General features: G+C 41.5%; 5 protein-coding genes and 1 long non-coding RNA gene across 22 annotated transcripts; 3 read left to right on the top strand and 3 right to left on the bottom strand.

Moving 5' to 3' along the window:
* Window positions 1-29,807: 29,807 nt before the first annotated feature.
* On the bottom strand, window positions 29,808-41,423 carry PDP2 (pyruvate dehydrogenase phosphatase catalytic subunit 2). 7 transcript variants are annotated; one of them, XM_081203445.1, is made up of 4 exons: window positions 41,350-41,423; window positions 38,398-38,458; window positions 38,044-38,109; window positions 29,808-36,059 (listed from the first exon to the last, which is right to left on the bottom strand). In XM_081203445.1, exon 4 carries the CDS (start codon window positions 36,014-36,016, stop codon window positions 34,403-34,405), a length of 1,614 nt encoding a protein of 537 aa, XP_081059571.1. In that variant the 5' UTR covers window positions 36,017-36,059; window positions 38,044-38,109; window positions 38,398-38,458; window positions 41,350-41,423; the 3' UTR covers window positions 29,808-34,402. The 7 variants fall into 7 exon arrangements, with proteins under 7 accessions (XP_081059571.1, XP_081059569.1, XP_081059567.1 ...); XM_081203443.1 differs by having other exon boundaries at window positions 38,398-38,461; window positions 41,350-41,370; XM_081203441.1 differs by lacking the exon at window positions 41,350-41,423 and adding an exon at window positions 40,433-41,216 and having other exon boundaries at window positions 38,398-38,461.
* A 14,558-nt stretch (window positions 41,424-55,981) lies between these two features.
* Window positions 55,982-69,035, bottom strand: CA7 (carbonic anhydrase 7). The gene is made up of 8 exons (XM_081202732.1): window positions 68,979-69,035; window positions 66,496-66,693; window positions 63,658-63,776; window positions 63,172-63,267; window positions 60,012-60,074; window positions 58,935-59,090; window positions 58,153-58,490; window positions 55,982-57,897 (listed from the first exon to the last, which is right to left on the bottom strand). The coding sequence occupies exons 1-7, from the start codon at window positions 69,016-69,018 to the stop codon at window positions 58,368-58,370; spliced, it is 795 nt and encodes a 264-aa protein (XP_081058858.1). The 5' UTR covers window positions 69,019-69,035; the 3' UTR covers window positions 55,982-57,897; window positions 58,153-58,367.
* Window positions 69,036-72,371: 3,336 nt separating this feature from the next.
* LOC308591796 lies at window positions 72,372-73,366 on the bottom strand. Its single transcript, XR_014010269.1, has 2 exons — window positions 73,231-73,366; window positions 72,372-72,901 (listed from the first exon to the last, which is right to left on the bottom strand). It is a non-coding gene; the product is annotated as an uncharacterized lncRNA (long non-coding RNA).
* A 49-nt stretch (window positions 73,367-73,415) lies between these two features.
* NAE1 (NEDD8 activating enzyme E1 subunit 1) lies at window positions 73,416-89,247 on the top strand. Its single transcript, XM_081202716.1, has 20 exons — window positions 73,416-73,566; window positions 74,931-75,034; window positions 75,120-75,180; window positions 75,763-75,793; window positions 76,527-76,598; window positions 77,273-77,352; window positions 78,250-78,359; window positions 79,014-79,123; window positions 79,834-79,896; window positions 80,762-80,825; window positions 82,255-82,346; window positions 82,444-82,503; window positions 82,586-82,719; window positions 83,562-83,637; window positions 85,024-85,063; window positions 85,614-85,700; window positions 87,494-87,586; window positions 87,887-88,001; window positions 88,087-88,136; window positions 88,789-89,247. Exons 1-20 carry the CDS (start codon window positions 73,496-73,498, stop codon window positions 88,896-88,898), a joined length of 1,623 nt encoding a protein of 540 aa, XP_081058842.1. The 5' UTR covers window positions 73,416-73,495; the 3' UTR covers window positions 88,899-89,247.
* Window positions 89,248-93,335: 4,088 nt separating this feature from the next.
* On the top strand, window positions 93,336-114,746 carry TERB1 (telomere repeat binding bouquet formation protein 1). Of its 11 annotated transcripts, none has more exons than XR_014010244.1 (19): window positions 93,336-93,497; window positions 95,881-95,972; window positions 96,418-96,528; window positions 96,624-96,752; window positions 99,888-100,019; window positions 100,689-100,749; window positions 100,850-100,962; window positions 101,070-101,192; window positions 102,518-102,661; window positions 103,701-103,832; window positions 104,532-104,657; window positions 105,065-105,228; window positions 106,402-106,769; window positions 107,238-107,302; window positions 109,525-109,605; window positions 110,264-110,434; window positions 111,272-111,381; window positions 111,749-112,413; window positions 112,870-113,123. XR_014010244.1 is itself a non-coding variant. In XM_081202696.1 (19 exons), the coding sequence occupies exons 1-19, from the start codon at window positions 94,097-94,099 to the stop codon at window positions 114,506-114,508; spliced, it is 2,451 nt and encodes an 816-aa protein (XP_081058822.1). In that variant the 5' UTR covers window positions 93,896-94,096; the 3' UTR covers window positions 114,509-114,744. The 11 variants fall into 11 exon arrangements, 5 of the variants coding, with proteins under 5 accessions (XP_081058821.1, XP_081058820.1, XP_081058824.1 ...); XR_014010242.1 differs by having other exon boundaries at window positions 93,339-93,457; window positions 112,870-113,124; XR_014010245.1 differs by lacking the exon at window positions 93,336-93,497 and adding an exon at window positions 93,550-93,788.
* Window positions 114,747-117,467: 2,721 nt separating this feature from the next.
* On the top strand, window positions 117,468-139,146 carry DYNC1LI2 (dynein cytoplasmic 1 light intermediate chain 2). Its single transcript, XM_081202717.1, has 13 exons — window positions 117,468-117,625; window positions 122,076-122,149; window positions 122,656-122,772; window positions 123,954-124,184; window positions 127,864-128,027; window positions 128,724-128,817; window positions 129,613-129,748; window positions 130,841-130,952; window positions 132,599-132,658; window positions 133,224-133,265; window positions 134,378-134,495; window positions 135,341-135,457; window positions 135,942-139,146. The coding sequence occupies exons 1-13, from the start codon at window positions 117,495-117,497 to the stop codon at window positions 136,046-136,048; spliced, it is 1,503 nt and encodes a 500-aa protein (XP_081058843.1). The 5' UTR covers window positions 117,468-117,494; the 3' UTR covers window positions 136,049-139,146.
* Window positions 139,147-143,788: the final 4,642 nt, after the last annotated feature.

Raw genomic sequence — 143,788 nt, 5'->3', positions numbered from 1 at the left:
AAAATGCTAACCACGTTCCCCCTATTTAATAACAATTTACCCTTTGGGGCGGGGGTCCAATAGGCTTTTTAAAAACCAACCAAAACTTGCTCCCAATGACCCATTTGGGATACCTCACTGACATATTTACAATATTAAGTCCCCGTTTGGAAGTCCCCTCAGTTATTCAGAGAGGGAGAACTAGTTGTTTTGTAAATTTCCCTGTGATGGAAGAGTGGTATAGAAATGTACTATATGTAAAGAAATGGATTAATTTAGTTTTAAATCTTGTCATTCTGAATGAGTATAGAATTGGCACCTTTAATATTCTGATTTGGCTCTTGTGCAGGAGATTGTGGAAATTATTCAGTGAAGCTTTTTATAGCATGAAAATAAAGTAATGGTGCAGCTGGCAGAGTAGATGGACATCCTTTGTGTGTTCAGTCTGCTGCTGCTAAACACATGAGAGAAAGCCCAAGAAAAGGTGGCAACTCTAAGCACCCACTATTAAGTTCTACTTGTAGCACAAAACTCACTTTTTATTTTATTTTTTTACCATATAGCATGGATGAAGAACCTGTGGTCCTCCAGATGTTGTTGGATTTCAGTTTCCACCACCCCTGACCACTGGCCATGCTAGCTGGTGCTGGTGGGAGTTGGAGTCCAACAACATCTGGAGGGCTGCAGGCTCCCTGCCCCAGCTGTAGAGATTAGGGCCTGAATGAAAAATGCTTTCCATCTATTTTGCTAAAATAGCAATTAGCAGTTAAACAAATGAACCTAACTGTGAGAGGTAAAAAGAACAACCATTAATGGAGAAGATATATAAGCACAGTGTGTATTTTTAAACTTTTTCCATCCTCAGATTTATTGTAACACCTTAAATAAGGCAAATATTTTTTCTGGACTCCCTTCTCAACATGTAAAAGTTTACATGTTTTAGCAAGATCCTTCAGATTTATGAACAAAGTTTCGTCTCTGCCTTGGCCCACACAAGTTGACTTCTTGTTTGTCTGTTCCAAGACTTGATAGGTATATGTTTTAAGAAGGAATTCAGCAAGCTTTTGGGCAAGTTCGGAGTTTCCATATTACTTAAATGAACATGCTTAAGGCTGTGTATTAACACATATACGGTACATTACATTTCAGGGGTTGGGAACCTGTGTTCACCCAGGTGTGCTAAACTACTGGCTTTAGACCATCTTGCTGGGGCTGATGAAAGTTGTAGTTCAGCACAGCTGGATGACCAGAGGTTCCCAACCCCTGAAATAGATTGCCTTTTGTCCAGTATGATACCTGGCCACTCAAAACCACCTCTGCCATTGGCTTTGATCAGTGAAGGATGTGTGACAGGTCCCAAGGCTTTCAAAGTGGACTGGAAGTGAACCATTGACCTCAAGGCCTAATGAGGTCCTCCACTACCACCCCTGCCAAAGCATGATCCTTGCTTCATTCCCCAGTGCTGAGCAATCTGGCTATGAATGAGGCAATGGCACAAGAGTATGAAAGCAGAAAAGCAAATAGAAAGGGTTTTCTGCTATGAGGAAGGCATTTCTGAAACACTGGAGGGTATGATATGTCATAACATGCCTACTAAGCATCCTCTGCTGAACTGTTTTGGCTTATCTAGTTGACACCTCCACCTCTCTTATTTATCAGTGGGAGATCTTTAGATGAACAGCTCAGAGCAGGTTGGCTGGCACACTGTTGTGCTGCCTGAATTTCTCCTACCTGCAGTGCTTGTCAAAATGAGCAATCCCTGCTCAGTTCTACTATGCAAAGTCTGAAGGTGCTTACTCAACAAACTCAACACCCCTTTCTGGCGCATCAGTCAAAGTGCATTGTAAGGATGATCCTCAATACAGGTAAATATACTAAGGCCTTTTGCATAAATGATTGCTAGATACCACCATGAGATTGCACTATATAAACGTGGGTGGCGTTGTGTGTCTATTATAACTGGGATATAATGAATCCCAGTTCATTGGGCTTGTAGAAGAGCACCATTCATATAGCTAGAACTTTGCTTGCTATGCTGACAGCAACAGCTCCCACGGCCAAAGAGACAAACCATTTTATAACTGATCAGTGGCTTGTCTCTTTGGCAGTGAGAACTACCATAACAAAAAGGCATGCAAAGTTTCAGCTGTGTGCATGCAAGCCTGGGTCTATATTGTTGTGAGTTGAGGGGTAGTTAGGCTGTATGCCTGAGTCCTTTCTAATTCCTGGATCCAGCAAAGGTTGAATTGCCAGAATAGCCTGGCCAGTTTCTTGGTAATAGCCCTAAGAATGGGTTGTTAAGGTAAGAAAGGAAGTGGCTCTGTGCCAGAGGGCAAATGGGTGGGTCCCCTTCTTTACCTGGCTGTTCATGAGAAGGACAAAGCACAGAGTTGTGTGTGTAAGCAGGCTGCAGGCTGCAGGCCACATGCCAGCCAAAGTTAAAAGTGGACAGAGCAATAAATGTACAGGAAGCTTGTTTCTACACCCATTCACCCCCACTTCCATATCCTCCATCCAGGCAAGCAAGAAGCATGGACAGAGTTCAAGGGCATATTCCAGCTAGGCAAAAATGCTGAAGGAGAACACGAAGCAGGGCTGGGGAGGAGTGTGATCTGAGGTGAGTCCCGAGGACTGGAGAGAGATGCTTAGAGCCTGAGGCTCCCAATGCATGCTCTGCCCTGGTCCATGTGGGTGACACATTATGCGTAGGTGTTATCTGATTTCATCAAATTGGCTTATTCTCTGTACTTGCATTATCAATCCATTTGTCTCTAACAGCTATAGCACGCAATTAGTGTGCACTTTCTGTATGCACTTCTATTTAATAGGTATCTAAAGTACAAGTGGATTTTTTAAAAATTCAGATCAATGACTTGCAGCGACTTATATTCTGGCTTATTTAAATTGCCTTGATTTAAATCCATCCATCCTGACACAAAGGACTACTGTGAGATCAAAGCATATGTCCACGAGTTTAATTTTTGGCATCACTGAATGCAGTGGGCCAGGCTTAGGCTGGATTTACCTCATTGTGTCCCATTGAGAGAATCTGTTTATCCTGAGCTGTTAGAAAGCCATTCGAAAGCTTCCGTCAGTGTTCGCAGCTGGTAATTTGGAAGCACAATGCAATTAATGAGGAGTTCAGTCATGGGCACTTGGCAAATGAGTGCGAATGGAAGTGGAGGGGAGTGAGAAAAGCAAATGTTTTGGCACAGCACTTGCTAAGCATCTTTCAGACAATGACTCAAAGCATGTGAAACACTGTGGCCCAGTTGTAAGTAAAAGCCACGTTGCCATGCAGCCAGGTGTCTTACTTACCAGGAAAGTAACCTGTTTGGGGATCCAGAGCAGCACGTAAGCTTCACAGTTTGCCTGGTTTGGCAACAGAAGTAACTGGTGTGGTGCACTCCAGAAGGGACAAAACTGAACAAACCAGTGTACAACTTAAGCAGAAAGGAACGGGGGGGGGGGGTTGCCTTCAGGTCAGGGTTAGACTCAACTAAGCATGCCAAATATAGTAAAATAGATAATAGCAATTAAACTCAGCTTTCACAATAAGCCAGGCTTGCTGGCTTATCTTGGTTTATTCGAATGCTACTCCTGATTCAGTCTCACCCGCCGCTCCTGCTCCCACCACTTCCTGCCACCTTGTCCCCTTTGTGGTGGTAGCAGTGGCATCCTCTGCTTTGCCCCTGATGCCTCCCACCCCCATTCCTTTTTTAAAAAAGTTACTTGCAACTTTAATTTACTTCTACTTCTAAGTTTAAGCATCCTTTCTGGCCACCGCAGCCAACCATAGCAGAGGCACAGGCACCCTCCAGGCCAATTCACCCAGAATGCCTCACTCTGAGAAAGGAGCAAGGATTAGGCAGGCAGGAAGATATAGAAGCAAAAAGTTGAGCCCTGGCCTCACTGGCTGGCTGGGGAGGTGATTGGTTGGCTAGCCCACCCAGGAAGGAGGTGAACAGGATGTCAGAGCGTGCCATTTGCAGCTCCGCAAGAAACAATTGACTCATTTCATCTCAGCGTTGGGCTGGCTAGCCTTGCTTCTATGATCCTCTGTTTAAAGGATTGAAAATGAAGTGGGGGTGGGGGAGTGTATCTGAATTATGACAGCAATAAATGCATAGTCCAAGCCTGAGGGGGAAAGGCCTTGGAGATATCTGCTTGGAAAGAAAAAGGAAATGGAAAAACCCCACGCATAGTACACCAACATCCATACAAATTAGATAAGGATATGCTCATTCTTAATAGAAGCCTAGCAGCAGTGGCAATGTTCTAGGACTTTAATGAATGACACATTCCCCCGAGTGGTGAAACTTTGGGCTAGATGTTGAGAGGAGGAAGAGAGTCGTGACTGGCCCTCTTCATCATGTCTTCTGAAGAGGCAGACACCACCCCCTGTAGCAAAAGGAAGGAGCCTCACTATAGAGGTCACCCCCTCCAACTCAGTAAGCTCCAAAGTTATTTGATTTCCAAATGCAAATTTATTGCTCATTGACACATCAGACCAGACACATGCACACAATAAAATAAAATACAAGATAATACCAAAATAAGTGCATACAAAACACATTACCATAATGAGATCTGATAATTATTTTCTTATATAAACCAGATATCCCAAAGTTCTGACAGCTGCAACACGATTTTTAAAAACAAGAAAGGATACATGTTTTGCTGTTACAAACGGAACAGTTTTAACTGGTGGAACACAAGGTCTGTGAACAGTTAACAGCGGCTACAAGGGGTGTGGGCAGGGGCATACAAAGTGGGGGGCAGGCCACCCCGGGTGCCACTCTGGTGGGGGGGATTTGACAAGATGGCCCCTGCCTCCCCCCAGCTGTAGAGTGGCCGAGGGCGTGTGCAGTCAGTTTGGGCACCACTTGCATGGTGTCTGTACAGGCTGCCGCTCTCGTGCACTGTCCGTACGGGCGTCCATATGGGCTGCCTTTCTCACAGCGAACGTACGGGCTGCTGCTCTCGCGTGCCATCCATATGGGTGTCCGTATGGGCTGCCTCTCACAAGGCTGCTGCGTGTGTGCGCTCCATATGGGATGCCGCACATGCGCAGGCCATACGGTCGCCATGCAAGCGGCAGCCTGTACGGATGCCACATGCGAGTGGCAGCTCGTATGGCATCATGCGTGCACACTCTGTACAGGATGCTGCACATGCACAGACCATACAGTTGTTGCGTGTGTGTCTCCGGGTGGTTCCCCCTGCCCCTTGGCGTCCTGCCCCGGTTGCCAGAGAGGGTTCCTCTGCCACTGGGTGTAGGGAAGTGTTTGAATTAGGACCATGACTCTAGAGACCAGAGAGAGGGGCTTAACCCTTCTCCTCCCCCCCTATACTCCTAATTTGAAATCACCTCACCAATGCTTCTCTTTCCCCCGCTAGGAAAAATTGGCATCCGTATATTTCTCCACACATCCCATGCCCCCTGATTTCAGCATTGGATTTTAATAAGGAAAATGGTATGTTTGGAGGGGGAGGGTTAAGCCCTCCTCAGTGCTTTACTGTGAAGCTCCCTGATTGGCTGTGGAGTAAATCACTTTGTAGCAAGTGTGGAGAACCTTTGGCCCTCCAGATGTTACTGACCTGCAACTCATATCATCCCTGTCCATTGGCCATCCTTGCTGGGGCTGATGGGAGTTGTAATTCAGCAACATATAGAGGGCCAGAGGTTTCCCCACACCTGCTTTACAAGATTGTTGTTAGAATTAAAACGGCTAGGGTTGCATTCTTAACCCCGCTTCCCTGAGAGTAAGCAACACTGAATTCAAAAGAGGGTACTTCAAAATAAGTATGATTAGGATTGCACCATGATTCTGCATGTGTTGCCCTGAGCAATTTGTAGAGAAGAGCAGGATGCAAATTTGACGAATAATTAATGGCACTTTTAATCACAGTTGGTCATCTTTACGTGTGCCCCCCCCAATCATCAGTGTTCTTTTTGTGGAGGGGTGTAAAACTGAATGGGGAATGAAGGATTATTTCAGTACAAATGGATGCTGTTTGCAATCATGTATGAATAATGCTGTAAATGTCTAGATTCATCTGATGATAAAATTGTGGGGCTGTTGAGAAGATGAATCTGAATAGTCTCAGATGCAGCCCATGCCATTTGACCAGCTATTATATAACCACTAGAACAGATTGTACTTCTGTAATCTTACGTCACAGTTCACTCACAATGGTTAACTCCTGTTGCCAAGAGAACCAGGCAGAGAGAGAATCAAACAGATTTGCAGGGAGAGCCCAGAAATGGATAATCAATGAAGGATTGAGTTATCAACACAGCTTCAGCTCACTGGAAACTTTTGCCAGGAATCCCTTAAACCAGTGGAAGCCCCTTCATGTGGGACACAGAATTCCATCAATGGAGAATGCAAAATTCCAGGGAGGGCCAGGATCCATGGGGGGCTTTTTTCCTGTCACCAGCCAAGAAATAGGAGGGTTGAATGCCCCCTTATTCAAGATGCATAAGCCTTCCAAAACCTGTTCTAGACTTGAGGTGGGTGAATACAGCTGTCAATGTTGGTTTTTTTTCATTTTTCCAATCTTATGATTAGTTCTCCAGTTTTCAGTTTGCAATTGTGTAAGGCCTTTTGAAAATTTATCAACAGTTTTGTGCACATTTCTCCTAACAGATACATTTAAAAGACAATTTTGCCCAATACACACATTTTTGCAAAGCGATTTCCCCTCTTGTGATGCATTCCTGCATGTTATCTTCAATAAAATGTGCAATTTATTTTATCCTAGCAATTGCAGCTTAGTTCACATTGCTTGGCTGAAGAGCTGCACTGCAAAATTCACAGAAGTGCAAATTTCAAAGGATGGCTGTGTTTCAGTTCATTTATTGTTTCAGAAAGTGCAAATCAGGTAGGTTCACCTTTAAATCAAATTTCTATTCCACCCCTACTGCCTAAGGCCTTGAGTTCTGTGATGGGATTTCTATGATGACATATACATGTAAATTAATACATATCTGAGTTCATTTTTTTTATTGATAACTACAACGATTTATGTGTATCAAACAGAAATACCAATACCAGGCCTGCCAACTGTGATGGCATGACAGCTGAGCTAACATAGTATTATTTTGTGTTTTGGGAGGAAGAGGACAAATAATGTTCTTATATTAATCAGTCAGAGGGACTTCAAGCATCATACACAAAATTGATCAAAAATTTCTCACTTAAATCATTATGTGTCCCCCCCCAAAAAAACCCTGTTGCATATTGAGCTGGTATTGTCAGTCTATTGGTATGAAAAATAAAATTAATCCTTGTTGCAAAAGAAAGAAAGAAAGAAAGAAAGAAAGAAAGAAAGAAAGAAAGAAAGAAAGAAAGACATTTGGGGGTTTTTTGCCCAGTTTTGGTGTTTGGTTCCTCAAAGTTCACTACCTGTAGGCGCTCCCACCACAGAGGGATATAAATGTCTTGTTTTGCAAAATCCCCTCCATAACAGTTTGGTGCACATTCTGGGTACAATGTTTCCAATCACAGTTGGGTATAATGCCCTCTATGGATTACTTAGAATTTGAATTTTCGGAGGCAGCTATTTCCCAAATTGCCTAATCAGTCTGGTATGTTTTGGAAGAGCTGTGGAGAACTAGTGAGTAGGTTTAGGCCTACTTTGTAGAAGAGGTTTAGACCAGATGGCTTAATGGTGCCGTCCAATGAATCTCATTTTAGACTCAGCAAAAAATAAACAAATTTCACCTTATTTTTGAATCCTGTTTCCTGGTTCACAGATTCATTTTTTAAGTATGCATTGGCCTAATTACTCAAGGCGCGAAGCAAGCCCATTTTTAGCTATCTACTGTAAAGTAAGCATTGTTACTATTCTTACTCAGAATCAGCACCATGTGTCATCTATTCCCACACTAGGCTAATATTTAGTAAGGTCACAGGGTTGGCTAGCCCTTATCAAACACATTCCCTGGAAACTTGGCAGGAGCTCCACTTTGAAAAGACCTCTGCAGTGTAGTGTTGGTTACCGTTGTTAGGCTTTCTTTGCTTTATTATGGGTGTCCCTCCCCCCGCCACTGCCGCTTTCTACTCAGTGAATTCTGATAAATGCAGTTTTTAAAAGAGCAGATTACTGAAAAGCTGGTCAAGAACTATATGTTAACCTTAGATTTGCCACCTTTTAAATGAGCTCTGCTCTTGATATGTGGATAATTTAGCAGGGAAAGCTTTCCCCATTACTTTTCTCTGTTCCAGGAAATGCTTCACCTACTTATTTCATGCATATCAGCCTGCCTTAAAAAGCCAGCAAAAGAAAAAGGGGGAAAGTAGCATCCCAAGTAAAATGCCGACAGGTGAATAAAGTGTATGGTGCAGTCAAACTTCTTTTGCATGGGTACAACATACATAATCAACATCAGTAGAGTTATTTTAGCATCACAAATTTTGAAGGAGGAAAAGAATTGGAGAAAGAGAGAGAGAGATTCTAGGGCAAAAGTAACAGAGCCTGAGAACTTGGGTAACTTGCAGGGGCAAAACAGATACAATCAGGCAGCCATGCTTCTTTTTCATGTATCTGCCTTGTTCGAATATAAAAATGGGGTTGAATGCCTGATTTTCTACATCAAGGGGGGTGCAGATGAGGGGAGCTGAACCTTCCATGCCTTACCTTACTTCGGACCAGGAATGACTCCAAGGGATACTGAGGAGAAAAGCAGGAGAAAAGCCACTATATGAGCTAACCAGTAGGTGGGATGCTGATGCTTAATGGGTGGGGTGAGATGCTGGGAAGGTTGACACAGTTCATTTGCACCAGCAGAGCCAGTTCAGCACTCCTGCTGGAGTGTTTGCACTTCACCACACCAACCCACCCTGCCTTGCCTTGCCTTGCCTCTCACTGCCTCCGCCTCCTTGTAAGCAACAGTAGCCAAGAAGCTAGTGTGAGCTAGCTCATCCAAAAATAGTTCCCTCCAGCCCATTTAGTCCTTCAGCTTTTAGTCCTATATAAAGGTAAAGGGACCCCTGACCATTAGGTCCAGTCGCAGATGACTCTGGGGTTGCGGTGCTCATCTCGCTTTACTGGCCAGGTCATGTGGCCAGCATGACTAAGCTGCTTCTGGTGAACCAGAGCAGCGCACGGAAACGCCGTTTACCTTCCTGCTGGAGCAGTACCTATTTATCTACTTGCACTTTGACGTGCTTTTGAACTGCTAGGTGGGCAGGAGCAGGGACCGAGCAACAAGAGCTCACCCCGTTGCAGGGATTCGAACCACCAACCTTCTGATCAGCAAGCCCTAGGCTCTGTGGTTTAGACCACAGCACCACCCGTGTCCCTTAGTCCTATATAGCATGGATTAAATAATGGCTGGGGAGCCTGTGGCCATCCTCCTGATGTTAGATAAAGGATGGTGAGAGTTGTAGACCAACAACAAATGGGGGGGGGCACAGGATCCCAAGCCCTGAATTAACATTTTCCTCCCTAATAATGGCCTTTGCTGCCATCACCACCCCACTAGGTTCCTTCTCCCCAGCATTGATCCCTGATTTAGACAGTTTCCTTCCTTCCTTCCTTCCTTCCTTCCTTCCTTCCTTCCTTCCTTCCTTCCTTCCTTCCTTCCTTCCTTCCTTCCCTTCTTCACTTGTTATACACCACATGATTTGAATCGTAGGGTGCAGAAGAGCAGAGCTGCACCCCTGGGCCCTCACCTCTGCTGCCATCATGTCCAGCTACGCCCTCCCCTTCATCCATGCACTGCAGGGTGCATCTGATATTGGAAGGTGGGAGATAAAAATGCCTGAAGCAATGGGGCATGGGAAAACTCAGTGAGGAGGGTTTAGACTCTCTCACCCATATATCCCTTCTGATCTAGCCCAGGAGTAAGGAACCTATGATGCTCCAGATCATCCCATAGGCCATTGGCCATGCTTTCTGGGACCCAAGTTTCCTCATCCTTGATCTGGCTCCTCTGCTTTATAGGAGGCTGAGACATACACATCAAGAAACAAGCAGGGTTGCCCACCCCCCATGGATGTATAGATTTGCTCAAAGCTCTTAGTGGTTGCCTAGAAAGTGCAGCCAGGCAGCCATCTTGCCATTCCCACAGGAAATTAAGCAGGAGACTCTTACTGATTGGCTAACAGATGCTAGGCTGCTTCCAAGCCATTTTTTGCACATCTCTCCTCTCCCCTCTCATCCAGGTAAACAAACTGGCACCGAAGTGTGCAAAGTAAGAGGGATGAATGTTGTGCCATTTGAAAGACATTAATTCTATGAAGAATCAGGACAGCTTCAGGGACTCACGTGGAAGTCACTGTGTCCTTTGTACTGTTTATCTTTGGTGTTTGCAGGCTGCTGATTGCCTTTCTATCTGCCTCCCTGCGAAGTGGTGGTGTCAACACTCCCAACCAAAATAAACTGTCCTGACTAACAAAACGGGATAGACACTCTTCTGGCTTAGCGGGGAAGGCTTTTAATAGCAACCCTTTGATTTCAGATATAAAAACAGTGAGCTATTTTTGGTGCAAAGAGCCCAGGAGACTTTCGTGAACGTTGGCCTGTGACCACTTTCACATATATCGCTTGGGACTGTCTGTCAAAGTTAACTGTGGTCAAGAATGCATTTACTCTGGTCCAGCAGCCTACAACCTTTCCAGGCACACAGGGCACCCTCTCAGTAGGAGCAGCAAGGTCCAAAGGCCCCACTCTTGGGAGCATTAATGTGAAAATAAAACACCACAATGTTTGTTATGGTTGTTTCTTTTTATTATAATAATAATAATAATAATAATAATAATAATAATAATAATAATAATTATTATTATTATTATTATTATTATTATTATTTTATTTATATCCCGCCCTCCCCAGCTGAAGCTGGGCTCAGGGCGGCTAACAACACTAAAATAGTGCAACATTATAAAAACATTATAAAAATTAAAATCAAAATTGATGGCAACCATAAACTAAAGTTTTGTAAAGATTGCCAAAGGAGGGAGTCAGGCTGCACCCTGACCAAAAGCCTGGTGGAACAGCTCTGTCTTGCAGGCCCTGCGGAAAGATGTCAAGTCCTGCAGGGCCCTTTATGTCTCTCTCACAACAGTAACATGAAGACAAATCCATCACTACCAGCAGTTTTGGTTAGTGTTATGTACTGAGTTGAATAGGATCCAAAATGCAGCAGTCTGATTGGTCCTAGAACAATAGGATCCAAAATGCAGCAGTCTGATTGGTCCTAGAACAATAGGATTCAGAATGCAGCAGTCTGATTGGTCCTAGAATAATGCAGCAGTATGATTGGTCTGCAGGAGCCACCCAGTCCAGCTCCAGATGGAAGTGAATCCACAACCTGATTGGCCTACAGAAGAATTCCAGAATTAGCCAATCACGTGCAGCCCATTGTGTAAATAATGTATATGTATAAAGCAGATACTTTGGGGAAACTTTCATTCCTCCTCACCGCTATGAGCTGAATAAAGAGCATGAAATCAACTCTTGACTCTGAGTATATTTCAGTTAGGGTATGGACTAGGAGCTCAAAGTATGTAAGATAATCCTCCTGAGCCTTCTGGTTGCTGGAAACAACAATATCTCTGGCTCCTTGTTCTCTGAAATTGACAGATTCACCCACCCCCAATTCAAACTGATGAGTTTTAGTCATAGGTATAATATGTACACCGGTCAGCTGTTGCAGAGTTTTCTGGAAAATCTCTAGCAAGCAAAAGCACATGGCTTCCCCCCTACTTATTGCATGAAGGGGAATCCCCAGTTCTCTTTCCAATTACCAGCATCTCTTAGCAGAGCTATTATGTATCAGATTACCAGGACATTCCACTTACAAACATGCTCCTTTTGCTCACTACATTTAACAGACACCAAGTCATTCTTGGTTTGTCTATATTCTTAATACTTTCTGAATAATCTGAATTTCAAAAGTATGACCCAAAGCAAAAATATGTTTGAAGTCAAAAGAACCAGGGCAGGCACTAACTGTTTTTGTAGCAAACTGTATCCTCATTTATTGAGTAGTGCCAAGTGCTTTTTGGTAAAATTCATCATCATCATAACAGTATGTTTAACTATATATATATATATATATATATATATATATATATATACACACACACACACACACACACACACACACATATATATATATATATATGAATGATATATATGATATATGTTGTTGTTTAGTCGTTTAGTCATATATATATATATATATATATATATATATATATATATATATATTATCATAGAATCATAGAGTTGGAATAGACCACAAGGGGCATCGAGTCCAACCCCCTGCCAAGCAGGAAACACCATCAGAGCACTCCTGACATATGGTTGTCAAGCCTCTGCTTAAAGACCCCCAAAGGAGGAGACTCCACCACACTCCTTGGCAGCAAATTCCACTGTCGAACAGCTCTTACTGTCAGGAAGTTCTTCCTAATGTTTAGGTGGAATCTTCTTTCTTGTAGTTTGGATCCATTGCTCCGTGTCCGCTTCTCTGGAGCAGCAGAAAACAACCTTTCTCCCTCCTCTATATGACATCCTTTTATATATTTGAACATGGCTATCATATCACCCCTTAACCTCCTCTTCTCCAGGCTAAACATGCCCAGCTCCCTTAGCTGTTCCTCATAAGGCATCGTTTCCAGGCCTTTGACCATTTTGGTTGCCCTCCTCTGGACACGTTCCAGTTTGTCAGTGTCCTTCTTGAACTGTGGTGCCCAGAACTGGACACAGTACTCCAGGTGAGGTCTGACCAGAGCAGAATACAGTGGCACTATTACTTCCCTTGATCTAGATGCTATACTCCTATTGATGCAGCCCAGAATTGCATTGGCTTTTTTAGCTGCCGCGTCACACTGTTGGGTCATGTCAAGTTTGTGGTCAACCAAGACTCCTAGATCCTTTTCACATGTACTTCTCTCAAGCCAGGTGTCACCCATCTTGTATTTGTGCCTCTCATTTTTTTTGCCCAAGTGCAATACTTTACATTTCTCCCTGTTAAAGTTCATCTTGTTTGTTTTGGCCCAGTTCTCTAATCTGTCAAGGTCGTTTTGAAGTGTGATCCTGTCCTCTGGGGTGTTAGCCACCCCTCCCAGTTTGGTGTCATCTGCAAATTTGATCAGGATGCCCTTGAGTCCATCATCCAAGTCATTGATAAAGATGTTGAATAAGACCCGGCCCAAGACAGAACCCTGTGGCACCCCACTAGTCTTCTCCAGGATGAAGAGGAACCATTGATGAGCACCCTTTGGGTTCGGTCAGTCAGCTAGTTACAAATCCACTGAGTGGTAGCATAGTCAAGACCGCATTTTACCAGCTTCTTTACAAGAATATCATGGGGCACCTTGTCGAATGCCTTGCTGAAATCAAGGTAGGCTACATCCACTGCGTTCCCTTCATCTACCAGGCTTGTATATATATATATATCTGTTCCCATCTTCACAGACAACAGAACATTGCTGCTAATGTCAGCACTGTGTCAAACATCATGTGAGCAAGAACGGCTGGCTTCATGTAACAGTGTTACTGTTAACAATTTTGCAATGCTCTCCTATTTTCCAAGTACTTTTACAATCAACTCACTTTATATCTTCTTCAAGCGGGGAAGTGCATTGGCACATAGGGAACTGGAAAACAGATCAGGGCCGACACCTCTGCTCCCAGAAAGAAAGAAAGAAAAAGAAACAGTGTCCCATGTGCTATAAAGATTATAGGAATGTGCCCTCTGCCTGGAAGTCCTGACTTCATGTTTCTTTCTTTGACCGTCGCTGATGAAGTGAGCAGCCACAAGGAAGCTCTAAGGGAGGGGTGGGAGATCTGTAGCCCTCCAGATGTTTCTGAACTTCAATTCCCCTCAGCCTGTACCATTCACCATGTTTACTGAGGCTGATGGGAGTTGCAGTTCAACAACATCTGGAGGGCCAAAGGCTCCCCATCCCTGCTGTAAGGCCAGATAAAAAGTGTTCTAGGGTTATTTACATTGTTCCACTGCTGAGCCTATTGTGGAAGCCACCCTCTCCCCAAACCAAGTTTAAGAGAAGCCTGCTCTTGGGTTTTGCAGCAGAAGCCAGCTTTGCACAGAGCAGAGACCCTGTGCCCATCACAAAACCGCATTCCCTCCTCAAGCGAGATTGTGCACTGCACTAATTGGTGGGTCTTCACGTCCGTCTTGAAGACACAACCTCCCCCTTTTCTTGCAGCTGGTTTCAAAGTGTTAAAAAGAAAAGTTTGATGAGATAAACATGAAAAGTGCTTAAATCAAGTATGGGATAGTGTAAGACCGGGAAGCTGTATATGTGCCATAACAGAAATGAAGACAAGGGAGCAGAGTTTGAACTGGAAAACCTGACAGCCGCTCCTGTCTACAAGTACATCTGTAGGCAGCTCAAGGGAATAATGTTGTTGTCATTTGAAGCCTCTCTTTAGAACTGGCATAACTTGGCCCGGAACAGTGGATCATAATTCTCTGGAGCAGATCACTTTGGCTTACCCTGTAGTTGGCTCACACACTACCTTTAGGGTGGGAAGAGATGACTGTGACACTGACTTCTGCAGCTTGAGATGTGAGCTAAAACAAGTGTCTAGGAAATAAAACAATTTTAATCCGGCCCCACTTTCAGAGGTTGTCACAGAAAACCATGGCCAGGCTGCCATCTTAAGCATGTTGAAGCCTCTCCAAGTTCAATGGGGCTTACCTCTGAGTTAACACGCATAGGTTCACTTCATGCATTCTGATCAGTTTTGAGATCTGCCAAAGGCTCCTTCACTCAAGATGAACTCCTAAACTGAAGCCCCTTAAAAACTAGTGTTGCAATGGAATTTGTGAATGACAAGCTTTTGCAGATGAAATGACAATATTCTTCTATCATGAACTGTGTTAAGTTGTGGGTGAACATATCAGACGACACAGCGATTCTTCAAACAGCTCTTCTTTATTCAGATGCCAGAACAGAACTAACAAAGGAGCTCAGTCAGCCTGCTTATATAGAGCTCCAGAACAATTGTAACTGTTGCCACTTTCTAAAACTATCCAATCACAGAACGTCACTTTTCGATCCTTCATTTGCATACAAACTATCCAATCACAGAACGTCACTTTCGATCCTTCATTTGCATAGCTATCTACAGTATCCCCCTGCTGGCCCAGGGTGAGAACATCAGTACATAACAAACTGGAATTTCTTTTTGGTTCTATCTATAGAAACACACACAGCCAGCAACTACTCACTGCAGAATGCAGAAAACAAGATCTTTTGTGCACCAAAATAAATTATGGAGTTCTGTCAGAAAATATGAGATGATAGTAGTGCTGAAAGAGGGAAATGAATATTTCTGGCTCATTTATGATTTATGACCAAATTGTTAAAATGGAAATGGCAGCTAGCAAAGCCTGATCAAAATAACTATTCCTTTGAGCTCATAGCCAAGCAGAAATGTAAGCTTTGCTTCCATCCATAATTTATCCAATTACTCTTTAAATGGGAAGCCTAGAAATAGGCCTGCTTACCCACAAACTTGTAAATAGGAGAAGGAATAATGAAGTCTAGAAATTATGCTGGCATAACACAAATTGGCACATGCCAGTTTAAGGACGTTGTTCCATTTGCTTCATTACTTGATTAATATAGTGGGAGATAGCGGGAGCCTTCCCATCCCAGTTGCAGCTGTGTCTCCCATGCAATCTGATGAAGTGGTGAAATTGATTAGACCATATTGCATGCAGTTTCTGGTCTAGTTAATTTCATTCCTAAGAAAAACTAAGGAAATAATGTTGAATGACAGTGCTTTGAATTATTTGTGCGGTTTGGTTTTTTTCCTTTTTAGAGAATTACATAGGTGAATATGTAAATGAGCATAATCCAGTGAACCAGTGAAGGTGGTGAAGGTCCTGTGTGAGTGCCTGGAGGCAGTTGGAGGATGGATGGCGGCTAACAGATTGAGGTTGAATCCTGACAAGACAGAAGTACTGTTTGTTTTTTTTATAAAAGATATTTATTAAGATTTTCAAAATATTACAAAATAGAAAAAGAAAAAAGAAAAATACAAAATAAAAATAGTTAAAAACAATTCAGTCTTTCAATCACTTATCTTTCATTTGCTTATTTCCCGGACCTCCTCACATCTCCCTTTTCTGTATTCCAGTTCAATTTGTTAGTTCAGCAAATCCCTCCCCTCTTTATTCATCCTAGTCTTCAATCTTAAAATATTGTAACATTAAATTTTTACCTATTAATAGTCCATTTTCTCATATTCCCTTATAGCATTACAGCTAGAGACCACTTAGTTTCTATCCAACATCATTCTAACATTCATTAATTTTACAATATTTCTGTAAATAGTCTTTAAACTTTTTCCAATCTTCTTCCACCGACTCTTCTCCCTGGTCTCGGATTCTGCCAGTCATTTCTGCCAGTTCCATATAGTCCATCACCTTCATCTGCCATTCTTCCAAGGTGGGTAGATCTTGTGTCTTCCAATACTTTGCGATAAGTATTCTTGCTGCTGTTGTGGCATACATAAAGAAAGTTCTATCCTTCTTTGGCACCAATTGGCCGACTATGCCCAACAGAAAGGCCTCTGGTTTCTTAAGAAAGGTATATTTAAATACCTTTTTCATTTCATTATAAATCATCTCCCAGAAAGCCTTAACCTTTGTGCACGTCCACCAAAGGTGAAAGAATGTACCTTCGTTTTCTTTACATTTCCAACATTTATTATTGGGCAAATGATAGATTTTTGCAAGCTTGACTGGTGTCATGTACCACGTGTATATCATTTTCATAATATTCTCTCTTAGGGCATTACACGCCGTAAATTTCATACCTGTGGTCCACAACTGTTCCCAGTCAGCAAACATAATGCTATGTCCAACATCTTGTGCCCATTTAATCATAGCAGATTTCACCGTTTCATCCTGAGTATTCCATATACTCATCTTTGACAAAATCTTAGTTTTGGGTTCTAACAGTTCTGTTTCTAATTTTGATTTTTCCACCTGCAAGCCAATTTTCTTGTCCAAATTGTATGCCTCCATTATCTGATAGTAATGAAGTCAGTCTCGCACTTTATCTTTTAACAGAAGTACTGTTTTTGGGGGACAGGGGGCGGGCGGGTGTGGGGGATTCCCTGGTCCTGAATGAGGTAACTGTGCCCCTGAAGGACCAGGTGCACAGCCTGGGAGTCATTTTAGACTCACAGCTGTCCATGGAGGCGCAGGTTAATTCTGTGTCCAGGGCAGCTGTCTACCAGCTCCACCTGGTACGCAGGCTAAGACCCTACCTGTCCGCGGACTGTCTCGCCAGAGTGGTGCATGCTCTGGTTATCACCCGCTTGGACTACTGCAACGCGCTCTACGTGGGGCTACCTTTGAAGATGACCTGGAAACTGCAATTAATCCAGAATGCGGCAGCTAGACTGGTGACTGGGAGTGGCCGCTGGGACCACATAACACCGGTTCTGAGAGATCTGCATTGGCTCCCAGTACGTTTCCGAGCACAATTCAAAGTGTTGATGTTGACCTTTAAAGCCCTAAACGGCCTTGGTCCAGTATACCTGAAGGAGCGTCTCCACCCCCATCGTTCAGCCCGGACACTGAGATCCAGGGCCGAGGGCCTTCTGGCAGTTCCCTCATTGCGAGAAGTGAGGTTACAGGGAACCAGACAGAGGGCCTTCTTGGTGGTGGCGCCCGCCCTGTGGAACGCCCTCCCATCAGATGTCAAAGAGATAAACAACTACCTGACATTCAGAAGACATCTTAAGGCAGCCCTGTTCAGGGAAGTTTTTAATATTTAATGCTGTATTATTTTTAACACTTGATTGGGAGTCGCCCAGAGTGGCTGGGGAAACCCAGCCAGATGGGCGGGGTATAAATAAATTATTATTATTATTATTATTATTATTATTATTATTATTATTATTATTCATAAGAAAGTGTTTCAGGAACAATTCAGACAAATTTTAAAATGTCATTCCATTCCCAGGGAGAAGTTACTGGTACATAACTGTGGCTGAATCATGCTCCAGGCAGCGAGTGATTGACTATAGTGGAACAATAGGCATTGTTTGTATTCATTTATTTATTACAGGACATATTTCCCACGGATGAAGAGTTCTGGAGAACTTAACAACATGTCACATTTTTGTGACATTTTGATTGGTTATGTTCCATGGAAACAAAAAGAATAGTCATACTTCTCCAAGCTGCACTTCTCCAAAATGCGCAACCCATTTCTCCATCAAATAATTTGTGCAGAAATGTGTAAATTAGAGCAAAGTATGCATAAACATTTATTTATTGGTGAAGTGACATATAAAATGCATTGTAAGAGGGGAAATTATTGCAAAAATGTGCATTTTAGGTGAAATTTGTACTAAAAGGCTGGTGTATCTTTATGAGAACGAGAAAAAAACCTGATACAAAATGTAGAGAACTGGATTTAAGACTGGAAAAAATGAGAAACAGAGAGAGACCAAACTCAACAGATTGGTCTATCCCTTGGCATAATACAAAACCATCACCAAAGTTCTGAGCTTAAACTCTACAGCAGGCATTAAGACAGCCAGTTCCTTGGCATTTCCAACCATATCTGGAATTTTCTTTACATGAAGTATAATTACATGAAATTTGATGTGACATTTCAGCACCTTAGAAACCCCTGCCCCAAATTTAAATAGCAGAAAATTGTTAAACAGGCTGGAAACTAAAGTTGTTAATCTTGAAATGACACATTATTTTTTTACCTCTTTCTCTGAAACATTATTTTTCTTCTGCTTCTCTTTGTGAGCAGGATGAATAAAAGATGAATTGACAAGTGGAGCCCTCTTAAGTATTTATTACTAGCCAGCAATGAAAATGGCAGGAGAATGTTTCTAAAAGCCTGTGCAGAGATACAACTAAAAAATTTATCATATTAACCATCCCATCTAAAAAAGGAAATGAAAGTAACTAGAAACATTCCTTCCAGCTCAATATTAAGGCTATTACAAGTGGCTCCTGCAACAAAATTTTGAAGCATGGTGTGCCTGTCCATGCTTCAAGTCAGTCAGCCTAGCTGTCTTCCAGGATACAGTGGTACCTTGTTACTCGAACGGCTTGGCTCCCAAACAAATCAGCTCCCAAACACCACAAACCCAGAAGTGTTCCGATTTGCAAACTTTTTTGGAAGCCGAACATCTGACGCAGCTTCTGCTTGAGTGCAGGAAGCTCCTGCAGCCAATCGGCAGCCGCGCCTTGGTTTTTGAATGGTTTTGGGAGTTGAACAGACTCCTGGAATGGATTAAGTTCGAGAACCAAGGTACCACTGTACTCCATTCCATCCTCCTCGCCCTGCAACGTTCAGCAGAATTCTGCAGCTGCTGTTGTGTCTTCACTGGGCTGTGCTTGGGGTCTACGTCCTCAGAGTTTTCTACATTAAAAAAAAAAATTCTGAAAATGCTGGGCTTCCCCTGAGTCTGCTGATACTTCCCTTTTGTGTGTGGGTGGCACTCTTTGGGCTGCATAAGAGATGGCTCCATTTTGAAAATGGAGTGAAAGGTAGAACAGGCCCATCCTCTGTTACATAAGGAACAAAAGCACCACAAGTTTAGCCTGGGACCACACAGCCACTGAGTGACTCTAACTTGCTATCAACTGTAGCCTGCCAGGTGCTGGATGGCAGCACTTGCAATCCCAGGCAGGGAGCATGAGCAGGACATTTAGTGCAGGATTTATAAATACACAGAGCCAGAGGGAGCTTTTCTTTGACAGGATTTATATACCACTTCATCATGAAACCTCTGACCCTTACTCACATGTAGATGCTTAGGCTTCCTCTTGGAATTTCAGCAACAGTTAAACTGAGGCATCTGATCAAGGCCTGTATTTTAAAATGAGCTTAAAAATATATTTGCAAATGTTTGTATGTTTCATGCCAGGCAGAAACCAGCTGGCTAAGTACTCTGGCAGCTGTTTATCTTCCTGCTCTGCTGGACAAGGGCCCCCCTGATTTATAGAAGTAACAGGAGACAAGTTTCTCAAAGTTGTAAAAGGGAATTACAGGCTGGGAGCAAAGGTTATACTGACCCTACATATTACAGAATACAATCAAGCTGCAAAAACACTAATTAAGAGTTGGTAAATAGTAAGATCTCTGTTTAGATAGAATTTAATACCATGAGCCATCTGTTTTAGCCATTTGTTTTGGAATGCAGGGGCAGCAGGGGCAACAGGGGCAAAAGGTGATCTGGTAATTAAGGTGCCTTGTTGAGGCAAATGTAAGATATATGGCTACTTGTCTGCCATTTATGGATAGAAGGAAATATAGCTCTTTGTCTCCCATAAAAGGTAATAGGAAATGGGTGTATCTTTTATGATTGGTTCTAGCAAACAGCCAATAGGAATTTCAACCAGGCTGATTGGACAGAGGCAGCCAAAGGAGGAGCAAGGGGGCTGGGCTGAGGAAATATAAGTGCTGGCCATCAAGGCTGGAGTGGGTAGAGCTTTGGTAACCATATACCACTGTGCCTATCATTTATTTGTCTGACAAATAAATTATTATTTTAATTTCTCTATTGCTGCATTGAATATTTCATTCCAGCTAAGCGTTAACCACAAGCAGGGTGCTACAACACCAGCATACCTTCCAAGCGCTCCATTTTAAGTAGGATGCTCATGGTTCCTTTGAAGGCACCCCAGGCTCTGTCTTTGCCCTGGGGTGCCCTGATTTCATGCAGCCTGCGGACAGGGGCTGCGGAAGCAGCTCATGTGGCAGCAGCGGGAAGGAGGCAGGAGAGCTTCTTCCCTTCCGCACCAACACAGCACCCTTCTTCTCTACAACAACACCCATCAGCCCCAGAGAAAGGGGGGTGTTGCTTGCACTTGCACCCCCACCCAGGATGCCCTCCTGCGGCTGCCGCAGCGTGGGCTTTCTAAGGATGCCTCAGGTTAGCATGACACAAGGTGAGGCGGCAGTGGCGGAGGAGGCAACATGGTGTGGAGGTGTCCCAATTTGCCCTCCTGAGATGTTGGAGGATCTGCACCGTAACAGTGGACAGAGCAGACACACAGGTCACCTTGTCACAGCCCCCCAACTATGGAGAGATGTATCTATTTCTTTAAATTATAGCAATTACTTCTTAATGTGTGTGTATGTATATATAAATCAGCATATGCAAATGTTGGTCTTTTTGGAAGGGGTGGCTCAAAAGATTTCCTCCTTTTGGGTGAAAGGTAAGTGGCCACCTGGACAGAGTTTGTTTGGTTCAGTACCATTAGCTCTGATGGGACTTAATCTTCACATGTTTCACCCATATTTAAAGCAAACATCATTCTCCAAAGAATCCAGGGAGCTATAGTTCACCCCTCGCAGAGCTGCAATTTTCAGCACCCACAACAAACGACAGTTCCCAGGATTCTTTGTGGGGTGTTGTGTGTTTTAAATGCATGGTGTGGACGTGACCAATGTGTGCAGGATGTCTTGTTCCCAAACTACAGACTCCAGACATCCAATGCTGTATAGCAAGCAGCTTAAAAACTCCCCTGTGTTTAAGCAATCATGTTAGGGTGTAGCATTGGGGAGCTGCGGTTCAGGAATAACAGTAAAAAAGTTTCTTTCTGGGTGGGTTAAAATAAGCACACAAATAAAATGAAACAAAATCTGTAGCGAGGGCTGTGGACCAAAATAAAACAAAATATTTTAAAACTCTGTGTGCAGAGAACATTTTGCTTCTAAAGCTGGCCTTCTGTTGCCTACCCCCTGTGGTAGAATATTTAGCCTATAAACTAATCCAGCCCCAGGAAAAGGACAGGAAACTGTCAGGGTGCCATAGGACCCTAATGCTTGGTATTCTTACAAGTCACTAGCCTCCCCTTGCTGTCTACACATTTTCAAACTTTCTTGCACAGCCAGCAGAATCCCACCCCCATTTAAAAAATATATATTCATTTTACAAGTTGTGAAATTATGCAGCAGATACCAGATTACAGTATGCCATTACATAGTGAACACACATCAGTAAACGTAAGCAGAGCCCCATTGGATCAGACTAATGATCTATCTAGGTAAAGGTAAAGGACCCCTGGATGGTTAAGTCCAGTCAAAGGCGACTATGGGGTGCGGCGCTCATCTCACTTTCAGGCTGAGGGAGCCGGTGTTTGTCCACAGACAACTTTCGGGATCATATGGCCAGCATGACTAAACCGCTTCTGGTGCAACAAAACACTGTGACTGAAGCCAGAGCGCACAGAAAAGCCGTTTACCTTCCCGCCACAGTGGTACCTATTTATTTATTTGCACTGGCATGCTTTCAAAGTGCTAGATTAGTCTCGTAATCTGGTGAACCGGGTTCGCGTCTCCGCTCCTCCACATGCAGCTGCTGGGTGACCTTGGGCTAGTCACACTTCTTTGAAGTCTCTCAGCCCCACTCACCTCACAGAGTGTTTGTTGTGGGGGAGGAAGGGAAAGGAGAATGTTAGCCGCTTTAAGACTCCTTAGGGTAGTGATAAAGCGGGATATCAAATCCAAACTCTTCTTCTTCTTTTTCTAGGTTGGCAGAAGCTGGGACAGAGCAACAGGAGCTCACCCCGTCAGCAGATTCGAACCGACGACCTTCCGATTGGCAAGCCCAAAAGGCTCAATGGTTTAGACCACAGCGCCACCCGTGTCCCGCTAATGGTAGACCATACTTGATTGCCATCTTCTCCCACATCAATCTGCCCATGTACAAAGGTCTAAAATGGAGACACTTCTTTAAGTGATCCCACTATCAAAAGTAAGACACGTGGCAGCCAAATAGGGTGCCTGTTTGGTGATAGCAATACAGGTGCCAGCTCAATATGGAAAGAAGGAAAACTGGGTTCTCCTCCCCTGTTTATTGCAAATCTACCTATTCACTGCAACACATGCATGCTTTTTTCCCCCTTCCATTTTCCACTGCAGCATGGGTGTTTTTCGGACATTTTGAAACAGGTACATTTTGTACTTGAATTGAAAGTGAAGTGTGAATTGGCCTCTAGCAGCGCCATCTGAAAGGTTACTTTGCCCATTCTCTGTGAACCTCTCCCATGCCAAGTTAAATGCTGACACCTTGTGGCTGGTCCTTGCTATGCCATCTTCAAGATCTTCCCAGAAGATACTAATGAGCAAGCGAACACCATAAAACATGCCAGAGTCTGCAACTATAAGGCCCTGTTGAAATGGCCATGAGATACACAGCATCTACATTTATGTGGGTTCATCCCACACCACTGCTATATCATGCAAATGCCATAGGGCTAGTCTAGGCTTTGCACACAGTAGTGTCTTGAAATGCAGGGAGGTCATTCCCCCCTGCTGTGTTTCAACTCACATTCTTAGATTGCTGTACAGACCAAAAGAGTGGGCAGAGATGTCTTCACCCAATGCCGATTTGTTTGTCTGCAGAGAACTCCAGTTCATTAACTCTGTCATCTGTGCATGTGCAAAGGCTACCTGAAATGTACACAACCCAGCTTCATCATAACTTTCTATCTTCAAAAGCTGGTCTGAGGGAAAGCACATCCAACAGGGATAGCTCTCAAGAAGCTGGAGGATATCTATGGTTTATGGCTAACATCATGCATAAAAGTAAAGAGACCCCTGACCATTAGGTCCAATCGTGGCCGACTCTGGGGTTGCAGTGCTCATCTCGCTTTATTGGCCGAGGGAGCCGGCGTACAGCTTCTGGGTCATGTGGCCAGCATGACTAAGCCGCTTCTGGCAAACCAGAGCAGCACATGGAAACACCGTTTACCTTCCCACCGGAGCGGTACCTATTTATCTACTTACACTTTGATGTGCTTTCGAACTGCTAGGTTGGCAGGAGCAGGGACCGAGCAACAGGAGCTCACCCTGTCGCGGGGATTTGAACCGCCGACCTTCTGATCGATAAGTCCCTAGGCTCTGTGGTTTAACCCACAGCGCCACCTGCATCCCAACATCACACATACTCAGCAACAAACACTAAAGGTGGGGGTGCACTGGAGCAAGCAGTAATGTGTACGCAGCCTACAAGTCAGGAAGCCCCAGTTCCAATCTCTCCTCTATAGTGTGCTCACTCAGTGCCCTTAAGCCAGCCCATTTCACCCTCCGTTCTCGAGTTTCATTATGGGGGATAGTAATACTAACTTGGAATGCAATTAGATAATATATGTGAAGCCCTTTTGATACTTGAAAGCTCTATGCAAATACTAAGCATTACTACTATGCTTTTTACTATCCAACTGATCTCAGCCACAGGAGAACGATCCCCCTAAATGACGCAGCAGCTCTGGGAGATGCTCTCATGGAAAACTGGCTTGCAGGCTGCTGCTCTAACATGTAAAGAAGGGAAGGGATTGCTTAGTGTGCAGGTGGACACTATGATTTGTGCCCATGATGCTAACAGTCATGTACCTGCAAGAGGTTATTTTTGGGGGGGGGGCACTGCTTCATTCCCAATTTCCTGCTAAAATACCATAACTTTTCATACCACAAATATTCTGGGGGAGTCCCCCCTCGATTTGTTGTGCTATAGCCCCTCGAGAGCAATACTGTAGTAGCACCGGGGAAGCATTGCAGAACAATTAATAAAGCAGAATAAATCCACCACTAATGCCCTACTATTGTGTCAGGAACATGTTACAGAATACACATGCAGTAACGCACCCATCTGGAGGGACCCTAAATCTGTATAAGCTTCCTTTTCTTTTTTTAAATTATAAATCAGGATATATTTTTTAAATACAACATACCAAACATCCTCTGCCTCTTCTCTGGACAAAGGGTTAAACTATGTTGGACCTTTACTCAGCAGTATTAAATTAGCTCACTCACCACATAATGACAGTGAGAGCATAATAACACCTCCATCCCTGACAAATCTATAAATTTGTCTCTTTGTGAATAGCATAAAGGACAATTGCTCACCAAGCCACCTCCACCACTACAATTATCCTATTGTGAATGGCAAAGTATAAAGAAGCTAACAAAGAAAGTACAAATGAGATCACATTCCTCTCATTTCTTAGGTTCCTCCAAGCTTTCTCACTTTCATTAGCTTCCAGTTTGCATCCAGACCCTGTTCAAATAGCTGGTTTCAATAAAACCTTACATGGCTTGGGCGTTGGAAGAGCAGCAGCAAGGATCATTCAGTTAGTAGGTGTTTGTTGCTTAGCAGCCAGAGTGGCATGATCCTTGCAAAGTGGTCTGATCTCCTAGATTGTTCTGAAGTCTCCCCCTGTGCCTGTTGTTGAATATCTCCCTGATCTCAACTAAACCTATCAATAAGACAGAACCCCTATGTTTATTTCTCCTCTTGCTATTTACCATTTTTGCTCAGTTAATCCAGAAAAGTATAGTTTCTTTTCTCTCTGGACTCCATGTGCATTATGTAAAGTGACTCTGATAATACTTCGGACCTCAGTGTGTGAAGAAATGCTTCTATGTACCTATGAGCTACAGGGGTCCTTCTCCAAGTGCCCCTCAACCTGAGGGTGGCTACAAAAGAGAAGGCCTTCTCTGTAGTTGTCCCATGTAGGTGGTATACTGACCCTGGAGAGTCCTCTCCAGCTTCTACAAGGCCTCTCTGAGGCATTTTAACATTCCATTTTTACATTGTTTTTTGAAGGCTATTGAGGGCACTTCCAGATTATCGCTATTTCTAGGTGGGATTCAGTCACATGCCGGCATTCAGGTTGTGCGATTGCAACAGTTTGGAAGGTCATGTACAACAAACCAGCTTCCCCACAAAATCAGATAAGAAAAGCGATGGGAAAATGCACTGGGAAGTGTGGAATAATACTTGCTTTCTTGCAATGTCAATCAGGAAACAGGTTGTCTCAAAGCACCCTTAGTATCCTGTATTGCAGGGATTGGACCAGATGATCCTTTGGATCCCTTACAGCTCTTCAATTCCATAATTCTTTAAGATTGTTTACATTCTCCTGGCCTCTGTTTTAATGGCAGCTGAACAGTTTTTAGCCCCCTTCTAGTTATTTTTATATGATTAGGTTGTTTTAGTATGATATGCTATTTCATTCTCTGTTTGCTGTGGAACTTTTTAGACCAAGTTGTGTATATTAATCTACGTTATGGTGTGCTCCTTTTAGAAACTTAATGGTTGCACATTACATAGAGAATTTAGGTTATGAGGTGATTCACACATGCAAACAAATAATCAAACAATCTCTGGATGAAACAGATTGTTCATCTCACTTCCTGTATAGAAAGAAAATTCCAGAGCAACTTTGGTTTCCATGGGAAGAGAGGGAAGCAGGGACTCATGCTTTAAAATAATAATTTGCTTATATACAGAAATAGAAACAGCAGGCCGGAAACTAGCAAGCAGAGAGGACAGCCATAAAATGAGAATGCTGCATCAGTGGCCAAAAGCAGCAGCATGGGGTGTAGATAACAGTCTGGTGACTAGAAAAGAGAGCCATTGGATCAGCCATAGGTCAGGACTGAAGAGTGTCAGGATTCGGGGCCAAAGGGCGAATCAGGAGATGGGGTTGTGCAGCAAGCCGGAAGTCAGGTTCAAAGGATAACTAAGAATACAGAAGATGCCAGAGCTCAGGCAGACCACCAAACAACACTCAGCTGGAACAGGAAGCCCTTCTATACTTCTTCCAATGACCAGTCTGGGTGGGGGAGTCAGTCCAGGGCCTAAAGACACTTAAGTGATAAGAAAGGATGGGGAAGAATTTTAATTCAGGCCACATTTAAAGATGAATCACCCTAATTCACTTTCTGAAATAATATGAGAACCAAAACAAAGCCATCCTTTGAAATTAGATTTTCTAAATGTTGATAATACAGTTCTCCAGCCAAGTAATGTGTACAAAATGGTATATATTTGGGTAAAGTGTCATGTATGAGTGAAAATAACATTTTAAAAATGCATTATTTTAGGGGAAATTATACTGTACAAAAGCGTGTGTTCAACAAGCTCAACAACTTTCCCCCCAAAAAGCTCAACTTTCACTTTTTGAAATATGGCAACTCTAGTTAGACCAAATTGCATTCACATGTGTATTGCACACTCAAATACTAATGAATTTGCATAAGGACTTTTAAAAAAATTAATTGCAACCTGATGTGGAAATGTGGAGAACTGAAGACTGGAGGAAAAAGCGAATATGAAAATGACAGATTTCCCCTTCACTACTGAGAAACTACTTCTGGCAATTCAGTGATGCACCACATGGAGCAGCTGCACACAGATCCGGCTGCTCCTAACACCTTTCTCATCCATTTCCTACTGCATTTCATTAACCAGCTCTGCCTTACCAAATTCAGACAGCACAAACTGCTTGTTTCTGCTCTCACCATGCAGGTTAAGCATGTAGGTTCAACTCCACCATCAACTAGCAAGTTATGCAAACAACAAAATGGTCTCTTTTCCCTTAGCACAATAGGATGGCAAGGCCCACAACCGTATTATAGTGACACTGAGCAGCAGGGCTGTATTGAAATGCCCATGCATATGTGTACTGAAGTATATTTATGGTTGCAGGACATTCCTGCAGCAAACTCTCAGTTAGGGAGGTGTGAAAAGCTGGGGCCAAAGCAGCCTTATACCATGCAACAGCCCCAGAATCTCTTTTTAGTATAAGAGAACTGAATTCTGGAACATGTGAAGCAATGCTGAATAACTGTCAAGAAAGCACAGCCTGGGCTTTTAGTATTAGGATCAAGCACTGGGGTTTAAGATCCTGCAGTTCTTTTAAGTTCACATCCTTATTCAGTCATTGCATGATGAAAACTGAAGGACACCTGTAGATAAAATTTTCAAGAGACTAGTATAGTTACTGTTATGTACTGAAGTTCTCACCCTGGGCCAGCAGAGTGATACTGTAGATAGTTTTCACTCAGGTCCACATATGCAAATAAGGAATTGAAAGTGACGTTCAGTGATTGGATAGTTACAGAAAGTTGTTACTGTTGTGTTGTAGTGGAGCTCTATATAAGCAGGCTGGCTGAACCCTTCAGTTCAGTTCTGTTCTGGGTCTGTGAATAAACAAGAGCTGTTTGAAGAATCGCTGTGTCGTCTGATATGTTCACCCACAACTTAACAGTTACTTCTGCAATGACATTCAGACTTTGTTGCGCAAAGCAAGCATATAAACTGGGATCCCAAGAACAGAACGAGTTCCACTCTCCCGACATTAGCTGTTCCTATTCTGGGTTGTAGCATAGCTGCATAGCTTCAACTAGTTGTTCCCTTCTTTTGATTGCTTTTGGTTTTTTATTGTGATTTTGCGTGTTTATCCTCTCTTGAGGATCTCTCTCTCTCTCTCTCTGTGGTAATCTAATTCAAGAAAGGCCAAAGATCTCATTCTCTACCTAATTTCACTTTCAAGCTGTTACATTTTTTTTAAGAGGTTTGTAAATGAGGCAGGCTAGGAGGATAATTCATATCCATTCAGTTCAGAACCATTAATTAGAAGGTATATTACACTGATTTTCATTTCAACACCATCAGAATAAGGCACAAAACACTGAACAAAGTAGTCAAAGTAGTCAAATTTCTTAACACATTGTGTCCCAATTATATACCTTTATTCCCAAATGTACAATATTTACAATTTAGAAAAGTATGTAAATATATTAAGTATACACATTTAATCATATTTTCTCTTCAGCTTTGCAAACCAGAGCACTAACATTCTAGCTTAACACTACCAGTGTAATAGCCAACATTTTAAAATAGAAATTTACAAAAAATATATTTCCCCTTGCAACAGGCACATGAGCAGTATTGCAATCAAGTTGATAAATGTTGATTTCTGCACTTGAATTGTTGTTCTTTGCTACATAATGTTGTTGAAAATATAACCTTTTCTCCTAGTTGATTTTAAGCAACAATGGATTATGAGAGCAGAATATACTGGAAACATTTCTTGTGCGAATTGTGCAACTCCTGTTCCCTGCAGAATTGGAGTTATGCAGCTTAGTGTCACCATCTGAACCAGTTGTGACTAACAAGGAAAGCGACTGTAACATTGTAATTCATAGCTCAATAAATACATTGAGCCAATATGCAGCAGGTGTGAAGAAAAGGTGAACTGAATTCTACGCTAGGAATCGTTAGGAAAGGGATTCAGTGGTGGACCTTGGGGTCATAAATTTCAGCGGCACCCTGTGGAACACCAAAATTTGCCCCCTGCCTCTCATGCACCATTCTAATAGTTGTGGTCAGCGGCGTAGCGTGGGTTGTCAGCACCCGGGGCAAGGCAAGTAATTTGTGCCCCCTAACCCGGGGCAAGGCAAGTAATTTGCGCCCCCTAACCCCTAACCTGCCGCCGCTGCCAGCTTCTTCTTGCTGCTGCCTGGTCTGGTCTGGTGTGGTTCTCTCCCGCGCTCAGCGCTGCGCTGGGCGGCCGCTGCACTGTCCCTCCCCCAGATAGTCCCTTGCTCTCTCTCCGCACCGCACGCCTGGCACCCACCCCCTCCACAGTGGGCAGCGACCCAGCGGCTCGGATCGGATTCGCACAGCCAGCACTGCAGTGAGAGTGAGTGAGTGAGCCAGGTAGGGGCAGAGAGCTGCGAGTGCGAGCGCCCCCCCCCAGATGTTGCACCCGGTTCGGCCAGCCCCCCTGCACCCCCCATGCTACGCCACTGGTTGTGGTGCCCTCTAGGCTCTGCACCCAGTGCGACTGAACCAGTCACGCTCCTCTAAACCTGCCTCTGAGGGACTGAAAATAAAACTGCCATTATCTCAATACCTTTATAAAGATCTATGGTTCAACTGTACTTAGAATTCAATGTACAGTTTTGGTCACCACATCTCAAAAAAGATATTGTAGAATGGAAAAAAGGATACAGAAAAAGACAACCAAAATTATCAGGGGTCTGGAACTACTCCTTTATGAGGGCTGTGTACACACCATACATTTAAAGAACATATAAAGTGCATGGCTTCCCCCAAGGAATCCAGGAAACTGTAGTTTGTCAAGGGTGCTAGGAACTGAAGCTCTTTAAGGGGTAAAAACTTCAGTTCCCAGGGATCTTTGGGGAAAGTCTGGTGCTTTAAATGTATGATGTGTATGCAGCTGAGGAAAGGTTCCGGCATCTGGTGCTTTTAGTTTAGAAAAAAAGGTGAATGAGGCCATGACAGAGGTGCGTTAAAAGTATGAACAGTATAGAGAAAGTGGAGTTTTTCTCCTTCTCTCATAATATTAGACCCTCGTGTCATCCAATGATGCTGAATGTTGGAAGATTTGAGACAGACCAAAGAAAGTACTTCCCATAGCACATAGTTAAACTCTGGGATTCATTGCCGCAAGATGCAGCAATGAGCATCAACTTAAGGCAGCTTTTAAAAAAGAATTAGACAGGTTAATAAATGACAAGGCTATCAGTGGTTACTGGTTATAATGGCTGTATATTATCTCCAGTATCAGACATAGCATGGCTCTGAATACCAGGCACAACACAAGAGATGGCAATTGCACTCTTCTTGTTTGCAAACTTCCCAGAAGTACTTGGCTGGACCCTGTTTGTGCTAGATGGGCCTTTGGTTTGATGCAGCAGGGCTGCTCTTATTTTCTTATGCTGTATCTGCTTGCATTACTAAATATTTAGGTGTATACAGCACAAAAATGACGTCCTTGCATAGAATTTATACTGTGCAATAAAGACACTGCAGTATACAGAAATGGAGAAAAGATCACAAACAGATCAAGAAAAGCAGTAAATGAGGTGGGGAAGAGAAAGACAACAGAGGTGAAAAGTCCATAGCTAAGTGGTAAAGTATATGCTTTGCATGTGTAAGGTTTTGGGTTCAATCCCCAGCATCTCTTCTGTTAAAAGTGCTCTCAGAAGAGGGCTGGGGAAAACCCTAGAAAACCATTGATGGAGCAGACAACACTGGGCAACATGGACCAGCTTATATTTTTTGAAATTGTTTGGTAAAACTAGTTTTGAGGAAGGCTTTAGGAGACAGGAAGTAGGCTTGTCAAACAAAGATGTCATTGGCCTGGTTAACACATAACACTAGGCCATAATTAGTTTAAGCCATGGTTTGTTGCACAAACTGCAAGTTTACAATGGTTTGTCCCACACATGATCAAAGAAACTGTGGTTTGTTTCACCAATGTTGCTCTTGCCTTGTGCCTTTGTAGTTTGACTAGCGTTTGGGGGTGTATGGTGGTCAAACAAACCATAGTTAAGGCTGCTGTGTAATGGCAAGCCATAGTTAAAACAAAGTAAGATTCATAAGCCAACAATAAAGCATGGTTTAAGACTGTAGTTTGTTGGTAGTAGAAACACCAGTTAAGCCAATGGCCAGGATTAACACATGCTAAGCCATGTTTTAATAAACTCTAGCTTAATAAACCATGGTGTAGCATTAGGTGTAAATCAAGACATTGTTTTATACTGCTGACAGGTGATAGCATGACAGAAGTCACAGAAACAGGAGCACAAGAAGGACAGGAGCTTGATCACAGAGGAGCTATTACAGAATAGATGGAGCAAGCAAGGAAATTTAATGGGTAGGATATTGTCAGTGACAGAGTTATGGGCAAGTGAAAAAGAAATAACAGGAACGAATCACGAATCAAATAACAGGCAAAGGACTTCAGGTGGGACTGGACATGATCCAAATTGATGGAACAGAAACATACATTTATTTAGCAGAGGTGCTTCGAACTGATTCAATGGGTCAGATACACCAGGAGGGTAAGCCAGCAAGGAGTTGTGTTTAGATCAGAAACAAAAGCATGGAATGAAGTGTCATGTTGACACTTGGGAAAGCTATAAGTCACATGCTCCTGAAAAGTAACAGCAGCCTGAGGAATTTCACAAGTTGCCTCAGAAGCACAGTAGTTAATGGCAATCAACTGTATCGCTGCAGCTACAGAAAGAGTAGAATGTGCAGCCAACTGCATAATGTGCATATTTGTTAAACAATTTCTAAATATTAATTTTCACACTCAAATTATAGCAGGCATACAGCAGTTATAAATACATGCTAAGTCTGTTTTTACAGGAAAAACCCACAAATGTGGTCTCTTAAACAGTAATTGCCAGTTAACAAGTACAGTTCAACACAATCTTCGTAAACTTTTTTTTTAAAAGTTAAGTGTGTTTAAATAACACACACCATTTCTTTTGAAGCTGACATGAAAGAGCCTCATTTTTAGCGATCTTACTTATGCACAATTGACTAAAATGATAAGAAAACCCTTCTACTCAGGTATTCTAGAGAAGCTAGAATCTGCATCTACTAAAAGGATATCACTCCTCACATTTGATGGAGATCTTACACAATACTCAGGTCCGTTGCTAAGTAATGCCTAGACATGCATTCAGATCCAGCAATATTTTATGATTTAAGTCCTGTCTGTGTGCAAAACCAGGCAGAGTAGTTTGGTTTTAAAGTGCTGTCAGAAAAAGCAAACTTTTGAATTATAATATACTTTTTAGAAATTGATTCCAAAATAAAAAGTGTTAAAATTCTACAGAACTGAATACATGTTGTGAATGACACCCACTTCCTTCCTTCCTAGTTCTCTTCTTACTCACTTTCTTCTGCTTTCAGTTAAGGCATTCCTGCAAGTCTCAAGTTATATCACTTGGAAAGAGACAAAACTTATTTCTAATCCACATCAAAACTAAGTCATGAATTGTAGCTCATGCCATTCACTCAACCTGCGCACATTTCTTTGTACAGAGCATGACATTTAAGAATTTAATTCCTTGGGCTTTACTCCTGAAATTTGTACTGTCATATGTGGCCTCCAAACAAGTCCCAATTTTGACTCACAGTGGAAAATTCCACCTGTGTGATTGTTCATTGCCCAGTACAAATCCATTGCATTCTTTAAGCGATAGACTGAAGTGTATTAAATGTGCCTTTATCTGATGTTTTTGAATGAAGGATGCAACTGTTAACTATGAATTGGATTTCAAGTAAGCAGTTGGTTAGGTAAGGTCTTATCTGAAAGCAGGATTCAAACTATACAGAACACTAAATAGAGGCTCTTTAGGAAGCATTCTTCACGAAGATTCAATATGCATAAAACAATGAGCACTGTATGAAGATTCAAGACTTCATTTCCATATAGCCTACAAACAAAACTTCAGCCATCTTTTCTTAAAATGAAAACAAAAAAGATCATTGTATAATTTTTAAGCTATTAAAATAATATGTTTCCCACCGAGCCAAAATAGTTAGCTTCCACTGGTAATGATTTATTTCAAAAGACATGAGTTGCACTGATAGCAGATCCAGATGCCCAGACACATTAAAAGGTATTAGAAAGGATACTTTCTGAAAACTAGAAGTATTCAGCCATATGCTTTGCAAGGGTGCAACATAACTAAAAGTAGCAATTGCTTCTGAGGTATTTTAAAAAGGACAACATTTCCATAGGCTTGAGAAGCTCTGAGGCACATATACAATTGGTACTATGGCAGCAGAAGCAGTCAGCAAGAGATTTGAATCCCTGTAGTGCAGTATAAATGCGTTCAAGCAGCAATTAGTCTAGTGCATAAACAATCTCACAGTCAGAATAAGAAGAAAGCTAGTTTTCATATTTTAAATAGGGCACTGCAGGAAGCTGAGTAGGAGAGCCAATCAAACTGACATTTTATTTTAAATGGCTACACTGCTTTGTGAAACAAATGTTCCCTACAGGAATAAATGCAAAGGATTTATCATGCTGGTTTGGAAGTGAGTCTCAGTGAAATACTGTGCACGATTTCCTGAGACAGTTTTCTAATATGTGCCCCTTTTGTTCAGCTACTATGCATTTCAAAAAATCTTGTACCAGAATAGTACCTAGCAGACTTTCCCATGGAAACAATCAGTCCTGGGGGCACACCTAGACCAAGCCCCTGCTCACCTGCCATACAGTATTTGCATTCATGGCTATCTTGCAACTTAGCCTTCAAAGGAAAAGTGCTGTCCACCATTCTAGTGCATTTTTCTCATATTGTTCAGTGTAAGTGCTCTCAGTTCACAGAGAAATTTGCCATGAATTTCAATGGCAATGATATTTGACCACTCGAGTTTATGGCTTTGATTAACAAGCAGCATATTTCACTCTCATCCACTTTGGCACAAGGATGCCCTTTCCGCCCAGGATGTCTTACAATCTTTGTTCTACTAAAATAAATAATTTTGCATTGCTTTACCCCAGCTGTCCCCCCACCTGGGGCCCTCCAGATGTTCTGGAGTATAATTCACATCAGTCCCATCCAGCAGGTCTTTACCAGCTGGGGATGATAGAAGTTGGTAGTCCCAAAATGTCTAGATAGTTGGGGGCAGCTGTTTTAATCAAAGCAGGCTATTAGAATTTTCACATGAATTCTTCATTAAAAGAGCCACTATAAGACTTCTGAAGACAAGACAGGGGGAGTTTCTGCACAATGGTATTGCTAGGGATTTAATATTTTTTTTAAAAAATCCCTAGTGGTCCACAGAACATGTACGGTTCATAAAGACAAGTCCATTATTCGTTATCTCTGTAGTAACCTTCAATTATATCTGAATTAAAATATATCACAGTAACCGTGATGTCATCCCTATACAGCCGTGCTACATCATCAGGAAGAGTCAGCATTGCCATGAGCCTCTCTGGATCAATCTCTCCATATTCATTATTGCCAATGGCATTTCGGATGAGGTGGGTAGCCACGTTGTGGTCATAGGAGCGGATGTGCCTGCCCTTCCTCTGAAGAAGGAAGTTTTGCATGTAACCTAAGTTGGCTGGTTTCTTAAAAGCAAGTGGCGTTTTCTGGGCACTGTCTCCAAGCAGATGCGTGGCAACCAGCTTGACCACCTCTTCATTACTCAACATGTCCCACAGCCCATCCGAAGCAATCACTAAAAACTTATCCTGCTTTCTTATTTTGTGGTACGTGACTTCAGGTTCTGCAGTTAAATAAGGAGGTGTATGATAGTTTGGCGGTGCATACTCATAAATGTTTAAAGCCTCTGTGTTGCAACCATTTCCTAGCACACTCTGCTGAAGTTCCTGGCTCCACTTAAATCTGACATCTCCAAAAGCTCTGGAGGGCATAAGAACTCCCAGCAACCTGTTGTTCACAATGACAGTGTCCTCTTCAGAGGCCGGGTGTTCACTTTTTAACCTTAAAGCTTCCAGTTTGTTGAAGGCATTGTGATCTTGAGTAAGAGGGAGGGCGGACCACATCCCATCTTTATTTTGAACCCCTAGAATTGCTCTACAGTCACCAGTATTTGCAACATGCAAATTAACACTGTCGATGTGAGCCACACATGCTGTTGCGCCCGAGAAAGCCACCTGAAGAGCTATGTTCCTTACCAATTCATTTTCTGTGGGAGCCTGGACTTCCAAAGAGAAATCAGAATCCAGCCTTTTAAATGCATAGATCAGTGCATCCTTCTTAGTATGGCATGGCTCCATGTCCAGGTTCAGCAAGTCTTGCCAATAAACTCTGAGCTGCTCCAAATACATTGGGGCGACCTCCTGAAAGAACCTGTCGTTGGGGTGCTTGTGCCACTGCAGAATAGGCAGAACTGGTTTCATGGACTCCATGGCAGACTCGATTTCTTGCAGCGTTTGTTGAGACAGAAGAGAAACAGCAATGTAAAAAAACAGCCTCTCGCTGACCGACTGTGCACAAGCATAGCCTGCATGGCCATCAAAGACTCCAAACATCATCCCTCTGGTCTGCAAACATGTAGCTGCACTTCTACGGTCTTCACTCGGGGCGTTGGCAGCCAAGTGGTTACTCTCAAATTTCAACACTGAGCTCGGGTTCTTCCCATCAAATTCAGGTACTGTATAGGACAACTCATTAGCCCTTAAGATTTCATTTATCTGTGATGGTGTCAGGTGGAAGGAGAAGTCTTCTTCTTCTGTGGAGGTGTGTCTGAAAGCTTTTCTCACAGTGAAGATGCTGTCCATGCCACAACCGCAACTTGACAGGAAAGAAGGAAAGGAGTCTTTGGCAAGCAAACCCCTCCATGCTACTTTGTTCTGGCTCGAAAAGCACCTGGAATACAAATGTCCTTTTCCATGCAAAGTGGAGATAATGTTTCTTGCCGAGATGATACTCCAGGAGGTCATAGTACTTGACATCTTAAGAACTGGTTCTGCTTTAAAGCAGGACAATCTGAAAAGCCTACAAGTAAAAATAAAACTATTATTTTTTTTAAAAAAGGCAACAATGCTTCATGTTAACATCTATGCTGTGACTTAGACCAAGAGACCACTGAGAATAAATAAATAAATAATTTGTTTTGTAACTTAATCATAAATTTATAAATAATTTGTGCATTTTATAAATTTAGAATTTAGTAGCAAGTTAAGCAGATTCTGAAACTGACAACTTTAGATGTTGGTGGAATGCACCCTGGCATGCTAATGTTAAAAGCACATTTACTTAGAAATAACCCTACATTTTCAAATGCCAACACACTCAGGATTATTTTCAGTGTTTATTTCTAAGGGATAGGCTACATGCCAAAAATATATTCCGCATTGTCCAACCCTTTGCAAAGTTGTTTCATATCCGAAATATGCTATCTTCCAATCTGAATCTACTCTCAATGGCTATGAATGATAGGATTGCACAGCACACAGTACATTCAAGTTGAGAGGACTTGTACTGAACTAACCCCAGACATGACACCTATTTTGTAATACCTCGTGTAATTATTCCAAGAAGGATCAGAAGTTCTGCTTAATCCTATTGCTAGCATGTAATATGCAAAATAATTAAGTGAAGAAATGCCTTCTATTGCACTAGCTTCTCTCTACCTGGAATCCTATGCACACCCACTTGAGACTAAGTAAAGTCTCACTAAAGACAATGGGGCATTTTTCAGAGTCAATATGTTTGAGGTCACTCTGTCAGCATAAGCAGGTATGGAAGTTTTGGAAACAATCGTGAGTTAGCCTAATGAAAGTATATGCTCAATCTGCATAGTACAAAAGCATTGTCTTGAGTTTATAAGCCTTGGAATAGCACCTGCTTACAGAGCCCACTGACTGTTTCTAACTCTTTCAAGGGGGCAAGGAGTGGTGTCAAGGTGGCAGTAAAGGGGTTTTGCTTAGCTTATGGGTGGAAAAGAATGCCAGTAGCCCTGGAAACTATCACTCAGACTGGCTTTCTTCAGGAACAGAGCCGTTAAGGTTGCTCTAATCTTAGTTTTCTGTTACACTCTGTTCGACTCCTTTGACCAACATGCACCACCGCTGACATAACTGGAATTGCTACTGGTCATTGCTCACCATCCAAAAACTGTCTGGCACGTTAAACACCTCTTGCTTTAGAGAATCAATGCAAACTTCTCTTTCTAGGTAAGCAGGCAAAACACTGAGCTTTATTGGCTTAACAGGCAGCTACATTGAAACTATTAAAATGTTCTGTTAATTTTTTTCTTTTTTACTTAATATATCTAGTATCCAGAGTTTTGCTTTATGAATTTAGAATGCAGCTGTATTTACATGTCTGGCTGTGCTCACAAGAGAAGCGTCAGAAACTGGCTTGTAATTTCCCTCCCCTCTCTGCTCTCTCTCTCTTGAAAAAAAATAATCATCAAATACAGCTTTTATTGGTCTTCCAATCCTAAGCCTACATAGCTCATGACACGTTGTTATTATTAATAATTACCTGCCCTTCACCCTAAGGCCCCAGAACAGGTTACAACATTAAAACACAGTATCAAAAATAGTTTAAAGCAACTTACAATCACCAAAATAAAGTGGTTCCTAAAAATATACACCTCAAGTGTCAAAAGTCAGGGTAAAGAGGTGTGTATTCAACAGTCACTGGAAGCTGTACAGTTAAGGTGCCAGACACACCTCTGCCAAACACATCAAACCAAACATAGTCCACTAACTACATATGAAGGACTATGTAAGGTGCCTGGTGACTCCGTGTCTATATTATCATGTATTCAGCAAAAAGAAAGGTTTCATTAAACTTCTGGTGATCACCATACACAGTTGTTAAAGCGGAGTTTGGCTTTGCAGGCTACAAATGTGCATGCTTAAGGTGCTGATTTTGTTTGGGGTCCTATTGCTTGTAGAAGGGTAGTTTCAGGACAGAAAACTTCTACATGTATGATTTTTAAAAAAATATTTTCCAGATATGCACTTACAATCGGGAGACTGTCCTATCCTGGGTAACAGCTGGGCATTTCCCAATAATGGTCTTTTTTAAGGAACTGTGAAATAAAGAAGACAATCAATATATATCTATCAACATAATCAGAATCGGAACATCAAATCCTGCACTCCCTTTACCAATCACATTTTTCTCTTCAATTGCTTGACTTTCCGCCTGTGTATCTTCAAGATGTGTGGTGTTTTGTTTCTTTGTTTTACTATTTTCCTTCCCCCACTTCCTTATTCCTTCTGTCACTTTCCCTTTCTCCCACCTACAATCAATATGGTTTCCCTCTGTTTATATAACCAAAGAGAATGGAGATACAAAACATCTGCCATTTATTTACCTTGTTAATAATACATGTCCCAGCTATATTTCTGAACACAGGTAACGTCCTGCTTCTAGACCTGCTGAAAATCAAAATAAATAAGGAGATTAAAAAAGAAGGATGCAAAATAATTTATAACTGCTTTCAGAACAGAAGCTCTTATTTCCTCTAACAGCAAACTTGGTGGTCCCATGCCAATTAATATATCAGTTGAACGAAGCTACCTACAGCTAAGGATTTCTGCACTGGCAGTCAACTCCCCAGGTATGCATAAAAATATTACTTTTTAACAAGGGGAGAAGAGTGAGACAGATTATTTTTATTTCACTTGTGAGGCATCCCAAAGTGATAAGCATATATAAAACAGTTACATATATAAAAACAGTTTAAACATATATATATATATATATATATATATATATATACGGTATATATATAGATATAGATATATATAGATATATATATATATATAAAATAAATAACCAACTTAAAGCAACAACAGCACATAAACAAAATCAATTCAAATCTGAGACAGATACCATCTGAGATAAATATTTCTGAAAGCTTTCTGGGAAAAGAAGTTCAAAGATTGAAAATATTTAAAAGCTTTCCTGTAAGAATGTTAGAAGATAAAAGTTTTGACAATGAAAATGTAAGAGGAGTAAACTACTAAACACATGAAGAGACCAGTTTTGTTTAATGAAGGCAATAGGGGTGAAAGCAGAAATTGGCCCTAGAGGCCAATTCTACCCCCTAACCCAATCCTTCAACAACAGAAAAGGAACCATCCAAAACAGCATAAAGAAAGAGATAATCCAATTTCCCCTGCTACACTGTTCAGAATGGGGCTTAATTACACAGTCACCTCTGAAACTTCACTCCTCTGTAGCGCTACAGTGCTCAGTTTCAGAGCGCATGGCGCAGTGGGATAACCACCAGTCTGATAGCTGACAGTCTGATAACCACCTATGCTATGCTACCATCAACTTTCCCTGATCTGTCTCTCTCCACCCCCAACAAGGGGAGAAGGGAAGCTTAGCACACTGTAAATCCTCATGGATTCCCAATGAATCAAATACCCTCAATGCCAATTCTCCAAAAATGAACAGCATTTTAGATTTCAATCCTATCCACACTTACCATTGAATTTAATAAGGCTTACTTCTGCATAAACATTAATGGGATTATGCTGCAAATTTATTTAATATCAAGACCAGTTACACAGCAACATTGCACGTTGCCAGAATACTGTTATTATCACCATAAACTTCACATTGTTTTCATAATAGATCAGCCAAGGTAATATTACATTGGAACTTGATCAAAGTGGTTCTCTTCTTGGTTGCAGTTTAGCTTCAATGGCGTCTGTTTACTTTTTCCTCATGTTGCCAAAGAGCTATCAGCAAGTTCAACAAAGTAAAAAAAGATCCAACAAAAGTTTTGTTAAAAAGAAAATGAAGGAGGAACAAATTAAGCAACGACAAAGCAGTCATTCCCCCATGACAAGATTACACACGATCCTAATTGTGGCTACTCAAAATAAAGTTCTATTGAATCCAGTTGGGTTTTCTCCCAGGTTAGGATAGCAGCTTTATATATTCACATTTATACTAATCCAGGCAAATAAAACACAGACATTGTCCCTCCATTAAGATTAAAGCCTGAAAACAGAATAAATGAACATTTCCTAAATCCACTGCTAAACAGGCCGGAGCTGGGAGAAGTACAGCAAAAGTATAAACCTACCTCTTTGAATTTCTAAACAGTAGAAGATCGCCCCAAATTTAGGTATTTTTCTTTCGCTTCTTGACCAGGGACTATGCTTTTAGTAAAATTAAAAGGGGGGAAATCAAATGTTAAGAGAGCTCCTAACAATACGGCTTGACATTCTAGAAAATTTTGGAAAGTTTTGGAATCGGGTTGCCAGCTTTCAAAACAGTTCCTTTTACAGTCGTTTGATCTACGGCAGCAATTAACAGGTGGCAAAGTTAGAAAATCTGATCCTGAAATGTATCAAAGGTAAGAATTGCAAATAAACAGCGTTTCGTTTTACCTGCTGACTTCTTACACATCAGTGAAACCTCTGATAGAGACAAGACCGAGCCGCGCCGATAGATTTCATTATGCTTTGGTTCCCTCCCCCCGCCCCCTCTCCGGGCCACTTGGCAGCTCTCCGCTACACGGAGAACAAGTTGGACAATTCAGCCCGTAACACACTAAAGACAAGCTGACGACTTTGGGGAGGACCAGCTCGGCTCCTCCCCCAGAACGCTCAGCGATTGGCTGCAGAGAGGGGCGTGAGGCGACTATGGCGGAGCCAAGTGGCGCGTGTTAGGCGCGGACCGTCCCCGCCCAGCCATGCTGGTCTGCTGGAAAGAGGGGCGCGCGGGCGCAAGAAGTGCACGGCGCGGGAACCTGCTCCCTGAATGCCTTTGGAATGTGAACGTGTGAAGTTAAGGAACAGGTTCCATTGGCTTCAGCGTCCACCGGATCGCAGCCTTTAAAACATGTGCAGTTTCCCCTTCCGCGGCTGGGGCGAGCGAGTCCTAGGCACGCTTACTCGGGAGTAAACCCCGCTAGCTTTTGTGAGGTTTGTGCGCTGGCGCCGATTGTAAGCCTATGCCTTCAACGGGGCTTCCTTTTGAGTAGGACAAACCGCGTTGTTACCAGCCCTGCACAATCCTGGCCATTTCTACTTCTCCTCGGAAGGGAGCAGCCCTGAAGGGTGCGGCTGTGGCCGTGTGCTTATTATACCTAAGATTGCGGACTTGTCTCCTACCACCCGACGCCCGTCTGCTCCGAAGTAAGCCCCAGCGACCTTCCTCAAAGGGAGCCTCCTTGCAGCACGAAAGCGTGCCCGCAAAGGCGACCGCTGCTTCCGACACTGTAAGCTCGGCCCCTCCTCCTCCCGCAGCCAAACCCAGCTCGTCTCCTTCCTCCGCTCCCGCAGGACGCCAAGCACTCCCTTACCCGCTTGGCTTGGCAGAGGCAGGGATCGGGGGCCGCCGCCGTTCATGCCAGTTGCCCCATCAGTCCATGGTCGCCCCACGCCTTCCCCGCCCGCCCCCCAGTCCGTCGCCGCGCCTTGTTCGCCTGCTTGACGCGAGGTGATCCGCCGCCCGGCGAGGTCCTCCTCTCTGCCTTGACGCTGCTGCCTCCGCTGTCCTCGCCTCACCTCGGCCTCCAGCGACTCTGCCCCAGGTGCTTGGCGTCCGCCCAGCTTCCCTCCCACGGCTGTGAAGGATACGGGTCACCAACGGCCTGTTGCCTGCTTCGCGGCAAGCCTGGGGATGTTTTAGCGGATGTTCTGTTCCGCCTTGCCATTAGAAAGGCCTGCTTTTCTCCCTTAAGAGGCTTAATGATAACATTAGGAGGAGGGCAAGGAAAGTTGTGCTGAGTAAGGTGGCCGACCCTAATGATACTTTTATTGACATGTCTGAGCTACCCTTCATCCAAACCAGACTCCATTAGGCTCAGTGGCGTAGCGTGGGTTGTCAGCACCCAGGGCAAGGCAAGTAATTTGCGCCCCCTAACCCGTGGATTTGCGCCCCCTAACCCTAACCCCCAGATGTTGCGCCCAGTGCGACCGGCCCCCCTGCACCCCCCACGCTATGCCACTGATTAGGCTACTAAACCTCTGGTGGCTCTGGTCTGCCCTCCCCTTCTCACAGGTGCTGGAAAATGCTGAAGCATAGCTGTCAACTTTCAGATTCGAAAATAAGGGATCAGCAGCCTCACCTGTCCCAGGGACAGTCTACGGGATATCTAACAATCCAGGATAGCAGCGGGAAGCAGCGGGAAACGGTGCTGGAATAAGGGAATTTCCCGCAAAAAAAGGGAAGGTTGACAGCTATGTGCTGAAGTCAGAGCTGTTGAGCCCAGAACCTGCTTGCTGGTGGGCTTCCCAGGGAGGCATCTAGGTAGTCATTGTGATAGCAGGGTGCTGAGCTAGATGTGTGACTGGCCAGAGCCAGTAGGCTCCTCTTCTGTTGTGTACAATAAAGAGAAAATGCAATAAAAGCTAAACACTAAATGGTTAAACAAAACCCGCAAAAGACAGTGGCTAAAAACCAAACATCAAATCTGAAGAAGTGTGCATGCACACGAAAGTTTATACCAAGAACAAATTTAGTTGGTCTCTAAAGTGCTACTGGAATTTTTTTAATATATATATATATATATATATGAAGATAAATGCATCACCATTAAAATGCCAGAGCACACAGAAAAGTCTTAACCTTAAAGATTGCAATGTCAAGGCCTCTTTCTGGGTGTTATCTCAAAGGTCACAAAGGAGAGAGTAAACTTTCAAACCCACCAGAGCTTTTCTTCAGGTCGGATAAGTGATGAGTATTCTGTGGCAGCTTAAAAACTAACCAAGGCAGTGAGATGTGGTTAGAGAAGATTGGGAGAGATGGGTTCAAATCCCCACCCAGCCATTGGGCATGTTTCTTTATCTTTACTTCTGGCCTGCCTCACAGGGTTGCTGTAAGGAGAAAATGAAGGGAAGAACCACTTATGCACCCCTCAGCTCCTTGAAGGAAGGGTGGGCTTTAAGTGTAATAAATACATAACAAGTTTTGTATGGCATTTTTACTTTCTGACACATGATGAAGTATTATCATCAGAAAGAATGGGTGCTGGTGGTGTGAAGATAAACAGGTCAAATAGACATGAAATTCAAAAGTTCAGTAAAGGCAGGGAGGAAGAAGGGAGAGGAAAAGGATGTTGGTAGTTATGATGGAAAAACCCCAGTCTGAACTTTATTACAGAGGCAGTTGCAAATATTGCAAATTGCAACATGGTTTTTTCCATGACATCCAACATTTTTAAATGTCTGTGGTGCCTTTTTGCATAAAATTTAGCATAAAGAAAAGTTTTGGCCTCATGACTTTTTACCCTTTAAAGTAACTTAAAGATGTCATCAGTAAGCATTGTAGGGTGGGTAAACCTTATATTGATAGTATACTAATCTTTGGTTTACCCTTCTTGCTTATTTGTTTCTGTTTTAACTATAAGTGCGTGCATTTTAATTTTAGTTTTTTAAAAAGAGATCTCATTCTAGCATGAAGCTCCTACCCACATATACATCCTCTGTGGGTGTATTCAGTGATGAGTGGTAGTCATACAGTAGCTGCTTAAAAGCTGACAATGTGGTGCAACCATGTGGAAAGGTGTTTTCACTCCTACCCCACACAACTTGAGTTGCTAAATAATCATCAGGTTTAGATAGTAAAAGGGCTGGGGTTGCAAGTGGTAGTTACTGCACGTAGCCAAGGCTGAAGTTGTTGTGATGAAGTTCACAGTATTGGTAATCAGAAGCAAACTTAAGATACTACAGAGTTAAACAGTAACTAACTGTCTACATATATAAAATGTTGGTGGTGACAGTTACCAGTAAGTGTTCAGCTCATTCCTCAAGGACAGGAGCACTTCCTGGCCAAGTCTATTTACTATCTGTAAAGATAAAAGGCAAAAATCATAAAATATATTATCTATTTGAGAATAGTTTACTTTTTATAATAAAATTATAAAAGCATATAAATCCAGCTGGTAGAATAGCATTGTTCCTGTACTGTGGCCTGTGCATTTTATATATTTCTTTAACCTTCTCTTTTATATATTTCTTTAACCTGGAAATTGCAATGGACGCTCACAAGCCACATCAAAACTAACTGGGGTCATTCCAACTAAGTTCTAAGACCCATAGAAATGAACTGACCTAAGCTAGTCGTGTGTATTAATTTCAATGGGTCTACTCAGAGTTGCATACAACCAATAATGTATGAGTAACAGATCACCAGATAATAAAATACTGTTGTTGTAATAGCTGCATGTTAGGGTCACGCAACTTACGAAGTAGACTCTCATCCACAAAAGCTTATGCCAAACAAAACACTTTGTTGTTATTGCATATTAGGATGTTTAGGTAAGAGGACATTTTCAATGCACTCAGTTTTCTTCCATTTGTCATTTAACAAACCACTTTTGATGTAAGATACAATTGCAATAAAAATTTAATCAGTCAAAAAGTGCAAAGTGTTTTTTCTTTCTTTTCGTGGGCAGAGAAATTCATTAGTGCTGATGGCAGTCCAGTTTGTGTTTATTTCCAGAAATACTACTGTGCTGATCCAGCATGAGATCAAGCCACACACAATTATAACACTTTTGATAACAAAGCCTAACAACCCCAATTTCCAAAAGTGATTCGCTCTGTGACAGGCTGGACAGACACCTGCCTGAAACCCTGGATTCCCACTTCTATTACTGAGCAAGATGGATCAAATGTTCCAATTGAGTAAGGCAGCTTCCTATATTCATTCCTTTAAAAAGTACAGCATGAGATTGTCGCATAAAGCCACAGCACAGATAGGAACAACTACCTTAAACAACCTTCATTTCTTTTAAAGGTACATAAGGGAGAAACATACCCAAATATCACTGTAAAATCTCCAGCTCCAATGAAAAGTTCTTCCACACAGTGCCTGCCCATTGACCTGTATCATTCCAGTAGCTGTCTGCCCCAAGCAGACAGACAATAGATATGAACAAAGTGTACTGTGTGAAAGTCACCTGGAGGACAGACCAAATCTAATAAATGCTGGAAGTCTTTTTTACCCACAGACTGATCTCAGATAATGCTGAATGTCTGGTGACTAGCATGAATATGTTGTCCTCTTATCAGCAAACACTTGGTGATGTTGTTGTTTATATTTGTTAAAAACTTTTCCACAAAAGTGACTCAAGGCAACTTACATTAAAAACCAGTTAAACATAATTCATAAAGGCCTAAAAAACACATTTGTACAGATAGAAGTCAGATCCCATCCAGCCTTTCTCAACCTGTGGGTCCCCAGATGTTTTTGAACTACAACTCCCATCACCCCTAGCTAGCAAGGCCAGAACTCAGGGATGATGGGAGTTGTAGTCCAACAACATCTGGGGACCCACAGTTTGAGAAGAGATAGAAGACAGATCCTATCCCTGAAAAAGTAAGGAATGAAAGCCTTGGCAAAGAGAAAGGTCTTTGGTGCCTTTAACAAAAGATGGTGCCAAGTGTGTCTCCCTGGGGAGAGCATTCCACAAGTGGGGGACCACCGCTGAAAACTTTAAGTAACAACAGTTATGATAGCTCATGTAGACACAGCTAATCGTAACCCAGCTCATCCCTTTAAAGTTCTCATCCAGGCACTGAAGTGGCCAACTAGTCTTTGTCTTCAAAGAAACTTGCCTGACCAGTTCTTCAACCTCCACCAAACTCCGAACAATATGTTAGGGGGTGCAAAACGGAGAATGGGACATATGTGGTGGCCATGTAGTTATTCAGAAAGATATTGGAAGGTGATTATTAAATTGATGACAAAAATATTGATATATGAAATACTCTTAGATCCTGTATTGATATTGCTGAACTATATGTCATTTATCTTATTAAAAAAAGAGGAAATTTTCTATTTATTAACAGCTGCAAGGATGTTATTGGCACAAAACTGGAAAGTTACATTACTCCCTTGCTGGGAAGAATGGCTTAATAATGTTTGGGATTTGGCTATAATGGCAAAAATATTGTTTCAGAGCAAAAATGGCAAGTCGATACAGAAACACATTCTAGGAAAACTGGCTGGCTTTTATACAATATAGTCAAGGAAATATGTCCTGCAAAAGGCAATTCATGTAGGTTTTGAATTTTTTAGAAGAAATATTTCAGCTTTATGTTAATTTACATTTATTTGCGTAACATGATATGAGGTGTTTTTTTATTTAGTTTTGTTGAGAACTGATAATTGCGAAAAGAATAAATAAATTGTGAATAATGATGATGATGTACAAAGTCTCTGTCCAGCATCCTGTTCTAACAGTGACTGACCAGGTGCCTCTAGGAAGCACCATAAGCAGGGTGAGGGGACCAAAGCTCTCCTACATCCTCGCCCTCCCCCAGTAACCTTTGGGATATTTCCATTTAGCTATTGTGGAAAATAACCACTGATTGCTCTATCCTCCATGAATTTGTCTAAGCCCGTTAAAGCCTTCTAAGCCAGCTGACCACATCCTGTGGCTGCAAATTCCTCAAGTTAATTAGGTGTTGTGTGAAGAAGTACTTTCTCTTGCCAATTTCTCTGGATGAACCCCATCAGTGTTATGAGAGGGAGAGAGAGAGAGAGGGAGAGAGAGAATTCCCCAGTTCACTTTCTCCACCATCATATGTCATCTCCCCAATCTCCATACTGAAATCATTTGTGCCTATGTACAACCAGCATGAAGTGAGCAAAAGTTTACTGACCAATGAATTCTCAACCAAGGCTGCAACCCTGAATATTGTTGTTGTTGTTTAGTCTTTTAGTCGTGTCCGACTCTTCGTGACCCCATGGACCAGAGCACGCCAGGCACTCCTGTCTTCCACTGCCTCCCACAGTTTGGTCAAACTCATGCTGGTAGCTTCAAGAACTCTGTCCAACCATCTCGTCCTCTGTTGTCCCCTTCTCCTTGTGCCCTCCATCTTTCCCAACATCAGGGTCTTTTCCAGGGAGTCTTCTCTTCTCATGAGGTGGCCAAAGTATTGGAGTCTCAGCTTCAGGATCTGTCCTTCCAGTGAGCACTCAGGGCTGATTTCCTTAAGAATGGATTGGTTTGATCTTCTTGAATATAGCTAACTTAATTAATAATGAAAACATCATCTGTAATACTTAGCTGATCATAAAGTGAGTTTCCCACTTTATGTGGTTTTTATTGTATAGATATAATGATTGTAAATTACTTTGATATTTTTAAATGAAATTGCAGTACAATTAAAAATAAATAAATAAATAAGTTATGGGAGTTGTAGTTCAGCAACATCTGGAGAGCCACACGTATTACTCCTGAATGCAATGCAAACATGTATTTAGTAACCCTTATAACACCCTTGCGGAGCAGGCCTTATTATCTCCATATTGAAGACAAGGGGTTGAACCTGAGAAATAGTGACTTTATTATATCTGCCTAGTAGTTGATGACTAAAGCGAAATTTTGAAGCAAAAGCTTCCTGGCTCAGAGCTCATATTCTTACCTGCCAGGCTATTACTTAACTAATTTCCACAAAAGTGTTCATTTATACTCGTTGTTAATCCAGATTACTCCCTTAAATAGTTTACTGGAAGTGAACTGTCTGAAAATAGATAAGTCTCTGTGATTAACCTCAGTTAATAGCAGGGCAATTCTATAAAAAGCACACATCATTCCAAAAAAGATTTGTAGGTAGGAACTGGAGGGGAAAGGTGGCTGGAGGGGAGATTTCAGGGCTGTCTGCACACAGAAGTTATTGGAGTAATAACTCGCCACCCCACCTCCATCAGCAGTGCAAGATTCCAGGGGTATCAGGCATGCTTGCCAGGGTCTGTGTTCCCTTTGGGGGCAATGAGGCAAAACAAAGACTGTGGTGTTTTTATGATATATGACCTGCTTGGACATATATACAACCTGCACCTAGACGGAGGGATTACAGAGTGTTCACATCCTGAAGGACTTGTCCTTCCTAGCAGCTCAGCATTTGATTCAGAGGCATCCTAAGTGCCATCCCCGGGTCTCTCTGTAACAGCCTGCTCCAGCTAGCCAGCTAGCTTCCCAGCAGCACTTGCAGCAAACAACCCCTCCCCTTCAGCTTCCAGTATCCCGCCCCTGCCCGCCATCACCCTGGCAACCTCCGTTTCTCAAGCTCACTGCAAAAGGCACATTTCTCTAGTGTTTACACCAGGCCAACAGTAATCCTACCCCAAAAGCTACAGAGGCTGCACTGTCATGGCTTGCCATTATCAAACAAACCAGGCCATTATCAACTTTTGTTTCTTCAACAACCTGACCCAGCAAGCCTTGCCAGGTTGACCTCATGAGAAAGGTACTGGAAGTGGAACAAATCCCTTTTAAAGACAAAATTTCCAAGCACAACTTGGAAAAACCTTGCCTAAGATCCAGAAAAAAGCGCTGCCTTTCATAAATTCCTCCCAGACGTCTATTTCACCTTGGAAATCTTGGTAAATCTGGACGTATGGCAGCCCTAAACTGCACCAAACTGGCAATAGCATCCACAGTCGTCTCCTGGTCCACGACCTTGAGTTACATAAAACTACCAATACCCATATTTAACACTGAATATAAATTTTGTACTGATACAGTCCATAGTGCACAGAAATGCTGACATCTTCAGAGATCTGATGTTCGTTCCACTGAAGCTGGGCACATAATGTTTTCCTGCGTAGTCACGATTTTTAGACACTCATATTTAAACATGGAGCAGGATGGTAAATTTAGTAAGGGCAATGATCTGACATTAAACCAGGACCTTGCAGAGCAGGAGGCAGCCAGGTACACTTCCCCCAGGCATTGGAAGGTTAAGCTGCCCCACCAAGGGGCATAACCTGATATAAAATATACCCTTAAATGAACTATATTGACCCTGGTGATGGTTGTTATCTTAGACATATCCTGAAATGGATGAATAAATATTTCAACTTCTTAATTCTTAATGTAAAGATCAGCACACTAATCCTGGGTTATTAGCAATAAGTCTAATATCACCTGCAGGGGTTCTGCTCAAACAATAAAATCTTCTTCTAAAAGTAAACTCAGCGTTCAGGAAACACACAGATAACTTACCAGTACTCATTTCTCATTAGGGTCATGCCTTTTCAACTAAAAATTGAGCAAGGTAAACAAAATAGCAGACAGCCAGGAGCTTGTTGGAATTAATCAACTTACTGTACTTTTCCGTGTACAAGACTAGGTTTTTTAAATTAAAAATTAAGTTCAAAATTGTGGGTCGTCTTATACACGGTTAGTGCATTTTGAGGATGTGGGACAGACGCTGTCTGGGCAATCCTCCCCCCAAAAAGCTCAACAACTCCAGGCAATCTTTCCCCATTTTCTCAATTTGAAGTCCCCCAAAATAGGGGGCATCTTATACATGGAGGGGTGTTATACAAGGAAAAATACGTTACTCATCCAAAAAGGCCCCTTCCCGTTTCCATAAATATGAAATAAATCATATTCAGGAAAGCACAAAAGGCAAGTCGGGAGCTAATGGCAATACTGTAGTAAATAAACTTTTGTGGCAGGAGGGTTGTGTAGTTCATAAAAGAAGATATCCACCAAGCCCAATGTAAAAAAGAAGCATTCTGCTAGACAAGAAAAATCTGTTTGTACTTACCTTTTGCAGATAACTACATTCCCACATTATCCTCAATAAAAATATAAACATGTCATCTGCATTATTTGTACAGTTGTTTTGGAAAATATCAAACTATGCATTAAAAAAGGGGACAGGGAGGAGGCTGCCTTTGAAAGAACCAATCTATTGAAATATTTCTGCCCAGGACAAAACTAGTTACACACTACTCCACCCTAAGTCACACACCCTAACTTTCTCGTTTAACAATTTCAAAGGCAGTGCCAGGGGGTGGGGGAGAGATGCAACTCTAAAAAATGCAATCTTATACATGTCTTCTCATAAGTAAATCCCAGTGAGTTCAACAGAATTTACTTCTAGGTAAATTTGTATAGGATTGCAGCCGGAATTACTGCTACCTTGGATGCAAGCAGAAGCAGCAGAGGACAGAGCTCATGCACTTTTAATAACTGTGGAGGAGGGGAAATTTCAATGGGTGCAGCTTACATGACAAGCTACACCGGCTCAAATTTCTACACAGCTGCTGAAAGTGCAGGGCCCCTGCCCTCTTTGGCATCAGGCCAGCCAACAGCTATATGGACACATGCAGCCTCCAGACTGTCAATATTTTGCAGAAAGGATTTATGCACACAGAGTAGATTTAGGTTTGCGCAATTAAAGCAGATTAACATGCTCTGTTGCCCTAACACAACAAATCTAAATTAACAAACAAACAAAAACAAAACAGATTATTATTTTGTTGCAGTTATGCGAGTTTGGAGGAATGCACTGAAAAGTGTAAAAGGAAGAAATGGTGAACTCAAACATGTATATAAAAACCCGGAATGCAAATCAGGATTAAGAATGGGCAAATCTGTTTATTTTCATTTATCTCCACATCTCATTTTTGCAATCTTCTGTTCAGTTCTCCTCATTTCCACATTTGCAATATTTTTTTAATGTCTCCATGAAAATTCATCAGCCTTTCAGTGTGCATTTATCCCAATGTACATATCTTTTGTGCACAGTTTCTGCTAAAAGAATGCATTTTATTTTCATCAATATATGCACACTTTAGCATTCACATTTTTTTAAATAAATCTTTTCGTTGGAGAACTGCATTGGAAAATCCAAAAAAATGCAAGATTTGAAGGATGGCTGTGTTTTTGTTTGTGTGTTATTTCAGACAGTGCAAATTGGACAGGTTTGTATAACCTCTCCCAAACAAATAATAAGAAATGCTTAGTACTGTATAGCTTTGATGCAGTCTAACCTTTGCATAGGTTTTGTGCAAGTAAATCAGGATAAATGTTAAATAAACAGGAGGAACAGTTTCCAGCAGTCATTTATCGCCACATTTCTATACCCTACTGCAGGCAGTAAAGGTAAATGATTCCTGGACAGTAAAGTCCAGTCAAAGGTGACTGTGGGGTGCAGCGCTCATCTCGCTTCAGGTAGAGGGAGCCAGCGTTTGTCCACAGACAGTTTTCCAGGTCATGTGGCCAACATGACTAAACCACTTCTGGCGCAATGAAACACTGTGAATGTAGCCAGAGTGCACGGAAACACTGTTTACCTTCCCACCGCAGTGGTACCTATTTATCTACTTGCGCTAGTGTGCTTTCGAACTGCTAGGTTGGCAGGAGTTGGGACAGAGCAACAGGAGCTCACCCCATTGCACAGATTCGAACCACCAACCTTCCGATCAGCAAGCCCAAGAGGCTCAGTGGTTTAGACCACAGTACCACACACTCCCTACTGCAGGCAGTGGACACGTCCAGTACCACTTCTAGCTGTAAATTTGCAGTCACACTCAGTTACTGACAGATTAGTATTTTAATAAATGCACAAGGCCAATTTTTCCATAAATATGAGAATGGGCAACCCAGACAGGCTGGCCCTATGTGCCAGCCATAGGTCACAGCAAAACATTATCCACTTTTACTAGAGCAGAATCTACCTTTGAACCTTGAGAATAAAAAACAGAGAGCAAATCCTGTGGTCCCAGAAATGCAAACAAACTTCAAACAGAGTAAATACAGAAGGGACAAGATATTGCATCTAAGTGCCAGTGGTCACAATACAACTTTATTTTCCTTCACTACTGAGTTGCTCTTTAATTTTAGTTTCAGTCCCATAAATTTAATTCCCTGTCCTCCCATGCATATGCACCAGCTACGTACCCTTCTGGTATTAACTTGTTTACCTTCCTTTACTCATCAAAGTATTCACACTTCACATACAGCCTGACATAGTGGCAGCTATTCCCATAACCTTCTTTTCCTAGCTTGATACACTGTCCAGCCAAGTGACAGCGTTATGATATCGGTACTTTTATTTTCAATTCCTTTTCTAATGATACCTACCTAACATGGAATCCACCTTTTTAGAGCAACTTGCACACTGATCCAACATATTCATTGAGCTATCCACCACAAACCCAGTATCTCTTTCAGTCACTGCCGGTTCACAACTCATTATGTGACATAGCTGAGGGTCACCTCAGTCCTGGTAAGAACCATGCAGGGCCTAGTTTCTGTTATTTCCACTTAAAGGTGTGGATGAGTGAAACAATCAGTCTTTCAAAGTTACATTTTTACAATGTTAGGTTCAGTTCTCCACATTTCCACATCAGTTTGCAATTCTTTTATTTTCAAAAAGTCTTCATGAAACCAGTGCTGATTTCTTCTCCTAATACACACACTTTTGCATGTAATTCTACCTTTAAGACATATTTTTGCAAAGCAAATTTCCCTCATACAATGCAATGTGCAGTGTATATTATGTTAATTAACATAAGCATTTTAATGCACACTTTATCCTAGTGTATGCATTTTCAGACACATTACTTTGTTGGACAACTGCACTGCAAAATTTGGAAACCTTTTTGAATTTTCAAGGATGGCTGTGTTTCAGTTCACATTTTGCTTCAGAAAGTGTGAGTTAGGTAAGTTCACATTTAAATGTGAACTGAATTTCTGCGCCATCCCTACTGAAAGAGAACCCTCAAAGATTTCAACAGTCCTCATTTCCCAGCTAGTATGTTGGGAAGTTAGAAGTGCAAGTGTTGCCTATGGCACAGCACAGTATTTTTTTATTATTATCCAGAATGACCTGAAGTACCTTCAGAAGTGAAGAAGGGTGTTGCTGAAAGCCTTTACAAGGAGCTATGTGATAAGAGACTTATCATATGGCCTTATCGTGCAGCCTCTGGATTGCTTTCATGTTGTATCTATCTCCTCAACCTTTGTGCAACTTTGAAACCCCACCGGTGCAAGTCGCCTTGCTGTACTTTGTCACTTGCACCCATTTCCTGATCAGTCACACCTGGAATGCGCCCCACATGATCGCCTGTTGTGCCACAAGAGAGACGGCATGTCTAGCAACACCTCCTTCAACTCTCGGCACATGAAAGGATTCAAAAGCAACTTTCAATATTGTCTCAAGTGTTACAAGTGTACAGCTAGCTGTGAATTCTCAGGAACAAAGGAGGTTCTCAGACAGCCCCAATTTGTATTGATCTCTATCCTCAAAAAGCAGGGGTGGGGAACCTGTGACCCCCTAGGGGTTGTTGGATTCCCAGCTCCCATCAGCCCCAACTAGCATGGTCAAAGGGCACTCTACAGTTCCCAGGATTCTTGGAGGGAAAGCCATGATTGTTTAAAGTGGTATGATGCTGTTTTAAATATATTGCATACATGGGGACTTACTCTCAAATACAGTGGTACCTCTGGTTACGAACGCTTCTGGTTACGAACGCTTCAGGTTATGAGCTCCACTAACCCGGAAGTAGCTGCTCCTGGTTGCAAACTTTGCCCCAGGATGCGAACAGAAATCGCACGCCAGATGCTGTGTGCAGCGGGAGGCCGCATTAGCAAAAGCGTGCCTCAGGATAAGAACAGTTTCAGCTTAAGAACAGACCTCCAGAATGAATGAAGTTCGTAACCAGAAGTACTACTGTAAGGGCATAAAATTGCTGTCTAGGTCAACCAAGGCCACTAGATGGCATGTGCAAACTAGCTTTTTCATTATCCATTTCTATTAGTTAGTACTTGCTGTATACCTCCAGTATACAGAAGTCACCTATATAGCAGAGACAGTGGCTGACCATCTGGAGCCTAGGGGAACAAGGGTGAAAAGATCATGGTAGGAAAGGACATGGGTCAGTAGAACAGCATGTGCTTTACACCCAGAAGACCCCAGCTTCAATCCCCAGCATCTCTAGGTAGAGATGAAAAAGATCCCTGCCTGATACCCAGGAGAGCCACTGTCAGTCAGCACGGAGTCCAGCCTTTCTCTGTCTTGGGTCCTCAGCTGTGGTTGGATTACAAGTCCCACCATCCCTAGCTAGCACGATCAGTGGTCAGGGATGATGGGAGTTGTAGGCTAGCAACATCTGGGAACACAAGGTTAAGAAGGGCTGTGAGACAACGCTGAGCAAAATGGACCAATGGACTGAATCAGTATAAGGCATCTTTTTATGTTCATAAAACATAACAGCCATTGTGATGGGAGGTGGGGGAGACAGAGCTGAGGTTTTCTAGCTTGGGAGCCCTGCAGTTCTTCAGAACATTAATTAAGAGGGTTCTTTATGAGATGAAGGGACGCAGGTGGCGCTGTGGGTTAAACCACAGAGCCTAGGACTTGCCTATCAGAAGGTCGGTGGTTCGAATCCCCCACGACGGGGTGAGCTCCCATTGCTCAGTCCCTGCTCCTGCCAACCTAGCAGTTCGAAAGCACCCCAAAAAGTGCAAGTAGATAAATAGGTACCGCTCCGGCGGAAAGGTAAATGGCGTTTCCGTGCGCTGCTCTGGTTCGCCAGAAGCGGCTTAGTCATGCTGGCCACATGACCCGGAAGCTGTACGCCGGCTCCCTCGGCCAATAAAGCGAGATGAGCGCCGCAACCCCAGAGTGGGTCACGACTGGACCTAATGGTCAGGGTTCCCTTTACCTTTACCTTTATGAGATGAACATTATTGTCAGAAATATAAACTACAGCTGCTTATATATTTAAAGCACATACCCCTCCCAAAGAATACTAGGAAATGTAGTTTACTGTGAGAACTACAATATCCAGCCCCCTTAACAAACTACAGTTCCCAGGATTCTTTGGCGGAATGTGTTTAATGTCTGGTGTGGGAAATGTGAAGCAGGTACTATTGCGTTTACTATTAACTATTTAGGGAAATGTTAAGCAGGTACTATTGCGTTTCCTGTTTCCACAGTTTGTCAGGTAGACCCAGCAGGTCTATTTATTCTTCCTGATTTGCTTGCAGGTGTTTCTGCATCTTCTTGTTAGTTATTTGTTCATCCTACACCTTTCAATGCATTTTCTTGCCTGTTTCCAAAGGGCAAAATGTCAGATTGTTTTTTTAAGTGAATTTGTTGTGCTAGAGCAGCAGAACACTTTAATCCACTTCAAGGGCATCCTGATCAAATTTGCAGATGACACCAAACTGGGAGGGGTGGCTAACACCCCAGAGGACAGGATCACACTTCAAAACGACCTTGACAGATTAGAGAACTGGGCAAAAACAAACAAGATGAATTTTAACAGGGAGAAATGTAAAGTATTGCACTTGGGCAAAAAAAAATGAGAGGCACAAATACAAGATGGGTGACACCTGGCTTGAGAGCAGTACATGTGAAAAGGATCTAGGAGTCTTGGTTGACCACAAACTTGACATGAGCCAACAGTGTGACGCGGCAGCTAAAAAAAGCCAATGAAATTCTGGGCTGCATCAATAGGAGTATAGCATCTAGATCAAGGGAAGTAATAGTGCCACTGTATTCTGCTCTGGTCAAGACCTCACCTGGAGTACTGTGTCCAGTTCTGGGCACCACAATTCAAGAAGGACACTGACAAACTGGAACGTGTCCAGAGGAGGGCAACCAAAATGGTCAAAGGCCTGGAAACGATGCCTTATGAGGAACGGCTAAGGGAGCTGGGCATGTTTAGCCTGGAGAAGAGGAAGTTAAGGGGTGATATGATAGCCATGTTCAAATATATAAATGGATGTCACATAGAGGAGGGAGAAAGGTTGTTTTCTGCTGCTCCAGAGAAGCGGACACGGAGCAATGGATCCAAACTACAAGAAAGAAGATTCCACCTAAACATTAGGAAGAACTTCCTGTCAGTAAGAGCTGTTCGACAGTGGAATTTGCTGCCAAGGAGTGTGGTGGAGTCTCCTTCTTTGGAGGTCTTTAAGCAGAGGCTTGACAACCATATGTCAGGAGTGCTCTGATGGTGTTTCCTGCTTGGCAGGGGGTTGGACTCGATGGCCCTTGTGGTCTCTTCCAACTCTATGATTCTATGATTCTAATTGCACAAACCTAAATTTATGGTATATACCTGAATCCCTCCCTTATTTCTCATTTATTCTGATGAAGAGATGGCAGCTTCGGAATTATATCACAGCATCAACATTATAGATCAGCAGGAAAATGAGTGAGGGTAGATTACAATTAGGTTGAACTTTTTTTATTTTATTGTGCAAAGTCAGATTTATAATACATCAGGTACAACTTTGAAGAGGATCGACTGGAACAAAAATATATGTACCATGAAGGGCAATGGAGTTCAGTCAAGAGCAACAAAGCAACCCATAGTTTCAGTCAAGCAAAACTTCCTTTTGCTTTTTATAGGCCTCACTGCTATAAGAATACCTAAGAGCACAACTATTAAACGTCTATGATTATAAAAAACTATTGCCCCTGGTGTCTTGTTAATTCTAATCAGAAAAACTGCAAGACTTTTCATTGCAATTTCCCAAGTTTTCCTGCTACTTTATCTTTGGACTATGACAGTCAACTGACCAGGAGACATTAATCCTTTTGTCCTAGTGTGGCACAACTTTGTGCCAGTGCAGTGTCTGCTATGCCTGTTCAGTTGCTCATTGGCGAGTCCCTTCTTCCACATCTGAATCTGCCTGCATTCATCATTCCTTCTATTTCTGATGTTGAGGCTTTAAGGAGGGATGGAAGGATCTGTCAGTTTTGGTTCTTTAAGCTTCTCATTTTTCCAATCTTAAATTCAGTTATCCACCTTTTGCAGTCATTTGCAATTTTAAAAAGAATCCTCCTTAAAATTCATCAGCATCTTAGTGTGAATGTCTCCTAAAAACACACACTTTTTATATGCAGTTTTGACCAGCATATACATTTTGTCAAGAAATTTCCCTAATAGAATACATTTTTGTATGTTATTTTCACTGATACCATCATATTCATTCACACGTTCCTCTAATAAATGCATTTTTATTGGTTGGAGAACTGCATCACAACATCTGGAAAAGTGTGAATTTCAAAGGATAGCTGTGCTTCAGTTTGCATATTGTTTAGGAAAGTGCAAATTTTATAGATTCAGCTTTAAATGTACACTCCATCCCTAGCCATAGGTGTTGCTGCTTGTTGGGTGGAGGAAAACACAAAGAAATCCCAATGAGGATTGAGCATGCTGAGCGAGCACAGAATGCTGACTTACTGTTGGAAGTGGAATGGACCAGAAAACTGGGTGGGAGGGGAAGTGGAATGGAGCGTTGTGAAGGAGGGCATGGCTGGCTGGCTGGCTGACAGGTGCAGTGAACAGGAGAGCTCCGCAATGCAACATTTTGTTCCAGCCAGGCCCTTTACTTATACTATGAAAAAAACAGAATGTTCAGTAGAATTACAATGATCTGAAACACCTAGTCACCTAAATTCAGCGAGTAACTCATCTGTTGCCCCTTATCAGAACAGTCAGATTTTTATGCTTTATCTGAACAGTTTCTTCCAGTTGCAATACTTTGGCTTCTCCCAGAATCTAGTGTTTGCAAAAGTTTAAGTGGACTGCTTTAAGTAGCTTTATAGGGAGCAGAACCCCATTCTGTAAATGCCAAAAGCACCTTTTGCTTTCTGAGCCCTCAGCTGTGGCCTCAATACACTGTTCTCTGCTGCTTTGAAGGCTAGAAACTTATTTTGTAGTTGTGTCCATCAAACAGATGCAATAAGATGATTCTTACAATAAGGACCATGCCCACCCCCTGTCTTCCAAAGCCTAATTACAGTTGTACCTCGGGTTACATATTCTTCAGGTTACATAAGCTTCAGGTTACAGACTCTGCTCACCCAGAAATAGTGCTTCAGGTTAAGAACTTTGCTTCAGGATAAGAACAGAAATCGGGCTCCAGCGGCGTGGTGGCAGCAGGAGGCCCCATTAGCTAAAATGGTGCTTCAGGTTAATAACAGTTTCAGGTTAAGAATGGACCTCCAGAACGACTTAAGTACTTAACCCGAGGTACCACTGTATTAATTTAAGGGTTTATATCCCACCCTTCGGGGGGAAAGGTTCCCAGACACCTTACACAACACCCCCACCATTTTTCTCATTGGAAGATTGATAGCTGCAAATATAGAAATAAATAAATTAACACAGAACTTCCTGACAGTAAGAGCTGTTCGACAGTGGAATTTGCTGCCAAGGAGTGTGGTGGAGTCTCCTACTTTGGAGGTCTTTAAGCAGAGGCTTGACAACCATATGTCAGGAGTGCTCTGATGGTGTTTCCTGCTTGGCAGGGGGTTGGACTCGATGGCCCTTGTGGTCTCTTCCAACTCTATGATTCTATGATTCTATGATTCTATGATTCTAAGATAATGACAGATTGAGGAGTTTGCTCCAAGAGACCTAACTGCAAAATAAGGACTGTCCCAGGTATTATTTTGAAAAATAATAACTTTGAATGTTCAAGAGTTCCACTGAGATGGTTTTCTAAGCTGCAGGTCTATTATCCATTTTCTTTTGTTTGCCAATATTGAAGCCCTTTGGATGTTTTGAGGTTCAGTTGTTATTTCTCCTACATGCACGCACACCTCCTTAAGCCTTGAATGAAGCACGAACCACTCTTCCCTTAAGAGGCTGAGCGGGACGGAAGTTATTCACCATCTGGATTCTTTCATCTTCTTCTGTGGTGAAGAGGAGGGTACGGAATTTCTCCATCTGTAAATTCAGGGGATCTGATATTATTGTTTAAGAAAATCGGTCATGCCAGAGCTCATGAAGAAAGGAAAACGCAAATGGATTTAGGATGGCAATTTACATGTTGCCCAAAAAGTGGTCCAAAGAGGACACAGATTTGCATGATATTTGCATATCCTAATTGATAGCTGCAAATATAGAAATAAATAAATTAACACAGAAATGCAATCTCTCTCACTGTAGAGGGAGACTGTGACCAGGTGACATGACAGTCTGCTGTCCAGGTGCTAATGACTAATGGGAAACTTCAAGGCTGCTTCTCCCCCTTCTTGGGTCCCCCCCCCATATGCTCCTAAATAAAATAGCATTTTTGTGTGTGTGGTGTCCAGGATTTTAAGAGCAGACAACATGGGCACTTTTGTGCAAAAAAGGACAGCCCCTCACCCTCTGCTACCCATGATTTACCTGTTTATCGGATATTTTGATGGTCTCCTTTAGCACTATCCAGGTCACGCTCTCATTAAGAGGAGGTGTTGTCAAGGATCCAGGATATGTCCAGTAATCGAGACAAGAGGGAAGGAGGCTGCTTGGGTCAAAGGACTTGAACTGGGCTTTGGTTCCCTGAGAAAAGCATGGGCATGGATTAGAAAATTAAAAGTAGGAGTTAAAGATACAAACTAAATTGTTTTTACAAAACATTCTGGACGCTGCAAAAGCAAAGCAAAGCTATTGCTCTTGTCCAGTAGCTGATCAAATATTGGATTTAGATGAAAAGGGGAAGGGAACTGAAAAAAAGACATGACGTGTCATCATGGTGTAGTGGTTAACATGTAAGACTAGGACTTTACAAAATTCCAGGTGGGGAGATATTTATGGGAAGCATTGCATCATATTAATTTCAGCGGTCATTTAATTACATCAGTGTTGATCAAGATTTATTTTGGGGGGAATCAGATTTGTTGCACAAGCTGAATTTGTTGGTGTATGGTTGAATCCAACCCCAAAACAGTGACAGTCTGAAGTACCCTGAGCACAGAAATGATTTGGTTACCAATACAATGGGTATGGGGTAGGTGTAATGGGATGATGATAATGATATCCTGCCTTTCCACAGACTGGGACTCAAGGTGGCTTACACAAATTGTAACCACATAGATAAAATACAAAATGCTAAAAACAAAATATAATGGTCTAAAAGCAATTAAACAATAATAGAATTAAAACAAATCTATTAAAATACAGATAGTAAAAGCAGTACAGCGCTATTAAAAGGCCTTTCCCTAAAAACAGTCAGTTCACGAAAGCCTGTTAGAATAAAAGAGACTTCACCTGCTGGCAGAAGGACGGTGAGGAGGGAACCAAACTGGCCTCCTTAGGAAGGGAGTTCCAAAGTCTGGGAGCAGCCACTGAGAAGGATCTCTCCTGTGTGCCCCACCAACCCAATCCCTCCGGCATCATGGCTGCCACATTCTAGATCAATTGGAGTTTCTGAACAGTCTTCCATGACACAAAACGAACTTTGCATTTGTATTTTAAACTTACTTTAAATTTGACCATGTACAAGGCATCTGTCAATCTGTTCATACTGGCATGTTCTTCTCCAATCTAAGAGTTTAAAACGAGAGAGATGCCTAAGAATGTGGGTTTTGCAAAAAAGTAAGCGTTTCAACAAACCAGGAGCTGCCAATCTCTATCACCAATTTGTTTTTCAGCATTTTACTTCCCCCTCAAACACTGAAACAAGTGCCTGGAAAATGCTACCAGAAAAAGGGAAGAGTCTTTTGAGGTTCCTCAATATCAATATCTCAATATCTTGGACAACTCTACTCTTTCTCCTTTTCTGTCCTTCCTGCCCTCCAAAACACCTGACCCCTCTCTTCCTTCCCTCAAATCCTTCCTCAGAGCCTCTTTTTTCTGTGGTACAACCTCTAGACTTACCGTATTTTTCACTCTATAACACGCTCCCAACCATAACACGCACATAGTTTTTACAGGAGGAAAACAAGAAAAAAAAATTCTAAACGAAACAGTGGATGTATGACTTTTGTGGTTCATGCTGTGGCCACAGACATGTGATCTGACGGTGAGTTTGGGGTAGCCCAATGCAAAAATCCTGAGGATCTATGTGGATCCGTGCTTTGTAACCACGTTTTTGCACCACTGCGGCCCCAGGCAACAGTGGGTGCGTGATTTTTTTGGTGCAAGCTGTAGCCATGGACATGCTATGTGATCTGATGGTGAATTTGGGGTGACCCAGTGCAAAAATCCTGAGGATCCATGTGGATCCATGCTTTGTAACCACGTGAATGAAGGAACTGTCAGTAATGTATGGTATCTCCAATACAGTGATGAAGGAAGAGGAGGGGGGGAGCTCACACTTGTCCTAGGCAAAGCAGCCAACTCCTATGGGCCTAGGTGCCTTCACCCCCCCCATTAAATATTTGAGGGAGTCATCCCCCACCCCCCATTGTGGTATGTGAGTGGGGCTTACCTGGCTGTCCCCCCAATATTTTTTGAAGTTGGAAGAGGGAGGGAGGGAGGGAGGGAGGGAGGGAAGGAAGAGAGAGGGGGAACTCACATTTGTGCAGCTGCCTTGCCTCGAACCGGAGCAAAAAGAGGAGGAGGAGACTCAGGGACACGAGCCTTGTAAGCTGCTTTGTTTGAATTTACCGGTGAGGTGCTGGGGGAGGGACGGAAGGGGATGCCCTCTTTGTCCCTCCTTCCAGCTCATTGTAAAGAAAGCAGAGTAAGAGCCGCTTACATTTGTGTAAGGGAGAGCCATAGAGCAGGCAGACACTGAGAAAGAGAGGCTGTCTCCCTTTCCCCACCTTGGCTTTTACACGCTGTGCGCAGCTCTTGCCGGCTTCCGAGCGCCCACCTCGCCAAAAAGCCATAGAGCAGGCAGACAGGAGAAAGAGAGGCTGTCTCCCTTTCCCCACCTTGGCTTTTACACGCTGCATGCAGCTCTTGCCGGCTTCTGAGCTGCCTACCTTCTCCCACCTCGCCAAAAAGCCATAGAGCAGGCAGACAGGAGGAAGAGAGGCTGTCTCCCGACACTCAGCTCTTGCTCAGCTGTTGCCGGCTTCTCAGCAAGCCAAGCGGAGGAAGAGAGGCTGCTGAACAGCCAGCAAGAGTGGCTCCTCCTGCCTGCATTCGCTCCATAACGCGCAGACACATTTCCCTTTACCTTTGGGGGGGGGGGACTGAGTGTTATGGTGCGAAAAGTACGGTGCCATATTTTTTGCTCTATAAGACACACCAGACCACAAGATGCACCTAGTTTTTGGAGGAGGAAAACAACAACAAAAAATTCTGAATCCCAGAAGCCAGAACAGCAAGAGGGATAGCTGCGCAGCTAAAGCAGCGATCCCTCTTGCTATTCTGGCTTCTGGGATAGCTGCGCAGCCTGCATTTGCTCCATAAGACGCACACACATTTCCCCTTACTTTTTAGGAGGGAAAAAGTGAGTCTTATAGAGCAAATAATACAGTAGATCGTGGATGGACAACGTTTTTTTTCTTCTGGGGACTGCATCTTCTCTGGCGTTGCCTGCCAGCAGTGGGTGGGGCCACTTCCTTCCTTCCTTTCTTCCTAGGCTGCTGGGGGAAGGACAGGTCACACTTGCCAGAGCTCTGAACAGATACTGTAGCTACTGTATAGAAATTAAGCCAAGGGCCACATTACATCCCTGCCTTAAACGTCATCCCTTGCTGAAACTTAGGCTGTGTACACACCATACATTTGAACCACATGAGCTCCCTGAAATAATCCTGGGAATTGTAGTTTACTCCTACAGACCTACAACCGTCAGCTTCCTTAGCAAATTATAATTCCCAGGCTTCTTTCAGGGAAGCCATGCACTTTAAACGTGCATTAAAAGTATGGTACAGTATTTACGCAGTCAGAGCCTCTAACTGTGCAATTTAGCTGAATGCATCTCATTCTCACCACCCTCTATACCAGTGGTGGCGAACCTTTTAGAGACCGAGTGCCCAAACTGCAAACCAAAACCCACTTATTTATTGCAAAGTGCCCAAAGTTGTTGAGCTTTTTTGGGAGAGACAGAACAGAAAAATCGCCACAGTTCTCGCCATCTCCCTCCCTCGTCCCCCCTCCCGCCGGGTGCACTCCCCAACTAGCTGGGAACTACCATGCAGCACTAAAAAAGTGCAGGAAAAAATCACGAGGGTCAAATAACGAACGCTGTTACACCCAATCAGAAACAGCCACTGCCGCAGCCAATTGAAAAACAGATCAATCGCGGAATACAATTGCTGGTTTAAGCAGTGGATGCACGCAGTAGTGAGGGAAGGAGTGCAAGCACAAATGGAAAAAACAACAGGGGCAATGGCGCGTGTGCCAGCAGTGAGGGCTCCGTGTGCCCACTCTGGCACGCATGCCATAGGTTTGCCACCGCTGCTCTATACTCTCCCTTGTGTTCTTATACAGTGTCATGCACATTGGTGGTGCCATACATATAATAAAAAGTAAAAAACAACACACACACACACACACACACACACACACTAAAGGAAATAAAAACCTTCAGGGGAGGTTTTTAAACAGATTTTGGGTGGTCATCAGTCAGGGATTCTTCAGCTGTGATTCCTGCACTGCAGGTGGGTGAACAAGATGATCAATGCAGCCCCTTCCAACCTTACACTTCTATATTTCTAAGTGCAACAACTTTTGCGGCTCTTACCTCTAAGAAAACACCAATCACTGCTAAGCCATCTGGAGCTGCCGCTGCCTCTTCAAAGGTCACATATTTCTTGGCATTCCAGTGAACTAAATGGAGCTGGGGAGACAAGACAAACATCAGTATTCAGGGGCAGCACACCCCGTTCCGTCACTTGAGGCAAAACAGAAAGTGCTGCCCTGACATCACTCCCGCTGCCACCAGGGCCGTCATACCGGCCACCGCTGCCTGCACTACATGCTCCGCCAAATCAGTTGCTGATGGAGAAGTGGCAGCTCCATCAGTGCTGATTTCAAGTGAAATTGTGCCAATTTTGGGAGAGATCTCACCCGAAATCAGCACTGATGCTGGCCCTGCTTCTCTATCGCTGGGGTGATTTCTGGAGACCACAGAAATCTGACATCCTATGATTTTCTCTGCAGCCCCAGTGCAATATATATTGTATATTAAAAAGGGGGGTTTAAAAGACATCCAAGATTTATGACTCGCCTCACAAGGAAAAGGGTTGCCATCGATGGTGTGCTCTGATCCGGAGTCTTGGCTTGCCCCCCAATGAAAATGGAATTGTTTCAGCCTGTAAGGATCTTCCAGTGGCCCTCCACTGACCGCTGTAACCAAGAAGACAGACAGAAAACTGGCAACTAGCTTTCATGAACCTGACCATATTATACATCCCTCCACCCACCTCAATAGCTCTAACCTGACAAAGTCCCAGGTGCAACAAAAGAAGGCTTGGTTTCCTTTCGATAAGTGAGCACTGAAGACGTCTTTGCAATACTGTATCTGTTTTATTTACAGATAGTATTCACATTGCCAGAAGGGCTTTCGGAATTGCTTACAGATTTATAAGCACAGTCCCTGCTCCTCAGGCTTACAGTCTAAAAAGACACCGCACGAAAAGGAAAAGGAAATGTACAGGGAGGGAGGAGGAAAACAAACAAACCTAGGCAGCATATTCTTGACATTGCAAGGTTCTTATAAACTGCTTACAAAAAAGAGAGAAGAGAAACAGTCTCTCTTCAACAAGAACAGAGCAGTAAAAGAAAATGCCAGACTCCATCCAGATATAGCTAAGTACAGTGCCATCTACTGTTTGAACTAAATAATGAACTAAATAAATCCACAAAGAAATTCAACCCCAAAAGCTAGAGAGAGATTCCTAAATATCAACCTCTAGATCAGTACTGTCTATACCAGCGGAGCCCAAACTTTTTTCAAAGAGGGCTAGATTTGATGAAGTGAGCATGCATGAGGGTCAACAAAAGTTGTTGACCTTTTTTTTTAGGATTGAGGTTGTTGAGCTTCTTTTACAAAACGGACTTTGGACATGCCTGGTCTATGCTCCCCTGGATTTCAGGCCAGAGTCTTTCCCTGTTAGGGATTGAATTTGGGACCCTTTGCATGTCAAGCTTGTGCTCTGCTACTGGGCTGCAGTGCTTCCTACAAGATGTTAGGGCAGAGGGTGCACTGCAGGCACTGTGGTAAGTGCTGCCCCCCGCAGTGTGGCACCCATTGCACCCCCCAAGCTATGCGTCTGTGTTGGGGACACCCCCACCCTGCCAAGAGGACACACCTGGAGCCAAGCCTGAGTGATGACAACCCAGTGCAAACTGAAAGTGTGCACTAGAAGAACTTGATATATCGCAGACCAGACTTCCCCAACCTCAGGTCTTCAAGATGTTGTTGGACTACAACTCCCATCGTCCCTGACCATGGGTGTAGTCAGGATTTTTGTTGGGGGGTGGCAGGCCTTTTGTTAGGGGGCAGAACTTCAGTTTAATATGTATTTTTATTGATTTAGGAGAAGCAGCTGCCCCTCCCTGCCCCCCCCAGCTACGTCCATGTCCCTGACCACTGACCATGCTGGCTGGGGCAGATAGAGGAGCTCAACATCAAGAGGACCACAGGTTGCCCACCCCTGCCATATAATGCACAAGCATATACTCAGACACGGATTTGACCTCATGCATTATTGCAGCACTGAAGCACCCTACTTAAGCTTAAGTGAGAATGGATAAATTACAGCCCCATTCATTGTCACTAAATACCACTGTAAATGAAGAATTTGCTGAGCGGCATTCTACTACTGTTCTTCACAAGTTAAGTCTTATGTATTCCAAAGGCTGCAACTTAATACAGTACTGTACTTGATAAATGGCACCATGGACGTTCCTCACCTGTCACTGGAGACTCAGCTGCTCTGTAACTATAGCTTTTAAGGCATCTTTCCTGGCTGGAAAAAACCTGGAACAGCACCATACCAGTGTGTAGGCACAGACGAAAGAAGTGTGGGGCACTTCTGCTCCCCACAGACACAAATTCAATGGGCCAGCAAAGTTTCCCCAGCAGTTCTCTGTCCCACGTATCTGAGTGATCTGGCTTTCCCCCCTAATTCCAGTGTTGCCCCAAGTATAGAGAGAGTTGATTGTGGGTGTGATGGTGGAAAGGAAGGGAAGGATTAACTCTTTCTCCTTGTGCTGCTTTTCCAAAGAAAATCACCAATCAAGGAAATCATTTCAGGTGGAGCTTGCAATAAAATGCTGCAGTGTGGGTATTCTGTTCCATTCTCCATCCCACTTGGTTTTCCATTTTGTTCTCTAATAGCCAGCCTGTGTTCTGCAGCCACTAGACATGTGGTCACATCTATACCATACATGGCTTCCTCAAAGAATCTTGGGAACTGTGGTTTGTGAAGGTTGTTGGGAATTGCAGCTCTGCGAGGGGTAAGCCACTGTTCCCGGGATTCTCTGGGGGAAGCAATAGGCTTTAAGTGTATGGTGTCCTCATTGGAATGTTTTTGCTCTTACCTTCCCATTCAGGCTTTCTTTTTCTAAATAATGTTTGGTACTTCCGCAAACTTTATACTTCCTCCAACCTCACTGATACATCCCTCCTTTTGCATGGATGGTGCCATTTTGGCCCCTGAATGATCCACACTCACCTCTGCGCTTTGAAAATAGGGGGAATTGTTTGTTACATGTTAATATCATTTCTCTACCAAGGGGGCTTAGAGGAAAGTAAACATCGTTCCTTCCTCTCCTTTTCATGCAAATCTCTCCTAAGAAGCACGTTTTTGTGTACAGTTTTGACTACTGAAGACATTTTTGCAATCCTAGTATAATTTTCAATGTTATTTTCACTAGTTTATTCATTTTGTGCACACTTTCCCCCAAATACATGCATTTCTGAAGAAGTATGAATTTTGAACAATGGCTGTATTTCAGTTCTCATATTATCTCGGAAAGTGCCTATTTGACAGATTCAGCTTTAAATGTGTTAAACTTAGTTGACACCTCCCCCTCACTGAACATAACATGCACCACTTACCTGTTTTGTCATCAAGATCCTTAAAGTCTACCATGACTGAATGCCCATTGTTGGAGATGTCGATAGATGAGCACGATTCATACGAAATGTTAAGGGGCTTCAGGCAGGGGTCATAAATGGCTTGTGTGGGGATTATATCAATTGGAGACTGATGATTTCCTTGGGCAATGGGGTAGGACTTGTACCACTCAGGAGGTCCTTTGAGAAGGAAAAAGGGGGAAAGGGAAAGACTGTTACATCATTCTTACCTTCAGACATTATGAGATAGCTTTTTATTTATTTATCCTCAGAAGGATTTGGGGTACTGCCTTCCATCATTTACAGGAGGCAAACTAAAGCTTGTCTCAGTAAGACTTATATGGAGAAACCTGAACTAATCAGACTAGTAGAACATTATTTTACTGACTTTAGTGAAATATGGCAGGCAAAGGGCATTAGAACCATTGGTACATCTTGCTCAGTGTTGCCTACACCAGGGTGGGGAAGTGTAGCCCTGCAGGTGTTGCTTTTGGAGCACAATTCCAGAATGCAGCAGCTAAAGACTTTTCTGAACACACCATTTCTAGTGGCATAGTTGCTGTGTATTTTTTCCAGATTTTTTTGGCATGCTGCTGCATGACATCGCCAATATTCAGCTAGTATTCTGGAATAATGTAATAAAAAAAATTCTACCACAAAAACCCTGACTATTGTAAAAGATCTGGAATGGAGCCTCAATATTTTCATTTGTGTGGCATGTGCACAAACATAATCCCCGTTTCTATGTAGCCGGTGGGCATGGTTTGGGAGACACCTGTTCTTCACCCCTTCCCTTGGGCAACAGCCCAGTGTCAGCACGCAAGCTCCGTTCAAGAGATGAGGTTGAGGATTCTGAGTGAGATGGGGAATTGCATGCAGTCCCAGCAGCACTTCCACACAAGTGGGGCCAGTGCTTCTACGACTTGAGGACATTACACTGACTCAGAGGACTCCATTGCAGAAGCTCCCGTAGAACCAGAGTCTCTGCCACTCCCTTGGAGCTGAGGCCCTTTAACTGAAAGCAGAGAACTCTAGCTCCTATACAGGGCTCAGTCTCAGGCTAAGCATTGCTAGCCCAGTCAGCCTAAACCCTGTACACAAGGCAAGTTAGCGTTGCCTGCCCTGCTGCAGAGGCTAGTGCTTGCAGAAGGACAATTGCTCCATCTCCAATGTATTGTCTACGTTGCTTGGCAAACACAGGTCTTCCCTACCACCTGGTGCCCCAGAGATTCCAGGGACTGGATCTTGGAATCTTACATATGCAAAGTATTACGTGCTGCTCTGCCTTGGAAATATGGCTCCTTCCATGGGCAGCTGTGTTGTGTTTTCCTAGCATCATTCTCTAACGCCCACAGTTTTTCTGTGAACTGTTGTGTTTTTTTGAACCATGAACATACATGAAGCTGTTTCACACTGAGGTAGCTGGACCATCTAGTTCAGCACATATATGCTTTCTGGGAGAGGCTCTCCAAGGCAAACATCTTCCCCAGGCCTGTTATTTGAAAACCTTTCACATGAGAAGCCAAACATTTGCCCAGAAATCTTATGCATGCAAACCTCTAATGTGTTCCACCATTGGTCCATGAAAATGCCATTTTGGGCTACCTTCATTCACCCTCCTGATGACAATCTGATGACAGAAGTAGCCAAGTAGCCCTTTTAAATAATAGTAAACACCAGAATTTCTATGCTCCCCTGCCTCCACTCAGTCATTTTGTGAGAACTTACAGTGGTACCTCAGGTATGTATACGCTTCAGGTTACAGACTCCGCTAACCCAGAAATAATGCTTCAGGTTAAGAACTTTGCTTCAGGATGAGAACAGAAATCATGCTCCGGCAGCACGGCGGCAGCAGGAGGCCCCATTAGCTAAAGTGGTGCTTCAGGTTAAGAACAGTTTCAGGTTAAGTATGGACCTCCAGAACGAATTAAGTACTTAACCTGAGGTACCACTGTGTTTTCTATAGATTTGCTTTAATGCTGTGCACTTTCCCTGATCAATGCTAGAGCATGCATTTTCTCTCCAGTTTTCCTCCCACGAAAAGGCTACCCCATTTTCCATTTGCATGCCAACTAATGTTTGATTGGCATGCAGGTACATATTGCTGACTAGCATGTTATCTGGAAAGGCCCTTAAAAGGGGCACAGGTCATGAACAAAGGTCAGTAGACTTGGTGTCTTTGCACTTCTCTAATGAAGAATAAACTTACAAGAAGATGCTGCAAAGGCAAGCTTTGACCCCAGCATGCAGAAAGGCAATGAATCTTGTGGCTCTTCCGAGCAATAATTGAACAGTTGCTTATTGGTTAACCACTTAAGCGCCTTTTGCACTTTGCCTATTTTCTAGGAAAGATGGCATGCACTCGGCATCTGCAAGGAGTACAGCAATAAGTGCAATAAGCAGAAGAGCAGAGAAAGGATGGGATGGATTCAAAGCAGAAGGGGAAGGGTCTGCATATAACCTACCATCTTTCTGCCCATATCCCCAGCAGTTATGACCGGTCATTATGTAGGCGGATTCGTTCTGCTTTGCTGCCAGCTCTTTTAATCCGAGCTGCTGCAGCTTACCTGCCTTTATAATAGCTCACTTGTGGGACAGTGTCAGTCTCTTAAAGAGGCAGCAGCAGCAGTTCCTGCTCCTGAGTCCACTGTGTACAACTAGGACTGTTTAAAATATGATCCCAGAAAATGAGATACCCAGTTAGACTGGGGTTTGTGATGGGGGATTTGGAATTCCATGCATACCCTTTTGAATTCACTCGTGGCAAATATTAGACAGGTGCTCTCTCTATTGTCTTTTCAGCACCTACAGAAGATATTCTTCTCCCAATGAGCCTTTTAAGTAGAGATCTTTCTGGATCTGCATCTGTATTGAAATTGTCTTTATATGTTTTAATTTGTTATTGCTTGTGTGTTTGCCACCCTGAGCTCCTTTGGGAGAAAGGACAGGATATAAATATTGTTGTTGCTGCTGCTGTTGTTAATAGATAATGCCACACACACAGCTCCTTTCATTTTGCTGGTCTTCCATAAAGGCTATTGATGCAACAACTATTGTGTGCAACATAGGTAGATTCAGTGCATCTCATCAGTGCATCTTAAAAAAAGTTAAAACATATTACATTCACAGGAATAGAGTGGGCCTTGAAAACACACATCTCAGGTGGCAAAGGCCAGGGTAAAGAGATATATCATCAGTCACCAAAAGAGAATGCTTTTTCCCAGAACCCCCACCTCCGCCCAAATTTTTAGGGAGGTGGAACCACCTAGAGCCCCCTGTTTATATTATTAATAATAATAGTACAGTGATACCTTGGTTTACAACCATAATCCATTCCGGAGGTCCGGTTGTAAACCAAAACAGGTTGTAACCCAAGGCGCGCTTCCGCCAATGGGGCCTCCAAAAAAAAAATTGGTTGTAATCCAGAAATAGGGACACACACTTCAGGGAGGGTTTGACATGGTTGTAATCCAAAACAGTTGCAAACCAAGGTACTACTGTAATCATGAACTAACATGGAAAAATTAGAAACTGAAAGAAACCAAAATTGACAGTTCTGCCTGGAAGCATGTGAAACATTTCTAGGCCCACCAGCATAGCTAAAAACAGAGAAAATGCTCCATCAGTTATTTGCATCCTGCAAGTAGAAGGCTGTAGTCCTATACTCATTTACTTGGGAGTAAGGCCCACAGAACTCAATGGGGCTTACATGTACAATTGTGCAGTAAAAGGGAGAACCTTGATTCTTGTCCCCCACTTGGGGCCTGTCCTTGGAGGGGCAATTTAACTTGGTAGTGAAAGGTTAGTTCCTTCTATATTTGTTATCTCTTATGTGACACATGATAAAATAAGTCACTATAACCGAAAAAGTTAATGAGAAACAGCATTCAACCTGGAACCTCTGAAATACGTGAGGAAGCAGATATGAAGTGCAATCCAGCAGGGAAGATTACATCTATAATCATTACTAGCCATTGACAGCCTTATTCTTCATGGGTTTTGTCTAATATTTTAAAGCTGTCCAGGTTGGCAGTTATCACTACATCTAGTGAATTCCATAGCTCATCATTAGGAAAGGAATCAGAAACAAAACTGAGGGTATTATCATGCCTTTGTACAAATATATGGTACAATCATTCCTAGGCTACATTCAGGCAGCATTTTATTCCATCCTCCAAAAGTTCCTTTACCATTTAATTTTTGCATCTTATGTCATCTTTCACATGATGCAAAAGCTACTTATGGAAATCTAGAAGTGGATTCCAAAAGACTTTAAGTGCTCGTTTCTGTGTTTCCAGAAAAAAATCAGTGCACAATTCCATTAACTTTGCAAATCACTGGAGTTTTACATGGTAATTTCCCCACGGTTTTCGTGTCATCGCTGCTCACATGAACAAACCTGGGCGATATAGTGATCTTCTGCAGTATAGCCACAGCTGCATCACACAACAGGTAAAAAAGGACCCCTGGCCATTAGGTACAGTCGTGACCGACTCTGGGGTTGCGGTGCTCATCTCGCTCTATAGGCTGAGGGAGCCAGCGTACAGCTTCCGGGTCATGTGGCCAGCATGACTAAGCCACTTCTGGCGAACCAGAGCAGCACACGGAAACGCTGTTTACCTTCCCACCGGAGCGGTACCTATTTATCTACTTGCACTTTGACGTGCTTTCAAACTGCTAGGTGGGCAGGAGCAGGGACCGAGCAACGGGAGCTCATCCTGTCGCGGGTTTAACCCACAGCGCCACCTGCGGTACTGCAGTGTAAAAGGAGCATTGGAAAGAAGGGCAGAAGTGCTAGCACTGTGCCCCATCAAACTAGCTCAATTAACCCCATATCTGAATACTGTGTACAATCCTGGACACTGCATCTCAAAAAGGGCATTGTAGAGCTGGAAAAAGTGCAGAAAATTGCTACTAAAATGATCAAGGGGCTGGAATACCATGCATTTCAATGTTGCTTGTGTAGAACAGTATCTCATTGGATTATGCTCCCTATTAATCTGTCAAATAATTGCTCCAGAACCACTTTTAAAAGAATATATTTTTACTTCCCAATAACGGTAGTTGTCTTACACAGCCAGCCTCCATTTGTTTTAGTGAGTCTTGAACAGAACACCCACTGGTTGTGCTAAATATTCTCTACTCAAGAATTCTCCCCACTCGCATTTCTGAAATAGTATCTTATCCTGGTACAGCGTATCTCCCCTTAGGTTACAATAGAATTACTGACATTCTCAAGAGCTGTAAGGAGAACTGTAGCTGCAATTGATGTTATGCACGAACGTAAAGGAGGCCAATCAAATTCTCTGTTGTTAAGTTATATATCTGAAAGCATATGTAAAAACCATTCAAAAGGTGGACAAATAAGATCTAGAGATTAGCTTCTATTCAGTTATATTTTTCTTTAATAAAAATTAAGTGATTGTTGACTCCAAAATAAGTGCCACTGCATTCAGTATGAAGATAAATAGAATAGGACTGCAACTTTAAATGTATGTTGCAGAATGAGAATGCACTTTTAAAAAAAGAAAGGAAGGCTGTAATTCTATGCCCATTTAACTGGGAGTAAATCCAGCTGAATTTAGTGGGATTTACTGGTGAATAGACATATACAGGATTGCATTGTAATAAACAAAAAGCCATACAGAGTTGGAGGGGGAATACAAATACATGTATATGAAAAAGTGTGTGCTTGGAGAGAGGTATTTGCAACAAAAAATTCAGCCACTGCATTAAATGGGATTATGTCCAATATTTTTAACCTATATGCTTTCTGTACCAGTGTTCTTTTGATATAAATTATGAAACAGTGATCCATTTCCAGACTATCTACAATAGGGTAGTCACAGAAGACAATAAATCTTAAAATGTTGCCATTTTATTTCAATAAGCAGAATGCCAAATACTTAACCGTTGCTACAATCCCAGAATGGGGAAGAATGTACAGTATTGACACAGCAAATACAAAGCCAGAAAAAAGCATAATGTGAGATAAGAAAGCTGGGAAACAGGAAACATTCACTTGCAGTAAATCATCTCTCCATTATAACATTAAAGTTGCAGAGGGGAATTCCCACGGAGCTCATAACTTCTGAACAGGTTTACATAGGACTGCTCTGTAAGGTGAGCATACCATTCGCACCTATTTAGCACTAGGAGTAACCCAACTGAATTTTGGGTGTTTCCAGGTTGTTGCTACTTTCAGGTGGGATTTAGTCACATGCCAGCAAACTCAAGTTGTACAATTGGGAGTTCTTGCGCAACATGCCTGCTCTCTCCCCACCAATCTTTTCTGCAATAAATGATGGAGATGTGCACCAGGAAATTATTAGTATTTATTAAATTTGTATTCCGCCTTTCACCCGAAGATCACAGGGCGGTTCACCACCTAAAAATACAAAATGAGAGCACGAAATACGTAATAAAATACAAAATAATGGCGCTTGAGAGGAGCATAGGAAGCTGCCTTATACGAGTCAGACCGTTGGTCTGTATTATCTACACTGAAGGCATGGTCCAACGAGAAGCGCCCTGCATAAAAGCAAATATTCTCTCATTCTCCTGTGCATTTCCTCATCCTCACCACTTTCCTTATCAGAAAGGGCGCTCCTAGGCTGCCGCTGTTCTCCAGTGGGATTCAGTCGCATACTACTGGCAAATCCACGATGCCGCATTTATTTGGGAGGAGGATGCCAAGGAAGGTGTGCGGGAACCTACGCGCATAAGCCACGCCGATCCCACAGTAAACAGCAACAGACGCTGCCCGCGGCACCAGCGGCCGACTTCCCATCCACCAAAGCGCCGCGCCGCGGGAGGAGGCGGGACGAGCGACCCTGCCCGTCAAGCAAAAGCAGCGAATTGCCGGCGGAGCTTGCCGGCTTGCGCAAGCGCGTTGGCGGACGCTGAGCATTCTTGCGCCCCTTCAGGAAGGCTTGGGGAAGTGCGGCGGAGAGGACCGTCCTCGGTTCGGCGAAGGGGCGTCATGGCGGCGACGGTGCAGCAGCAGCAGGGCAGAGTCAGCCTGAAGGAGCAGCGCTACGACCGGCAGCTCAGGTGGGCCTGGAGGGCGAGGAGGAGGAGAGCGAGGGCTAGTTGGGCGCAGCGCAGGGGGAACGGACGGCCTCGCGTTGCCACTTGTAGGGAGGCGGGTTGGGCAGGGGGCTTGGAGAGGCTCTGCCAGGGCAGGATCCTTCCTTGGCTGTTTCCTAGGGGCGCCCCCAGGATGGTCCAGTCGCCGCTCAGGGGACTTTCCTCGGCAGCACCGGAGCCGGGACGCCCTCCATCTCCTCGCGCCCAAGGCCTCCCTCTGTTGGCTAAGCCTAGGGCTTAAAAACAAAAGCGAAGAGCTCCCTTAACAAACTTTTACAAAGGCAGTGCGGGTCTAGTGCTTACAGCGGTTGTTCAGGACTGGGAAGACGCAGGTTCAAATCTCCCATTGGCCATGGAGCTCAGTGGGTGATCGGGGGCTTCTTACGCTGGACAGGTGCACCCCACCTCCAGCAGAGATCTCTCTCCTTCCTATGCCAGGTATACATCTCAGGGACTTGCTTCACTTTTAACAGATTCCTCTTCTTCCCTAGCAAGTTCTAGTGTATCTTTTATATTGTTCCCAGCGACAGTCAAAAAGCCTCTGACCGAAAGGAGCACTTTGTTGTGTGTGCAGATTTAAAGGCTCTCTGTGTACCCTGCTTCACTGGCTTGTTATGATGATGGAAGGGGAAGACCTATGTTCACATCAGCCTGAGTTCCTTGGAGCTTTAAGCACTGTATAAATATTACAAATAGTGCTTACAAACTTCCTTAAAGTGCTCCAAAACCATACAGATATTACAGATATTTTCTAACTTGAGTCTGTTAGAAATCAAGCTTTCTTCTTCTTTTAGCCAACTGTTCTCTCACTCTGACAGATTTGTATTGTGCTCTCCCTCTGAGGAGTTCAGGGCCACATCATCATAGTATTTCTATTAGGTGGATGAGGCTGAGAGATGGTGCATAGTCCAAGACCACCTAGTAAGTTTTATGGGATTTTGAACCTGGATCTTTATAGTCAAAGTCTTAACACCTGTAGTCCTCCCCAAATACATCCCATTATCCCTGATTATTGGCCATATTGGCTGGGGCTTCTGGGAATTGAGAATCCAACAACATCAGGATAGCTATTTGTTCCCCAATCTTGGTCTAACACTATAATTACTATACGAAAGTTTCTGTCCTGTTCCATTTTCAAGACTAGTCACTTCTTATTTCATCTGTTAGTTGTTTTTTTTTAAGATACTCAGTTCCATGCTTATCTAAAGAAGCAACACTTAACAGTGATGTTCTGAAGCATCCTTCATCAGTGCATCAGTTTCTTGTATGTATCCTCTCTCAAAATTTGAATTAGGAATGTTGATGGTGTCTGTGTTTTTGTGTTGCAGATTATGGGGTGACCACGGACAAGAAGCTTTAGAATCTGCACACGTTTGTGTGATAAATGCAACAGCCACAGGAACTGAGATCCTCAAAAACTTAGTTCTGCCAGGTATAAATAAAAACAAATGTGCAACTTTCATTGAGTAGAAAAGTTGTAATTTGGTGTAAGCACCATGTTTATTTGTTTCTTCAAGGTGTTGGATCGTTTACAATTGTTGATGGGAATCAAGTCACCGGTGAAGATGTTGGCAATAGGTAATGTGTGCACCATAGTTCTGTAAATGAAGGAGTGTGATTAGGTGTGGGAGGTGAGGTGCTTGCAAACCCATAGGGACACTGCTGACCTCTAAACTTTATGATTGGAAGGTTGGGCAATGTTCTGTCTGTACCAGGCCTATTTCAAAATTACCATTTAAAATACATGCGAAGAATTCGGTGGAGCTCTGAGGAGCACAGTGGTGTAGAGTGTAGGGCAAGTAAAGATGTGGCTATGCAGAAACAACTGGGAATGTGCTCTTGGTTGGTCTTTGGCAAGTGAGACTTGTTATAAGCACTGATAAATGAATTGGTGCTTAGAGTAAGCCCCACTGGGACTGACTGGGTCCTGTTCCTGCATTTTTCCACTGTCTCAATGTTCTGTTGTTGAGAGGGCCGTAATCACTTGAATTACAGAAATCCAAAATATTAATTCCAGCAAGAACATTCCTATTGGAGAGAGGAAATGTGGTTGGGCTGTTTTCTTGGGGTACATTCCATAGAGTGATATCTTTTATTTCCAGAAATGTTTCATCAAGTTAAAACTCTAAAATGTGTGGTTGCTTTTTCTGCTTTTTTTAGTTTTTTCCTGCAAAGAAGCAGCATTGGCCAGGTAAGAAAATATTAAATGTGCTGTACAGCAGTACCTCGGGTTACATATGCTTCATGTTACATACGCTTCAGGTTACAGACTCCGCTAACCCAGAAATAGTACCTCGGGTTAAGAACTTTGCTTCAGGATGAGAACAGAAATCGTGCTCTGGCGGCAGCGGGAGGCCCCATTAGCTAAAGTGGTGCTTTAGCTTTTCATCACCACTTTTCATCAGCAGTACATAACCTGACCACTCTATGTGTTGGTAACCTTGAGGCTGGGTTACTGTAATGTGTTCTATGTGGGGCTGCCCTTGGAGCTAGTTCTTCGTATGTTGATTTAAATGTAAATTCCACTGAAGAAGTAGTAGTAGTAGTATCAATACGCACCTTTTCCCTGACAGGGACACAATGCAGCTTACAGATAAAAATAAGAAAAGCTAAAAATATGCAATGGGGAAACAGTCATTAAAAGCAATTAAATGTTGATAGAGAATCAAAACTATATATATACAAATAACTGCAATAAAAACAGCACAGCACAGCCATTTCATTCAAAGCAGTCAGTTCCTAAAAAACTTTTGGAACAAGAAAGTCTTCACGTACTGACAGAAGGACGACAAGGAGAGAGCCAACAAGGAGAGGGAACATCCCTCTCTGCATCCCCACCGAAAACGCTTGTGAGAGAAGTTTGTAAGCATGCATGGGATTGTAGTCATAACAGTCTAATATTTCCAATTGTTATTTTTAAACAGAATCGAGCTCAGTGTGCCACAGAACTATTACAAGAATTGAATAATGATGTCTCCGGAAATTTCGTGGAAGAGGTTTGTAGCAAGCATCCTTGTGTATAATGGAGTGTTGGCAATTGGAGAAGTATAAAATAGAAGGTTGCATGTGCCACCTATAACCATGGCATGCAACTGGAGAATTACAAGTGAAGGGAAATGGTATCCAAGCCAGCTGAGTTGTGTAGCATCCTGCCTCCTCCACAGCACCCTTTGTCATCACTGTGGAAAGGTCTGATGTGAAAAGGCATCATCAGCCACACTTTAAATAGCAAATCCTGTCCATGTTGTGTGAATTGATATTATAGCAGAACATAGATTTACTCCAAAAGTAGGGTGAGCTTGGCAGTTGTTAATGCAGCTTTAAAGAGTGTACATGTGACAGTGAATCTTGGCCAAATTGTGCCATACAGTCATCACTGTTCTGTGCAGCGTGAATGAGGTAACTGCTATGTTTATGTGGTTGATGCCTTGATTGATGCTTGAATGTGAGGCACAGAAAATTCCAGGGGTTGATTTGTTCATATCTATAGGATTTAGAAAAATTCTAAATTTAGGTGGGGTTAAGTTAACCGTAGTCCTACATATATGTGCATATTAAAAGTAAGTTTGCAATTCATGCACTTAGCTCAATAAGTGAAACTAATGTTTAATATTTCTATGTGTAATTGCTTTATGATCTAATATGTATGTGTCTAATGCATTTTCTTAAGAGTCCAGATAAACTTCTGGACAATGATCCTTCATTTTTCTGCCGGTTTAATATAGTGATTGCAACTCAACTCCCAGAGAGGTAAGCAAGAATCAAATTAACATTATCATGTAAAATGCAAATATTCTTCAGGCTTTTCCAGTGAATATGTAAATTACGTGAGAAAGCTAGTGTGTCATCCTTGTTTTTAATGCTTACATCCAAGTGATTTCCATTATGTTTGAGCACAATTCCATTTAGTTAAGTTGTGTTTTCCTCTAGCTATTGCCATTCCACTGAAACAAAAAAAATACACACTTGGCTGGGAAATTCACTAGATAAGGGCCAAACTAGATGTTCTAGAAACCTGAGTTCCTTAGGTATTGTAAAGGGGTAGGTGTGGAAATTGTGTCCTTGCAACCTTTCTCCCTAGATGTTTTGTCCATACCCGACTCAGAAAATGCATGTCTGGGAACGAAGTGGGGGTTGCAAAGGGAACGTGCATAAATTATTTCTGCCCTTAGCTTTGTAGTAAAGAAACAACAGTCTGATTTCCCAGTGCTGCATTTGTTTCTAAATGCTTTGTTTGGCCCTAAGGAGATCTGCTGTGGTAATCAACTTCTTAACCTACCATTCCTTATAAAGGAATTCTCTACTTAATTTGTGGCCTGCATCTTGATAATGAAAGGAGTTCAGTCATCTCTATACTCTGATAAAGATTCAGAAAAAGTTGATAAAGATTCAGAAAAAGTTGCTACATTGCTCGCTATTTTGTCATAATATACTGAAAACAATAAATTTGAATTATTTAAGATACACTGTATCTTGAGGTGCTGGTTAAAATAACTTTTGTGATTGCTTAACTTTATGTTCAACAGAAATACAGGCTGTGGACTGCTATTAAAGAAAAAAGATTTCTTTTTTGCAATAGAGCAGTCTCTCTCTCTCTCTCTTTCTCTTTGTTCTCTTGATCTGACTCCATATCTTAATATTTTTCAGTACATTACTCAGGCTTGCCGAAGTCCTTTGGAATTATAACATTCCGCTATTAGTTTGTAGGACTTACGGATTAATAGGATATATGAGAATCATTATTAAAGAACACCCAGGTAAGAGATTCATTTAATAATTAAGAGCTTCTCCTATGTTGGGGTAGTCAACATGGTGCCTTACAATTATTGTTGGTTTCCAGCTTGTATTGGCCAAGCCAGTGTGGGCAGTGGGCAGGGATGATGGGAGTTGTAGTCTAACAACATCAGAAAGATACCATGTTGGCCACTTCTGCCTTATAGCTTATACATGCCCATCTTTTAAAATGTTATTATTATTGAATTGTAACATGACATATTTTCTGAGACACTGCAGTGTGTTTCATAGTGAGTGAACATACTAAAAAATAATCTAGAAATGTAGTTCATCTTGTTGGTAGCAAAATTAGATGTAAAATCCAGTCCCAAGCTGTAGATCTGACTACCTCTACTTTTTATTGTATGCCATTTCTCCAGCAAATAGTAGGTTTTTCCAGAGGGGAAGGGGCATTACTCAGTGGTAGTATCCGCATTGCATGTAGAAGGTTCTAGGTTCAATCTCTGGCATTTACAGGTAGGTCTGGAAGAAAACCCTGTCTGAAATCCTAGAAAACATTGCCTATCAGTGTAGATAACACTGAGCTAGATGGACCATGTTGATAAATAGCATGTAAAGTTGAATATGTTATCATCAACTTTTCTTTCAAATCAAAATCTCCTTCAATATTTTGATAGTTGTGGAATCTCACCCAGACAATGCATTGGATGATTTGAGACTGGACAATCCTTTTCCAGAACTGAAGGAGCACATTCAGTCTTATGATTTGGATCATATGGAGAAAAAGGTTAGTATAAGCTCTAGCAATATGGGTGCAGGCTTTAGAGACAATCCACACAATCATTTTAAGAGAAGTGGCTTACAGGCTGTAACTAATGCCTACGAAAGACTCTTTTTAAATATAGTGCTTTGAGTTTGAGACTTTCAGTGAATTCACCTATTCTAGGTTCTGGTTTTATTTTGAAGAATTTAATGCTGCAGTAGGATTCCATGAGATAAGCAGTGTGAGGCCTGTTTGAAGAAAAAATTGCTAAGCATACTTTTTGAACCAGATCCTTCATTACATGTTTGCTTCTCCATACACTTCCAACATAAGCTTATTGTAAAACCACAGCAACTAGCCCGAGAAGCATTGAATAGCTCAAAATAACTAAATCATATTATTTAAGGCTTTATGGCCACACCTGAATGCTGTTGGGATTTTAAACCAGAAGAAAATTCTGTGTCTTCACTAATGGGCAACTTGCAAAGTCACATGCAAACTCATAAAGCTGAGGAAGTTGTGTGGGTTCTACAGATCTGTTGCACAAATTGGAAGAATGATGCTGCAAGTATGTTAATGACACCTGTTTATTGAAAGCAGTTCAGTTAATTTATCTGTTTTTGTTGGATGCTAAATTTTTGTGGTACATTGAACCTGTACTTAGTTCAACAGCTTCCATGCTTCAGGGCTGCTGTATTCATCTGTTTAAAACAAGTATAATTTTGCATTTGCAGGAACACAGCCACATTCCATGGATTGTGATCATATCCAAGTATCTAGAAAAATGGCATAATGAAGTATGTAGACACCATGGTAATATTCTAACATATTGGCTCTTTCTTTTCAGCACTATGGAAATTAAGCTTCTCAAAGAAGCTTAAGTGCTATTATTATATGTTTTAGGACAGAGGCTGCAGTCTGGTGTGTAGCTGGCTGCTTAAATCCTACTGACCAACTCAATTTAAACAGCCAGATTGTGTGTAGATATGCAGCTAAAAAGCAAACCAGTTGAGTGCTCTCCAGATATATTTATTTGGAACAAAAATATTTTTTAAAATCTGATTGCATATAGGCAAAGTACCTGCATGGGAATCCTCCCAGGATTCAGTAATACCCTATTCCCTTGTCTTCTCTTTTATCCCTCACCCACCAATTTCAGCATGTAAGTTCATGGGCAGGCAGTTGTTTCAGGCAATTGAAGGTCTGTATGCACTTCCCATATCCCTATTCAGACCCCATTTTCTGCCTTATTTGTGTTCCAGGTTGGCCTGTATTCTGGGGAGTGGGGAGGGGATAGGGCTCAATTGAACCTTGTATGATTCCGTACCTGGGTGCTGCACCAGCACACAACTGTATCAGGCACTTGCCTTGATTTATCGTCTTTGATTAAGCATGAGATCCTGCTGCTGTTTTGGTTAAATATTGACGATTGCTTTTAATGTAAATGTTAAAACAAGTAAAGATTTCTCTTTATAGAAATTAAAAAGAGAATAAATGCCTGGATAGCTTACCCCTGATCAGACATGGTTAGAAATATGGGAAATAGTACCCCAAAGAACAATTTCTGCTATTTGCTGGAACACAGATGCATACTCAATACTCCATTGCTGGTTGGCTGCTCTATGTTTTTACATAGTTCACATATATAACTTTTCTATTTAGAACAGTGGACAGATGCCTAAGAACTACAAAGAAAAGGAAGCCTTCCGAGAGATGATTAGGCAAGGTAATGTCAAGCAAGAGCTTATTAGCAATATACCAAAGGTGCAGGATTTTAAAATACAGTGGTGCCCCGCAAGACGAATGCCTCGCAAGACGAAAAACCCGCTAGACGAAAGGGTTTTCCATTTTTCGATGTGCTTCGCAAGACGAATTTCCCTATGGGCTTGCTTCGCAAGACAAAAATGTCTTGCGAGTCTTGAGATTTTTTTCGCTCCCCCCCTTTTCCTAAGCCGCTAATAGCCTTTTAGCCGCTAAGCTGCTAAGCCTTTAATAGCCGCTAAACCGCTAATAGCGCTAAGCCGCTAATAGGGTTGCTTCGCAAGACAAAAAACCGCTAGACGAAGAGACTCACGGAACGGATTATTTTTGTCTTGCAAGGCACCACTGTGCATTTTTATATATTAATATGGGCCGGGGGGGGGGCTAATCTATGGCCTCCAGATTTTCTTAGACTTCAAGTCTCATCAGCCCCAGCCAACATAGCCACTCTGGTGGGAAGGTAAACGGCGTCAGGGATCATGAAAATTGTAGCATCAAGCGGGTCGGGGTGCTCATGAGTTAACCCGGGACTTAGCACTATATGAATGAGCCTTTACAAGTCTGAGTGAAGCATCAGGCTCTCACACACTCTGTCCCCTTTCATCCTTGGTAGTGGCACCCGTCCTGTGGAACGCCCTCCCATCAGATGTCAAGGAAATAAGCAGCTATCCTATTTTTAAAAGATTTCTGAAGGCAGCCCTGTTTTTAATATTTTAATATTTAATTTAAAAGTTTTTAATATTTAATGCTCTATTGTTTTTAACACTCGATTGGGAGCCGCCCAGAGTGGCTGGGGAAACTCAACCAGGTGGGCGGGGTAGAAATGATAAATTATTATTATATTATCCTGCTGCTGAGTTTAGTTTCACTTTCAAAGAATCTTCGCTTAGCATTGTGTGCAAGCCAGGGGCCCATATTTCAAGCTAGCAATGCTTAGTTTCTAAAGGAAACCAACTTCAAAATACAGCTTATAAAGCTGTCCTGTTTAAATAACCATTTTGTGTGTGTTTTAAATCAGGATCCCTAGATTGTACACAGCACTATAAAACTAAGCAGAAATCTTCCTCCCAGCCGTATGGGGGTGTGTGAGCAGGGGCTTCACTTCGGAGGTTCATCTATGTAGAACTAAACAATGGTTTAGCGTTGCAGCTTTATCTTGAGCTGTGTTGTGCTTTAAGAATACATGTAAAATATGCATAAATGGTATTACTATTTTTTATCATCACCATCATTAATGTATTAATCTTATAAACCACTACCTCAAGGCAATTTACATAAAAATGCCCGAAGTATCAACTGTTAAGAGAACCTGACAAAGTCACTTGAATTTTAAGGAGCTAAAGAATAATGAAGATCATCTGTGTTTAAAGTCCTGCTTTTTCTCTTGTTATTAGGAATCTTGAAAAATGAAAATGGAGGCCTAGAAGATGAAGAAAACTTTGAAGAAGCTATTAAAAACGTGAACACAGCTGTAACTGCTACTAAGGTAAAATAAGATTCCTCCACAGTATGCTAGCCGCATAATTACTGAATCCTTTGTGGGAAAATTTTCTTAAATTTGTTCTCCCCCCACCCTCCTTTAGATACCAGGTTGTATTGAAGACATTTTCAGTGACGATCGTTGTATCACTCTTTCAAAGCAGGTAATAAACACAAACAGCTTGCCACTGTATTCTGCTTATCTAAATAGAAAAAGTTAGTGTGATATTTTTCTTTACCCTTAAGAGTCCACACTTTTGGATCTTGGTTCGAGCTGTAAAGGAATTTGTGGCAAAGGAGGGTCGAGGAAATTTACCTGTCCGGGGCACAATTCCAGATATGATAGCAGATTCTAGTAAATTTATCAAGCTGCAAAATATGTAAGTATTGTCTGTTTTTTGCTTTATATTATATTAAATATTGAATGATCACACACACACAAATCATAGAATTGTAGACTTGGAAGGGATCCCAAGGGCCATCTAGTTCAACCCACTGCAATGAAGGAATATCAACTAAAGCATCCATGGCAGATGGCCATCCAACCTCTGCTTAAAAACCTCCAGGGAAGGAGAGTCTGCCACCTTCTTAGGGCCTGTGATCCAATTGGACTAGCAATATCAGCATGTGTGACACGACAGTCACCCATATATAGCAGCTGTATAGCAGCACATGTAGATTTGAATGGTTTTTGTTGCTCCATGATCTCTAGCATTTCTTCCTTCAGAGCTCAATAAAAGGGAACCAAATGTGTATTTTCCCCCATAGCATTTTTTTCAGCCACAAACGAATTGCCAATGCACCATTACCTGTAATTCACTTACAGAGCAGTTCTCAGAAGTAAGTTCTGGGACTACAATCTTTAGAATGCTGCTCATTCTACTAACTACTTAGCCATAAAGGTATTTGTTCCCTTAACTGTGTTCATCTTCCTGATAAGTGAATTCGAGCAGATGACAATATTAATAGTTTTCAGTGGCCGTTTCTCACATGCCTGTTTTGTACAGAGAGTCCTGTTTCGGTACAAAAACATATAAAGTAATAATGCCCTTCTGAGTATCAATTTTGATACAAATAGATCTTAGGAAGCTGGCACAGTCCCTGTCTTTCCATTTGTCTTTGACAACCTGTAACATGAGAATGAATATTGATGTAGATGAAGCCTATTGATTTCTGGAATTGGTCTTACTGAAGTTTTACGTTTTTGCCCCTTTTTAAAAAGATATCGTGACAAAGCTAAGAAAGACGCCGAAGCTGTGGCTAACTATGCTGCCAAACTGCTCCAGTCATTAGGCAAGGTGAGCTAATGAAAGTTATGTTTTGAATCTTCCTACTCTTTAATCTCCCTTCTCTATCTTAACATGGAAAGTGGCTCCTATATAATGACCCAATCCAAAGAGCTAATGATCTGTACTCACAGATTTGTACTTGAGCGACAGAACTGTTGATAATTGCGAGTAGATTTTTAAAAAAAATGATAAATTAACATATTGTGTTGGGATGGTAACGGTAAAGGGACCCCTGACCATTGGGTCCAGTCGTGGCCGACTTGGGTTGCTGTGCTCATCTCACTTTATTGGCTGAGGGAGCTGGTGTACAGCTTCCGGGTCATGTGGCCAGCATGACTAAGCCGCTTCTGATGAACCAGAGCAGTGTACAGAAACGCCGTTTACCTTCCCGCCAGAGTGGTACCTATTTATCTACTTGCACTTTGACGTGGTTTTGAACTGCTAGGTTGGCAGGAGCAGGGACCAAGCAATGGGAGCTCACCCCGTCGCAGGGATTCGAACCACCAACCTTCTGCTCGGCAACTCCTAGGCTCTGTGGTTTAACCCACAGCGTCACCTGCGTCCCGTGTTGGTATGGAGCCTTTAACTAAAAGACACCACTGTTCATGTGACTTTCCTTGTTTCATTGTGACCGGGATGAATGTTACAGCCGTTAAAATTCATGGAAGATTCTAATTCATAGGAATTGTGTGATGGAGGCATTCAGTAAAGTGTGGGCTAACATACTCACTGCCCTATGGCAGGGTCACATGGTACCAAAGCATCAGCTAGTTCCTGAGTCTTCGCCTCCACTACAGTTCCTTTCCTTCCTTCCCTTGGGACAGAATATGTTTAAACTTGCTCCTCACTCTTTCGTTTGTTTTTTTATTCTTACCTTACCAGTTCTTTGATTCTGCCTATTTTTTCTTTCCCCCTTCAAAGTTAAAAAATAAATAAACCCAAACTCTTCCCCCACCCTATGCTTCCCCGCCTTTTTTCTCTTGCTGGCATCCAGTGGGAACAGAGATCAATGTCTTTCTTTCCCTATGGCCTTTTTTTCTTTTGTGACGTTGGAGCAGCTCATCCAACAGCAGAAATTTCACCACTAGAAAATCATTACCACATAATACCATTTTTTAAAAAGATAATGCAACAAAGCAGTTTACACCAAAGCAGCAAATTTATATTGAGCATACACTTTCTTAAACACTATCAGTCTTACTGAATCAAGGCAATATTCCTCAATTTTCTTGTCTTATTTGCTACTTATTCTTATGACAATGCGGAATTAGGAGAAAGTGGCTGCTTAATAAGATTATTCTACTTAAATAAATGTGACTTCAAACATCTAATGAACATTTTAAAAACAATTGTGTTAAGAGAATTGGCATGTTAACATGACACTTTATTTCATAGGCACCAGAATCTATTTCTCAGAAAGAACTGAAACTACTTTGTAAGTATTCATGGTTTTCTCTCAGCTTATACTGTGTTACATTGTCTTTGTTACTGTGTACTTAGTTTTTCACACATGGCTTCTCCATTTTGGCTTTATTTTTGTTAAATAAATCATGACACATGTCATTTATTGTTCATCTGAGGTTCCATTTACCTAATTTTAAGATCTGCTAAGGAGCAGATGATTGTTACTATGTCCTGATATGTAAAACAGAATTCATAGAGGGTGTACTTTCTTTTTCACATGACTGTATATGCATAAAGATTTCTGTCTCTACAGAGTTTTTGGTGTCATTCTAGTGGCTGGAGAAAATCTATCCTTGTTTGAAGCATCTCACATTAGCGTTTCTGTGGACCAGGAGGTTCAAATCCTTACAAAGCCACTAGAAAATAACTCAGTGAATTTTATATAATTGCCAGGTTTATCCTTTTTTTGTTTTTTGTTTAAATGATTAGGTTTCAAGGGCTAGTTGTTTTTGTTTTTTAAAAATGCTATCCCTTCATTACACATATTTTTCTCTCTTATCTTCCTTCCCAACTCTATTTAGGCACTAATTCAGCATTTCTTCAAGTAGTGCGGTGTAGATCTCTTTCTGAAGAGTATGGATTGAATACTTCAAACAAAGATGAGATCAGTAAGAACATGACTTTATTATCTACAGTCTTCTTTTACTGTGTTTTCATCTGCAGACAGTGATGTGGAAATAATGACCTGAAAGGGATTATGTCATTCTGTTGTTTGCTTTGTTTCTGCTGTAACATGGAAAATGGAATTGGGATCTTAGTTACGGGGAAATGTGTGACCCCAAAGTAGCTTTGATCTTTGTGCCTTATTATAGATGGGATATGCTAATGGTTACAGCAGTGATGAAGAGAGTGAAAGTGCAACTTGCTTTTGCTATTTCTTGGTGAAAACAAATTTCAGAAATTATTTTGTTAGATCTGTAGATCATACATGAACCATTCATGCTAACTTAGTAGGAAAAATTCTAAGGGGAAAAACCTCAAATGCTTGTCACATGATCAATCCTTCCCTTTGTTTATTTTAAAACATTTTAACCCTCTTATCACAATGAGCCCAGGGTGAGATATAACACAACAGAACTAAAATACAATGTAACAGCAGCATAGTGATATAAATACATGCAGAGCAGAAAACAAAACAGCTTATAATGAATTTTAAGAGGGAGAATATTCCACAATTGGGGCTCTACAGTGGAGGCTGTTAAATGGGTTGCTGCATAGCAGATATCATACCTAGGTGGAAACATTAACAGGGCTCCCCACCACCCCGATTTTAATTCATCAGCAGGAGAGAAGATACATATTTAGCTCTCAAGCTGTTTAGGGCTTTATAAATTAATACAAGCATCTTGCCTCGTAGCACATGGGTAGCCATTGTTGCTCCTTCAGGACTAGTGTTAACATCATCCTGGTATTCCAATCTACTCAGTAATAAGGTGGCTGCATTCTGAATAAGCTGCAGCTTCCAGATCATCTCCAAGGGCAGCCCCATGCAGAGCACATTACAGTCATTTATCTATCTCTATCTGGGAAGCTTCCAGTCACTGTGGCATGGCTACCCATGCCATGACTGTGGGAATGACTGTAGCCGACAAATCAGCCAAAGCTGTAACAAGCCCTCCATCTTGTTGGAGTTCAGTCTCAGCTTATTGAGCCCACCATTATATCCAAGCCCAATCAAGAACTTGTAGACTACACCTGAGTCAGATGCCAAGGAGAACAAAGCTGGGTGTCATCAGTGTATTGCTAGCACCCTGCCCTCAAATCCCTGATGGCCTCACCAGTTTCATACAGATGTTACATAGCATGGGAGACATGACTGTATGTTGGGAAATCTCACAGAGACCCGGCTGTTCTCCCTCAAGACTACCAGCCTGAAATCCACCCTGCAGGTTGGAGTGGAACCACTGTGTCTTCTGACACCCAAGCCACTGAGCTGTTCTAGCAAAATACCATGGTTAATTATATCAAAAACTGCTGAGCAATCCAAGGGATGTTACTGAGTTTCATTCCTCCTTTTCTCCTAACAGAGGTCATCCATCTAAAGAGACCCAAGACCATTTTGGTTCTGAAACTGGGCTGGAACCCAAGAATGGGTCTAGATAATCATCTTCATCCAAGAGCTGAGGTTCGGTGGCAACCACCCTCTTGAGCACTTATCCCAGAGCATAGACCTTAGCGAGCAGGCAGTACCTATCACAGCATTTGGCTCCCCAAAGGCCAGTGTTGGTCAAACACATTTATGTCTGTTGACTGTAATTCACAAACCATACAGAGATGTTTGTGTAACCAATTTCTTGTGAAAATGAATTTCAGTTCAGGTGATTTTAGGATTTTTATAAAAGCAATGCAACACTTTTCTTCAGCTTATTGGTACACAATTAACACTATTTTTCCCTTAAAGTTTCCCATATGGATAACCCTGATAGTGAGATGGTGCTGTACTTAATGTTACGAGCTGTGGATAGATTCTTTAAACACCATGGGAGATATCCAGGTAAATTTGATTTTAATATTGCCCAGTTTGCAACACTGTTAGCAAAATATGTGTTTAGTAAAATGGATAAATTGAATAAATTGAAAATTTCCTTAAGTGGCCCTAGGGTATAACCTTAATAATATTCTGTGTTCATAAATATATAGATTAATTGTGTGGTTGAGGCATATACCATTATTATGCCTCTATATATTTTACAAATTAGATTGCAGAGATTTATTAAATCATTTGATTTTTTAAAAAAATATCTTCTCTTACAAAAATTATATCTATGTGCAATTTTAAAAAAATCATTTCCAGGTGCTTATAATTATCAAGTGGAAGATGACATTGGAAAACTGAAATCTTGCCTCAACAGTTTTCTTCAGGAATATGGATTACCTGTAACAGTGAAGGATGATTACGTTCATGAATTGTAAGTACTATATAAAATAAAAATAAAGTTTTCCTGGATTTTGTTTTGGTATTACAAATTTTACAATGTTGTTTTTCCTATGTAGTTGTCGCTATGGAGCTGCTGAGCCACATATGATTGCAGCATTTTTGGGAGGTAAGAAATACTATAATTTTAACCAGTTCTTCTCTAGCTGTACACTTATTAGCACGTGAAAAAATATTACAGCTTTATATTCTCTTTTTTAAGACTAGTTTTAAAAATGATGTAAGAATAATAGAATCATAGATTTGTAGAGATGGAAGGTGCACAATGAAGTGTTCATTTTGAATTGTTTTTAAACCTACTTGTCAAAATTAAAATGTCTCTGGAATATATAGTATTTGGAATACATGCTATGTAGAATTCAAGATATGAGATAGTAGTGTATTTGACTCAGCCATGATAAAAACAATCTATATCATTTCCAAAACTGAAATATTTCCAATGTGTACACATTGCTAAAGGTAAGAAACATGTTGTAGACTCTGCTTTAATGTGACTACAGATATTATTTAACAAGGTTCGTGGATTTTGCTATATGCTGCTTTGAAGAGTCTATATATAAAGCAGTATAAAAATGTCATAAAATTAATAAGTTGTGTGCTCTCTACCACTGAGTGAAGTTGGTTATGGGAATTGTTATGCTCTATTTTCAGTTCACTGGCATAAAGTGGCAGTTGAAGAAAAACAATTTTGTATTGCATCAATTGAGTTATGAAGTTCTAACTTTGTTCCTTCCTCTTCCAATTCCCCTGCTGTTTTACAGGAGCTGCTGCTCAAGAGGCTGTGAAAATAATTACAAAACAATTTGTCATTTTTAATAACACCTACATTTACAATGGCATGTCACAGACATCTGCAACATTCAAGTTATAGGCTAAGCACAGTACATTGTTTAAAACTGTGGTTGCATTTAATTTGCAGTTTGTTCTGTAAATGATTGCTGCTATATTTGCTGCCAAGTTCCCTTCTTTGTAATTTTTCACGATTATTAAATGTTCTTTTGAACTGTAATAAATACTTTTATCTTGTATTTTAATAAGAGGCACTGGAATAGCTTGACTGTCATCACTATCAGCATCGTATTATTTTAGATGTAAGCAGCATTTTTCTTCTGTGCTATTGGGAGTGGGACCCAATACAGACCATTGCTATTAGCCTGCTCATATCACTCCGAAAAGTGTTTCTTATCCTATGTGTTAAATAAATACCTCTTTGAAGCAAATGTACAGCAAATAATATGGAGTGTTGTTTTCAACATAAGCTGCTTTTGTTCAGAAAGAGGATTTTTAAAAAAACCAATGAACACACTAACACACAATGCACCTTTGAATATTATTAATATATTAAACTATGAACAAGATTTAAAGCATTCTGGAAGAGAATATGTAGTAATAGCAATTTTAGAAACTGCTGTTCTTGGTCTTCCCAATATATTTGTTTGACTGCTTCTGCTCTTTTACTGATAGTAATAGTTCAGTTGTTAGTATCTGTAATGTTGCTGGGGAAAGGATTAAATATGTTTTCATGGGATTAGTTGAAAGACTTGGACTTGAAGATGGTTTGTACAAACATACGTGATCATGTTAGCATTAGTTCCAGTGAATTAGAGGAGACTGCTTAAGAATTGGATTTATTTGTGGTGGGGAATCATACTTGGTAGGTACATTGGTGTTACTTTGTACAAGAGGAGGTGCCCTAGTTTAAGATTGTTCTAAACTGTCCTGAGGCTCCATGGGATCAAAGGCAAGTTTAAAATTACAAATCAATTGACACGGATTTTAGTTCTAGTGCAGGCTTCCTCAACTTCGGCCCTCCAGATGTTTTGCGACTGCAATTCCCAGCATCCCTGACCGCTGGTCCTGCTAGCTAGGGATCATGGCAGTTGTAGGCCAAAAACATCTGGAGGGCCGAGGTTGAGGAAGCCTGATCTAGTGTGATATAAGAGTACATATTATTTATTCACTACCCAATTTACAGGCAGGCAAAAACAAGGAAGTACAGTATATGATTTGGGATAATCCCTTCCATGGGTTTAATGTCAATTTTGAAACAGCATTCTAGGAAGGGGCTCATGCATGTAAGCCAAACAGTGATTTGGTGCTGTGGCATGCTGGACATGTCGACTATAGCTAATAGTATTGGCTCTGTTAAAGCAAAAGGCATACTAAGTAGGTAAAATGAAATGTTTTATTTGGTGATCAGGTTTCCATGAGATTTTAATATTTACCATCTGCTTGCAGTTCCAGTGCTTTGTGTGAATTGAACTTATCACTGTTGCAGAGGTGGCTCCTTTGTGTTCACATATGGATTTTTATCACTTGGTGTTTAAAATAAATGTGTGAAAACAACCCAATGAAGATCAAAGCTTGTGGATTGCCTCACCCTGCTTTTCAGTGGAGGCATTTTCATGTGTGATCTTTGTTCATGTGAATTAGGCACCTTTGTGCATGTGCATGCATTACTTGTACACCTTATTTTTCATGGACAAACCAATACGGCTGGATGGCACATTAATTACTTCCTCACCAACTAGTAGACCTGGAAGTCTGACCTGAGGTGAAATAATTCCCATATTTAAAACACACCTCTGAAGTGACCCCCTTCCTGAAAAAAATATGTGGGGTGACTTTGGTTTTAAAATACTGGAAAACAGGTGTTGATTTTACAGGCTTAGATCCAGAGCTGTGTCTGGATTCTAAAACTGCACCACTCCATGCCTCTTGAAGCTCAATAGTAGGGCATGAAACTTATGGTAAATGTTACTGATGGGGAGGGAACACAAACAATTTTTTAAAAAATAATAATGGCAAAGGCAAGTAAAATGAACAATTTACATTCTGACACCTTGATCCTAAACCTCAGCATTGAAATAAAAAAATTCCTTCCTGTAGCACCTTAAAGACCAACTAAGTTAGTTCTTGGTATAAGCTTTCGTGTGCATGCACACTTCTTCAGATACACTGAAACAGAAGTTGCCAGATCCTTCTATATAGTGAGAAGGTGGGGAGGGGTATTACTCAGAAGGGTGGTGGGAATTGGAGATTGGCAGATAGCTGAGATGAGCCTGTTGACGACTCTTAACGACTGTAATAGGTCTTGCAGGAAAAGGCAAGGGGTGAGAAGGTGAGAAATGGCTTAGTCATGTATAATGAGATAAGAATCCAATGTCTCTGTTCAGACCAGGTCTATCCATTGTTTTAAGTTTGGTAATGAGTTGTAATTCTGAAAAGGTTTGCTGTAGATCCCTTAGGTGAGAGTCTGTAGAATTGGAACAGATACGGCTGTAACGTAGTGCCTGGCTATATACAATGGACTGTTTGGTATGTTTGGTATGTTTGGGATGGTAGCTAGAGGCATGTAGATATGTTTGTCGGTCAGTTGGTTTACGGTATAAGGTGGTGTCTATGCGTCCATCCTGTATTTTTATAGTAGTGTCCAAAAAATGTATTTCTTGCATAGATTGATTCATTGTAAGGTTGATTGTGGGGTGAAAATCATTGAATTTCTGGTGAAAGGTGTCCAGGGTCTGTTGACCATGTGTCCAGATGATAAAAACCTTTTCAGAACTAAAATACCCAGCAGATGAAGTTAGACAACAGATCAACAGAGCCAGACTGATACCCAGAGAGAACTTGCTGCAAGACAGACCCAAAAAAGAAAATAACAGAACACCACTAGTCATCACATACAGCTCCCAAGTTAAAACAGTTCAACGCATCATCAGAGATCTACAACCTCTCCTGGACAATGACAGTTCTCTTTCTCAAGCTCTGGGAGGAAGACCTTTCATTGCCTACAGACAGCCACCCAATCTTAAACAACTCCTAACCCACAATAATACTACAACCAGACTTAACACGGACACTGGCACCAGAGCCTGCAATAAACCCAGATGCCAACTTTGCTGCCACATACACCCGGACAACACCATTACTGGCCCCAACAACATCACACATACCATCTCGGGACTATTTAATTGCTCATCGTCTAACATTGTGTATGCCATCAAATGCCAACAGTGTCCTTCAGCTCTCTATATTGGACAAACAGGCCAAACCTTACGCCAAAGAATAAACGGACATAAATCTGACATCAAGAATCACAAAACAGAGAAACCAGTAGGAGAACACTTCAATCTCCCAGGACATTCTATACAAGATCTCAAAGTAGCTGTTTTACTACAAAGGAATTTCAGAAATAGACTGGAAAGAGAAGCTGCTGAATTACAACTCATTACCAAACTTAAAACAATGGATAGACCTGGTCTGAACAGAGACATTGGATTCTTATCTCATTATACATGACTAAGCCATTTCTCACCTTCTCACCCCTTGCCTTTTCCTGCAAGACCTATTACAGTCGTTAAGAGTCGTCAACAGGCTCATCTCAGCTATCTGCCAATCTCCAATTCCCACCACCCTTCTGAGTAATACCCCTCCCCACCTTCTCACTATATAGAAGGATCTGGCAACTTCTATTTCAGTGTATCTGAAGAAGTGTGCATGCACACGAAAGCTTATACCAAGAACTAACTTAGTTGGTCTTTAAGGTGCTACAGGAAGGAATTTTTTTTATTTTGACTATGGCAGACCAACACAGCTACCTATCTGTAACTCAGCATTGAAAGTTAAGCTTCAGGGGCACTTCCAGTGAGTGTTCAGAGGCAGGATGAGAACTACCCTGGGACTTTTATCCCCCAAGACTAAGGTTACCAGATGTCCCCGTTTCCTGGGGACAGTCCCCGGATTTACAAATCAGTCCCCTGACAAAATCCATCTATTTACTGTAGTAGGAAATTGAAAAGTGTCCCCGGATTCACTGAAAAAAATCTGGTAACCTTACCAAAGACATTAAATATGGAGTAAGACTGAGGTGTGGTGAGAGAAGGGAAACCATTACTCTTGAGTTTTGGGGACTAAATGTAGGATAAAAATTGAATCTATCTAATTCTATGCTGGTCCTTCTGAAATGTGACCTACTTTGTAACAATGGTAGGGGTGTGATTAGAGGTGTGGCAGGTTTACTAAGAAGAAAAACTAGCTCTGTCCTATGGGCTCAAGGAGGTTCTAATGTTTCATTTCTGACTTTTTTTGGTCTCTTAGTGTGTGTACTACACATGATATTTTGTACTAACGTGATTTTGATTTGTACCCATTTACATCTCAGAGCATTCCCAATCTCCCAATTAAAAAAAAATTAATCTAGTTGAGAGTGCTGACTGCAGAAGAGTCTCTTGGAGAGTCTGACCCAGGCATCCCCAAACTCTGCCCTCCAGCTGTTTGGGAACTACAATTCCCATTATCCCTGACCACTGGTCCTGTTAGCTAGGGATGATGGGAGTTGTAGTCCCAAAACAACTGGAGGGCCGAGTTTGGGGATGCCTGGAGCCTCTGACCCCTCAAGTCTCAAGAGATGAGGATGCCACCAGAAAAGTAATACTGAAGAAGAAATAGCCATAAAGCACGTTTTGAGGTGAAGGGTGTTCCACACCTTTTAAGATTTCTGAAGGGAAAAACAGTAGTATATTTTATATGATAGGTCATTCCATCCTACACGCAAAGTACACCTCATCGGACTTGTGAAGCCTTAAGTCATATACAGTGGTACCTCAGGTTAAGTACTTAATTCTTTCCGGAGGTCCATTCTTAACCTGAAACTGTTCTTAACCTGAAGCACCACTTTAGCTAATGGGGCCTCCTGCTGCTGCCGCGCTGCCGGAGCACAATTTCTGATCTCATCCTGAAGCAAAGTACTTAACCCGAGGTAATATTTCTGGGTTAGCGGGGTCTGTAACCTGAAGCGTATGTAACCTGAGGTACCACTGTATATAGGTTTGTACGGGTTTTTTTCCTCTCCAGTAAAGCATGTTTCGGATTGCAGCCTCAGTTTAATATCCAACTCATGATTTGGTTATGACAAGTGTTTTATTTCCCTAATCGGAGGCGGCCCACCAGATGGAGAGAGTGAAGCCCGCTTGGCCCAGGTGGGAGCGCTCAGCTTCAAAGGAAGCAATGAAGCCGAGGCTCGCCGCCGCAGCTGAGGCAAACCGTGCCGGGGGAAGGGGGTAATAAATGAGGCGGCGCGGGCCGAGCGGCTCCTTCGCTCGCCCACCACCTTTCCTCACAAACGGAGTTTCATTTAGGCGGGAAAAACTCGGCCGGTGAGTTTTCAGGTTTAGCCGCCCGGGGGGGGGGGGTGGCGGGCGGCTTTTGCGAGGCTTCCCAGGTAGCGAGTATCTCCTTTTACTGAGCGGAGTGTCGTCGCCTTGGCTGCGAAAAGGAGAAGCCTCTTCTGCTTAGAGGGGCGCCGCCAGTGCTACGATAGTGATGTGTCAGTGAGGGCACGTCTTCCCCCCTCAACCTGGGACGCCTTTTGAGCGTAACGGCAGGCTCATGGGCGTACATTTAGGGGGACTCCTAAATCAAGTAAATAAATAGAAATTCTTGGCAACTGACTAATTGCGTGGCAGATAACTCGGTTCTGCCCCCCCATCCCAGATAAATCCTGACTACGCCCATGGGCAGGTTCCTGTCGGAAAGGGGGAAAGGAAGAAAGTCGCTGGCACTTTCTTGTTCCTTCCCTGCTAAGTATTCGTTTATTTATTTCCTCGCATTTAAAAGCACCACGAATAAATATAAAAGATAGAATTACAATCCCATGTTATTCCATACAGCATTATTATGTGAATCATGATAAATCTGCACATCCTTAAAGTGCCAGAAGACATGGCTGGTTTTTTTTTGCTGCAGAGGACTTTTCATAGCTACCCTTCCGAACATGTTTTTATTATTTTTGTGTTTCAGAGAATTGTAGGGTTGGAGGGGACCCCCAACGGTCATCTAGTCCAACCCCCTGCAATGCAGGAATATTCACTTATTTGTCTTGACCCCACCCACCACACACAAGGCAATGTGTATATGGGTTGCCTCACTTCAGAACAAGCCTCTGAAGCAGATCAGGCTGAGAAACGACAGGCTTCTCTCAGATACATGAGTGAAGAATCAATAAATCAACTTCCTGGCCAATCAGTAATAGATTTTAAAGTCATTAAGTTCAGGAACACAAGAGCTTAACTTGAGAATGTTCTCAAGATGGTACATGAATCCAGTTAGACTAAATAGAGTAACAAAAAAAAAGTTTATTTCTTTATTGTAAAAGTTATTGTTATTATTTAAACCTCAATAATATGGAAGTAACCTCTGCTCTACAAACACTTATACCACAATCAAAACACTTATACCATCAAAACTGTCTCTGTAAAATATGTTGCACTTTACGTATTTATATTTAATATTGTGGAGGTAATATGCTGTACAAACTCAGGAGATTAAAGTGTGTTTTTGCCAGCTCTTGTTCTTCATGGTCTTCAAAATAATTACAACTTTACTTGCCAGTGGGTTGGGCAAAGACACTAGTTCCAGAAGTTTAACAGAAACTTTTAGAAACTATTTGTTTCTCTCAAAACACTCAATAAAGATGCTAATAATCTCAAATTTGTTTCTAGATTAGTAGATTTAATGCCACTCTAGGTTCATATGGACAGAAGGGTGGGGGGAAATTTAATACAGTAAATAAAATTATCTATTTGCAGTATGTGCTAATTAATTTGGAGTAATTCCTCAGTTTGGTTCTAAACACTGATAAACTAGATGTGCCACACCATCCATGAAGGGTGAATAAAAATTATTTACTTTTCATCTCTTCATATATTATGCATGCATGTTAGGTGATCTTGAGTATGTTGTGCTCCTGTAGAAGTGGTAATCAACATTAATACAAATGTTAGATTTTATTAAACTGAATCTACTTTCCTTAATTTTCTTTTTAAAAATCCAAAATTGTGCTTTGATAACAGAGACAGTGAACAACCGCCCCGCCTCTGTTTTGCAGCTAAGGAAAATAATACAGTCAAAATGGAAAATGGAAAAGATCAGAAAATACCATGTGGTAAATATGCCAAAATTATTTTATATCCATGCTACTTTTCATTATTTTAGCAGTCTGCAAGGCTAATCTTCAAATGGAAGTAAGAAAAAGATATAGTCTTTTGCAGAGATCCAAGTACCTGATCTACAATGTTGAAGATGTCCTCCTGCTTAGAACTGCCTGACTCCACTGACATATGTCACTGAGAAACCCCATAAATGAGGAGTGCTCAGTGTGCTCACCTAACTGGTGCTAGCCAGTGGAAACTCCCAAAATGTGGTTTTGGGGGCTGGGAAAGGGGGCTGGGCTGGGCTAGCACAGATTCTACTGGACTCTTGAGCCAGCTCTGTTGGGATTGCCCAAGGGTAATGGGACTCTGGCTGTTAATTAATCAGCAGTTTAAATTGTGTATGAAAATAAAATTTATGTAAAATAATTTGAAAAACTATTTGCTTTATCCTTATAGAGATGAAAACTGATCTGAATTTACTACTTGAATGTCTAAAATATCAAATGGATCATCCTACTACTCAGAAAGAGGCATTGGTTACTATTTATTCAGCTTGTCAACAAAACAGTAAGATGCTGAGTTCTAGTTGCATTGCTCCATGTTTTATTAAAATATATTCCTTTAAAAGTTGACACTTTCCCCATTGTTTCTGTCTTTTCTAGGTGATGCAAGTGATTATTTTCGAGAAATAGGTGGTTTGATGTTTGTATATGACCTTGCAAAGTCAAGCGTGCACAGCATGGTAAAGGAAGCTGCCTTATTTACATTAGGAGGTTTAGCTGAGAGTAATGGTAATGCACAATTGTATTCTTTTCATATCATTATATTATCACATTTGAAGATACTAAGTTTTCATGTTTTGCTTCATTTCTTCAAAAGACTATAGTTTTCAAGTACATATACTAACAACAAAGGCTTAAATTTGACTCTGTAGCAAAATGGCAGTGAGTGCAGCTTCTTCAGTACAGTGGTGCCTCGCAAGATGAAATTAATTCGTTCCGCAATTCTCTTCGTCTTGCGGTTTTTTCGTCTTGCGATGCACGGTTTCCCATAGGAATGCATTGAAAATCAATTAATGCGTTCCTAGGGAAACCGACTTCAGACCAGGTCCGGGGACAGTCTGTCCCCGGACATCTTCTGAAGGCTGGGGGGGGGGGACAAGGGCTTTTCTTCCCACCCCCAGCATTTTAAAAAACCCTGGGACAGCGGAGGACTTCTCCGCTGTGCGGGGCTATCTTAAAATGCTGGCGGGCAGCATTTTAAAATCGCTCCGGACAGTGGAGGACTTCTCCGCTGTCCGGGGCGATTAAAAAGCCCCTGGGAAGGCAGGCAGGGGGGACAAAGACTTTCGCCCCCTGCCCGCCTTCAGAAGGTGTTCCCGCCCCCCGCCCCACTTCGGAACAGCTTTCCGAAGTGGGGCGGATGGGGCAGGTGTCCCCGCCCCCCCCCGCCCCACTTCAGAACAGCTTTCCGAAGTGGGGCAGCGGGGCCAGGTGTTCCCGCCCCCCTCCCCACTTCGGAAGAGCTTTCCGAAGTGGGGCGGCGGGGCCAGGTGTTCCCGCCCCCCCTCCCCACTTCGGAAGAGCTTTCCGAAGTGGGGCGGCGGGGCCAGGTGTTCCCGCCCCCCCTCCCCACTTCGGAAGAGCTTTCCGAAGTGGGGCGGCGGGGCCAGGTGTTCCCGCCCCCCCTCCCCACTTCGGAAGAGCTTTCCGAAGTGGGGCGGCGGGGCCAGGTGTCCCCGCCCCCCCCGCCCCACTTCGGAACAGCTTTCCGAAGTGGGGCGGCGGGGCCAGGTGTTCCCGCCCCCCCTCCCCACTTTGGAAGAGCTTTCCGAAGTGGGGCGGCGGGGCCAGGTGTCCCCGCCCCCCCGCCCCGCTTCGGAACAGCTTTCCGAAGTGGGGCGGCGGGGCCAGGTGTTCCCGCCCCCCCTCCCCACTTCGGAAGAGCTTTCCGAAGTGGGGCGGCGGGGCCAGGTGTCCCCGCCCCCCCCGCCCCACTTCGGAACAGCGTTTTAAAATGCTGGGGGTCGGGAGCGAAGCGCTGCCGACCCCCAGCATTTTAAAATCTCCCCGTGTCCCGGGGAGGTTTTAAAATGCTGGGGGTCGGCAGCGCTTCGCTCCCGACCCCCAGCATTTTAAAATCTTCCCAGGACACGGGGAGATTTTAAAATGCTGGGGGTCTGCAGCGCTTCGCTCCCGACCCCCAGCATTTTAAAATCTTCCCAGGACACGGGGAGATTTTAAAATGCTGGGGGTCTGCAGCGCTTCGCTCCCGACCCCCAGCATTTTAAAATCTTCCCAGGACACGGGGAGATTTTAAAATGCTGGGGGTCGGCAGCGAACGCTTCGCTCCCGCCCGCCAGCATTTTAAGATCGCCCGGGGCAGGCGGGGGGGAGGCAGGCGGGGGGGGGGAGCAAAGACTTTTGCCCCCCGCCGGCCTTCAGAAGAGGTCCTCTTCTGAAGGCCGGCTGTGGGCGAAAGTCTTTGCTCCTGACCGCCAGCATTTCCCTATGGGCTTTCGTCTTGCGATGCAAGCCCATAGGGAAATTCGTCTTGCGAAGCGCCTCCAAAACAGAAAACCCTTTCGTCTTGCGGGTTTTCCGTCTTGCGAGGCATTCGTCTTGCGGGGTACCACTGTAGGTGCATTACATGCTCCCCTTTCAACCTACCCATGGCATTCTGAACTAGCTGCAGCTTCTGAAGCAATCTTAAGGGCACCCCACATAGAGCACATTGCAGTAATCCAATACTGAGGTTACAAATATATAGCTTCCTGTGGTCAAGCTGTGCTTATTCAGGAACAGGTGCACCAGCCAAAACTGGTAAAAAAAACACTCTTAGGCTGTGTTCACATTGCCACCTTCAGTGAAGTTCTTCCCCCATTTCCTATGCATTTCACAGCTCTTTCCCCACAAACTGTTCACATCGGTGCAGTTTCATTCATTTATGTGTTGATGGTGCAGGGATTCCTTACCTTATGCTAAAGTGTTCACATCCTGGCTAGGGAGGAATTAGGAACATATTAAGGACTCTAATCAGCAGGAAGTTGGTTTGAGAAACAAAACTGAAAACAGCAGACAAGGCTAGGGCAATAATGCTTCTAAATACCAGTTGTGGGAAACCCACAGTAAGGCAAAATGTTCTTGTACTCGGGTCTTGCTTGCTGGATTTCCTCAGACATCTGGTTGGCCACTATGAAAACAAGATGCTGGACTAGGTGGGTAATTGGCCTGGCACAGAAGGCTCTGCTTATTTTCTTACGTTCATGAGTGGAAGTTTGGGATTGATTCCGCCAGTGTGCCTGCATCATTTTGACCTCCCTGCCGCCTTGCCCCTTTCCCCTGTGGCAGCACTCTTGGCAGGAAGCTAGCACTGAGGCTCTGCCCCACCAGGCAGGACACCTCTGTCCATAGAGTCTCCATCTGATCAGGATTCAGTCTTCATTATCACACCACCACATCGAAACATCAGTTAAAGGCTTGTACATTCAGATAATATAGAGAAACAGAGATGGGTGTCATCAGTGTACTACAAATAACCACTTCCAGTGGGTTCATTTAGATTTTGAACAGCACTGGGACAAGTTGTGTATAAATGTCTGGCCCCCACTGTTACATATGTTCCTTAAGTGTCCCCTGCTCTGAGCTTCACCCACCTTGTAGCCAAAAAATATTTTGGCAGTCAGTAGAAATAGGTCAGTGTCTATACAAAAGAAGAAATAGACACAACTCTGTCATTAAAATGGCAAAACTGAGATTTTTTAATCTCCAAGGGCTACTATTATTTGAATCCCTCCCCCCCAACAGACTGATACAGATACCTACAATTATTGTAGAATTTATAAGAAAGTTTGATTCTGTTTGCTTTATTAAATTTAATGTAATATAACACGTAAATTTCTCAGAGGAATATCTATTTTGTTTCAGTATTCTGCCAACAGACGTTATGCACTTCTGGATCATTTGAAGACCTTCACAGACACCTAACTAATAACGATTCCAGTGTGAATTTGAAAAGAATGTCTGTTTATTTCTTAATAGCACTGGTTTCAAATAACAGTAAGTCCCCCCGCTGCATGTAAGGAAATTGCAGTTACACACACAAAAACACAATTTAAATTATGATGAGTAGCCTCCAGATGAATATTAACTGCAATTAGGTCAATTAGACTTACATTCACAGAAATGTGCTTATAAATCCTATTGCTATTCACAGGTACTTAAGCAAGTTTAACCACTATATTTTCTAAGGATATGCTCATGTTTAGCAGTGCATAAATCACTATGGTCTATATATTTCATATATTACATTTTAAGTTTAGCTGCTATTCCATACTCAGGGCCCCTGCAGACATGTGACTGATTGTAGGTGTGTTCAGCAACATATCCTTGACACAATAAAGTGCATTACTGGTTGATTTATTCTGCTTTAGTTTTTTCTGAGATGCTTCCCCAATGCTACCATGCTGTGCACATGCTATACCTTTCCTCCACAGAGAATTCTGGGTACTGTAGTTTATCCCTCACAAGGTAAGATCACTTATGACCACCCTGCTAGCATCATGAGCACAAATTGTCTAAAGAGGCCCTCAGTGACAAGCATGCTTCATACCACATAATGTGTGAAACAGTTCTAAGATTTCACTGAATTATTGATTGCTTGATATTTGAAATACTTCATATATTTTATTTTAAATCTTTACATGCCAAAACGTGGTCATTTTATAGGGCGTGGGCAGATGTGTGTGAGAGAGTCTGGTTGCCTTAATGCTCTGCTTCAGTTATTCAGGTAAGTAATAAAGCAAGAATGATGTACTAAACTGAAAATTCCTCCCCCAAGCTTTAATTGCTACGGTATTTGTTATGTTTTTGTTTTAATTTCCTAACAGAACAAGTCTTTCAGTATGTGATGTGAAACTTTTGGATCAAAAAATTAACGAATATCATCTGTGGTCTTCAACTTGCAGTGCTCTCTGTGCAAGTGTAAATAATCCCCAGAATGGTAATTTTTTTTGTTAAAGATTTCCTTTCATTATTTGATGACAGTGAGGAAAAATACAAGTATTTTTCAATGCAGATCTAAGTGTGCCATTGTTTTGTCATCCACAGAGGAGAATCAGAAATTTTGCAGTTTGGTTTTTCCTCATGCAAAAGACTGGCTGCAAAGTAGTATAAAGCCTGAGATAGTTCGCCCAGTATGTTCATTCATTGGGCTCACAGTTGCAAATAATTGTAAGTATCTAACCATTGTACCAGCACATTATTTTTCAGTGAAAAGCCTGCTGGGATTTATTTTGCCATTTCTAGTGCTTAATTTCATGCATCTTCTGCACAGAAATAGGGCAGCTACTTTGGTGATATTATCATCTTCAAATTCTAGAACTTACAGTGGAAGTTGCTTTAAAGAGAGGAGGGCTGGGCTTTTCCATGGCACAGTGAGTTGACACATCCTCTCCAGCTTGTATTGCATTTTCTAGAAATCACTATATATTCATTTGTTAAAATAGTAAATATATATATGTTGCCTTTCTACCAAAGCATTCAGGGCAGTTTAGAGTTTAAAATAATGGCTTTCAGTCTTGATACAAAACAGAGAACTCAGAGGAAAAACAGTACATTCAGGTACCAGCTCTTTCATAGTGTTATATAATAACAGACCTTCCAAGTGTTCCTATTTTCCAGATACAATGCTGGATTTACAGAAGCTGGCAGAATGCCCTGCTTTTCCTTAGGATGTCCCTATTTTTATCAGAGAAATTATGGAGGGCATGGAATTATCCGACCCCCGAGCCATCTGAAGGCAACCTTGTATAGGGAAGTTTTAAAATGTTTAATGTTTTATTATGTTTTTATATACAGTGGTGCCTCGCAAGACGAAAATAATTCATTCCGCGAGTCTTTTCGTCTTGCAATGTTTTTCGTCTTGCAAAGCACGGTCCGTCGCAACTGCGCCTCTTCAAGCGGCTTTTTAAAAAAAGCGCAAGACCTTCTCGTCTTGCAAAGCAAGCCCATAGGGAAATTCGTCTAGCGAAGCAACGCAAAACCGAAAAACCCTTTCGTCTAGCGAGTTTTTCGTCTTGCAAGGCATTCATCTTGCGGGGCACCACTGTATGTTGGAAACCAACATGAGTGGCTGGGGCAACCCAGTCAGATGGGTGGGATGTAAATAGTAAAATTATTATTATGGAATAGGACGTCCCTATTTTCATCTGAGAAATGCTGGAGGGTTTGTAATAACCAGATGGAATGGTTGCTGCAGGAAACAATTTCAGGAAGGGATGAATTGAGATCATGATAAAAGTAATTTTTGTGAATAAGTTCTCTTAAAATTAATTTACAAAAGTTTTCTTACATTGAGTCTAGCTCAGTCTCATCTACACTGCATTGGAGTGTCTCCAGGATTTCAGACAGGGGTCCTTCCCAGCCCTACCTGGAGATGCTTGGGATTGAACTGGAGACCTTCTGCATTTGACAGAAAGCCTAGAAAACTTTAGCTTAAAGCAAACTATGAGAGAAGCATGACCGGTAATTGTTATGGTTTGTTTTGTTTCTTCAAGCAAGAATGCAGCAATTTTTTGTTTCTGTTGGTGGATTAGCTGTTTTGGATGAGCTTCTTGTGAAATTGAGACACAATTCAGTTGCAAGCACGAAACTTGCAGTAGTGGTGACAAAAACGATTGATGCCTGTATTGCCGACAACTGTGAGTGAACAGATTGAAATATCTTTTGATATAAACATATTAACAGAAAGTGAAGCTTGTAAGGGTGCATCCAGTCTCTAGTTAGGTCCATGCCTCCCTATAGGATTAAGGTAAAGGTAAAGGGACCCCTGACCATTAGGTCCAGTTGTGGCCGACTCTGGGGTTGCGGCGCTCATCTCGCTTTATTGGCCGAGGGAGCCAGCGTACAGCTTCCAGGTCATGTGGCCAGCATGACTAAGCCGCTTCTGGCGAACCAGAGCAGCGCACGGAAACGCCGTTTACCTTCCTGCTGGAGCAGTACCTATTTATCTACTTGCACTTTGACGTGCTTTTGAACTGCTAGGTTGGCAGGAGCAGGGACCGAGCAATGGGAGCTCACCCCGTCGCAGGGATTCAAACCACCGACCTTCTGATCAGCAAGTCCTAGGCTCTGTGGTTTAACCCACAGCGCCACCCACGTCCCTTCCCTATAGAATTAGGTATTCTCAGATTATTCATTACTTATATTACCAGGATCTGCCTTGGCTTCTGACTTTATTTATTAACATGACAAACATTAAATATCATCAAAATACCGGTAAGTTAAGGATCCTGCAAGGAGGGGAAGAGAGTTGCAAATTCTTTTAATTCCCAGTCCTCACAAATCTTGTAGTTAAGTGTTGTACCTGGTATTGGATGAAAGCTTGAGATAACTTGAAGAAAGGATGGAACAGGCACTCTATAAAAGTATAGTGGTACCTCGGGTTACATACGCTTCAGGTTACAGATGCTTCAGGTTACAGACTCCGCTAATCCAGAAATAGTACCTCGGGTTAAGAACTTTGCTTCAGGATGAGAACAGAAATCGTGCTCTGGCGGCGCGGCGGCAGCAAGAGGCCCCATTAGCTAAAGTGGTGCTTCAGGTTAAGAACAGTTTCAGGTTAAGAACGGACCTCCGGAATGAATTAAGTACTTGACTCGAGGTACCACTGTATGTTTCTTTACTGCATGTTGAGTTTAATGGGTGTTTTTTCCTTTTAAATTTATTTTGTACCAATAGCTGCTGTTGGAATTAACCTGTCAAGGTATAATATTGTGCCAAATCTCCTAACACTGCTTTCTTACAAACATCTGGATCTGGGAGAAAAAAATAGTATTATACTTACCCTTGGACATTGTACAGATGGCTGCGGTAGGATACTGGTTCTATCTTTCTTAAATTGAACATGTTAGATGTTGCATTCAAATGTAGTTTGTATTAGAATTACAGTGCACAATTGCTGTACTTAATAATAACCTATGAAGATACCAAACCTGATGTTGCTACAGTAATGCATGGTTGGTTTTAACAAGCTGCTTTATCCCTCATTGAAATAAAATAACAAATAAAAAAATTCATCATTTTGAAACTTACTACATTTAGGCTGCAATCCTATATCCACTTAGCTGGGACTAAGCCCCATTGAACTCAGTGAAACTTACTTTTAAGTAAACATGGTTAGGTTTGTAGTATAAAAAGGATTATGATTAGGCACCTTTTTCATTAGTGGTTATTTCTAGTGCAGGATCTAGGAACTTCTACAAAATCCTGATAATCAACTGTCAAAGCCAAGTTAGAGTTATTAGTGGTAGCTAAGTATAAAGGCACTATGCAATATTTCCATTAAAACTAATAGGACAGATTCATGCAAATGAAGTCACACTACAGCATGTTACTGAGCGTATGCAAATAAGTTAGATATGACTAACTGAAGTTGGGCTGAAAATTCAATATAACTTTATCCCATTGTAATTTTATTGCTTATTCTTCCAAATATGATAAGAGGTACTGTTACAACTGTACATTTTGGACAAATATGTTCCAAGAAACTAATGGTATTTTTTTTTTTAGAGGAAAATCAATTTGCTCTGGTCAAGAACAATGGCCTTCCACTTATGATTCAGGCACTAACTGAATCGCAGGATGAAGAACTAAATAAGGCTGCTACCTTTGTGCTGCAAAATTGCAAACAGATCAGTAAGATTATCATTATTTTCATTACTGTTTTAAAAAACTTACAGGGCAGATTTATGAATATCTTCTTGCCCATTAGCTACTTGACCATTTGCTTTGTCTTCAAAATTCCCTATTTCACCCAGGTTAGAGCTTCCCTACCCACATTCTTCTACTTTTTAATTTGATCTCTTCTTGCTTCCATCTTCCCTTGATGAAGCAGAAATATTAATGAAGGAAGTATGTCTGGGGCTATATTTGTATAAGGTCCTTTAGATACTGCAGAGAGATGTAAAAGGCAAAATAAAACACATCTTAAATAAGTCACTCTCATTGGGACCCAATATTTTAAGACTTTGGCATGTAGCATGAAATATAATTCTGTTTTTATAAAGCCAGCTTACCTTGCCTTATTCTAACTTTTCCTAAAGCTGAGAAGTTGTCACTGAAGTTAGGAAAACATTCATTAAAACTGAATGATGCAGAACAGTTGAAGGTTGATTGGCAGAACAGAGAGATGATCCTTGAAGACTACTGGGACAAAGCCAAAGAAATTTTACGTAGAATCGAAGGACTTGAAAATGACCAACAACAGGTGGTTCTTTGTTTTTTGGGGTTTTGTTTGTTTTTTTTTAAAAAAGAAAGGATGCAGTATGTTAAAAACAGAGGAATAGTTCTATGCAAGAAAATGGTGTCTGAGTGAATTATAAAAAGGGAAGCATAAATCTGGTAAGTTTTTTTTAAAAAAATGCCCCCCCCCCCAATTTTCCTGTGGTGGAAGGAGGATATCATCATCTGGGTTATTCCTCCCAGTCAGTCCAGAAGGTAGGGCTAGCAAAAACAAGTTTATGGTATGCCTTCTGTGGGGAATAGCACCTTTTTCAAGCTTCCATCCTGTCTTGGCTTCACTTTTTAGCTAAAGATGTTTGTTTCTATTCTAGTATTCCTAGCTTGTGTAAATTCACAAACATGACCATTCTTTGTTATGCAAACATATTTCAGCTACTTATAGTACTTCAGATAAAATATCCTACCCACCTGTAAAATTATTGCTCCCCCATCTTCAGCCACATAGTCATGGTGATTCAACATGAACTTCTGTGATCACATGCTTTCCCTCAGTAATTTAATTCCAGTTATTTCCAGTAGTGAATTATTATTTTTTAAAAATATTTTAATTTGATTGGTGAAGGTTAGGATATCACAGGAAGAAACATCTTCCTTATCTGTTTACACATTCTAAAATGCTTTGGAACGCTAAGTCTTGTTTGTGTTGGATGATTTCTTAGGTTTCATTATTTTTATGCCCTAGTCTTGTTTTTATGCAGTATTTTCAGCTGCTTGTTTTGAAGGGACTTGAGCATGAAAAGACAACAACAACAATTTGACCTGAATTTGACAAATACTTCTTGCTTCAAAGTATATATGCAGTAATATTAAAATTGTGGAACCAAGATGCAATTGTCAAAACAAGAACTGAGTTCAGCAAATTAAAACTGACTTCAACTTAAAGGGAAAAAACACAGGAAAAATACATACCTGAAATGTTAAATAAGATTATGAAAGAAGTAATGGGGTGTGAGTGATGTTTTCATTCTAACCAACAAAGTTTGGCTTTTATGACTAGGTGTGAAACTAGGTCAAGTCAACTCCCTGAGTTGATCATCCCTGCCTTGAACCTTCAATATAAGTAGCCATGTTTTTCCACCCTCCCCCACCCACTGGATGTATTTTGTATGACCTTCAATTGCTATTTTTTAAAACACAGGAAAAAGTGAGAAGACAAATATTAATTGATGATATTCCGAAAGAAGTGATCCTGCAGACTACCCCTATGCATCTTAAAGAAAATGCAAGCAAGCCAAATTCAAGTGACATAACACATACAGAAGTGAAGCAACAATTACTAGATTCTATGTCTGCTAAACCGATTGCTACTACATTTGTAAAAGACTATTCAAAGAATGAATTTCTAAAGCCTGCCAATAGGAATCCAACTGATGTGTCAGTCAGTCGAAATGAACTTAATCTTCATGCAGCTGATAAAATGAGGACACCCAACATGACCCACCAACATAAACATATTACAGATAAAAACACTGTTGGTGAATCTAGCAACTCTGAAGTACAACTAAGGTATTGCATCTTGGATCCTACATACAATTTTAAATTGATACTTTTAAATCCTGATTGTGAATCAAATTAGCAAACTGCATTTAATATTATTAAACTTTGTCATGAACTCTAATGGACTGAAATTCCATCTGGAATATATAGGGAGCTGTAGACCTCTTTCAAAATGAAACCTTTTACTTTCAGCTTTTGAACTTCTTCATGGCTACTGGAATAGCCTCATGTGTGGAAGCTACCCTGAGAATTTTTATTTGAAGCGAAGTGTAAGAAAATGATTTATATCAGATAAATGCAGACAATAAATAAAATTATCCCAAGCTTCAATGTGCATATGAAACATGCCCCCCTTTCCCTGGTTAGCATTATTCACTGCAGTGCTATGTGGGAAATTGTGGGAGTCGAGAAGCATGATACAACACAATGAAATATATATTAGGTCAAGTTTTAAGAATGTCTTTCTTATCCTTTTAGTGAATTATTGTGTAAACAGACAGATATTGCAGGTAAAAGAAGAACTCAACTGGTACAAAATACAGGTAGGTACTGTTAATCAAAAGTGTTCAATTTCTGACATTTTACTAAGTTGATCGTTGTTAGAAATTAGTTTATTTTAAATTGGATGAAAAGTAAGCACATATATATCTTCACCATATACCATACTTAGTGGTTGCATTTGCACATCATGCTTAAGCCTTGGGCTTGTTCACTTGGTCCCTTCTCTCCTCTCCTGCATAGCCAAAAGAAGCAGTCACAACCTTTTGCTTTTTACATTTGGTTAAAAGTGGTTTGTTGTGTTGGTTGGAGCAACACACTGTGGTTCATAAAACTATAGAATCCGAAGGCATCCTGAGGCTCATCTAATTATCCACCCCCATTCCTGCAATGCAGGAAGCTCAACTAAAGCATCCATGACAGATGGGCCATCCAACTTCTGCTTAAACACCTCCAAGGAAGGAGCGTCCACAACCTCCAAAGGGAGTCCATTCCACTGTTGAATAGCTCTTGTGTCAGAAAGTTCTTCCTGATATTTAGTCAGAATCTCCTTTCTTCTAACTTGAAGACATTGGTTCAGGACTTCAAGTTTGTTCTGTCCTCTATGTGACAGCCCTTTAGATATTTGAAGATGGCTATCATATCTCCTCTTATGCAGACTAAGCATACTCAGTTCCCTCAACTGTTCCTCATTAGGCGTTGTTTCCAGACCCTTGATCATCTTGGTTTCCCTCCTCTGTACACATTCCAGCTTGTCAATATCCTTCTTAAATTGTGGTGCCCAGAACTGGACACAGTACTCCAGTTGCTGTCTGACCAAGGCAGAATAGAGAGGCACTATTACTTCCCTTGATCTGGACACTAGCTTTTTTTTACTGCTGCATCACACTGTTGATCATGCACCACACATGTTAATCATGTGGTCTATTAAGACCCTTAGATCCTTTTCACAGTTGTCCATCTTATATTTGTGCATCTGGTTATTAGAACCTTACATTTGTCTCTCTTGAAATTCATGGCCCAGTTCTCCAAACTGTTACAGTAACCTTGAATTCCGATTCTGTCTTCTGCAGTGTTAGCTACCCCTCCCAGTTTGGTGTGTCTCCAAATTTGATGAGCATCTCCTCAGTACCTTCATCCAAGTTATTTATAAATATGTTGAACAACAACGGGCCTAGGACAGAACCCTGTGGCATCCCTCTTGTCACACTTTTCCGAGGATTATGAGGAACAATTAGTGATCACTCTTTAGGTTTGCTCAGTCAACCAGCTACAAAATCCTCCTAACAGTAACTTCATCCAGCCCACATTTTGCAAGCTTCTCCCCAATTATACCACGAGAGGCTTTGTGAAAAGCCTTACAGAAATCAAGATACACTACAAACATACCAACTTCAGACCACAGGTTATGATGCTGGCTTGTTGGAAACTAAGCAGCATAGTTAGTATTGACTACAATTCCAGGTATGGATGACATGGCAATCTGTGTTTAACTGAAAGCAGAAGCAAAAGCAAAAGCATACAAACTCATCCTTGGCTGCATGAAAAAATGAAGGAAGTGTGTGAGACCAAGGTATGCTATAGATTATGCATGTGGTGCTAAAATGCATGTGGTGCTAAACTATGGTTTAGGATGACATCTAAACAAAGCCAATATGTTATACATATATTGTTCATTATATGTTGTCCAAGCATGCTACATACGGTAGTTGCCCGTGTGGAATAATACTATTACTCCATCACATATTCAATGATGAATTTGTCTTAAATTTCATAATCTAGTATGACTTTTTAATGTTAAAACTATTCATGATATAAATGTCTGTTGCCTTTAAAATATAAGCACAGTTGTATTCAATTATTTTAAGACCAGAGTTAAGGCTGTCGTAGTAACTCAAGCTCCACAAAGCTGAAAATTGGATGCTGAGGCTAATGCCATAATGGACGTACCCTAACAAGTGTCATTTTTATAAAAAGAATTTTGAGACATAATGTTGGACTTTTTTGTTGGCTACCCACCTTAACTAAAGGGGTACTTGTGTGTCCCTCCCACACATTGTAATAAAATTTTGAAGTTCTGGAAACTATGTTAGATGCTATGGACTTGGACTCCATGCTCCTGCATCACTGTCAACTGAACAAATTAATGCCTTTTTTATCTTTATCTTAATTTGTGTTATTATGGTCTATAACTACATAAAATACATAACATCTGAATTCTTAACCATATGTTTCATATTAATCCAATAACATTTTTCTTTTATAGATCCATTATGCTCAAGAATAACAAGCAGGAGGATAAACTGTAATCTGTCTGCTTCTAAAATAGCAGAGTTGCAGTGCACAGGTGATTTTGTTGTTGTTCTGTTTTGTAAGAAGCCTAAATTAGACTTCTAGACACTAACAGATACAGTGGTACCTCAGGTTACAGACGCTTCAGGTTACAGACTCTGCTAACCCAGAAATAGTACCTCAGGTTAAGAACTTTGCTTCAGGATGAGAACAGTAATCGTGCATTGGCAGCGTGAGGCCCCATTAGCTAAAGTGGCACCTCAGGTTAAGAACAGTTTCAGGTTAAGAACAGACCTCCGGAATGAATTAAGTTCTTAATCCAAGGTACCACTGTAGTTCCTTTCTTTTAAATGCCAGAATTTTTTTTACATTTAAAGACGCAATCACTTTGTATTGTGTCTTAAAAATTAGCAATTTTGTTTTGGAAATCTAAGCAAAGAAGAATCCCACTCCACAATTTTGAATATTTGAACAATAACAAGGCCACTTCCAACTCAACAATTCTATTATTCAATTTACTGGTTCAATATTAGGTTTACCAATGAATTCCCAAAAAGTACTTGCTAGATTTACTGATGTTAAACCTGGAAAGACCAGAATATATAAATCACAATTTACTAAAAGCAGATATGAAAAATTCAGTCTGAAATCCTTTTTAAAATGCTTTTTCTAAAGAGTCACATGCTATTTTAGTAATATTCTATATCTTTCAGGTTGCATAACAGTAGGAATTCCCTTAAACAGCCGAAATTTTAGCAAGATTTTGCGGTCTTGTCAATATCTATGTGAACAACACAAAGTTACTCTAGAAACTGAACTGAAATATAAAAGGAAGATAAAAAGATCTATTATCTCTAGCAAGAATATTTCTACAGACTGTAATGGTAATAGTAATCATTTTTCATAAAATTTCATGTGGATCATGCTCAAGCCCAGTGGTTTCCAACCCCCCCCCCCGACCACTTGAAAATTGCTGAGGGTCTTGGCAGACCACTTAATGATTTTTCTGCCTGTTGCAGCAATTGTTATATGCTGTGCAATACGCTGTATGATTTTTAATTACCGGTATATGTTTATTGCCTTTTAATTTTTTATATACTGTATTTTATTATATTTCATATAGTTTAAATTCTAATACAATAAAATAAAATGTAAGAAATAAAAGAAGCAATTAGAATGCAAATATATGCCAATAGTCAATTCAATTCTATTCAATTCAATTCAATGGATGTGTCATCTCCTGACTTCAACCACAGATCCCCCAAGTTAGCTGAATTTCCTCTTCCCAGAGCCCTCCCTGGTTCATTTTTTGTGGCAACCAGGCTTCTACTAATCATGAAACCTGGAGGGGCGGGGCAGTAAAATAACATCTCCAGGGATACCTTTGCAGGGGAGACTCAGCAGCTGGGAAAAGGGTTAAGCCTGCCCACGAAATTTGTCCTACAAAGGTTGCCTATGCCAGCATTAGCATCATGATAAAGCAGGTATGTGGAACCTTTGGCCCTCCAGATGTTGCTGAACTACAACTTCCATCAGTCCCCACAAGCGCAGCCAGTGCCATAGATCAGCAACATATGAAAGGCCAAAAGTTCCCCATAGCTGTGATGGAAAACACAGGATTTGGGGAGCCCTGCATTTCTCTCATAAAATCTAGCTCTGCCGTTTGTCTTCCATAACTTTCAGTAATTTTAAATAAGCAAATGTTGTGTTTCAAACAGCAGATCTTCAAACAAAACAGGATGCATATTCAAAGAAACAAATAATCCAACAGAACCACAGGCTTAAAGACCAGGATCTGAATGAAGATCATACTTTCTCATTTAAAGATGGGGTATGGACACCTCAATGGCAAATGTTCTGCATGTTTACATTTGTGTATATGTTCTAATACACATGACAGTGTTATTTGTAATAAGTGTTAATGCCTAAACTGAGACCCGGTCTCAGCACACTGATAAATACTATTCATAACTGGTGAAAGGATATCCGTAAACCACAAGCTATTGCTACTAAACACACAAACAAACAAATAGTTTAACCAAAGCTCTGGTAGCCCCACTTTGGGGGAATATATACCTGTACAATGCTTGAGTTGGTCTTGAGACTGAACATAGGACCTTCTTTATTTCCTTGTATGCATGTTACCATTGAGCTCTGGCACATCTGCCAAATGTGTACTGTTTTCATTAATAATGCAGGAAACTGATATTCATCTGCCAGATATACCTGCAGTAGCTGTTGAAAAAAGCAAACGGAGAATTAGGAAAAATTTTACGTCAGAAGAAATAAGATTTCTTTTGGATGGTGTAAAGAAAATGGGCCATCATTGGAATTTAATTTTATGGACTTACCCGTTTCAGAAGGGAAGGACAAATGTTGACCTTGCTAAGAAATACTGCCACTTACAGGTAATATTTCAGATTAATTTTGTGCTAGTATTTTACACCTTTGGGACAGGATGAGAGGAAAGGAAAGAACCATTGGGCTGGTTTTGAAAATTACTTCTCTTCAGTGCATGGTGGTTCTCCATTAGTGATGGAGGCAGGACTACGCAAATAATGACACTTGCCCCTACAATGGGAGTGGCTTTCACTGAGTAAAAACCAGAACTTGAATCTAAGTAGCCATTTACTTCTGTAAGTGTAAACTATGAAAGTAAGGTTATATTAAACCCAAATATCATCGCTGGGACTCAATAGTATTTTGCAATAATATTAATTGATTGTACTTCAATCAATTTTATTGTTTATAACCAATGAAGAAGAGTTTGGATTTGATATCCTGCTTTATCACTACCCTAAGGAGTCTCAAAGTGGCTAACAATCTCCTTACCCTTCCTCCCCCACAACAAACACACTGTGAGGTGAAAATAAAAAAACTCCTTCCAGTAGCACCTTAAAGACCAACTAAGTTAGTTCTTGGTATGAGCTTTCGTGTGCATGCACACTTCTTCAGATACACTGAAACAGAAGTTGCCAGATCCTTATATATAGTGAGAAGGTGGGGAGGGGTGTTACTCAGAAGGGTGGTGGGAATGGGAGATAGGCAGATAGCTGAGAGAGCCTGTTGACGACTCAACAGGCTCTCTCAGCTATCTGCCTATCTCCCATTCCCACCACCCTTCTGAGTAACACCCCTCCCCACCTTCTCACTATATATAAGGATCTGGCAACTTCTGTTTCAGTGTATCTGAAGAAGTGTGCATGCACACGAAAGCTCATACCAAGAACTAACTTAGTTGGTCTTTAAGGTGCTACTGGAAGGAGTTTTTTTATTTTGACTATGGCAGACCAACACGGCTACCTATCTACTCTGTGAGGTGAGTGAGGCTGAGAGACTTAAAAGAAGTGTGACTAGCCCAAGGTCACCATGCAGCTGCATGTGGAGGAGCAGGAAATCAAACCCAGTTCACCAGATTATGAGTCCACTACTCTTAACCACTACACCACACTGGCTCTCATTACAATGAGACCATTACCATAAAAGCATTTAAATAGTACATTTCATTTCAAGAAGAAATACCAAGGCTGTTCTCAAGCAAATAAATGTTTCATTTATTTGTCCTGGGGTTGGGCGTATTGGCTAGGAATCAAATAGCCTATGGTGGGAAAGCCCACCGATCTCCCGTGACTGGCCTGGGAATTCCCCAACAGCCAGCTGCATAGCCCTGATGTTGCTCCCAAGCGGGAGGGGCCTGGTGCAACAGACTGCAACAGCCACCCACCCTGTGACCGGGTAAGCAGCCATTTTCAAGCGAATAAAAGCCAACAAAATAAGAAGAACACAGTCATACCTCGGCTTGAAGTTGCTTAAGGTTGAGCATTTTTGGGTTGTGCTCTGCGGCAACCCGGAAGTAACGGAACGCGTTACTTCCGGGTTTCGCCGATTGTGCATGCGCAGTCAAAATGATGTCACACGCATGCGCAGAAGCGGCAAATTGCGACCCATGCATGCGCAGACGCAGGTTGTGTTCTGCTCTGGATACAAACAGGGCTCTGGAATGGCTCCTGTTCGTATCCAGAGGTACCACTGTACTGTAAAGCCAATTATAAAAATACAGCAACCTGTAATTAAAATAATTAGCACAACAACTACATTAAAACATCCATAATTAAAATATATACCTAAGCAAGCCCATCAGAACAGCACAATAGTTAAAACAGTTAAAGCAGCAGTCAAATCAGGATAGCAGGAAAATGTTTGTCCAAACAGGTATGTCTTCAAGAGTTGGTGAAACAGAAATACCAATGGAACCTTCTGTATTTCAGCAGGGAGAATGTTACTGACCGGGGGTTAGAGACATCTGATCTGTACTTTAGCAATGAGACAATTTTTGAGAGGGCCTGGATTAGCTCCACCCATTTAATGGAATTATGCCCAGTGTTCCTTTCTCCTTTGGTGATGGAAGTTATTCAAGATGTAAAGCAGCACTGTGGCATCCTGTGAAATTTTCTACACAAAACTATTGCCACCTGACAAGTGGATGCTCCAAGCCTGGGATGCCTCCTTCCCAGAACTAGCCCGGGAGCTCTTCCCACTCCTCTGCACCCAGTTTACATTTTCTTCTCCATACAAGAAAGTCCGCTGATGTCCCTTGCCAAAACTAGCCCAGCAGCTCTGCTTTTCTGTGCAACTGGTTCTGGCTTTCTCCTCAGTTGGTCATGCAGCTAACATATGGCAGAAACCGCCCTTATCAGGGTCACATAAATTGTCAGGTAAGCAAATGTTGACTCTGACTGCTAACACAACATAAAGTACTGACAGAGTTGGAGCTCTAAAAAAGCCACATTCTTCTCTCACACACCTTCCTCTCACCTGATATGTCCAGCCTGTATAGCCATATGAATCACAACTTGATAACAAATATTTGTCTGTCCCAATGCTCTGACATTTGCCTTGTCTAGTTTCCCTTTTTCTCTTCTCTCTCACAGAAAAATAAAAACAAGAAAAGCATATGACATCTTATAAGTTACGTGTATTCTGTCAAGGAAACAGGATCATCATACAAGTTGGTTCTTTTTTGTTTGTTTGTTTAAAATGTAATAATTATTTTTATTTTAAAGAGGGTACTCCATTTTGTACTTGATTATTTTGTGTCCTATAAGTCCTTTTAATCAGTAAATTTATTTTGAATATAATTTATCAATATGTATAATCAAGAAAGTTGGTAACTATTCTATCTTACAGTATTTTTACTTGCTTTGGATATAAATGTTCTTTAAAAATAAATATGAAAATGCTACACAAATGAAAAACAAGTTTATTGCTAAACTTATTAAACTTTAAATATGCATTTTGTGTTTATTAGGGCATTTCACTTTCTCAGTGGATAAAAGCATTTAAGGTATAACTGGTTTTCCCCCTTTTATCCTTCCCTGCCATTGCTACTATTACCCTTTCCACCCTGCCATTTCATAGTGAAACCTGAGTTCCAACAGAATCACCATCTATCAGCTAGAAAATCCTCCAGAGCATTCAGGGATTCAGTCTTCATGTGTGGACATTTGAATATCAGGGAAGGGTTCTTAACACCATCCCCAAATGCCCTGTCACAAAGACTAGGCATAGAACATGTCCTGCCACTTACATTGGGACAGTGATGTATGGGGACACCCCCATGGTTGTGGCCATGAAGTCCCAAACAGCTCTACATAAGGTGGTCCCCATTTGAATGTTTAAATACCCCAAAACAACAGTGCTGGGGTTCTCCTGTACCACCCCAGAAACCAACTTTGCTAGCTTGGGCAGGGATAATTTTGGGCAGCGAGGTGCATAATATAACAGTAGAATCCCAGTTTTGTGTTTCTGATCCAGTATCATTAAATCTGTTCTCCAAACACATGGGCCCTCCTGGTGAAGGAGATGGAATCTGTGTGGATCATGGCAACTCCCACCCTATCAGTCTATGCTGGTTCTGAACCAAATACTCAGGTGAACAGAAATGGGTAAGAGCAGTCACACACCCCAACTTGTCCACCCAGGTTTCTGTAATACGTACTAGGTCAGTTCCCTCATCCAAGATTAAAATGTGGGTGGTTGCAGACTTGATCAGGCTGAATGGTTTATTTATTTAAAAGCATTAATTTTACTGCTTGATATTTTAAAAATCTCTAAACAGTTGGTTGATAGAGCAACATAGATCCTATAGGCTGGGAGAAGAATCAGACGATAGATCTGTCACCTATCTATCCCATCTTTTCCTTATCTGCTATGTCCAACCTCCAGTGCCCTGTCTCCCTGAGACTGCTACAGTATAACCATAGGCACCCCCCCATTTCCTATCTCTCCTCTGATTTTACTCATATATTCTACAACCAATATCTCCCCTTTCTCTCAAATTTAAGTCCGAACCAATTCTAAGAAATATTTTGCTACGAAATGAACGAGAAAAAGAAGTTCATTTCAAGGCTGGATCTAGACACATCAAATAATCGTTTCAGTTAAACATGTTGCAAACTATGTATGAGAAATCGGGTTAGGAAAAACGGAACTCCACAATGCCATCTGATGTCACAGTGTTAAAATGCATAAATAGTGCACATAAAGCATTTTTTCTTTGCCAGTGTAGCTGAGTGCCCAGTCTAGGTTTCCAAAGGTTCAGATACAATTATAATAAAGTGCAGTAGTAATGCAAGATGATAATCTCTAAGAAGATAAGAACTGCCACAGTATTAGAACTTGGTCCCTTTCCCTGCTCCCAGTAGTAAGTATACAGCTCAGCCTGATTCTTGCACAGGGACAGTAAGGCCAGTTTCATGTGGCATTCATCTAGAGGCCAGCCTCTAACCCTGGTGAGCAATCCTTAATTCTCATTTAGTGGTCACCTCATTACCTACAGTTAGCCTTGCAGGGTGACCTGTAGGGAGTTACGCAAAACCCCCTGGGTTGCCCTGCTGGTGGTGCCCTGCCACCTGTGGTGGGCTTTGGCTTTATGATGCAAGATTTGGAACTCTGCCAGGCCAGAAGCTGCCATTTATGGGTCTGAGTCCCCATATGCCCTGCTGCATACAGGGATAGTTCTGATAAACAAGCCTGCCTATGGGGACAGTTGTGATGTTTGCTGGTATAGGGAGGGATGCTGTGCCCAGTCAAAAGGTGAAGTCGTCACCTGAGTTCTAAATCATTCCATCAAATGGGCGAATCTGCAGATCAGGTGCATTAAAAATTTTGACAGCTGCCTTGAGAACTTTGCCTGTATAGTTTACAAACTTAACTCAGGCTTGAATTCGCACCTTACTATCTGTTATGACATGATGCGACTGTTCCATACTGCCAACAGTATTTGCTGTTCCATACACTGCATGTTCACCTAAGAAGTGCCCTGCAGCTTGCTCTCATCGTGCCAACCAGATGCCTAAGGAAAGCCTGCAAACATCACCACGAGCGCAGAAGTACCCTCCCACCCTTGTTCCCCAGAAACTGGTGTTTTCAGCACCTTTGGGGCAACCCCTCATCTGTGACAGCATCCCTCCCTAGACTCCACTTATGAGTGTAGATGCGATACACAATTTGTGAACATGCAAGATTTCCAATCAATTTTGCCTCGACAATTGCGCCGCGTTCTTTTACGAAGCCTGGGCGTAGCCGGCAGAGTCTGCGCCGCTCTCCGTCTCCGCTAGGGGTCCCTGTTCCGCACAAACACTGGGCGGCGGCCCCAAAAAGCTTGAACTCATCGTCCAGAATATGGTACCGCTCCTTAGGAGTCCAGGACGCTGCCTGACTAGAACGAAGCGCCCGTCCCCTCGTCAGGCAGGAGCGCCGCCTTGAAGCTGCCGCTTGGCCCCACGGAGAAGCCGCTACTGGAGGTGCCAAGCGTGCCTACGAGAGTCGGGCGCGGAGAAAGGGCCCCGTGGCGGCGGCGGCGACCCGGCACCGGGCAGGACGGTCGGGGTCCTCGGCGCTGCGCGTGGGAAAGGCGGGGTCCTCTCGGCGGGGCCTGGGCGGATGAGGTCACTCTTTGTGGTGGCTGCCGTTGGCAAGATGGCGCCGGTGCTGGCGGAGAAGAAGCTGCTGGGGCCGGACGGGCCCGTGGCCGCCGAGTTCGCCAGCGAGGAGGACGAAGGGCAGAGCCTTTGGTGAGGAACCGCGCTAGGCTGGCCTGGGCTCCTGGCGGCTCCTGGCTGCCGGGCTGGCATTGGCCAGGGAGGGGCAGCGGTTGCTCTGTCTGCCTTCCACAGTCCTGACGGGAACTGGGCTTCAGCGGTGGGCTCGGAGCCTCCGTGCTCCCGGGAGCAGCCGTTGCCGGGGCTCCGCCGGGTCTGCCTGCAGGCCCCAGGATCTTGGCTGTTTGACAGCTCAAGCCCGGCTCTGCCTAGTGTTGGGAGGGGCGCCTCGTGCAGTTATGAGCCTTGAGGAAGAAGGGCTGGTTGGGGTAGGAAGGGTCGCTTCTCCCTCCCTGTCTCTTTTTCGCTGTGCAATTACAAGGGTGCATAGATGTGAGCCATGTAGGCAGCGAAGCCAAGAAGCTACGTGTCGGTGGGGTACAGAGCATCCCTTTTAAAGTAGGATTATCTCTTCTCTGTCCCCCACCCTACCCCCGCTTTCCATCGAAGGATTATGCAGCAGGGACCTCCCCGCCCCCCATGGAGGCCCAGGAACAAAAATGCAGCGTTACCCTCTTGTGCCCACTTAAAAAGCGATGCCAGCAGCCCTAATCTTGACCTAGCTGGCAGCCATGGTTGTTGAAAAAGCTAATGAGATAAAATGACAGGCTCTGGATTGCTTTGTTGATGATTACTTTCATTGTGAATGCAGCAGAAACCCATGCATTAGCAGGGCTGACTTCTCAAGTGTTCATGTGATGGTGGTTTAGATGAGCAGTGGATGCACTTTGTATTTTCACCCAGCCTACTCTCTTGGTATATTTAAAAACAACATTCCTACACTCAGACCCATCTATTTAAACGGAGAAAAATATCTAAACCAATGTGTGGTTCTAGCCTGACAGCTTTTGTCCAGGAATATTGTGCCAGGCTGAACTCTGAAGCATCTAGTGCTGGTCTTTTTTTCAATTGTAGATCTATAGAATTGAAAGGGACCTTGGAGGATATCTAGCCCAAACACCTGCTTCATGTAGAATCAACTACAGCACTCTGACAAAGGACTCTTCAAATGCTGCAGAACTGCCCACAGACACCTGCTTGATAGGCTGGGTTATAAAATCTTGGCGGCTTTAGAAGATGGAGTAGATTGAAAATGCAGTGCCAGTCAAATTAAGAATAAAAATTCTTTAAATTATAGAGTTGGAAGAGATCTAGGAGCCTTCCCCACTTAGTGCAGGATCTTGCAACTACAGCACCCCTGACATTGACTGTCCAGTTTCTTATATATGCCTAGTTTAGGAAAGCCCACTTCCTCATGTGACGGTCAGTTTTGTTCCACTGTCTATTGCCAATATGAAAATTATGCTAACATTTAGACAAAATCTTTGTTCCCTGCATTTTCCCTCCATTGATTCTGGTCCTGTTCTCTTGAGCAATAGAGCTCCATCTGTTATGTGACAACTCTTTAGCTATTTGGAGATTGGTATTATACTTCTCCTTCTCTTCTTCAAACTAAACATACTTTTCAACCATTCTAAACAGAGCTTGGTTTCCAGACCTCTCACCATCCAGGTTGTCATCCTCTTAATGCTAGTTTGTCAATATCCTTCTTAAAAGTGTAGTGCCCAGAACTGGACATAATGCTCTTAACTTGGAGAAATCAATTATGGCATTATCTTTTTTTGTAAGCAGCTTTGACTTTAATTTTAATAGAAAAGAGAGGTGCAAATACTAAACTAAATTATTATGAAATCATTTTTTTTTCTGTGAATATATTTGAGATTCTGTAGCCCCATTGTAAAATAGCTTAATTTATATTAAAAAATACCCTATATTGATCAACTATTTTTTTCACGCGTTCTCTCTTGTGCAGCACCTTTGTATCCAGTCTTCATTTCTATGATTATTTTGTATTGTTTTTGGTTGTATCTTAGCTCTTTTGTATATTTTGTTGTAACCTGCTCTGGAATTTTGTATGAGGTGTGGTCTATAAATAGCTTTATATATAAATGTGTATGTTTGCTGGACTGCAAGATCAAGTTGCAGAACTGACCCTCAGCAAACACTACAGAAATTCATGCTCTGCTTGGGAGCTCCCTTTATTCTTGTTTATGCTCAGTGTTGGCATATGCACAATATTTTTAACAGTATTATGTAACTTCCCTTGGGAGTTTATAGGAATAGGTAGGAATAGTTACATTGTGATATACAGAGAGGCTGTTTCCAGTATCAGATATGCTCTGTGACCACTGAAGCATTATGGGTTCTGATTTTGCTTCTTGCAGTGGAGAGCATCTGAAAGCAATGCCACTGATTTACCTCTTGGGGGAATTTTACTATTGTGAAGGAGGTAGCATTATAACTTGATGTACTCCTGAGCAAGAGAGAGTATATCAGATCTATGCAAACAAATAGGGCTATTGTGTTTTGTTTTATATGTGCAATCTGAGTGATTTAGTATGACATGGTCTTATTTATTTGGACAGATGCTTACTCTTGTTTTTCAGCTGCTACTGGAACCCTACATGTTTTGTAGAAGTTGGCCAAACCTGGCAGTCTGGCCTAAAAATGTCTCTTCCAGCTCCACTTCTGTGCTCTAGGAGAAGATCTAGAATTTGAGCAAAGCCACTCAGTAGAATTTAAAGTGAGGATAAAGGAAAGGCTAATGTGCACATTGCTAATGAGGTTTAAGTGGCTAGGGATTTGAGCATCTGTTACCCATGAGTGTCTGTGTTTGCATTCTGGTGGAGACAGGTCTGCTGACATATTGCTAGAAGTATATCACAATTTGGAATACATTGAAAATTCCCTTCAGAATAATGGTGCACGGTAGTACTGTTTCTCTTCCCCCTCTTTTTTTGAAATACTTTATTTTTTCCTGAGTTTCAATATTTAAGGAAAGCATTAGTTGTAGTAATAAAGAATCTGACGGTAGTAGCATAGTCCCCTCCCTGCATAGTGGAATTAGACAGCATTATCAGTGAGTTCTGCTTTTCTTGAAGATATATGTGTATATCTATTTAAAACAGACAAAACCAGAAATTTCATCCACAGTAACTAAAGTGAAACTGGAAACTAAACAAGTTGTATTTTTTTAAAATTACTTTATTAAGCAAAACTAACAAGATTAGTGGACTTAAAATATACTACTATCATTTGAGCAATCAGCAGTGAATCAGCTGTCTTCAGAGTAGCAGAATTTCATGAGAGGTCAGGTTTCCAAAAACACCTTTGCTACCAAGTGTCATTGCAGTGCTGCATAGACAAAAACAGCACATAACTCATAACACTTAGTGTTCCAGTCATTGTAGTTTTCCATTATAGGCCAAAACTGGTGGATTGAGCTTTCTGAAATAAATAATACATAATTTTAAGTGAAGACAACTTACATAGAATCATATAACATAACTGGTTTAAATAAAGTTTCCTTGTACATTGTACATTTCCTGAACAAGCATGCATACCTAATGGTTGCTTCATTTAAAAAAAAGGTTGGCAACAGCATAGAGCCTTTATACAATCTGGGAACATAATCCAAAACCCCTGGCCATGTCACCCACCTGCCTTTTGCACTACACAACTGTATCTATGTAGGGATGGCTGCAGGAGCTGGATTGTGAAATCAGTGGATTTCTGTTTGGCCCTCTGTACACATGCAGGAGCACTAAGCAAGCTCACTTGGTAAGGGACATGCAACCCCTCTAGGCCCTCAGGACTCTCTCCTGGCTGCCCTACCCTCTTCCAGGCTACACCCTTCACTGGCTCTGCAGCATACCTTCTGCAAGTACTTTTGCCTGGCTGGAATGTATTATTGAACTGTGATAATGCTGTTTCCTTGCCTGGATGGAAGATGGAGAAGTGTCTGTGTGTGAACAGAAACCTATGACTTTTGCATGGCTGGAATGTAGCCTGTACGAAGGTAAAAGTTACATCTCTTACTCTGTACACTTTTGCTTCTTGCCCCATCCACTGCTGGAATATGGCACCTGGAAGGTCTCATTCCTCCTGACTTAATTGACTTTGAAGTCGGCGGATGATCCTGGTGGGTGATAGGTTGGTGTCTTCTGGGTCTTCTTTCGGCCCATGGTCTGTACATTTGTACAAGAGGCTAAATTACAGCCATGCAAAAGCCAGAGGTTTCTACACTTGCACATCCAACCTGACTGTCTCCCATGTTCTATCCTGGCAAGCAAGAGGTATTATCACAGTTCAAGCACATGGTTCAGCCAAGCAAAGGCACTTGAGGAGAGCGCTGAACAGGACCGGTGACAGTGTGGCTTGGGGATAGTGGCAGGCCTGGAGAGAGTTCCAAGGGCAAGAGAGAGGTGCCTGTGGAGGGCTGCATTTGACCCATGAGCCCGAGGTTCTCCACCCCTGAAATACATAAACTTTCCTGCACAGAAATGCCCTTTGACAGTTATTTTGTTTCATTTGATTTGTGTTATGTCTCAGACAAACTAATAAGTGAACTTGTTTTTTGCAGGCACTCAATACTGAGTGAAGTTGCCACACGATCCAGGTCTAAATTACCCACAGGCAAAAATATTCTTGTCTTTGGTAAGTATCAGTGAGTAATAGTGGGAGATTCTTATGGGAATTCTGACACTGGATTACTTTTTAAAACAAATTTAACTGATAGAACAAAATGAGCTGTTTAATTTAGTACACAGCCTATTTGGAGGCATGTAACATAATATTAGCCAGGCTAAAGTTGATCTTGTATCTTTTTTGTGCTGACAAAATATCTTAGATCTAATGTATTGACAAAAGAGCTTGTGGTGCATGTTAATAGCCTTAAGAAGATACATTCAAAATATTAAAGATGCAAATGTGACCTTTTTGTAGAGTAAGTGAAAGAGTAAGTTCAGCTTATGAATGTGAATTGTGATGCTGAAACCAAGAGAGTCTCTCTTTCCTGTAACGGGGCTGTTTTGCTACCCTATAACAGAATAAATGAGTTGTTTCTCCAGCGCCCACTAAATTCTCAGCTCAGAGACTTTATCATTTCCTGGAAGAGATGAGCTTCTTGATGTTTGTTTTCTGCCCTCTAAACCTATTGGCAGGTGATGATGGCTCAGGCAAAACAACACTAATGACTAAAATCCAAGGAGCAGAGCATGGGAAGAAAGGAAGAGGCCTGGAATACCTGTACCTAAATATCCATGATGAAGACAGAGATGGTAATGTATTTGCCTTACTTGCATGTCTTGTGCTTAAAGCTGAAGGCTGGCCTCTTCTAAAGGGCAGCTGATTTTTCGACTGCCTTCTCAAAGCCTCTGACTATGCATGTTCACATGGAGTGAAGTCTCAACAGTGTTCAACAGAGCTTAGTCCCATGTGAATATATGTAGTAGTAGTAATAGTTATTATTATTAATAATAATTACCCCGCCCTCAGACTGGGTTGCCCCAGCCACTCTAGGTGGTTTCCAGCATATATAAAAACATAGTAAAACATTAAACTTTAGAAAGCTTCCCTATACAGGGCTCCCTTCAGATGTTTCCTAAATGTTATATAATTACTCATCTCCTTAACATCTGATGGAAGGGCATTCCAAAGGGTGAGAACCACTACCCAGAATAATAATTGCAGCTGTAATTTAATCCATTTGTTCTTTATATGTTGAGAAATGCTCCCAAAATGATTCACCTCTGTTGTTGCTCTAGCCATGTGATACCCTTCATTAAATCCCTACACTTCTTATCCCCTCCTGGATACTGCACAAGACTTTTGTCCTCACTTGAAAATCCTCCATGGCTATCCACTTCTTATCTCTCTGCTCTTAATATCTTGGCATACTCATATTTGTGACTTTCTCAGTCAGCTCCAACACCATCAAGTTTCCTGCTCCCTGAAATTACCTTGATCTTCCTCTCTTTCTGTCTAGACATGTCCTTCCTTTATTTTCAAATCCCTCCTTTAAAAAAAAACACTTTTTCTGTGAAGCCTTTGGAACAGTCGTGGGGAACACATGAGCCTCTAGATGTTGTTGGACTCTACTTCCCATCAGCCAGTGCCAGTGTGGCCAGTGATCAAGGATGATGGGAGTTGTAATCCAGCAGCATCTCAAGGGCCATAGGCTCCCCATCACTGCTGTGGAGTAACCCTTAGTCCTAATATCCATTGTAGCTAAGCCAAAGTGTGTGACTGCAATACACACACATACTATCATTTGCTTGATCCTGGTTCCAGTTCCTTCCTCTTCCTTTTTTGTCTCACTTGTGTCAAATTTAAGATAGGTGTCTCTGTGGGATTAAGGATTTGTCTTCTCATTCTTTGTAAAATGCCAAGTATATAGGTGGTGACTAATAATAACCGTGGAAAATGATTTCTTAATGAGAACATCTCTCCTTCCTTTCAGATCAGACCCGTTGTAACGTCTGGATTCTTGATGGGGACTTGTACCATAAAGGGCTCTTGAAATTCGCTGTTTCAGCAGAATCGCTGCAAGAGACCCTTGTCATTTTTGTGGCAGATATGTCTAGACCATGGACTGTTATGGAATCCTTACAGAAATGGGCAAGTGTATTGCGTGAACATATTGATAAGCTGAAAATCCCCCCTGAAGAGATGAGAGATATGGAACAGCAATGTAAGTAATGTGAGACTGAAAGTTTATTTTGTATCCCTACAACTTTCCGGGATGATTGCTTTTAAATTCATATGCAGTTGCCTTATTGTAACCCACCAGTGGTCATGTAGCCTAGCATTGTCTTTATTCTCCCTGCCAGCAGTTCATGTTTGGGAGTCTTCCTTTCAGCTAGGCTTTGCGCATGAATTGAAATGATATAGATAGTTCGGTGAGCATTGTGGCTGTGGACATATGTTCTGGACTTGTTTGGTGCACAAGTGATTTGTAAAATTTCATTCCTAGTACAGAGTTTGGAATTGGCACATGAATTGAAACAACATAGATAGTTCGGTGAACATTGTGGCTGTGGGCATATGTTCTGGACTTGTTTGATGCACAAATGATTTGTAAAATCTCTTTCCTAGTACCGAGTTTGGAATTGGCACATGAATTGAAACAATATAGATAGTTTGGTGAGCATTATGGCTGTGGGCATATGTTCTGGACTTGTTTGATGCACAAGTGACTTGTAAAATGTCATTCCTATTACAGAGTTTGGAATTGTGAGAACTCTGAGATTTGTAAACAAATCAAATACAGTTTCTTTTCCATATCCTTGCAGAACAAGGTGTGGAGACTTTGGAATAATATGGATAAAACATATATTTGGAGAGCAAGACACACTGAAGGCTCTTTAAGAAACTGACTTCATTACAAACATTGTCAAGAGCTTATGTTGCTAAATATTTTTTAGAAATCTCTGGCAAGAAGGTTGGTTAGCATGGAGATTGTTTATTATTTTACTCCATAGAATCATAGAGTTGGAAGAGACCACAAGGGCCATCGAGTCCAACCCCCTGCCAAGCAGGGGGTCCATTTTCCAGCCAAAACTGGCTCTCAGAACAGCTTACAATAATAATAAAATCCATTGCAAAATTTAAGAGAGTACCTAAGAGCAATAGACTAGTAAGTAATAATGACTATTAAATTCAGAGCAATGTGCACATATGCACACATACATGGGGGGATTGATAGCAAATAATAGAACTTGTCTGGTTCTTAAAGTATCTCCACATCTAGAAGTCTTGGATGGTCTATCTGTGCAAGCCTTACTAAAATATATTCAGGTTGTACAGCTTCAGTCATGCTTGGTCAACAAAGGTAGACCCCTGTGAGGTGGGAGAAGTGCAGTTAAGAGAATATGACTTGAGGTTTTTACATGTGAGTAATTATGTGTTATCAGTTAATGCATGCAGGAGTCCCGTAAGTTTGAGGACAGTCAGAGTGAGGTATGGAACATTTCTGCACAGTGGCAGTTTGCTGAATTCCAGAAACAGGGATAATTAAAAGATAGTCAACTGTGAAACCAATAAGCATCCTGTAGTATTGGCTTTCCTGTCACTGATAGCATCAATTTCAAGGTTATAATACCCCAAGTTCATAAAAAGACTGTAAGGAGAACCACAGTTACTACTTAGTATTCTTCATTGTGTGAGCCCTCAGGTATGCATAGTCGGTTGCTATGTTAAAAACTTGAATCTATATTTATATATTAATGCAATGAGGTGGAAAGTGTGCTCATGAAAATACCTATGCAGAATTTGTGCACAATAGAAATGTCATTTAAATAGATGATAGTTCAGGATAGGAGACAGTGGTATCTAATTGCACATTCCCTTGATAAAGGGGTACAGTGCCGGAATGCTCTTCCACTGCACAGGGTTGGACTTATTACTGGAACTTGGGAGAACCTCTCTTCACCATGTCGTAATGTTCCTGAAAATATAGTTCATTCATAGTATAGCAAGTTTGATTGAAAGAAATGGTTTCTCACTGTCCCAAAGTTTTCTGACACTTTGCTTCTTTGTAAAGAAATGCAATCTGACAAGAATTTCCTGATGCTTTTGCAGACTTGCACCATTAACGGGGCACTCATTTTAAACTAGTGGGACAATGTAAAAGGTGGCTGTCAAAGCTGTATTGTGCAGTTTTTTAAACCAAGAGGATCCTATCAAATTCAGTGGGTAAAATAATCCCTTTCTTCCTACCAAGAAGTACATTTTGTATTGGGGATTACGTCACTCCATATCTGTCTCGTGAGGCAAGTCATGTGCCAATGATGCCTATTGTGACCAAAGTCAATGCCTGCTTCTGAGCTTCAGCAAAATAAATTGCCATTTCTGTGTCTCCCCATTGTCACATTTCATGCAGTTTTTGTGGTGTTCATTCCTTTGCTGAAATGGAAGCTGCCAAGTAAACTGTTGAAAAATGCAGAGGGCAGAGCATTGCTGATTCTGTGCTTTCCCCCCACAGAAGGATCATTGTACCTAAAGCAGCAACTAAGGGCAGCCTAAGGATCCTATTGCTGCAGCCCTTCCTTGACGCGGGCACTCACCTTATTTCTAACATGCATCTCTGCTGCCAGTGGACAATTCTTGTCTGAGAGGCCTCCCTCCCTTCCAGTCCACACTACCAGGCTTCCCTGGTTTTCCACAGCTGTGGAATGCAAATGTTGCTCTAAGAGAAGTAGCTGTGCTTAACCCCTGCCCACGATTTTAACTGTTACTTGCTCTGTTTGCCTCCCTTGTGGGTTAAGGAAGGAGAGCAGCAGCAGTGGCAGTGTCACAAGGCATTCCAGCGCATGCCTGCCTCACTTCTGCTTGTGGGGCCTGTTGGATGAGTTGCCAAGTCTCATCTACTAATTAGTGATAACATGTTTAATGGAATACCATTTTAAAGTCTCTGTTAATTTTTTTCTGAAATGGTGCAGTGTTGAAGTTTCAAACCAAGATGTACTCAAATGGTCTCTGAATGCTGAATTAAAACTCATTACAGTAATGACTAATAATTTATGCAGGGAGAGAGTGTTGCTTTATGCTAAAAAGAAAATTTGCAAGTTAAAGGCTGCATTTGCATTTCACAATAAGCCAGGATTCCTGGCTTATCCTGGCTTACTGTGAGTGTGCATGCTGGTGCATCCAGCTGGTTCACTTCCCCCACCCTTTGTGCAGGTGGGTAAAACTAACCAGGAACTGCTAGCCTGTTGCAATGTGGGAACCCGGGAGGAATCCTGGTTTGTTTCTCCCAAACAAGTCAGGATTTGTATGCTAACTTCAGACCTTTTTAAAAGCACCTTGGCTTCTTTGGGAACCATAGACCAGGATCCCGGGGTTTTTGCATGTTGTTAACTAGTCCTTCCTGGTCAGTTAGCTGGTCAATTGAAGACTCATCTTCTCCTCTGAGAGGTAAACATTGTTTGGAATCTCACAATTGATATGTTGCTTCTTCTGTATTGATTTTGTTTATGAGTGTAATTTCTTTTAGACATTTTAGTCTTTTAGTAACTCTTCTGTATTTTTGTTTGATTATTTTGCAAACTTCCATGGTATCCAAAAGGATGAAGGGCAGCTTAAAAAACAATAAATAGTTTTACTGAACCTCCACATTTTGCTTAACCTCAAAACATATTCCCCTTTGCATAACTTTAAAGAGTGGTTTTCAAGTGGTGCTTGACAGCAAAGAGAATTCCCTCTTCTCTCCCCTCGTCCCCAGGCTCTGTGTGCCCACCAGATAGGTTCCAAAAGGTTGAGGGACCCTCCAAAGTGGAAGGGGCAGGAATGAGAAAATTACCCTCACCCAGTGCTGTATATCACCCAAAGTATTTTATAATTACATGTAAAACTATTCTTTTTTATCATAGTTGTGAAGGCTTTTCAGGAATATGTAGAACCTGAAGATGGGTATCAGGGGTCACCACAGAGAAGAGGCCCATCAGGACAAGATGATGAAAATGTAATTCTACCACTTGGAGATAATGTTCTGACTCACAACCTCGGCATCCCTGTGATAGTAGTTTGTACAAAGGTAAGTTTGAGCTCTCATTTACTGGCAGTTCTTGGAAAGTATTTTGGTTATTGCTAATGATATGTTTTATTGCCCTCTTGCGTTTCTTGTGATCCTGATATACATTGTGAGTGTTTGTCACTGCCCATATAAAATAGTGTAATTGTCAGTATTTGTGTGTTTATGTAAAAACATTTGGATTTTTAGTATGTCTGGGAAGAGCATTGAGTGCAGTCCATTTCTTTTTTCAGGATTCTCTGTTCTATTAGTTATTATCCATATTTTCAAATCTGTAAAATGTCTCTCAGTTAAATTCAGAGAATGGAAGTTCAGTTTCTAATCTTATACACACACCACAAAAAAGCCCCAAACTTTAAAGTGTGATCAGTAGTTGTAAACGTTTATCTTCTGAAGCATGAATATGCAAATTAAAATACCTTTCTGCATTTGTTTCAAAGCTGAGGAGTAAGGTGTCTTAAAGTATGTGATGTCTATGAAGTTTAAATGTGTGCTTTTGTGATATTTTAATAAAATATATTTTGTCTGTCCAAACGTGATGGTATACAATATCTGATGACTTTTGAAGTATTTTGCTTAATGACCCCAAACCAAGCTTGCTTTGAACACTAATTTATGCAAAAATGTGTATGTTCTGCACACATTTTCCACTTCAGGCTTTTAGAATTCTTAAGACTTTTTTTTGTGTTTCTTTTTCAGTGTGATGCAATGAGTTTATTAGAAAAGGAACTTGACTACAGAGAAGAACATTTTGACTTCATTCAGTCGCACATTCGTAGATTCTGCTTACAATGTATCTTTTTCTTACTTGAGCTTAAGTAGTGGAATAAAAAACAGTGCCATATTGAGCGCTGTCACTTTACATAAAGCTCAGTATTCCATCATCTCAACCCAAATGTATGGTCTGGGTCTGCTATTTTCCCCCCATTATTGAAAAAAAATCATTTGTTTCCTGTATATTTCATTTTTTGTATTGCATACGTAAAAACACTTTATCTCCACACTTTATTTTTCAGTAGTAGCCTGGCCGCCTTTAAGAACTGATAAATTTGCTCAATCTTAGATTTATTTTTTTTGTACAACTAACAGTGCAGTCCTCTGCATGTTGATTCAGAAATAAATCCCACTATGTCCATGCTTGCTCTATTTTTACATATTTACATTGAACATGGTGGGTCTTGGTTTTGAGTAGACATGCATAGAATTGTGCTGCAAGTACAATTAGTTAATTATAAGTAGGAATTAATATACGTATTATATGATATATACATATATTAGTAAATACTGTGGATCACTTAGGAATGGCACTTGCTGTTTAAACCTAGCAGATTGCTTCTAGTCATGTTGCCACCTTAATTTTTTTACTTTCAAGCTCTCTTTGTTCCCTTTGTATTTCATTAGACAATGAAACGTACAGCCCATTTCATGTTAAGGAATTGCACATAGGGCCCATCCCATTACAGTATTTCAAGTATTTCATTTCTGGAAACTTTGCTCTGTTTAAAAAAACATAAAATACAAATTTAGCAGATTAATTTCAATTGATCTTAATAACATTTTAAAAGTTTTCCTTAATGCAAATTAATAGATGGTGCAGCCTTGATCTATTCATCAGTTAAAGAGGAAAAGAATCTTGATTTGTTATATAAGTACATTGTACATAAAACATATGGCTTTCATTTTCTCACACCTGCCTTAGTGGTAGAAAAGGATGCAGTTTTCATGTAAGTTGAAGAGCAATTTCTTGTACATTTACACTAAGACTTGAAAATCCCCTTTAATTTGAGAATAAGATTGGGGGGGGGGGGGAGGCTGATGGATGAAAAGGAGACACTGTAGTAGATTAAACATAAATAAGATAGCACAATATATATACAACTCTTAAACATGCTAGCCAGAAGTCAGTCTACGTTGATTTAATGGAAGTTCCTTTCCAATAAGAACACTCAAGATTGCATACTTACTGCCTGAACTTTAGAACTGCTTTTCTGAAGCACCAGGTTATATTATCTGATGTGGAGTTGCTGTTGTTTCTGCAAGGAGACAAGTATCTCCCCTTCCCATTGCCACCGTGAAGTGGAATAAGCTGCTCTGGTGCTTCTCCATCCCTGAATGTCTTTTGCCACAGTTGTGTCATGCAAGGATAGTAGTGCTGCTCAGGAAAAATTAAGCTAATATGACTCCACATAACATTTCCTTTGGGATATTTGGCCAATATAAAGGCCAATGCCAACACAAACCATACATTCATTTGTGTGTTATATTTCTGTCACCTTCCTCCCCAAGGAGTTGAGGGCTCATCTGATTACAAATGATCATAAGGAAAGGGATGATGGTTTTGTGGCAGGTTGCACCAAATTCATCCTTGCCTTCTAGGCATAGGTGCAGTTCTTCAGTTGTAAGGTCACTTCACACAGCACAGTTTTAAAAGTATAAATGTGATCAACGCAGGTACACTTAGAGCCAGGATTGGCTCCATCTTCCTGTGCTTGCCAGTGCACCCAGATGTGCTGTAGTGCTTGCAGTTGACTGTAAGGTGATCCAGGGTATTGGTCTCTTGGTTTCCTGCATTTCACAGTAATGTGAATTAGCATTATACTTCTTACTTCATTGAGGACAGTTTTGCTTTGTGGGAGAATGAAGAATGTCCCGTTTAATGTACAACAGTGTAATAACACTTTTCTGTATTTTTCTCAAATGCAAAAAGGCAAGCTAAACAAATATTTTCAAAATGTACCTGTGCCAGTCACCATTATTCTGTACTTCTGAAAAAAAGGATATGCTGATGTGCTGACATGAATCCTTTCTCTTGCTAGACCTGCTGGCTGGGACAATGAAAAGAAAATTTCAATTCTACATGAAAACTTCACAACAGTGAAACCAGAAGATCCATATGAAGACTTCATTGTAAAACCTCCTGTAAGAAAGGTAAGCACCATTGAATTATACATTACTTTATCAAGTATGCAGGGCTGTAAGTAACCACTACAGTGAATTCAGTATCCTGAGCCATGGTAAGAATGCTAAGCCAATAATTTGACTTTATAAACCACCACCCTCATTTATTTGCCTAGCCTACAGTATTCCTTTTACATTTGTAACCCTTTGGGGACTGCAGGGAGGCAGGTGTACTGAAGTCTGATTGGATTAATGCAGAAGGTTTCAAAAGCAAACAAAACACAGCTCTCAATCCCTGACAAAATGTAGTACATTGCATTTCTATATGGGAAGAGACAAAAGAATGGTGGCTTGGATCCAATGAACTATGAGTAGAAGAAAATTGATTAATGTAGCTCTAAATATCCTGGTGCAAGCTTTAGCTGTAGACTGCTTGCTGTGTATTTGGTGTATGTATGCAGTGTTTTGGGTTTGTGTTATGGATTTAGCATGTGACCTATAGTCTGGACCCCCCCCCCCAAATACATAGGCTCAACCTCTTCCAGTAGATCAGCTCTGTCTAAAACATAATTTACCATGCTGGCAGAACAGCTGGTCCTGGATTTTTATTAATCTTGATGTTTAAATAAACATATTTTAAAATACGTTGGTCATAGCTTCATTTAAATTAATATGACTTCCAAGTCCACAGTTTGCAGGGGGTCTGCTCTGAGGATGAGTTAGTTGAATACCACCCTAACTTTTAAATTTTGTAAACTGCCTAGGGAATGTTATCGATATACATTTAAAAAATAATGATGCACAAGAGGAGGCCAGGTCACAGACTATATATATATTTGTGACTTTGCATATAAAAGTTTTTGTTCTGAAAAATTCTTGACATCTACACAGCATATCTGTTAAATTCCTATTGAGTCTATGGATAAGGTGTCTTTTATTTTGGGGGGAACTTGGGGTGGAGGACACTTCTAAACTGAATCTGTCTTCAAGCCCTCCAAGTTAGAAATCCTCTCTTTAACCAGCAAACAGCCTGCTACTGCTACTATGTGTTTAAGGACCTAATGGATTTGGGGTACTAATCCAACAAGAATTGAATACTAATTGGGGTACTAATTGAGCAGAGCTGCTTGCCCCCCCCCTTCTGAAACCAGCCAAGCAAGAAAGGAGTCAGAAAGAAGTGCAAGGAGTTGTTGTGGCCAGAAGCTTCCACATGCTCCCTGCCTTCCTGTAGCTTCCATGGCTAGTATAGTACAGCCTTCCCCAACATGGTGCTTTCTAGATCTTTCAGACTAAAGCTCCCACCAACTGACCATTGACCATGTTGGCTGGGGCTGATGGGAACAGGAGTCACAAAACATTGAGGGGGCTCTAAGTGTGGGAATGTTGGCATAGCAGTTGTGGTACTAAATTTTTGCTGCTAGGAAGATAATCTCTCAGGCTGTGCCTGCTGCAGGATTTCCTCACTGGAGTTGCATGCATGTAAACACACACACACACACGTCTACTACATAACTTGTGTCAGACAGCAGAGAGTAGGAATTATTCCAGATTATTAGGACACTGAAGGGATAATTTACTATATATACAACTTGTCATGGTAATGCCCCCCCTTATAATTTGTGCAGCCATTTTTTGTTTATAATGAAGTTTCTGTGTTTTATTCCTCTTCTCATCAGTTAGTTCATGATAAAGAACTTGCAGCGGAAGATGAACAAGTGTTTCTTATGAAGCAGCAGGTAAGAAAATAACATATAGCCAAAATTACTTTTCCTTTGCTGGCAAGTGGGGAGGAAATCCCTTGGGGAGGCCTCTCCCATGTCTCCACTGCCTCTCCTCACTCCTCCATGCAAGTGGCTGGTAGAAGCCAGCAGAAGAGAGGAGGAGGGAGGCAGAGGGAGATGCTGGCAGAAGAAAAAGGCTGAAATGGACTGCAGCTGAGCTGAATTTGCATGTGTATAAGATGCGACTCAGCTTTATCACATGAAGCATTTAACAACAGCATGAAGAATTCCATAGCATCTTGAGAAGCCTATATCAACAGTTTCATTTTTGCATAAACATGACTCTTGGATCTTAACCCGCACTTATGAGGTGATGCAACTGTACTGCAGAATCCTACCTCTTTTCCTGTTTAATTCTGGTGCCCTCTAGTGATATCATTTGCGAATAACTTTGTAAAAGTGCCAGAGTCACATTGAGTAAGGTTAAGCTCAAGTTCACAAGATAGCATCATTGCCACACGTTTTTAAATTTTGGGACATTTCCCCCTAGTATATTAAAGAGCTCTTTGTTCTTTTTCAGTCTCACCTTGCCAAGCAGCCAGCCACACCTACAAGAGCTTCTGTAAGTATGTGTTTGTAGGAATGCTTGCTTAGTATCTTTTTGGAATATTGCATGCAGTTTATGCATAACATTTTAAAAAGTATCCCAAGCAACTGAAGGTGTTTTGCTATTCTGTTACACTATGTTAATAGATCATTTTGCCAGCTGAATGTATTTACAAATCTGTGCCTGAGATATACCCAAAAATTGATACTTGAAATTGACAAACTTTTTACAGTGATAAATAGGGTATCATTGAAAACATGCAATTTCTACAGCAAACGCCAGAGTTCTCAAAATGATATATGGGCAATTGACTAGGGAAGCACAAGCTACTAAATAAAGTCGGAGAACGACGTCTGCTGTGTATGTGTAAAGAGGTTGAACATTTAAAAAGAGGAAAGAAAGAAAGAAAGAAAGAAAGAAAGAAAGAAAGAAAGAAAGAAAGAAAACACTGCAGGGGGAACTCATTCTGAGAACTTAGTGTGCTGCATTGGGATGTAACAGTAAGCTCTGGAGTACAGTTCATTTTAAGAATGCTTTGTTTAACTGTGCATGAGCTGTGTGTTGGTGTGTGCAGTTTAAGCTCTCCCACTTCACCCTTAGTTGAGTGGGGAAGCAAACTATGAAACAACAGGCTTAGTGTTATGTGTGAGGCAGTGCTTGTGGTTTATTTCTCTCCAAATTAGCCATGATCAGGAAGCAGAGGAAGGGAGGAGCAGAGTGGGAGTGCTCAAACTGCATGCACAGGTAAACTAGTCATATTTTAAACAAACCACACTCTGTGGATTAACATTATGTCTGAACGCAGCCAGTATCACTCAAAAATAGTGGAAGCTCTAAAATTTAACTGATAGCAGTTTTCCTTATATTTCACTAAACCCAAACATAAAGTAATTTATGCAATTAGATTTGCAATTGAAATTTTACTTTTAAATTGCAGAGAGTTGCTACTTTTTTTTGACAAAATATAAATTGCTGTTGCTTCCTCAATTCTCTTTAATCTGGAGAAGTTCACTGGTGTAATTTGGGAATCTCTGAGCAAAGAAGTGCTGGAGTACACTTTAGCAGTTGCATTTTTTCTCTTTTTTTCTTTATTGTTAATTGCATTGTTGCAATTTGTGATTGTGCAGGAATCTCCTGCACGAGGGCCTTCCGGATCACCAAGACCCCAGGGCAGGGCAGGCCCTGTCACTGTCCCCAGTGCCTCGCCAATAGCATCTGTTAAGAAGCCAGATCCAACAATTAAAAGTATGCACGGAAACTTAAACAACCTATTTTGTTTGTAATCTTTTCTTGGAACACAGAGCTTGTTAGATGAAAGGCAGATACTAATGTAGTGATAAAATCAAATGTTCATGTGCAGAGAGGAGCACATGAACAGTGGGGAGCTGTTGGGGCTTAAAAATGTTTTTTAAGTTATCAGGGATGGAGAGAATTATGAACAATACTTGTATCCATAGTTTAATAATATAACTATAATAATCTCCTATAATAATAATATAATTATAGCAGAAAAATTCAGATTTTGTTGACTATTGAAGTAATGGGATTTAATATATTCTTGCCACAATTTAGGACCCAACAAGGAAGACAGTTTTATTTCTGAATGGAAGTGATGACCAGTTTTGCTAGAAGAGCCAGTAAATTGGGAAGCAGGAATAAAATATAAGACAATATACAGTGGTACCTCGGGTTAAGAACTTAATTCGTTCTGGAGGTCTGTTCTTAACCTGATGATTAATGGGGCCTCCCGCTGCCGCCGTACTGCCGCGGTGCGATTTCTGTTCTCATCCTGAAGCAAAGTTCTTAACCCAAGGTACTATTCCTGGGTTAGCAGAGTCTGTAACCTGAAGCGTATGTAACCTGAAGCATCTGTAACCCGAGGTACCACTGTATTTAAATATGTTTAATTTTTTGTATAGACCTCTTTGAAAAGGGAATGGGTTGATATGCCAGTTAGGAATTACATTCTTTGTAACATTCGTTTCCCTCCCACGCATCATTTTATGCCTTTCGTATATTTTGAACATAAAGGATTGTTAATCTGCCACGGTCCTGTGTGTTTTAAACTTTTCTCCCCTCCTTTTAATTAGATAACGCTGCAAGTGAAGGTGTGCTAGCCAGCTTCTTCAACAGTCTCTTGAGTAAAAAGACTGGCTCTCCTGGGAGTCCTGGTGCCGGAGGAGTGCAGACCACAGCCAAAAAATCAGGTACGGTCTGGAGCCTAATGCAGCACTGGAGGGGCCCTAGCTCAGTGGTAGAACATCTGCTTTGCATGCAGAAGATCCTATGTTCAATCTGTAGCATCTTCAGGTAGGCCTGGGAATATCACCTGTCTGAAACCCTGAAGGGCTGCTGTGAGTCAGTGTAGACAATACTCAGATTGTTCAGTATAAGGAAGCTTCCTATGCTTCTAAAAGCATTAATATTTTTTCATATTAACTTACTCTGCATAGACCATACTGAAATCCATGGATGGTTGGCTAATGTCAAAGCCAAATATTTCCATAAATAAATGATCCTGGAGCTGTGTCTCACAGAGAATTAAGCCGTTCCCAGTCTAAATTATCCACACCTTGGTTTCTGCTTATTGTTTTGATTCTAGAATCCTCCACGACGACATAGAAAGCATGTTTGCAACTGTTTTATTATTTGAGTGCTTTGGCTGAAATAGTAACCTCAAGTTTTCTTTAGGGCAAAAAACGGTTTTGACGAATGTCCAAGAAGAACTGGATAGAATGACTCGCAAACCAGACTCTATGGTAACGACCAACTCCTCTCCGACAGAGAACGAAGCTTGATTAATGCTTGAACCTGCATATGTAAATGACCAAATAACTATGTACATTGATCTGATAAGACCAGGAGTTCTCTGCTATGGCAGATGCTATAAGTTTTTCTTGGGGCAGGGGGAAATGAAATTTAACCTTCATTGGCTTGTCCCAGTATCAAGTGCACATTCAGGAAGATTTGCGTATAAAATTCCTCTGTTTTAAGATAACCATTTTAGAATATAAATAGGGCAATTCTCTTGATTTGGGTGGCAAACAAGATGCAGCTGCAATTCCTAGGGAAGAGCACAGAGAAGTGAGATGCGGGATTCCTGTTGAAAAGCCACCAGTGGCTGCTGGCACTAAGGATGAATGAAGTCCCCTTTTCCAAGTATACTGGAGTTGGCCATTCAAAACATATTTATACTTGGAGAGAATCTGGTGTAGTAGAATGATGGTTAGATGAAGAGAGTGTAAGATGCTGCATTTAAAATAAGTGCAAGATCTGGCTCAGAAGTGAAAAGTATGTTGGACAGACTGGAGAAAAGCAGTGTTAATACATCCTGTGTTGAATAGAGATCAGATAATCATGTTTTAAAAACAAAAGCCTTTACAATTGGAAAGTGTCCAAAGCTTATATGCTGAGTATCATGGGAATTTTTCTTGTTATAAATTGCATTTTTGTTTGTTTTGTTTTAACAAGAAGCTACATGAAATGTGGTGGGTGCCCTTTTTGTCACAGCTGACACAGGGAGAAGCTTGATTAGACCAAGTGCCTGGCACAGTGACGGATGTCTTTTGGAAGGTGCTTGAACCTCTTGTGCACTGTAGTACAAACAGTCTTTGTTTGTTTGTTTGACTTTACTTTGAATAACTCAGTAACTTTTTATAGTAATGTATAATTTTGAATCCTGTTTTCTCATAGCTTCTGCCTTGGGTTTTTTCCCCTTTTCTAAATGCCAATCACATGGCCTATTAAGAGCAATGAGTGACATATCACTTTCCCATGATGAAATGTGTTATGAAATACAAATCTTTCTTTTAGTAGCTAAAACTCAGTCCTGCCTTAAGGTTTGTGAAACCTGTAATAATTTTCTTATAGGCTCCCAAAATTTTTGTTCCACTTTGCAGTAAATTACTAGTGTTTGTAGGTTTACGTTGTTAAAACATAGAAACTAATGACTTCATTATAGCCCTTTAGTGTAGCCTTTTAAATGTGGAAAGGAATCTTACAATTGTCCCTCATTGCTACTCAAATAATTACCCATGGCCAGCTTGAGCTATGAAAGACTCCCACAGTTAACTGAAATGGCACTTTTGAGTTTCTGTACGATATATCTGAAAAAGAAACACTACCTTGCGTTATAGTACTAAACATCTTTGTAATCAACACACAGAAGGGAAAAAACCACCGTATGAATTATGCAGAGTTTACTTTTTATTGATAAGGATTTGTGTGTTATGCTGAATCTTGTTTCTGAATAGAACACCCCTAATATTTATATATACATACATATATATATATTGTTAAATATACAGAATGAATTGACCACTAACACAGTACTGGATGTAATTGCAAACCCTGTGTTACATCAAGAGGACGCCTCTTTGTTTTTGTAAGTCTGTCTAACACTATCTAGAAAGCTAAGAGTATTTACTTGCATTAACTTAAAAGCATGTTTACTTGTGCCAGTTATGTTGTTGTTTTCCTTTCCTTTTTTTACATTTTTATAATTTCAGAACCTCAGTTACATCCACAGTTGCCTGTATCTTAAATTGACGAGTTGTGGTTGGGGCAATTTGGTGTGTGGTTCTGCTGGCATATGATTTGCCAGATGTATGTTAAAGAAAACTGTGGCCACTCTAGCAGATGTGACTTGCATCCTGTCCTCGTGGCATGCAGCTTTATTATACTGTTAGGCAGCTGCACATTTTATGCCATGCATAAGTGCATGGCATGTTGGGATGGTTAAGTTCATGCTGAGTTCTAGCATAGGGAACTTTACCACTGTCTCAATCTCCTTGCCACACGTGCAAAAGGCATAGAACCAGCCTTATGATTGGCTGGCCAGTCTGGAGCTGATTTTGGCTGCCTAGAGATAAGGCATAATATATTGGAAACAAGTATGTTGGACAAGCAAGTGTTTTGTGATGGTATGCGGTTCCAATGCAAGCCTTCAGTACACAACTGCCTCTTTCTGTTGATGTTTTTGTCATTTATGCAGATAATTCACTTTGTATATCAATAATTTGTACAAGTGGCTACTGGGTTTTTTTTTTTTTGTTTGTTTCTTCATTTTCATAAAATGAATGTTAGAACTGCTGCAAATGAGCAAAAGCCAGTAACATACCACTTTCCAGTTGTGCAAAAGAGTGCTTGGATCCAAACAGAAGTTGATTTCCCACCTCTACTCGGATAGTGCTTAAGGGAACTCTGCAAGTGAATGCTCCTAGTTTCTCAAAGGAAGAAAGCTGTAAGTAATGTAGTGTTTTTTGGTTGCCAAAGTCTAGCAACTTTGGAAAGCTGCACAGTTGTCTTTTCTGGTGTTCTCAAGCATTGGAACCAAAGGCCAAACTGCAAAAGCCTTTACATTTAAAAAATACAATTAACTTTATTTTTCAGGATACACTTGTATGGTAGACTGTTAAAATTATTACATGGCTATATTTATATACGGTATATTGATTGCATCTACTGTTCATGTTTAAAACTTAAAGTAATAATCTATTCAACTTGAAGAGAGAAGGCAAATATAAAGGATTAAGGATTGGCCCTCCATCAAAATGCTATGTTTATGCTGCTTGATTTTTTTTTTAAGTTTGCACTTTTTATTGGCATTTTAAAACTTGTTTAAACTGAACAGAACTTGTTGTGTTTTATTTAACTACATTGAAAGTGACTGAACTTAACCATATCCATGCTGTAAATGAAAGTTCACTCTCCTATATGACTAAGTTTATTGATGTTTTTAACTTCCAATGAGGACTGCAGATGTATCCAACACAACCCTTAGTCCAGTTGTATGGCTTTAACCAGGTGCAGTCATGTGGAATCTTGCTTTCTAGTGCTGGCAAAAATGAGGACATGTTCTTTAATTAATGGCTTCAATAAACACCAACCAAGACTGCTTTACCAGTGTTGAATTGCTTTTTTTTACTAAGCAGGGCAGTTCTGAAATTGTGGTTTGAGGCAAAGGATGTTTTGACCTTTATATACAATAATTTGTTTGTATGGCTGCCTTGCAGTGCACAATAACTGCCATTTTGGAGCGGACTAATGGCTGAGCCATTGTGACAATCTGCCAGTTTGTTCTATGAGTTAATTCACTGCTTCTCACAAAGCTGGGATGGGTGGGGGGGACTAACCACCAGCCTGGGACCTAAGACCCAAACAATTTTGATGGTGGTGACAAAAAAAGGGTGGGGATAATGACATACCAGTAGTTTAGGTGGTGAGCGTTAAGCTTTGTAGCTTGAAATGCTGTTAGTAAACAGGACTGTAGCAGCACTCAGGACAAATCACAAGCATTACAATGCAGTTTCCTTTGAAACACTGATGAAGTGAGGAGAGAATCAGCTTGTTCAGTCTAAAAGATGTGCATTTCAAAAGAAGCCTTAGCCCTAACATACATAATGGACCATGTGCATTTATACAAGATCACATACAAAGGGTGTCTGTTTACTGTTTAGATACAAAATATAAAGTACTGTGGTTTTCATATAGATAACTTTTCCTGTATACATTTACATTTTTATTAAGCCCTTTTTGGTGCTTTGACATCAGCTTGTTGGGGGATTTTTGCTGTGATCCTATTTCTTCTATTTATTGAACTGAGTGGCAGGAACTGAGACATCACAAACCTCACTCCCTTTCCCCAGAGCAGAATATTGTATTTTGAAATTGTTCTTTTTAAAACAAACAAACAGATGGCTGAAATCACATTTAAGTTTAAGGCATGCAGCATTCAAGAATTTTTTTAAAAAATGTGTCTGAAGCATGAAAAGACAAGATGAGTAGACTGATTTGGTGATTGATTTGCTGATTAGTATGTCTCACATTGTGAAGCTAGATATACCGTAATGAGAGTGGGGAGAGAAACCACTCAGAAGCTTATTGTGTCTATTGCTTTTTGAACAGAGGGCAAATAAACATGGGCCCATTATGTAGTGCTGGTTAAGTTATTCAGGACATCACACCAGAGCAACAGAATGAACTACCCCAGGGATAGCCAACATGGAGCCCTCCAGATGTTATGGACTCCCATCCTCCCTAACCACTGGGCTTCAGGGGGGTTGTGGTACACTCCAGTTGTTTTGGACTACATTGGCTACCTCTGAATTAGCTTCTCACAAACATCACCTGTTTTATTTATCCAGTTGTTTTTTACTTTGTCTTTTGGCCCAAATAAGTTTCCAAAGTGGCATATGATGAAATGTCACAAATGAAATGTCACAAATTGGGTGCCTATAAAGGTCATGAATAATGTTCCATTCAACTAAACTTTTGATAGCAAGGGGACACGGAGGAAGAACTCTGATCTGGAGCACAGTGTGTGAGCAGATTCATCTGGGGGAAGGTGGTTCTTCATATAATTTGTTCCAAAACAGGACTTCCGGGTCAGCGCCATTGGTGAATGGCGGAGTTCCTCCGATCGGAGGAAAGGGCTCCGTAGAAAATGGGTCTTCCCGCCGCGGCGAAGGTGGGGACCCGCTAGAAATCCCAGCAGAGGATGCCTGGGAACGTGGGGTTCGGCAGGGCACCAGGAGCGCCCCCCCTACTCACCGGGAACCCCTTTTCGGGGCGCCGGAGCGAAGTGGGGTGAGTGGCGCGGTGCTGCAAACTGATTGCTATTTTTACGGAGTGAAGCCGCACAGCCATTGCCGGAGAGCGCTGACTTTTTCCTGTGGACAATTGGATTCAAAACAAGTACCCGTGAGTAGAAACAGAAAATTGGATCAAGAAATATCTTAATTTGGCATTGAAGCGGGAAGGTTCAAAACAGGAAGTCCACCTTCCGCTTTTTGTATATAGACCAAAGCAAAAACTTTGTAAGCTAAAGCCTGGAAAGCCGTGAAAAAAGTCTAATTTCCTTCTTTTAAAACTACTGAAACCCCCTTGGAAGTAGGAGAAAAGGGGGAGAACTTTGTTTAACCCCTGCAGGAGAGGGAGTGAAGAAGGATAAACTTCCACCGTCTCTAACCTGGGAACGGGGTGTCAGAGACAGAAATAGTTGGAGAGGTTCATTGACTGTGAATGGAATACTTTGACAGATAGCTAAAGAAGAGAAATAGACTGATTCCAATGTTGCCTTTTGCATTCTAAAGAAACAAAATATCTGAAAAATATCTGAAAAATGAAAGTAATTTTCCTTTGTTGGACTTGCCTTAAAAAAATGGATACAAATAGAAATTGTCTCCCCTAGAGGGAGCTTGTTAAATTGTTGCTGCAGTTTACTTGAGGACTCAACAGCTGTGAGATTAAGATCGTGGGACCAGTCTTTTCTGACCTTGACTAAAGATGAGCTGGGAGGAAGATTGGGTGCTTGCTTTATGCAAGACAAGTGCCTTGCTGGAACAGATGCATGAGAAGATGGATTTGATGAATGAGAAAATGGACTTGATGACTGTTGTGGTTAACAACTGTGGACAAATAGGGAATATTGATACAGAAACCATTCAGGGACCAACTCATGAACCTGTAATGACTGGCCAAGTGCAGAAGATAATGGAGGAGGATGCGGCTGCACCTCAAATAATACAAATGGAGAAACCCGAGGCCCTACAGGAGTATAAGCCGCTGTCATTGAAGATTGAAGTTGGAGTGGGCCAGAGGGAGTCTGGAGCTGAGAAGGGTCCTAACTTTGGAGAGACCTTGAAATATGTTTTTAAATATTTTTTTGGATTACATTGATGACTGTGGGGAGTGGGGCTGTGGGGAATGGGCGGGTTTGATGAAGGGAGATGGAGACAATTTTGGGTTGTAACCCCTCCAGAGACCTACTCCTCAATGAGAAAGGAAAGAAATTAAGAAAGAGACCAACAAATGACAAGGAAAAGGGCAAGTATAAACAAGAAGAAGAAGATCTGCAGAAGGGACATGGAAGAGAATTAAGGGCCTCGGACATAAGACTTTCAGGTTGATGGACTAGATGGAATGGACAGTAAGGACTGACACGACCCGAGACCAGGAAGAAGAGACGTTGGATGAAGATTGGAAGAAAATTTATAAAGAAAATTTTTTATTTGGGGAATTAGCCTAAAATCAATGAATATTAAGGAAAATGTTGGAATGAAACTATATGACTCTAGCAGAAATGATATTAGGGATTATGTATATTTGAGTATTAAGATTCAAGCTTTAAGGTACTTTATGGTAGGATAAGGTTAAATAAATTAAGGTAATTTGAATAACAGAATATGGGGAAAGATGGAAAGGATTTGTTGAGCTAATTATTAGGTTAAATTGTTAAGATAAATTATTTAACAAAAATTGAGAAAGATGGAAAGAATTTGCTGAAATAACTAATTAAACTAGAATACAAAAAGGGAGGTGTGAGGAGGTCAATGAAACAAGCAAATGGAAGTTAAAGAAATGAAATTTGGGATTTGTGTCTTTTTTCTTTTTTTATTTTCTTGGTTGTATTGCTGTATTGGTTTTTATGTTTTGCACTTTTTCTTCTTTTTAAAGTATTGTAGTGTTGTTGTTTTTTGTATTTTTCCTTTTTTTCTATTACCCTGAAACTATTAATAAATATTATTTAAAAAAACAAAAAAACAAAACAGATTTCATAAATTTTTGTTTTGCTACACCTGTACCTTTCTTTATCCTATTTCCACTATACTTCATTGGACTATAGACTGATTGCATAGAAGAGCTCTGTGGCCCTCCAGATGTTGGAGGAATTGACCATCAGACCTTCAGGATACAAAGCAGATCATGATGTGCTGGCAAACTAGTCTTGCTCCTAGCCTTTTGCTTGCTGGTGTCCTGAGCTAAACCACCAAGAGTTACAAGAAATGAAGAAACTGGTGTTTTGGAGTTTATCACTTGTGTAGTTTTAAACATCAGGGCAGTAGAAATCACAAATGTCCTCTGCAACTTAATACAAAAAATATGCAATGTGCCCAGGAGAAAAGTGAAAGTTATTTAGATCAGGCAGCCTTTGATCGTTCCTAAATGACAGCAGTACCCATCTCAGCTTTGCATCACTTTGGTGTGACTGTTTTGCTTTCATCTCTGTTGGCATCCAGGCTTTAGAACCTTTTTAAACAAACAAACCTTTTCCCAATATTTATAAACCTATTAACTATGGATTTTTACACCCAGATTTTAAACTAGGCGATACATATTTGGATTCATTCATGATCAGATGTGATAAAAGGGTATATACTCGGAATAAGGGTTTTTAAAATTATTATTAAATGTGCATTTTTTTCAATGATGAGCGTGTCCTGTATGCTCAATTGTTTCCAACTGAGGGAACCAGAGATTATAGTTTGCCAAAAATATCTTGCTTTCAAGAATTTTTTCCCAGGAAATAAATAAGCTATTTTGCCAGCAGCTCAAGTAGCCTTTTATTCTTCCCTTATGCTTGATTAAAAAAAATTGCAGTGAAAAAGGAAAAGCTGTCTCAAGTCCATTACACTGAACTTGGTATATCAACTGATGGGAGCTTGGATATAAGGAACTTGAAGCAGATTTACATAACTTAGGTAAGAACATAAGAAGACCTTGCTGGATCAGGTCAATGGCCCATCTAGTTCAGCATC

The sequence above is a fragment of the Podarcis bocagei genome (assembly GCF_964188305.1).
Source record: "Podarcis bocagei genome assembly, chromosome: 7".
Lineage (NCBI taxonomy): Eukaryota > Metazoa > Chordata > Lepidosauria > Squamata > Lacertidae > Podarcis > Podarcis bocagei.
The sequence above is the reverse complement of the archived record's forward strand: the minus strand, read 5'-3'. Positions and strand labels throughout refer to the sequence as shown.

Bases quoted from the DNA above. Each gene is read 5' to 3' on its own strand.
- CA7 (XM_081202732.1), bottom strand. From the start codon at position 69,018: ATGACCGGTCATAACTGCTGGGGATATGGGCAGAAAGATG. The intron at 66,694-68,978 runs GTAGGTTATATG...TCCTTCTCAAAG, and splicing joins GGGATATGGGCAGAAAGATG to GACCTCCTGAGTGGTACAAG. The intron at 63,268-63,657 runs GCGAGTCATAAA...TTGTCTCCCCAG, and splicing joins GCAACCCTTTTCCTTGTGAG to CTCCATTTAGTTCACTGGAA.
- DYNC1LI2 (XM_081202717.1), top strand. From the start codon at position 117,495: ATGAGGTCACTCTTTGTGGTGGCTGCCGTTGGCAAGATGGCGCCGGTG. The intron at 122,150-122,655 runs GTAAGTATCAGT...ACCTATTGGCAG, and splicing joins CAAAAATATTCTTGTCTTTG to GTGATGATGGCTCAGGCAAA. The intron at 132,659-133,223 runs GTAAGAAAATAA...GTTCTTTTTCAG, and splicing joins TGTTTCTTATGAAGCAGCAG to TCTCACCTTGCCAAGCAGCC.
- PDP2 (XM_081203445.1), bottom strand. From the start codon at position 36,016: ATGTCAAGTACTATGACCTCCTGGAGTATCATCTCGGCAAGAAACATT.
- TERB1 (XM_081202696.1), top strand. From the start codon at position 94,097: ATGAGGCGGCGCGGGCCGAGCGGCTCCTTCGCTCGCCCACCACCTTTC. The intron at 100,020-100,688 runs GTAAGTCCCCCC...GTCATTTTATAG, and splicing joins AGCACTGGTTTCAAATAACA to GGCGTGGGCAGATGTGTGTG. The intron at 100,750-100,849 runs GTAAGTAATAAA...ATTTCCTAACAG, and splicing joins GCTCTGCTTCAGTTATTCAG to AACAAGTCTTTCAGTATGTG.
- NAE1 (XM_081202716.1), top strand. From the start codon at position 73,496: ATGGCGGCGACGGTGCAGCAGCAGCAGGGCAGAGTCAGCCTGAAGGAG. The intron at 75,181-75,762 runs GTAATGTGTGCA...TGCTTTTTTTAG, and splicing joins GGTGAAGATGTTGGCAATAG to TTTTTTCCTGCAAAGAAGCA. The intron at 76,599-77,272 runs GTTTGTAGCAAG...CATTTTCTTAAG, and splicing joins CCGGAAATTTCGTGGAAGAG to AGTCCAGATAAACTTCTGGA.